At 38.9% G+C, this 104,637-nt stretch overlaps 2 protein-coding genes across 4 annotated transcripts; both read right to left on the bottom strand.

The window, feature by feature from the left end:
- Positions 1–204: 204 nt before the first annotated feature.
- GAK (cyclin G associated kinase) lies at positions 205–75,284 on the bottom strand. Of its 3 annotated transcripts, none has more exons than XM_054809292.1 (28): positions 74,953–75,284; positions 62,461–62,522; positions 61,034–61,093; positions 58,962–59,076; positions 58,393–58,535; positions 54,685–54,810; positions 53,423–53,512; positions 48,816–48,951; positions 48,096–48,208; positions 47,428–47,470; positions 45,195–45,318; positions 37,687–37,736; positions 37,446–37,594; positions 34,239–34,361; positions 30,337–30,470; positions 28,881–29,075; positions 27,697–27,814; positions 25,193–25,272; positions 24,645–24,838; positions 22,668–22,826; positions 21,415–21,891; positions 19,210–19,380; positions 14,228–14,362; positions 13,748–13,867; positions 10,249–10,461; positions 8,687–8,835; positions 7,392–7,568; positions 205–5,755 (listed from the first exon to the last, which is right to left on the bottom strand). In XM_054809292.1, the coding sequence occupies exons 1-28, from the start codon at positions 75,092–75,094 to the stop codon at positions 5,654–5,656; spliced, it is 3,900 nt and encodes a 1,299-aa protein (XP_054665267.1). In that variant the 5' UTR covers positions 75,095–75,284; the 3' UTR covers positions 205–5,653. The 3 variants fall into 3 exon arrangements, with proteins under 3 accessions (XP_054665267.1, XP_054665266.1, XP_054665268.1); XM_054809291.1 differs by having other exon boundaries at positions 47,428–47,539; XM_054809293.1 differs by lacking the exon at positions 62,461–62,522 and having other exon boundaries at positions 47,428–47,539; positions 74,953–75,093.
- Positions 75,285–81,036: 5,752 nt separating this feature from the next.
- On the bottom strand, positions 81,037–102,046 carry LOC129199396 (S-adenosylmethionine synthase-like). The gene is made up of 9 exons (XM_054809850.1): positions 101,843–102,046; positions 98,520–98,597; positions 94,139–94,261; positions 93,135–93,247; positions 92,305–92,448; positions 90,797–91,015; positions 88,632–88,814; positions 85,832–85,965; positions 81,037–82,530 (listed from the first exon to the last, which is right to left on the bottom strand). Exons 1-9 carry the CDS (start codon positions 101,913–101,915, stop codon positions 82,428–82,430), a joined length of 1,170 nt encoding a protein of 389 aa, XP_054665825.1. The 5' UTR covers positions 101,916–102,046; the 3' UTR covers positions 81,037–82,427.
- Positions 102,047–104,637: the final 2,591 nt, after the last annotated feature.

A 104,637-nucleotide genomic window follows, 5' to 3' on the forward strand; every position in this document is an offset into this window, starting at 1 on the left:
AAACCACAGAGCACACTGCAGGGACTCTTCTCCAACCAAAGAGACACTTCTGAAGAGATACTTGGTTTCTAAGAGGTTCAGTCAACCTCAACATACTAATGAGAACCATTTCTCTAACACTTGCATCTTGTTCTGAAAGAGGCAGTGGAAATACTTTGGGAATTCAGGTCATTTCCCCCTTGCTAAAGAAAGAAACACGCGAAGTTGTTTTGTTTGTTTTAATTGATCACTGGTTAAGTTGTAATACATTTCAAAGCAAAATATTCTGTTCAAGGACATTGTGCCAAACATTAAATCTACTTTTAAACAAGGCTTAATTTGACTATATTACCTTTATATACATACAGGTATAATTTTCATTTCACTAGTAGCAAAATTACTCAGTACATTGCATTTCCTGAAAGATGGCAAAAAATAGGACTTGAATATCTGTTCTGTCCTTCCACACATCCCAAACCAGAAAAGTCACAGGTATAGAAAGTCTAATCACAACTACAGGTAAATACAATAAGGACCTCAGAGCAAGTGAAGTCCTTACCAGAAATGAGAATCACTTCTAGAAGTCTACATTGCAAATATACAGTACATTCCACTAAAGACAGTTCTGGGAGTTCTCACAATGCCTCTTAATCCTCTTTTGGTAATAAAAGTTTCTATGATAATGTATCCTTCATAAAAATGATTGAATTTGTATTTTTGGAGCATATGTTGGAAACGTAATGCAGTCTAAACTGCAGTCTACAAGCAGCTCACCCAAACAGAGAGCAAGCAAGCATTGCAAGATTCATCAAGATGAGAACCACAGCTCAGCTGAGTCACCCTGTAGTCCTAGTTACTGGGCATCTGGTAGCTAGAGGTACCCTGCACCAGGGACAGACTCAAGGGGTGGGAAATTATACATTCCTTCTACAGCTTTCACGGGTCAATCACCTGCAAGTTCTTGACAGAAAGTGTCAACTGACTGAAAGCACAGGCAACTGTACAAGACTAATTTGAACTTATTTACAAAGCACTCGTTATATTGCAATTGTTAAGACAATTAAGGACACTGCTAAGGAACAAGGTTTCTACATGTATGCGACCCCTGAAACATTCCTGCATTCCAGCCAATGACTACACAAAGATACAGCCACTGCTGGGGAAACACTGGCCTTGGGAAGCGGAACGGTGCACGTAGCCCAGCATTCCCAACAGCAGCTCAGATTTCAGTTAGGCTCAAACTCTGCTTTGGTTTGTCCAAAACATGATTCCTGTGCATGCAGCTTTGAGATGTAGTCTGCATTCAGGAAGGAACTGTTATTCTGTGCTTGGCAAGACAACATTGGAGGAACTTTCTAGAATTAGCAAGAAAATGGAGGTAAACAAGGCCTTTTTCTTGAGCACTAGTTACCCTCACAGGTGCCAGGCCAAGGACTTTGCCACTGTTCCAAGGAAGTGTACTTCAGCAAGTACAGAATGGAAAACCTACAACAATGCTGATGAAGGAAGGTACGATTGATTAGCAATCTGAACTTGGTACCCAAGTGACAACACAGAGGAACTTTTCCTCCCAGGCTTGATGTCTGGGAATCACTACCCACTAACAATATTGAGCATAACTCTATAATTTAATATGTATGTAAGTGCTTAACTGCTTATTTCCTTTCTCTTCCCTGCTGTTAAGTTCAAGGAAATCTGACAGCACCAGATAACACCAAACAAGCATGCCCACGGTTAAAGACATCAACTAATTTCCCCCAGCATGGTCAAAACACATCACTCTCCTCCATTTGGCATGTTCTAGCCACATAGACTCTTAACACCAATTCTTCTTACAGAAAGTTAAGTTGCCTGACTCTCCAGATCTAACAGCACTGTAACATAAGCAACTTAATTCAGAAATAACTAGTGGAAACCTGCCCTATCATTTTATAAGCCCTGCTTTATAGCAACTTCTGCAAAAAGAAGTCACGCACTTGGTACTGCCGCTTGTCTATAGCCAGTCAGTAGCACTTCTAAAAGGGCTGGAAAAGCTGGCTACAAACTGTGTTCTTTCTACTAGTCTAGACCTGGTTTTATCAGAGGTAGGTAGGAATAAGTTAATGAAGAGATAATTGTAAAACATTTGAGATGTAGGTTAGATTCTGGATGTGCTTCTCTACTCTTCCCTTAATCTATGTTGCATTGTTTTTCTTTGCTCTTGCAATAACTATGTCAAGCTACTCACTTTTAAGAGCTGGATCCTGGTAGGCTGCAAAGGCAGCATGGTATTAGTCAGTTGCCATTAACAGACAAAGGAACAACAGAGATTCATGGCAAGAGTCAAGCAGATGCTTCACAACAGAACTTCAAGTGCCACATGTGAAGTCTGATAGACACATCAACCTACTGGCAACACACACCTCAACCTCAAGCTTTGCAGTCAGCAGAAGCAGATATAAAGTCTAACTTTCAGGACATGATTTCACTTCAACATTTCAAAATTTAACTGTGCAATAATAAGCATGAATGGAAAATATACATTTTAAGCCTAGAGAGAATTCACAGTATCCAATCAAGTCTAAGCTTAATCAATTTTTCTGTAGCCTATTCTAAAACCTTTTCAGCTTGTGGACATTGAGACTGTAACTACAGTAATAGCTTGAGTGTAGCCCTATCCCATACAGCAGACAACCAATTAATGAAATAGAGCATGAGAAAAGGTTGAAAAGCCCTCATTCCCAGTTTTTTTTACCATTTTTTATTACTGTTTTTTAGGATGAATCAAAACAGAACTTCTGGACTTTTCCTTCCAAATGACCCTTTCCTTTAAAGCAACATTAAGACTCAATATGTTTATATAAAATTTACTTTAACTTCCTTCTTCCCAGATTCCTGTAACTAAAAAAATGTAATATAGAAGCCTTACACTATGAAACACATGTAGTAGTCCTTGTGCTGCTTTATCTTCTAAAGAAAACAAAACTTTAGTTCACTATGTTCATCACGTGAATTTTTAAAGTTTGCTTATGTAGCCTTACTGAAATCCAACTTTTGCACATTCTTGTATGCTTTGTTGCATTTGTTGTTAAATGAACAAAACAAAACAGTTTCATTGTCAAGATTTGAGAGTTTACCAAATTGAGCCTTTCCTAGATTCCTAGCACCAAAATTCAACTACATAGAAAGGAGCACAATAGAGGAATCAGACAGTTCCCACACTTTGGACCAGAGTTGAGTAAGCCATAAAATAAGTTGAGGGGTCTTGGCAGCCTGACTGAAGTTTCAATAACTTTCAAATGGCTTTTGGAAGAATCCACAGCCAAACTTCATGATTTTCCATAATTTTAAAAAGGGGGAATCAATTTCAACAGATCTTCAGTTCCAGATAACATGAATGCAAGTGTTTTTCCCTGCTCACTTGAAATCACATAAAAAGTTCTTCTCCACTGTTAAAGAAAGTTTTGCAAACAAGAGCAGACAAATAGAAATGTAGACATAATCCAGAAAATGCTACCAAACACACAAAGTAGAGAGGAAGATATTTTCCTCCCAGTTTTCAGTTTTAATTTTTTTATACACATATTTCAAGAACAGAGCAATTAAAAGTGTGTGTCTCAAAATTAAGTTGCCTGTATGTGCTGAATGGAATATGGGTTTTTAAAGTAGTTCTTCCTTACTAAAAGCAGCTCCCTCAGAAATGCTTTCTCTCTCAGCTGTATATAGGAGTATAGTTGATGACAGTCATTAAGTATCTGTGTACGTCTTTCTAAACCTATTGCTAGATATCATTTGCCCTGGAACTGTAAAAAAAACATGCAGGTCTCCAACAAACCTATCCTACCAGCAGAAGCCTTTAATTCCATGGATGCAGACTATGAACACAAAGAATTAGCAGTGTCCCAAGGAAAAAAGATTAGCTCTTACTCTAAATCAGACAGCAGGTTACCTGTTTTTATGAAGAAATCTACTGATATTTAAAAATGCTTCAAAGCAGTAACTGAAATACAACTGCAGCTATGAATAACATATAGCCTTCCTGATCCGTAACTGATCCTGGCTTCCATCTTAAAAAAAATCACAGTAGCTAAATATATGTGAATATATACAAACAAAACCTTTTATCAGAGGTTAGTTAATAAGTAACTGTGTTAGATCTGAGCTTAGAGACTATACACTGCAACCTGTGGTCACAAGTCTCTAAACCCTTCAGCTCACAAACTAGTGTGGCAGTGGAAAACCTCACCCACCACACTGTTCCGGTGGCATCAGAATCTCAAGTTTTCTGTTCACATGTTGCTCAGCTGAACAGTTACCTCTGATAAAGGTACAGCATCCCCCTCAGTTAAGCATGCAAAAATGTATAAAATAGCAAGATGATCAAAATATCCCCTTGAATGCCGAACCATACTGTTTCAAGAGAGTGCTGCCAAAGCTTTAATACCACAACACTAGTTTTCAACATTTTCAAACTTAATAACAAAATGCAATTTTCATATTACACAGAGTATAACAGTCACGGGTCATTTGCATTCATTCACCTCAGTACCAGTGAAAAACTGCCTTCTGAATAGGGATGAGAAAACACGGCAAGTTTTGTTATCAAGGTGTGTCTCCACTCATCTTGCACTAGCCAGTGCACAGAGAGTAGGTGAGCAGAAATGCAAGTCTACCAATACACCCCATGTTTTCACATACACCGATGTCATGCATCTCAAAAATACAGAAGTTCAGACATGCAGCGAAATGTGTTAAAGCACTTTAAATGCTCTCCAGATGGTAACGAGTAATGCAGTCCTTACTCAGACAAATCAGAGCAAAATGTTTTGTGCTTACACTTCAAGTTTCATAATAACATTATTTCTATCAGAGTATCTGAAGTCCAATGGAAGGAATGTTTCACTGGAAATGGAAGTAAAATACACCATTTAAAGAACTAGGAAAATAAGCACTGGTCAGAGTACTGCCTTCCACAGGTTCATAATAAATAACAAAACAGCAGGAACATGCAGACCTTAAAGTCAGATTTGTTTCTAGATTTATGCTATGTAAAAAAGTTAAAAATCAAGAACAACCCTGGCTGACTTGCCCACATTTGGGGTCTTTTTGGCTAACAACTGTTAATTTATTGTAAGGAGCACAGGTATTGTCAGAAAATATTATTTACAGAATGATTATCAGATGGATTACATAAAATACAGATGAAAATATACACCTTCAGGTTTGAGATAAGTCAAGCAAATTGACTGCTGGTAACTAAAGCACTTTGAATAAGGCAACAGGCACTAAACATCAAAATTGAATTACGAAACTACTGAAAGTAACAGACAAATTAGGGAAGGTAGGAGTAAAGCAGAGACCAATGAAATTGGAATGATTAATAATTAATACTAGTATACCAGAAATCACAGAGCTTCATTAAAATTCTATTTCACTTCATTCTATTTTCATATATAAAACTGAAAGGACACCTTTACTTCCAGACTCTGATTTCTTCAAGTACTGAGCAGCTGTTTTCTTAATGCATCTATGTAATGCTTTGTACTCTACATATTACAAAATATATCACCACATTTAAGTGCACGATTAGAAACTGTGCTGAAATTATGGAAGAGCTTCATAAATCATAGGTGCAATAAAGTCACAACAACGCTCAGGTCCAGTTTTTAGAAGTAGTTCTGTAAGAAGTGAAGTTTTAGAAAAGAGACTTGGATCCCTGGTTTTCAAACTCTGACCATGCATCATTTAATTCCATGAAGATCATTTTGGCATACTGCTCGTAAGGTTGTCCTGTGGCCTGAAAACAACCAGAACATGTTAGAAGCATAAAAATATTAGGAATTATGTGACTTGGGGGAAGATCTCACCCATTTTATATTTACTATCTTACTCAACAACTTTAGATTGCTATGTGAATTTAATTTTGCAGACACACAGCCCTCTCCGATCTTATCCAAAGTTTGCCACAAGTATTCTAAACAAATCCTTGCTTTCCTTATATTACTTCAAACTTCTAGTGCAATTCGTCAATAACTGAAATGTAGCTAAAAACAGTTTTTCAAGCTGTTCTTTTCATAAATAGTTTTAGTTAGTATTAATGATCAAATCTGGTCATTTTTGGACCTGCTTCCGACAGACCTCAGAGTAGTGTACAAGAATAAAATGTAAGCACTGTTTAAGACAACTCCTTTTGGATGGCATTTCCTGGAGAAAAGTCTGTTGCTGATTGTGAACGATGTTAAGATTCAACATTAATGACATAGCACTTCCTGTGTGTTTTCCTCCAAACTCAAATGGAGATAGTTTGCTCCTGATTCCCTGCCTATTTCACAGCAGCCCTGCCTCTAGGCCAACCTAATGCCAGTGGTTAGTAAAGATCCAGTCCCACAAGATGAGTGATTTTAACAGGTTCTTTCTAACACGAAAGGAAAGCCCCAGAGCCTTCTCCAAGTATCCTTCTTCTCCTGCTACTTAGCTTATGCCAGCTGCATTACTTTATAGACCTTTTTAGGGACTGCTTTAACTCAAAGTGGCAGAAAAGAAACCAAGAAAGAAAAAAAATGCCTCAAAAAGACCCATGTTCTGATACTGATGCACTACGGGGCTTACAGAAAGCACCAAGACACTACCACAAAGGTGGAGGAAACCACATGAGAACAGCAAAGGACAGGGAGAAGAACAGGGAGAAGAAAAGAACAAACAGTGTCTTGTTTCTCTGTTATGGATACAAGACAACAGAACTTAGACTACTGCTCACTGAACCACCAGTGAAGGCAAGCCTGGAAATTCAAATTGGGTATATTTCAATGCTTGTCTTTATATTTAAAGACTCAGAACAAGAAATTACCTTCATACACTGGGAGACTAAAACAGCAATGGAATGTATTAAATATTTTCAAAGACAACTGGAATGTCATATTCATCAAGTAGTTTTCAACTGCTAATGTGTTTACTTAGTAAAGTTTACTTTTTCTAGTTCCTAGTAAAGTTGTTTGGTAAAGGGGGTTCAGCAGGTTTTCCCCACCAGTTTTGCTGTGGCAGCCTCTAAGTTTTCATATACTGGTGACTAGTCCTAAAAGACCTGACTTATCAGCTGGTAGAAATAAACCACGTTCTACTAATCAGCACTAAACCTGCCAGAAGTCAGTCAGAACCCAGCATAACTGAGACTCTGGTGCTCGGTACAACTTTCATGAGATCTTTCATTTGTTAACATTTGTCTGTTGGATTCTGTGCTGCATCAGGATGACAAGAAAAGTCCTGTGCTACCTGAATGCAGTAGGACATCACATTCAGAAGACAATGGAAGCAAAGTAAAGAACATCTAGTGTGCTGATCAAGAGGCGAGGCTGCAGCATCTGTCAGTGGCTAGTATGGTGTGGCAAAAGTAGTTTGTATTCCTTCTAAAGGAAGGATCAGAGGAACACACTCACCTTATCTGGATGAACTACAAGCACTGCTTTCCTGTAGTACTTCTTTACTTGTTCAGGAGTTACTAGATCTGCCATGCTGACTGGTTTCCACTTATTTTCCCCTTCCCAAAGCACTGTGTGAAGAGTGGATATTAATGCTCTGATATTTCTCTCCTTTCCTTCAATCCATTCAAGAATCTGGGAAAAACAGAAAATATAGAACTGAATGCAGCACAGTAAGCATTCTCCATCTAAAGACATAACCTTTACTCTGTACAGGACAAGACCAAGACCCAAATTCAGTTGTCCTGGTGCATTCACTCCCCCAGGTCCAACTGTCATACTACATTCTTCTTTCTGCTGCCCAAAAGTGGCATTTGCCACTAGGGAGTTGCTCATTTTTAGTAGTTTATTGCAGAAATTCAGTCATTGCAAGAGGAACTGTCAAGATAGTTACGTATATCCCCATGAAAGTGGATTAGAACAGCAATATTCAACCCACTGATATAGTGATACAGTGTCTTCATTAAACACTATGTAATATGAAAATCTGCCGTCTATCAGCAAGTATGCTAAATAAAAATGTGTATTTATTTCCATATATGGTGATTTGTCTTAAAAGCTACCCATGCAAGCTGTGCACACTCTCTTCAGGTAATACACTTTGTGAAAACAAGTTTGAGCATCCCACCAAAGTTTTTCTAAGTCTTCTAAAGCACCATAAAGACTACAAAACTGAAAGAACCTTAATATGTGATGTTATCAATGAGTAATACATCAAAAAAATCTTAAGAGCTAATCAGGTAACACCCCACAGACTAATTCTGTGGCCTATCTCCAGAACTGCATCTTTCAGTAATTTCTTATAACAGCAGTAGCATTTATTAACCAGTAAATGCAAGTAAGCAGTCACCCTGAAGACAGTTATTCTCACATGCCTGTTTTTTAAAGCGTAGTTTTGTATTAGTCAAATTCATTTTTTCTAAGGGGACCCTTGGGAACATGAGAGAGAAAACTGCTCTGGCTTTCAAGAAATGGACTCTGACAAGAAAACAGGTTCTTAAATTCTCCAAGTTTAGCTAAATGAAACAGGATCTTGCATTCCATCCTCACACTTTTTGTGCTATTGTCACTGCAGCTTCATTGCCAATTGATTCTTGTCCATGCTAATTAACTTCTACATCATATGATTTAAATACAGATAAAATTTCACTCTATCAGTTTACTCTGTTAGTCATTGTATCCTTCTGCTCTATTATCAGCAGTTCTAAGCATAAGCTTAGATTTACACAAATCAAAATCACTGTTAAACAAACCTTCAGTTTCAATGGGTCCATATCTTTAGACATTTCTTGTTTTCTCATCTCAGCAATGGTCTTTGGTCCCTTTTTATCAGATTTAGCTGAAAACCCTTGATTAGATAAAAGATCCTCAAAGTCATTTTCTGAAACTTTTGGCTTTTGACCTAAGAAAGGAGAAAAATATTAAATGAAAAGTTACATAGAATACATTAATGGGGGAAATCTATTGCACTTAGATACACCTGCATGACATTTCTCCCTACCATGATAAATATCCCTCAGAGGCTAACTCCATAAGACTAACAGAACGATAGGAATAAAAGGGATTGCTTTCAATCCAGTGGAATGGATAGTCTCATGTGCATATGTGACTAAATACTTGGATATCGTCTTTTTAAAAAATGGATTAGGTTCAAGGCAGCACACATCTATGTATTCATGATTTTGGAAATGGTTTCATTTTTCCACTACTAAGTAATTCTAACTGCTGTGCAGCAGTTTTTCAAGTGACCATATATTCAATACTCTCATCAAAAGTATGTAATCAATATTTTAGTATGTTGAAACTTATGCAGAATAAAGAAGGAATAAAATATCAACATGAGTAGTCATTATAGAACCAAAAAATTCTAGAGAATTACAGAATAACCGAATTCTGAAGAGGCCTCCGGATATCATATAGTCCAATCCCCACTCAAAACAGGGACTTCTAGATAAATTTCTCAGGTCCTTGCCCAGTTGAGGTCCACCTGTTTTCAAGGATGAGGATTCACAACATCCCTTGTCCTGTTTCAGCATTTCATCATGCTAATTGAAATTTTTTTCCCTGTTCTCAAAGCAGACTTTCCTGTGCTGCAGGTTATGCCCACTGCTTCTCCATCCTGTCACCTCTTTCCAGATACAGATCAACAGAATCTTTTCAACTTACAGAAGTACCTGCGGTTCACTTACATGCCAATTAAAGGGAGGCATAATCCTAATACCAACACACCTGGGAAAATAAAATTTTCCAAGAAGGTTAATGTAGAAGGGCCCCTGCCCAACCCTATACCTCTAGGTTTGCCTATTCAGTTGGAACATCTTAAGGTTCCAAGACTGATTGCAAGTCTGGTTCCAAGAACAATTCCACCTGCTCCTGTCCCCATCCCTGTTTGAAACAGAAGAATTTCATCTATGTTTCTTAAGGCTAGCTACTATTCTTCAGCTAGGAAAAATGTTGCGTCCTTTTACCTGTGTATCGCAAGTGGACTAGCATGAAGCAATGTTATCAACCATCTCTCTCTGCATAGATCAAATTTACCTAACCCAGTGATATAAGACCAGTACCCATGTGGGTCATGAACATAGCCTTGAGACTTTGTGCCCAAATTTGCAAGTCTTTGGGCTATGGTAAGCTCGTCTCTGTGATATTCTAGTGTAGCTTTGCAAAAACAGGACACCAGATTTGCCAAGCTCTTTTCAGATTTCTACAGCCTAAACATAAATAAAAAGATGAAGGCACAAGAGTTTCTGCAGCTAACAGAACATCTCACTAACTTCATACAGGCCATTATAAATAATGCCTTCAGAAAACTTACCAAAGCTTGGGGTTCTGACTCCTCTTTCTTCTCGTCCTCCAATAACACTGAAGTTTACTGTGTAATTAGGTTTAGCTGCTGTGCTGGATTTAGTCTGGGACTGCCATGAAGTACTTTGTGGTTTTGTGGATTTCTGCCACTGATTTCCTGACTTCTGAGATGGAGTCATCTTCTGACCAAAGCCACTACTCGGGAGTCCACCACTGGAGGAACCTAACAATAAATACTAAATTAGGTGACAGATATGAAGCTGAACAACTGTTTCATACAAGTAAGACAGTTTGGTCTTGACATCTAAACACATAGTTTACAGTGATACCACTATACAAGAGAAAGTGTAACAGAAAAGACTGTGTAAAATGAAGAGTCTCATTAACAAGTAATTTAGATGGCAGGATCTAGAGCCATCTACTGAAAGTCTTCCAGTTCTTAACTGTCAGTTTTAGCATAAACATTTGCTCTTGTCTGATCAGCCAGGTATGTGTAAGGCCAGAAAATAGTTCTGCCTCCCAATTCTTTACACTTCAACATCTGTCAATACGCAGAGGACACTTAAAAACTAATTATATGATCAAGAAAATGTAATATATTGAGAATATTTTCAAATGAGTGCTTTCAAAGTCTCTAGTGATTTCTTGCACTACTGTTTAAGAAAAGAAGCTTATTCTACAAAAGCATTAGCAGAAAACACTGCACATGAGTAAAAAAAGCACTGAAGTCTGCAGGAGATACTGTTGTAATCACCCTGGTGTGATCTATAGGCCCCTCTGTCTATCAACACAATATTGATTCAATTTTTAGTATCCCATTTCCCTTCGTTAGCTTCACCTGCTGCTCACTTCGGGAAGAACACACAGGGCCTTTTCTCCACTCTACAATACTCACTGTAAACAATTTGAGCAGAATAAAGCTCCAACCTTTTAAATTCATTATTCAGTTTGTCTCACTGATGAGAATAAATCTGAATTTTTTTATTCTAAACCAAGCCACCATTAAATTGTCCTTGACTGACATCCTTTGGAGAGATTCCTAGAAACTCAGTTCCCTTGACAAGTTGCATATACCCATCACTGGGGAAAAAAATAACATGACAACTCAATTTAGACACAGCTAGATTTTTTGGAAAGCATCTTATACCACACTTATGGCATCCTAAAACAGATTGAGACCTCTTTATGTTGGAAGAATTCCCTAAAGATGACAGAACACAAATTCAAAACTAGTGGTCAAATATAGTTACACACCTGATGCCAGCCAGGAAGTATAACTTGAATGAAATACTGACACTTCAAAACCAGAAATTTTTATCAGTCAATCTTGAACAACAAATTTATGATCCCATCTCATTATTTCTTGGAGGAAGGTGAATTAGTCTTTGTATTTCCACATGTTTTTAATTAGCTGGTGATGGTTAGAAACTTTCAGCTCAGACATATTCCAAGCCAGTTTAAACATACTTGTTCTTGTTTCTATTTTTTCCCCTTTTTATTCACACTAAAGCCTCAGGAAAAACACCTAAGTCTGTCTGGGTATACACGACAAAGTAAACTCTTGTTTTCTCTTTCAAAACTGATTCCCTACACCTCAGCTCTCCTGATACCTCTTTTGTAGCTGCTGCTCTAGTTATGACTGCTTACACAAGAGGATGTCTCCCCAAGGCCATGTAGAAGATACTGTACCTCTAAATACAACACCTGATAAAATGTAGGATTGCACTGTTTTTTCATGAAAGCACCCAATTGCATGGTCAACTCAGTCTTCAGTCACTTCTAACTTGTGAAATTTATAGAAAAAAAAAATCTTTTACTAATCAGAGTACATGACCTTGCACACTGAAAAATAATCTCATTCTACTACTCTTTCAAAGCATTCTACATTCATTATTTCAGTCACAAGGCCACCAATTCTTCCTGTAGGACAAGCCATTGCCTCACTATCAGCAGGAACTTTTCAACACCACACTCCTACTTTCTAGATCATTCCTAAAAACGAAGAGTGCGAGAACAACTAACACAGAACACTTGGTATCCTACCACTACCCTAATACACTACACTACTAACTACCTTTAGCTATTGTTTCTTTTCTGTTTATATAGCATTGCTAATTGAGTAGCTTTCACTCTCATAATTCTTCTTCCAGAATAATGACTTGTATGTGAAGGCCAAAGCACGCCTATGAAAAATACAACACCAAGTGTAAACTCCAGTTCTTGTAACTCCCTGAAAATTCAGTTCGAGCCTGAGAAGGTTAACTAACACAGTGACTTTTTTCCTACTGAAAGTTAGCTGAAAGACTAATGAATTGATCTAAATCCTACTAAAATCAGTACAATTTCTTCCACTGGTTCAGTGTGTGCTATGCCTGCATCTGCGAGTCAAAGATAAATTGATTTTTTTACTGTCACGCTATCTATAGATTTGACAAGTCCATATTAACCTGAACTATTAAGCTAGAAAAATTTTGTAAATTATTTACTGCAGAGTAGCCTTTTGGTACTGCTTCAACACAAGAACTTTGCACATAATTATGCACAGGCAACAGAAAGAAGCCAAACATTGTACATATACTGTGTTTATAAACAATAATTCCACCAAGAAGATACTCAATTCAATACACAATGCTAACTGCCAACACAACAGGATAAAACCTCTGTCAGCTCCAAGTGAAGGGAAAAGCACATTTCTGCAACTCAGCAACTACAGGTTGTTCTTTGGACAGTCCTATTCTACAGACTCTCGGCAGCTAGTCACAACAGCTATAAATCAGCCATTTGCTATGGCAGTGTGGTCCTGAAATGCAAGGACCTCATCTCTTTTTATTGCCCTTAGTTCTTCTGCTGTTTGAGAATGCTGCAGTGCTAATTCCTGAGTTTGGGGTGAATATAACATGCTGGGACAAGTGTAACTCTGCCCTGTGTCATCTTCCACAACTTCTTGTGCACACCATTGCAAACTGACAAACGTTTGTAATACTCATGGTACTGGTATACAAGTATGAGCCTGATTTGTGCTCCTCTTACAAACATGACAGATTTGAGTAGAGGAGTTATGAAGGCCTGTTGAATTCAGAGAAAAGTACTGAATTCAAAGGAAAACAACTGTCACTTTGGACCTAACAGGGAATTTAATCCAGCTTTTGTTTTATATCCTTCACAGCACAGTATCAATGCTAGATAAGAAACCTCATGCTCAGTTACTGAATCAGCAACCCCTGGTTTCTGTTACCTTCTCAACTAGATTCTGAAGCATTAAGTATTACACTGTTTCTAAATTACAGCTGTGGTTATCTTCTGAAATATTATACCAGATGTTTCACACAATCTCTATAAAGATTTGATCTTTCCTTGTTACTTGTCTGTTCTCAGCAACTGCCTCAAGCTGGTTGTTAACAATTAAAAGGTAACACTTTCCTTTTATAAACGTTATCAGTTGCATTTATTGGTATAAGAAGCAAATTAAACTGTAGAGGCACTAAGTATAGACTCTTAAAAGATCTTACCTGGAAGACTAGATCCAAGATTGGCAAGATCAGCAAAGGGATCGAAGTTCTGAGATTTAGCCTGGCTGAGGGACACACCTGAAGACACACTGGACTGGCTCCCTGTGGTAAAAGCTTGACCTGTGTAATAAGAAAATGTATCATGTACTTGGTGTATTTGGAAATTGAGAGAATGAATAAAAATTTATTTCAACAACACCTTGTGTAAACCTCCCCAGCATTCTGCTCCATAACATCTTTTACCATGACAAGAATCAATATTACTACAGACAGTTAACACTATTTGGTTCCTCTGCCTTGAACTTATTCTGAAAAACTACACAAGTGCCTTACTAAAGGGGCATTTAAGCACAACAGCATGGAGTCCTTTAAGGAACAAATCAAAAAGGCATAAACATATGTTCAGTTTCATGTGATTAAACTGACCAGGCTTGGAGTATTCCTTATTCCCTCTAATTAAAGAATTTCATTTCATAATACCTTCAAAAAGGGATTTCAACTGTGCTGACGCTACATTGCTGGTTGCTGAGGAATCTGCCCAAGAATCCCATCCACCTAAGAGATCCGGGTGGCTAGTAGAAGACGATATTTTAGGTGGCTCTGATGTCAAATTCCCTACAGAAGAAAAAAATCATTTGATTATTCTTTTAATAAAAGCATAATGACAACAGATATTTTGCCAATACCAACAGAACTGTGTATCACATTGTCAGTTACAATGACCAAACACATAGCTTAAATTTCTCCGTAAGAGTCATACAGTCTTCAACAGGACTCAGAAGGGTTTTACCACTGGAATTCCTTCATTTGTATTTGAAACATCCCATGCACTTCAGAGACCTTCTCCTGGACCTGCTTATTCTTATGCTATATTTTTTCTAGTTGTACCACTTGGGCATTACAATAGATTTTCAACATCAAAAAATAGCATTACCAATGTGATACTCTAACTTCTACACATTTTGAAGAGGTATGATGAGACCACATGCTCAATCCTTTATTTTTGTAACCTGGCACACTGTAGTTCATACAGACAGATTACATTAAAGGAGCAGAACATCTAAAGAAAGGGTAAAACATGAAGCATAGCTAAACATTCTGAAAGTTGAAGCAATTGAGATTGTGGGCAAGCAGATCCATATTTGCTTGTCCCTTAAGTTCTTCTTTAATGCACATATTTATAATCCTTAGCCATACAACAGTAAGCCACTGGAGGTCAGGCATAGTTCTTTACTAACACTGCTCAAATCAAGCTAAGATGTAAGAATAATTAGATCACACTTTCCAGCTTCCCACAATAAGAGACCTGAGTTTTACTATATCCTACACACAGCTTCACATTAGCTTTTCTTTATTTAACTTGTCATCTCTTCCGGAAATCCTTTAATCACAGAGGACAACAGGATTTTCTGTGAACCAAGAGGCTGGTTTAACATGATGCAAGAGTTTTTTTAACCTTGTCTAAAGCCTGAGAACACAGTCATCAGGGAAACTAAATTCTACTCAGGGGAAGACTACACTGGTCACTCAGGTTTCTTTCAATCACCTTCCACATCTCCTGTCATCTTTTGATCATTCTCACAGAGGGAAATACATTCCAGACTCGACTTGCATTAGATATGACCTGTCACTTGCATATCCAATTCGGTTCTCAGAAACACTCACTGAACAGATACCTACTAAAGAAAAATGGACACTCCTCCAGCTACTGACAATAGCTTGTTTTTGCAAGTGTGACCACTTAAAAGCAAGTTATCAATTCTGAAGTGAACAGTCATCCCACCTACTAGCTTCTCTGCCAAATTACTACAGCTTTAATTAAATTACCTTGTTAATATATTGCCATTTTAGCAGTAACTGTTCAACATTTTCACATTACAGGACAGAATACCTTAACAGACCAGATATTCTAAGAACTACTTTTCCTACAAATTGAAATTACATTTTAAAATACCTATGACTTTAAATTTCAAGCCACATTGAAAAATACAAGCCTAAAATTCTAGTTATTGAACCTGTGTACATTGAAACAGCTTTTCTCCTGTATCTACAGGGGTTTGGTAATCGTTTACTACCAAAGAAAGCTTATCCATCACTAAAAATGAATTTGAGACACTTATTACTGCTCCAGCAGTAGATTCAAGTAGATTCACCATATCTCATTGCTGCAGGTTATTTTGAATCAATGCTGACATTACTACTACTTTATTTTTAGTGAGTTTAAAATTGTTTCTTACATTAAGGACCTCATGTTTGCACTTTCTTCTGTTCTCTCAACACAACTCTTCCAAATATGTCATTTAAGAACAAGCTCTCACTTACCCTTTCTTCTCCAGTTACTAGTTATTATGTTTTTACTCACATTCACTCATTCATATTAAAAGCATTAGAACTACTAATATTCCTAACTTACTTGCTAAAATTGATACCACTGACTGGATGGAATGCTAAAGGCTCAAGTACATACTTCATCTAAACACATAGAAAAGCTGTCATTTGCAAGGTAAACTTAAATGAGCATGAAATGTTATCCCAATTCCTCTATTTCCATAGGGTTTTTAAAGCCTGCATAGCAACAGAGAAATATTGGGAAATCACTATGTAACAGTAGACTGAAGAGAAGATGGGTACTTTTCATGTATCTTTTCCCTACATTGACAGAAAGGTCCAGAAATTACATTAAAATAGCAGGTACATTAATGCATTTATTAAGGTGCAAGTGTTACCAACCAAAATCAGAAAGAGTAAACATAAAACAATAAGCATTGAAATCAGGTGTCAAAATATTTTTTTCTTCTGTGCTTGCTCAAATATTACTAACAGCTGAACATTGATAGTGGTCTCCTTGAGGTTGCAGGTAAACATTTAGAGGGCAGAAATTCACATTTATGTACTTTTTCAACTTAAACTTAGTACATAAAAGGGTTCTCTGTCACACAGGGATTGGACCACCTCTGGTATGAGGACAGGCTGAGGATGCTGGTATTGTTTAACCTGGAAAAGAGAAGGACGGGGGGTGGGCAGTTTTATCAATTTGTATAAATACTTAATGGGAAGAAATAAAGACAACTGAGCCAGACCCTTCTCAGTACTGCCCAGTGGAAGGGCAAGAGGAAGTGGGCACAAACTGAAACACAGGAAAACCTCACTTAAACAAAAGGTGTTTTTTTTCTGTAAAAGTAGTCAAACACTGGCACTGGTTGCCCATAAAAGTTGTGGAGTCTGCATCCACAGAAATAAAAAAAATCAGTAAGGACGTGGCCCTGAGCAGCCTGCTTTGAACAGGTCAGCCAGACAATCTCCAGAGGTCCCTGCCTCTGGAGTGAGACAGATTTTGGCTGAGATAATGCTCCACAGGGTCAGTATTGATCAAGTCGTCTACTGAACAGAAAAAATCATCATCTGTTGGTAACCTCATGCAATGACAACAATAGCATCATAACTAAAAGTGGCACAAGACTGGCAACTATGCAAATATAGGACTAAACTGCACAGCTGTTACTGTATCTATAGGACAGAACAAAAATGTTGCAAAGGAAGCAGCAAGTGGGATGATCTCAGCAGAATCAGCCACAGCTGGAATATAACTCCTAAACACATGGCAGAGGGCAATCAGCTGGCTAGCCTTTTATTTCAGGGAGGAAGCCTTCTCATCCCAGCCAGTCAAATACTGCATCTTTTTTACCCAGTTTCTCTGTAGCTAACACTCAGGCTGCATGACCCAGAGGCAGGGTCAACTACACTGACAGTCCAACAAGGAGAGGCAACTCCGAGCGGCATGCAATAAGATATGGGAAGAAAACACTCCCAGATTCAGGGTGAGGAATGTGACACCACCATTCCTGACTGCCTCCAATTTAAAAGTGGGGGTCTGCAGGAGTGTGGCCTCTGTGAGGAGAGGCCTGGGTTGCTCCATGCTGGACACGGCTAGCTCCAACAGACCCACCACAGGACACAGATGAGTGCCTCAGCCAAGATGGTGGCACCTCTGGGAAAACATATGTAAGAAAGGCTATAAAACACACTGCACAGCAGCTGTGAGGAGTGATAGAAGTGTGAGATAAACAGCCCTGCAGACACCAAGGTCAGTTGAGAAGGGGGAGGAGGTGCTCCAGGTGCCAGAGCAGAGATTCCCCTGCAGCCCGTGGAGAAGACCACAGTGGAGCAAATATCCACGCTGCAGCCTGTGGAGGACCCCATGCAGGTGGACATGCCCTGGAGGAAGCTGCAGACCATGGAGTGGAGCCCACATGGCAGCAGGCTCCTGGAAGGAAAAGGGAGGATACGTTCAGAGCGATGGCATTTGTCTTCCCAAGTAACTGTTACACATGATGGATCCCTGCTTTCCTCGAGATGGCTGAACGCCTGCCTGCCCATGGGAAGTGGTGAATGGATTCCTTGTTTTGCTTTGCTTGCATGCACAGCTTTTGCTTTACCTATTAAACTGTCTTTATCTCAAGCCACAAGTTTTCTCACTTTTACTCTTCTGATTTTCTCCCCCATCCTGACAGGGGGGAGTGAGCAAGCAGCTGCATGGTGCTCAGCTGCCAGCTGGGGTTAAACCACAACACCTACAGAAACCCAGTCCTGAAAGACTGTATCCCATGGGAAAGACCCAGCAGGAACAGGGGAACAGTGTGAGGATGAAGCAGCAGCAGAGAAGAGCTGTTACAGACTGACCACAACTTCCATCTGTATGGAGAGGGCCTATGCTTTTCTTTGAAAATCAGATTTAAAAAGCAACACTCCTGGCTCTACCATTTTTGCAAGGGTATGTTTCTCATTAAAGAATGAACATTCTTAGAAGCTCTACTTAGTAACACTTTGGAAATAATGTGCTTAGGATGGAGATACAGGAAGACGGAACATATCACAAAGCTTTGTTTTAAAACCTATTCATCTTTAAACAAAAATGCATGAGGAAAAGGCTTCACCAAGAATACATCAGAGAAATTAAATGAAACAAATAAGATTAGAGTATTACATAATGTCTCTGTAAGAATATTAGCAGAATGCATTCAGGTCAAGAAGGTCCAAGTTAGCCTCAGCTTGCACTTTAAGAATGGGCTGTACTATAACTTGACTTGCTCATTTCTTTTCCAAGGCTTCCAGAAAAATCTTTAACATCTGAATACAATCAGAATAGCATTCTGACATCTAGAAAATAAGTTTGCAGGTGTTTGTGTAGCCTCAGTTCTAAGAGCTCTCACAGGAAACTCCAGCTCCTAACAGAAGGTTAGCAATGCTAGAACTCCTTTCATCATAAATATTAGCAAGGGTTTCCTGTAAAATGTCATGCTATTTTGTGCATTTTGTATCTGCATTCCCAGAACAGAGAGCTAGTTAAAACAGCAGTCACAACAAGTGGATCTATTAAGACACTAATCCACCTTGACTAAGCTGAAAGACAAATGCACAGAGCAGCAGCAACTGTTGAGAAACAGAACCAGAAGCACACTTACCTAAATTTAAGAAATCTGAGCTGGAAGAAGGCGGAAGTGAACTGTGCATGGAAGGAAATGTACTAGCTGTAGATGTTGAGCTTGGAGTAAGAAAGTCCCCAAAGAGGTCTGGACCAGACAGGGCTTGATTCTCTGAGCTTGATGACATTGTGAATGGGTCAAAAGGATCAGCTAAAAAAGAAGCAGAAAACAAAGTTACTACGACAAGTTTTAGAATAAACAAAGTTGAAAAAGCCTTACTCTTCTGGAGGCACAAACAAAAAGTAGTGTTCATGTCGGTAACTGTGGCAGCCTTCTGGGAATTTTTCATGGCAAAGAGTCACTATCTGTCCCTTCCTCTAGATATGTCTACTTTCCAGTTGGTACAAAAAGTATTTCAGCCAAACACAATATGAATAGCTATGTCTTCAAACCCAAATCCTTAGCAAGACTACATACATTCAACAACATTGTTAATTTCATCCATGTAAGAAATTAAATTTGAATTATCATCTCAAACATAAGAATTACATTTGTTAAATACTCTATAATGCCAAAACTCCAAAGAATTTAAACAAAACAGCCTATTAAAGTACTAAAAAGAATATCAAGTAAAACATTTATACTACCACTTTGACTCGAAGGCATTGGTAACTCTGGAGCAGAAAGCACGTCAACTCAAGAATGAAAACCAACAAAAGCAAGGCTTTCAACAGGTCTCTAGTGATCACAATGAAGAAAAAACTAATTGGAAGAGTATTTATAGTCAGCATGGGGTAACGTGACAGCTAGAATCACAGCTCAAGATCTTTGCATTTCTACTGCCCTCTAGGGTCAAAATCCTCAAGAACCCAGGGACTCCTGCCAGATTCACTCAGAAGCTGAAGAGAAGGAATAATCTTGCTAGTGCCCTAGCACATCCTGAGGTAATCACCACATTGTACGGGACTAACACATCAAAAAACAAACCTTGGAACGTGATCAAGCTATCTTACATTGCACATACACAAAACCTCAACCACAAGATTGACATGCAAAGTGAAATACAACAATGACCAAATATTCTCACTTCTGCAGTGATCTTTCTTTTATCCAATTCAAAGGTAGAATGAGATACATACATGACTACTGCTCAGATGTTTTATGGAGCAGAGGTAAGAAATGTATAGCTAAAAAAATAAAGTAATAAAGCTTGTCTTTTCTAGACTTCTGCCTATGTACAAATGGTAAATTAAGTGATTCCTCATTGACCACAGTACAAATGGTAAATTAAGTGATTCCTCATTGACCACAGTAACAAAGTTCAATACTGAACTACTTCAAAAGAAATAAATACTGAAATCACCTCAATGCTCTACAAAAATACTTTGCAGCTGTATGTAGATTAAAGCTTTTAGTCCAAATGAATTATCTTGGTGCAAATAAGCAAAACCTTGTAACATTTTTCTGGATTATTTGACTAATTTTCCCCAAAATCGTGTTATAAGGCAGAGAACTGCTATTCCCAGAAGTGTGTCATATGACTGAAGAGCTAACTATGCAATGGTAAGAGGAATGGAACCTCTAAACTAAAACACCTTGTTTTAAACACCAAATAGGTACCAGCATGTAACATTCTCTTGCAGGACACAGACCTGCCAACAACATCAATAAAACCAGCAAGTACACAAACACACCTTTTAGCAGTACCATTATCCTACTGGTTTGAACAGTAATATACAGGATTTCCTGTTGCTTAGCAATCTTAGATGATAAAACCTCAAAAATCCCACACAGACATTTGACCTAAGCAGCACAGCTCTGTACCACATCTAATGCTATTGCTTTATGCAAAATGCAAGAAAGCAGTAAGTTATTACAATTCTATGCCTTAACAAAAGTAGTTAGTCACATGTGGATTTAGAAAAGGATCTAGCACATAACATTTGTATGGGAAAGCTCTGGATTGTTCAAGAGTACCGAATCTCCTTTAAATTCAAAGTTTGATACTTCTCTGTTTACATGGTTTAAAGCTAATAGGGTATTGGCAACATAACAAATACCTGGATAATATACAGCAATTTCTCTCCTTCATGCAGTAAACACACCTATTCTATGCAGATTTTTGCTATAGACCAGTGTCTTCAGTGCACAGATCAACAGATGGTACTCACTTTGTAAGCAGAATGCAACCAGCAGTTTTTATCTGCTGGTCAGCCAAAGACTACTGATGTTAAATTCACATACCTGAAGACATGGCTGCTGCTGAAGACGTACCCTGATTAGCAGCTGGACACTGAGACTGACTGCTGAAAAAGAAATCTGTCCCTTGTCCAAGAAGATCTCCGGTGGGCTCTTCTGAAATCTGTGATGAATTACCCACAAACAGATTGTTCAACAAGTCCGCATTACTTGATGAAGAGTTTGTTTCTGATATAGGTTGTTTCTGTTCTGGTGAAATATCGGAGTCTAGTCCCAGTAAGTCTACATTCTCTTCAGGAAGAGATTTTTCTAACAGTGCAGATGGAGTTTCAAAATTGGCTTCAAAAAGCAACTCTCCTTCTGGAGTGGAGTCTTTTTCATCAACATTTACTGCACTTTCTTCACCTGGAAATGTAGGGAACTCCTCATCTGAAGGATCGCTCTCGTCCCTGTCATCAGATAGTTGAACACGATCATTTTTAGATGAACTGTCCTCTATTCCACTTTCCGGACTTTTTCCTTCTTGAATAAAAAGAAATAACAGCTCGTCAGGATTCTTCTGCCAACTAGGATAAGATAGACTTATATGGTGAGATCATAGGAAATCAATCCTTAATTAATCAAAGGTCACAAAAGAATTGATGACAAGAGCTGTTGTCCACCACCTCTTTGTACAGGGCAAGCAAAGGGGCAGCTCACTACCATACTTGCCACTTTACAAGGGCAGGTATTATTATTTTTTCAAAATGGGACTGACTTGAACATTCACCTCAGGACATCGTACCACTTATGGCTTAGAAGATCACTCAGTAACTGCTGCTCCGCACAATGATAGCATTCAGTGTCAGTAACTGCTTATGCTGTCATTTTTACCAGCAAAGCAGAACCCAGAAAAAGGACTTACACATGCACTAAAGTTACATTTTCTCAGTCCATACATACTGATCTGGACCCACTGGCTAGTCTACTTTGTTTCTTCTGTTCCTCAGCCAGCCCAAATGGGGCTGTGGGGATGCAAAGGCTTCCTTGCAAGCCTTTAAGGTTATGATTTTTGCTGAAAAAGAAAAATTCAGCTCAGCACTTAAGTTACACACAATACCAAACCCCATTCCTTGATGTTTATCCAAATGAAGCCGAATGACCACCTGTTAACCTGCAGAGCTCACATTTTAAATAGCTTTTTCTCATGTTCTGGTGAACTAGTGACTTTTGCTGCATAAGAAGGCTTAAGCACTCATTGGAAGGCGTACAAGACAACAACTATACAACAAATAGTTACTTCGGAGGGAAACCTATACCTTTCCAGTCCAGAGAATGAAAGAAGTTATTTGCATCAGTACTACTGCTGTGTGGGGATTCAGTCTCAGTAGGTGCACTTTCTGAAGACTGCTCCAGCTGAGATGCTTCTGCTTCATACTGTGCAGTTGAACCTGGTTGTCTAGGCAGCTCTGGTTTCCCTGTAAGATAGATTTTAAACCAGAACCCTTAGACAGAAACTTCCAAAACTCAATCTTGGTCATAGCAGCTGGTATTTCACTTGCAGACTGACTGCTATAGCAAGACAACTGTCACAAAGTATCTCTTACTCTGCAAAGGCAAATTCCTGAAATTAGCATTATTAACTTTGTTTCAACTACAAAGGCTGTTAAGACCCTATATTCAACTATAACATTAAATTAAAATCAGACTCATGGCAAAACACTCAAGCATTCAATTTCATTTTCCTACAAATGTAAATAAACTCCTCACTTGTACCAACCATCCCCTAAAACAGGAAAGAGCCATGAGCAACATCTGCAATAAGGAACAGTACATCAGAAAAGAGCAAATGCAGCTATAGAAAAAAACACAGAGTATAAAGCCAGATAAGAACATGGAATTGTTAACAAACATCTCAAAGGAGTTATGTAATACACTGTGGGCTCTGATTAACTGCTCCTTACATTTCTTATTTTACTGAGATCAGGTATTAAGTGACTCTTGTGTAAGACTGAATTGGGCTGAATTACCTACTGCTAAATCATGTCTCAAAAAGGAGGCTTCCTCAATGCAAATAAGATGACTCCCTACATGAAGTGTTCATCTACTGTTTGAAAAGAATGGGATGAATGCTTGGGAGAAAGCTGTTTGTCTAAATCTAAATACTGGTAGACCACTTTTTCACACTCCTTCCACATACTCAGTTGCAGTTTAGAGATGCAGAAAAAATAATCTGCCTTAGAAAACACATATGAAAGATCATGATTAATGGCATAATGCAAATTCAATTTTAATAAGACAAGTTTTATAAAACCAGTTCACAGCACTTGCTCTTGTCCTATTTCCTTCCCACCAGTTTTAAGAAATATTTTCAATGGAATTTGAAACCCTTCCATTTATCAATCAGAAAATGAAAGTGACTTAAACTAAGAGTAATTTTTACAGATCCTCATTATCAATGAAACATCTTAATGAGCTGAGAGTTGTGTTCACAGTAGGATCTTTAAAATCTGTATAAACTAAATAGAAAATTACCTAAATGATAATACAAACCAAACATATCCTGCTAAAAAAAAGACAGCAGCAACTACCTTGTATCAGAAGAAATGTAATTACAATGTACCATATTAAGAATAGAGAGTAAGACCTCATGTATGGTGTCTAAAAATCACCACAATAATCTCCATCATGCTTTTTATCCTGGAAGCACAGAGAAGGCTTAAGAGCCTTAGTGAAAATGTCAAAGCTAATTACTGATACCAGGAGAAGAAAGATACTGAACAGCATTAACTGGAATTAATGCTGGCATATACAGATGAAGCACGGAATATAGTATTAAAAAAGTTAAACATCTGCTGGACCATATTAGGAAAAGTTGAGAAATTGAATTACAACATTGCTTGGCTACGCATAAGGACCTCGATAAAAACATTTTTAGTTAAGAACATTTGTGAGGAATGCATAGATGATTTTAAGTGAAATTACAGTGGTGCCAGTTTAGCCAAATACAGTTCTTTCAAGACATTTTGCCTACAAATCCTGGCTCTCAATTCCATTCGCTAAAATCCCTGCAAATAGCATATTCATAGCTTTAAAGCAAGCAAATGTAATAACAGCAGAGTTGAGAAGGGTAATTATAATCCCCCATAGAATGCAAAATTTTAAGTGATATTTACCAAAAAACACCTTTTAAATTTCTTTCACTTAAAGCAATGTCAGAAATTAAACACAAGTCTCAAACACTAAGTACATGAGAAACTTTATCATGTTCTCTAGTTTTTCAAGAGATTCATTACCAAATTTTGATAAAATCTCTTGTTGTTCCTCTCGCGTGGAGAAAAGGATCTTGGGATTCAGTCCCTTTATATTCATGTTATCCCATGGTGGCTGTTCACAGCTAGGTCTGTCTCTGGGCTCCACCTCTACTTCCAGATTGACTTGAAACAAATCAGGGTATTTTTCTTGTATGTCGCAGGCATCCAGATCATACCTGCAAAGATGCACACAAGTAGAATCTTGATACTGATGGCTAACTAGGTTAAATTCACTGCAGTCCAAGACATAACTTTAAAGCAATTAGTATAAGGCTTAAAACATGCTGTATTTGTTTACTTTTTCCATATATTTAAAACAGGTGGTATTTTGATACAGAATTTTTTTGCATCATGAACAAAACCTTCAGTTTCCTTGAGGTAAGAAAAATAAAAGAATCATCTTATTGCAATCTAAGTCATCCTCTTCCTACACCGACCATATTTCCTCCCCCCACCATATGTTGGTTCAGCAGGTTAAGCAGTTTCAAAGAAAACTTCTTCCAGTCTCCTACAAAAGGGTGTCAACGTACTTGGCAAATTTCACTGTGGTGGCATTTCGGGGCACAAAACCTGTGTGGAACTGAATCTGAAACATCTTCATTGAAGCCATCTGTTGAAAATCAGAAATACAGGGAAACTGCATGAATCCACATGAACAGTATGCACAGTGTTCTGCTTTTGATATAATGTAAAATATTTTAAGAATTAAAATATTTTGAAGTGTTTTTCTGCTACAGTTTCAGTTAATTCCATATATATTTTATCTTGAGAGATTTAAATGCAGTTTAAGACAGAACCCAGCTAAATCTATTACTATCAGAAACAAACCAAAAGACCTTGAACAAGATACCCCTCATCACTAACCTCAGACTATCAAAGTCTGTTAAATATTTCCAGACCCTGTTCTAAAGGCTGAAACTGTATGACACTTCGTACTTTTCTGAATAACATACACTCAGAAAAACTCATTGTGCAATACACTAATCAAGAAGTATGTGTCATCTATAAAGGAGTCCATCCAGAACAGTTTTAAATGTAGCACATTTAAAAGGACACTTCAAAAGACATGGAAAGAGTTCTTTTTCCTGTGCAACTTCAAGTCAACCATTCATCCCAGAGAGAATTACAGGGCTTTTCCAAACCGATTCCTTATAACTGTTCAACATTCCTAATTGAAAAACTACTTTCCCATGCCTGACCAGCATGTGAGAATCCAGAAAATGCTACTATAGAACATTCCTATAGCTCCTGGTCTTACACAGATCCAAATTACAGAAAACTCATACATCCACAATGTATTAGTTCCCCAGCTTTACTTACAACACATGTTGAATAATCTTGCCAATCCTTACAAAGGAAGTCATACAGTAATAGTCCAGTAAATATGATATAATAAAATTGAATGATGAAAGCTTTCCTTGTAAAGGAGCATTTATTGAACATCATAACCAGACGTCAAGTAACAGGCAGAGCATTGCCAGTAGGTTGAGGGAGGTGATCTTTCCCCTCTATCCAGCACTGGTGAGGCCACATATGAAGTCCTGTGCCCATTGCTGGGCTCCTCAGTACAAGAGACACATGGACACACTGGAGAGAGTTTCTCTGATTCATCCATACATCCCTGCCCGGAACTACATATAAAAACCTGATCACCCTATTAAATCAGGTTTCTTAATCCCTTGCTATGTGCGACACTTCCTAGAAGATAACTAAATCCTCTCAAGTTAATTGCGAGCAAGTGGGAGACATTCACAAAGCCTAGCTCTAGGCACTTCACAGCAATATTGAAGTGTGGCAGTAAGAGTTCTGCAGAGACCCTCAGGGGCCATTTTACAGTACATAAAGCTAAGGATACCTTGAATATTGTTCCATCAAAGCTGCAAACCAGGATCATCACAAACACTTTTGATGTATGTTACAGCAGACGGATGAGGAAATTGCAATCTTTTCCAGTTTGTGAATAAATGCCAGAGAAACCATACCAAAGAAACCCTACCATCAGTGAAACCGAGATTGCACAAGGAGTATAGCTAACCTCGGCTGATTTTTCCCCAGTTGTATGCCTTCTTCACTGATGACCTTGAACCAAATACTAGTTATTTTTGTGAGTTAGAGACTCATTTCACTGAGCTTTCAGTTTGAGGATGTTCTGGCAGATCTGGCCCCATATCAATCTGGGGACATTAAGAAAGTCTTGAACCTCTGCAACATGAGAAGATTTGATACTCACCTTCCTACACACAAAGTAGAAGAAAACATGGAGAAAACTATTTCAGTAATAATAGATATGTATGAATATGCTTGTTTGCCCCAAATGTATGGAACCTGAAAAACCTCTGAATCAATTTTCACAATGCTCCAAGCTATCCTAAACTTTGCACTACCCCTTCCTAACTTTTACATGGATCTCCAAGTTTAATTTGGGTTACTCATCTGGAGAAAAAAATCCCATGCTTTTTAGAAATTTGAAGACAGGATTCATTAGCAAGTTTTTTGTGATCTTGCATCCATAGTTGAATTAAAAACTAAACGTGCATTCTTCCTAGAAGAGCAAAAAACAGTGAGAAAATGGGCTATAAAAACTCAACCTGGCCTTAGAAATAGGGTACAAAACCACATGGATTTTTCTAGCCTGTTTTGTACAGGCAGTCCCTGGAATTTCACTCTTCTATTGAGTGATTTTCCTTTGGTTGCAGTTTATTTGTACGGAAGTTCTAGCTTGTTGTGCAACTTAACACACAACAATCACTGCCTCAAAAAACCGGCTAGAGGCTTTCCATGCAAATACAGTGACTATCCTTACTGGAGTACTTTCCAGAAATGCTTACCAAAGCAACAACATGCAGAGCAGTAAGAATGGACATACTTAGGCTTGAAAAGGCTAAATTCCCAAGTACATGAAAATCTTATGCATTTCTTTGAACAAAGAATAGCAAGTAAAGCTATGTACTCAATAAGATCACAAATACAAGTACGACAAAACTACAATAAGAAAAAGCAAATCTTCCATGTAGGCCATTAAATATATCATTACCTTGGCTTGTAGTCGGCCTCCTAGTGTTGACCTGGCATGATAGATCACAATGAGAACATCTCCCTGGACCGTTATACCTAGTGGAATTACTGCTTTCCCATCTTCAATTCTAAACTCCCTGAAGAAAAAACATAACCACAGTTATTTTTGTTTAAAAAAATTAGTGTATAACCTTATGTTTAGTGTGGTTTCTCCAAGGCCTTCAATATCAACCCATAAAAATCTGCTTCAAGTTCTAATGGAAAAGAAATTCACCCTAAATGATTAAAATTTAAAAGCTTCTCAAAACTACAAGTTTAACAGTTGACTACAGCAGAGCAAGAACAACAGACATATTTAGACCCATAGTTCTCAAATCAAATATGGGAGAAACATGTCTTCAAGGAGCTGCTGGGAAATGCAAGAGACAGGGTATTATGAAGAAAGCTGTTTGAAAGAAAGAAGAAACTGTGCAAAGTGCAGAGAGAAATTGTACTTGCACTGCTGTGATATGTTAGGACTCCCACTGAGTGACAGTGGTAGAGAAAGGGGGGAAAATGTTACTATAACACCTCACAGCTCTTTCTGTTCTGGGTCTCTTCAAACTGACTAAACTCCTTACAGGGCTTATAGGAAAGGTAGATCAAAGTATTTATAGGAAAGCTAGAAGGACTTTGGTATTCTCTCGTCTTTCGACTGACTACCTACACCTAGTACTGCTAGTACCATTTGCAATTCCTGCGCTGTACTACACCAGCAGGCACCAGAGCTGTACAGGGGCTAATAAGCACCCCCCTTACAGCCACTGTGCCTGGGGGATCCTTACTGTTACCATGACTGAGACATGATGTAGTTCAGTACATACACACCAGGGACTGATCTTCCTTGTTTATACCACATGGAGTGAGAGGAAAGAGGGTCTTGCTCATCAGTGCCTCCCAGTGCCCACTGTGTCAACCCCACCATCACCCCCACTTTCTGCAAGAACAGATCCAAGCTACTCTTATAACCACGTTGTCTCTTCCTCGTGATTTACCTTTCAAGATCAGCTAAAAGGGGACACAGGAGCTGTTCCATACATTGAAGAAGCTTTCTGCTCAACTGGCATATGCAAAATCATGCTTTCTCCTTACAGTAAAGACTTCATATGTAAATTAGTCTAGAAAAATATAATGTGCTGTTTCAGAGCACTTCAGAGCACTTACTTCATTTTGTCATATTCCTGGGAGGTAGTGGTTACTCTATCATCTCCCACATAAACTTCACAAAAAGGCCTGCAGCCATTACGCTGCTTACTGAAAAGAGGAACTGGAGTCATGACGATTGATCTGACAAGGATGGGCTTGCTGTGAGGAATAATGGGTTCTTCAGCCATCATGTCACACATGTATTCAATGTACCTGCCAAAACCAAAAGATACTCGTTTAACCAGAAAACCAAATTCTAGAAATGGGTGAACACCTAGGTAAGTTACTTCTGTTCATATCCAGCCACTGAGCAGTGACAGATGAAAACAAAACACTAGCAACATTTAACAGCACTTCCAGCAAACAGATTTTCAAATCTGATAGAATTTCACAAAAGGAAAACGAAATAGAAACATGGAGAAATTTGATCCCTAGCCAGCCTCTCAATTTAAGGACAGCAACACAATTTCTGTGCCAAAGCCTGACAGCTGCATTACAACAGAAAAATATATAGATCAGAAAATTGAATACAGCACTGCATATTAACTCATCTGCAGTCATGTCCCACCTTCTACACACGTCCAGACATTGACTTAGGTCTGTAGCTTTACACATATTCACTTGTGAAACAAACTAGCCACTCTTTCAAAGGCCTTAAAACACTGAACTAAAACTATTCATTTTGTATCTTACACATAATGGATCAAAATTGCACAACAAGTCTGAAGCTAGTAACTCAGAGCTTCCTAAAGGATTTAAACTTATCCTCATTAACATAAGTTATCTTGTAGAGGACCCATTAAATATACTCAAATCTCTACAACAGCATAATCTGTCATTTATACTTAACTAATCCTTACTTCTCACCTTTCTAAATCTAATCCTTTTTGTAGCAAACACCCTTACTACCAGTGTCACTTGCTACTGAGACTTTATTGTTATAAGGTCTATCAAATTAAATCAAATATTCAGTTTAAAACATTTGCCAAAGTATATGTAAGTTACCTCAGCATGCACTCCTTTAAAAAGCAGGAGGCATTCTAACCTAATCAGAAAAGATTGACAGAAATTATTGGTCTTTCCACAGAACTTGCAGTGTTCTGACACAGTAAAAGCTACTGTAATAAACTAGTAAACATGGAATAAGTCTTACATATGTGGAAGAGGATTTTATACTTAAAAGAGCATTCAAAAGCACTGCATACCCTTGTTTTCATTCCTAAACATTTCTTCACTACAGCTCACACTTGTCTCACTTTTGACAAGAACATCGTGAGTAACTTAAGGGCTCTCAAAATTCAGAACTACTTTCTCTACTCTGACACACCCATTTTTCTAATTATTTTGCTGTTCAAACACAGACACTACTGAAATAACTGATCTTCCTAAAAAGCATCCTGTAAAAATAGTAGTATATTCACAATTGCATTACTACTTGCTTCAACAGTATCCTACACACAGACCAATACCATACCTTTTATGAGAAGGCCAAATGCCAGGAGGACAGCGTTTCATACTGAACATATAAACTGCAGCTTCAGCAGTAGTGAAGAGACGACAGAAACACAGAAAAGAACAAACTACAACAGCAGATGCTGCTCTTCCATCCTACAAAGAAAAATTGTAACTTTGTTATTAAGCCTAGTGTAAAAAGTATGACAGAAGTTACTGAAGAAAATGCTTTCTCCTCATTTAATATAGTGAAGTCCAAGGTCTAGTGTGATCATTAGATTTGAAGTTTGTATCTGTGAAATGTTTCCATTGGTTTTCCACACCATACAAAAAATACTACATATTATCTGCTAGCTCAAATGTGAGTAACTTTTAGCTTAACACTGTTTGAAATTTTCAATTGATGTTTATTACCCTACTATCGCTAATACCCATTTTTGAGTGTTTCCTGGCTGCTACCCGAAACCCCAGTTCAGTGCTATTTTTTGGCTGATAATCATGGACTACTACTACAACAGAAGTCCCGAGATTCAGAAGAACTAAGCCACACTAAACTATTTAGTCTTCTGACTGAAACTGCCTGAGATTAATAGCTTGCCATTAAAACACTAAAATTCTTTCTGCATGGACCACAGCTACACATATCCCAGGTTCATCCCTGCATTATAAAAGTCTAAAGATTCTGAAGAGGTAATGGTTGACAGAACAGGATTTCTCTAGGTTTTTTGCTAGCAACATGGAACAGATTTTTTTGTAGTCATTTGGCATACAAGTGCAGAAGTGGGGAAGAAGGAAATGTTTTTCCCCAACTTGTTTTGACAGGCATTTCCTTCAAAGCCAGGCTTCTACTCTAACCATTACCTAGGTCAATGAAAAGAAGGTCTGCCAGCACCATAAAAGCCAGATCTTTAAAGAGCAGTTCAACAAATCAATATTATTACTGCTGGCATAACTAGCAAGCCCAATGATTTCCAGAAGTCACTAAATTTGTCTATGATTCTATGGGCTGGACCCTGCCTTTCAGTTAAATTTCACACAGGTGTAACAAAAACATGGTCCCTACCCTGAGACACCTACACTCAGGACAACACATTAATGAATGCAAAGGAAGAAAGAAACAACACTGATGAGCACGACAAGCACTGACCTATGTACACTTGCATTACAAAGCCTCTTCCAAATCAAAGCACCGCACCATGGAGAGAAAAATCGTTGCACAAAGTAGTGAGCAAGTCACCACAAACCCTTTGCAACTGTGCCATGAAGTCAGAGGATAACTTTACAAGACTTTAAAGTCCGCTTTACAACCAGAAATACAATATTCAAAATAAAGAATATCTTATTCATTAGTAAATAAATATGATGACAGAACGTTGCACTTCAGAAAAGCTTGAAAAGTTGCAGAATGGGAGCAACAGAAACACTCCCATACAGAGAAAGGACAGTATGAATTTAAATTTTCCCCTTTGCAAGGATGAATGATCTTGGCTACAAAAATAAACAATCCTCAGGCATAAACAATCATTAAGGGACCAATGAAAAACAATTATTGGAAAAAGCTAGATTGTGAGCATAAGTTTCGTCCAAAGCCTCACAAAACTAGATAGAGGAATTTTCTGTCTAAACTATTGTGAAAAGGAATAGCTTTCATAAAACAAATTAAACATATCTTTTCATAGTGTGTGTATAATTATCTTAACTTGGTTCATCTGAACACAGGTATCTGAAGGAACACTTATGCATGCTTAAAGAGCTGCCTCATATCCAGTTGGCAAGTCTCTTTGCCATTAAGTTCCACCAAGATGATCTTGTACTCATCGAATCACAGAATGGGTTGGGTTGGAAAGGACCTCAAAGATCATCTAGTTCCAAACCCCCTGCCATGGCCAGGGACACCCTCCACTAGACCACATTGCCCAAAGCCCCATCCAACCCGGCCTTGAACACTTCCAGGGATGGGGCATTCACAACCTCTCTGGGCAACCTGTGCCAGTGCCTCACCACCCTCACAGTGAAGAATTTCTTCCTAACATCTCATCTAAAGCGACCCTCTTTCAGCTTAAACCCATTACCCCTTGTCCTGTCACTACACTCCCTGATAAACAGTCCTTCTCCAGCTTTCCTGTAGGCCCCCTTCAGGTACTGGTGAGCCGCAATTAGGTCTCCCTGGAGCCTTCTTTTCTGCAGGCTGAACAACCCCAACTCTCTCAGCCTGTCCTCATAGGAGAGGTGCTCCAGCCCTCTGACCATCTTTGTGGCTGGCTCACACCTTAAACTATGCAAGTTTTCAAGGATGACCATCACTGCATGGCCCCAAACAATTACATAGAGCAAAATGTTACTGCAAATGTCCAGGAATTACTCCAGCCTCCAGTATATGTGCTACAGTCTTGCAGTATCAACAGAATAGGATGCTTGTTAAAAACGCATCCCAGCCATTGCCAGTCCAGAAAGACTTAACTGTAGCTGAAGCAGGGAGCTGCCATTTAAAGCTTGTTTTCAACCTTTTTCTCATCTCACATACAGTATAAAAATTTAACAATTCACTGCATTATTCCAAACCTCTACAGTAAAGATCACAAGACAGGAAGCCCTACCTGGTACTGAATCCCAGCCACCTAGAAGCAATTCCACCTTTACAATAAGCAGTTCTTATGTTTTGTTATCCAAGAAAGTGTATTAATTAAAACATTCTATCTCTATCAGATAAAGCATTCTTTTCAACTTAGATTTCCCAGCTTTTAAATCTACAATATCTAAAAAAAAATCCAGCTATATGTCCAAGACACATATTGCAGCTATCATGCATTTCTTGTCATTCTGGTCTCTTTACATCACAACTGCCATATATATATATAGAAGCTTTCCCTCACATCCGAGGAAAAAGAATGAGTTAAGTACCTTAAAGGAAACACTTCAAGGGAAAGATGTTACATAAATTGGTGCTAATTCATCACATCTGCTTCTTACCTACTTGACCAGCAATCATGTGATACTGAGGCAGTATAAGTATCACATTAATACAGAATTAGGTTCCTAACCTCACAGCAGCACTGAAAATCCAATCAGTTTTCAGGAGCTAACATTAACTGATCTTTTTCCTTGCAAAACTCTGTTTAAGTACATTTTTGCCAGATTAGCCCTCTTTTAGGGTCTAACAGTGGTATTTCATATAGACTACTATACCATATCAAAGGACTAGTTATGAATGCTTTCCAGCAGCATCATAAGTATCATAACAACTGTCACGTTTCTCTTACTACTGCACAGGGAAATAAGAATGTCAGAATTTCACATGAATTTCTCTTACACAAATATAACAGCAAACTCATGTTTTAGATCTTGAACATAGTAACTATTCTGTAAATCAATTCTCCCCCCGCCATATTTGACATGATGTGGCTCTATCGAGAGTTTTATTGCTTTTGGGGGATATATCAAAGTTAACAATACATTAGGAACAGTGGAAGTTACACAGCAATCTGCTGCCAGAAAAAGCAAGTTCCACTGAAAGTCTCATAGTCAGTTTCTGCAATTCTGCAGATACAGATTACATTCTAAATGGACAGTAGTGGGAAATGCAGATACATCCATGTGTCACTCAAAAAACATGAACAAAAATAGAGCAAACACTGAAATAGTAGAGCAGATTCTTTCTTCCAAAGGCTACTTTGCCTTAACCCCTCCTATATACTGCCTTCCATGCTACATGCAAGTAAGCAGGGGCTATATTATCCTCCTAATTTGCTTAAGGAAAAAATCTATGCAAATAACTTTCCTGAAGACCTAGCAGGATGGAATTGACTCCACATCTCACAGTAAAGAATACCAGTAATGTTCACAAACTGAATGGATACTAGCATCCTTATTCACAATTTAAAGCTAGATTGAGCAATGTGCTTCAGATTTAAACCAATTTCTTACAAGGCAGTGCACAATGCAAACATTCTTCTGGTCTTGTTTCAGCCATAAATGCATGTTCTTGCATATGCTATAAAGATTCTGAAGATTTGGTGCTCGTCTTGCTGGCCAGCCACATTCAGAAACCTGCAACAAGAGAGATAGCAGAGGTGAGAAACAAGATTAGAGTTGCATACATATACACAGCTTGTGCTATGCAAATAAGAGGCAATTTTACACTTTAACACCACCTTCAGGTAGAAATTATCAGGACACTCAAGAAAAGTAGTCTCACACAGAGTAAGCACCACTTTATAGTATGAAGTGCAATAAAATAACTCAGATTACTATCTGAAATTTTCTTAGAGCAAGTTAGAAAGTAAAACAGGTTTCAGCTTTATTTGTGTACAGATTCTTAAGCAAAAAACCCCAGAGATTGGTTTGCTTTTATCTGTCCTTTATTCAAAGGGCCTCAGCAGTTAAATAGTATTCCTTCTGCAGTAAGTGCTACAAAATACTACCAAATAGTCAGCCTCACTGCTGACAGTCTATAGTCTTAAAATCAGCTGTCCAGTAAGAATGCTGGTCCTTGAGCATTTGCAAAACTTAAATAGATGTTCTGCAAGAACAAGAAACAACTTACGAAGCAAGCTTTTTCTATTTCTTTTTAGCCAGGAACACAATTGTTGAATGTGGAAGACCAAGTTTAGCTATCAGCAACATGTTTTCTTACCCAGACAAAAAGGTTCAAGGGTTACTCTGAGATGAATTACCTGAACTGAGTATCACAAAAAAAATCTTAATGAGATTGGGTTTTTGCCAAGCTCAGGAAAAAGTGCTGAAAGTCTGACAGTCTTCTACAGCTTTTCGCTGTATTCTAGTATTTTAATTAAAAAGGAGGGCAGTTTCAGAAAGTTTTACTTTGCAAGAGATTTAAACTGAACATTCTTTTGTTAGTAAGGCTTACATGAAATCACCACTGAATGAGTAAAAGCTAAGGCAAGCACTCCTTTATATTCCTGTTCACCACAGGATTCAATGTGGGCTTTAGTACATATCAAATATTAAAGTGGCAGTGAAAGAGTCATATTGCAGCATTACAGCTACAACCCACAAAATGGTCTAGAAAAGCAGGTGTTTATAAAAAAGCAAAAAGAACTGACTTATCAGGTTTATCATTTACTTTCTGCTCAAACACTAGTTTTTGCATATCACACAATATTACCTTCTTCCACTTTGGCTATATTTTAAGCTCAAAGTGTTCTGACCATTAGCAGAATGGAGAGTGCACAACCTCTGTGAGCAATCTATTCCAAGTGGGACTCAAAACTAGCAGAGAAGACTTCAAAACTACCATTAACTAAGGTTAAAGAAATCTGTAAAAGTTCCACACAGATAATATACAGCAAGAAAGCAAGAACATATAATTTCATAAATACCTACTAAGCAAAGTGATAGAATTAAGAATTTCAGAAGCTCTTCTCTGATCAAGTTTAAGGCTTGCCATAATTATCTTTTGCAGGCACTAAAGAAAAACTAAGCTTCCCTAGCTTCCCATATGGCTGCTCTCACACAGCACTGAATAATGAAGTTAAGTCAGTCAGTATTACTCATTGTGCACCTGGATTTCAATGACAGACAGGGACAATTCCCCCAATACATTTAAAGAGTCTGTTTTCCAAGTAAAATAGCTGCCTTTTTTTGTTTTTAAACAGAACACAATGTTTTGTAGAAACTGCTGACATGCTCCCAGCCAAAGTGGGCAGGAACCTACAACGTTTTGACAAATTGTATCTACTATTACTTCCCAGCAAAACAAAGACCCTAAGACAAAACTGATGTCAAAAAGATCAATGCAGACCAGAGGAGTTCCAGATCACTGGTAGATTTAGCTGTGCTCATATTACCATTCATAGTACCAATACATGAGGAATATCAATGTACAGGCACCTCAGACTTGCATAACCAAAAAACCATCCCCAGAGTAAGCAATTTCCCAGTCACAGAATTTATCATTCCATAAACAGAAATTGATAGCTGGCAGGATGAGGAGTAAATCAGTTCACTTGCCAGTCTCAGCGGCCTTTCGAGCAATCTAGCACTAAAAAAGCATTGCTGAAGATTTTGCTTTGAGGTACCTGCTCCAAATAATCATGCAGGAGGTTTCCTGCATAATTAGGCTTTGCCCTTCCATGTTGAACAGCCTCTGCATGAACCTCATACAGAAACAAATGCCTGCACCCAAAGATGCAGTAATTATTTTTTCAGGTCTGAAAATACTTTGTCTTGTCTACAAGTTTACAAAGAAACAAAAGGAAGGAAGAAACAAGCACTAGACAGAATGCATTAAACATACTTCAGTCTGACAGTTTAAGTGAACTTGGGTAACTGAAGTAATGCTAAGGATGGCTCTGCAGGATAAAGCCCAAAATGGGTTTCCTGTAACAAATCATGCTTCTAGACTCTCCTTTGGGAAGTCAATATTGTGGGGAAGGGGCATAACCACTACAGACTGTTTAGGTGAGGTCTAATGTGGCCAGTGCTAGACAACTCACAACACACTAACAGTCTCCACTGTTGAGATACTTACAGGACAGTTGTGTGTATTTAGGAGTCCAGTATCTCAGCACCTAATAAGGTGTCCTCACTATCTTGTTACTGAATTAGGCAAATGTCTTCATTTTAGTATCAGAGACAGAGCCAGAAAGGCTAACAGAGGCTTAGCTAAGCTATACCAGTATTTCGGGCAGTAGCAACGAGCTGTCAGCTAGGGCTGGGACATATGGGAGTCAAATGCTATGTAGTGGGACAAGGAGAAAATCGAATGAACAGATTGTGCAAATCAGACACCAAAGGAGTATTACCTTTGATCAAGGAAAACCTCCAAATGTAGGAAAGACTGACGTTTTAGTAAGATTTTCAATTAAGTATTCTCCATTTAAATCTGAAACATGTAAGGTACCTGTACATGTTTTCAAAGATATCACTAGCCTAGGAAACACAGACTTTGATCAGCAAGATTAAAGATTAGTCTTTAATCGGTTAAGTTTGGATTGAAGGCAAAGACAAGCAGAATATATGTTATTCTTTGACCTTATGTTTATACTTATTCTTTTGTGATCTTTTTGATTATACAGCCTACTTTAACATATTTCAAAATAAAAAGTTGAAGTTCTAATCAAGACTGTATTGAAAGACCTCTTACAGAAATACACAAAAAACTACACACACCCTATTATGGAATCTTGAAGGTCTGTATGTTCTTGGAGAGAGATTGTAGACAGCATAGTGGCCAGGATGTTTAGAGTCCAAACATAACCGCACATCTTCTATGTTATTTTTGATGGCAGATTCTACGCCTTCAGCTGGAAAGGACATAACTGAAGACAGAACAAACACCAGGTGAAGTATTCACATTTTTCATATATTAAGAACAATCAGAAGTTATTCTTAAAAGACATAGCTATCATACCAGCAATTCTGGAAGTGATGTATGATATATCCAAGTCTCCTTTTGCATAACTGAAACAGAACACATTGGAGTTAATACTGGGAAATAGAACCATTCAAGCCATAAGTCTAAAATCCAAGTCTCAGACTACACCCATCACCATGGAGAGTGTTTCATTTCTTCCATTTGAGGCTTGTCACCTCACACTTCAAGGTTTTCAGAATAGGTGTTGTATTTGAACAATTACTCATTTACATCAGTTGCAACAATCATCTCTGGGGATTTTGTACAGGTGCCTTCAATGTTTAACTCGCTCTAGCCTCTGCTCTTGCTGATACACATTCATTGTAGGTATCAGTTTGAAAGCCTAGAGGATGCATGAACATCTTTAATGGAGGACATCATAATGCTTAAAACAAAGACCATTTGTTGAAACATTTTAAATGATGTAACTCTGACATGTTACTATCTGGCATAGATGGTCATGCTGCCCAATTTTGGGATTCCATATGAATAGAGGGCACCCAAGTCTGTCCTCATTTAAATCATTACTCCAAAAATTCTCTTCCAAAACTCCGATAGTGAGCAAGGCATTAATCATTACTCATTTCTTTCTCATAGTTGTGCACAGTTTTAAAGAGCAGCCTGTTTGAAAAATAATCTCCCAGTGAATTTTTGTTTAGGTCCATTCCCTTCATCTCTACCTAATCACCCACATTATGCCAATAATTTACTATTTTATGACCACAGTTTGGTTGGGGTTTTTTTTGTTTGTTTCTAGGGTATCTGCTATGTAGCAGGACAAAAGAGTTTGAGAAAAAGACTGAAGAGCCCCAGTGCAGGCCAACACCCTTGAGCATAACCACATAGGTCTGCACTCCTGATTGGCAAAATAAGAAACCTCACCTACAAAATTTGGTTTAGACATGCCTAACTTAAATAAGTCAGTAGCATATTACCTCCAGAATATCAAAATGTCATCACAACACTATGATGCATATTTAAGGAATGCAGAGGCACTATCAAAGCAATGTTCTTCTGTCACTACAAATTTCAAGACACTGCTTGAAAAAACAGACCTAGTACACTGGACTCAGTTTGAAACATCAAAAGAGAACATTATGCTTTGATTTCTTACTGCTTGCCAGTAAACAGGGAGGGATTGATCAAAAGATTATTGAATTTACAAGGATTGGGAAGAGGATTTTAGATAAGGCAAAAAAACCTGTTCTGAAAGCAAGGACATTAAACAGTATTTATGCAGAATGGCATAATCAGTGTCCTAACAATGATAATGACCCAATGTCTCAAGAGAAATTGAAATCACTACAAGGAAGTTTGAGAGTCTGACTGGACAAAGCACTAAAACAACCTCAGCCTTGAAAAATCTTGCAGAAGGTAGACAAAAATGGCCAAATAAACACCATTTCAAAATTCTTTCCACCTTTGGAAGGACTTATGTAGCTCAAGTGGTTACACTGTTGCAGGCAAAGTAAGGCAGAAATTTACATTCAGCACTAATCATGATTTTTTTCAGTAAAAAGTCCTTTATATATATCATTGAGAAGCATCAAGTGTTATTTGTTGCTTACACCCACCAGCTTCAAGTCAGAAAACATTCTGACCATTCTAATGTAACAACTTTTTTGATATCAAGATAAAGAACCACCTAATAGAATAGTCTGAGAACAAAGAACCACTCTCTTCAATGTTGTAACACTGAGGTTAAGCAGCAACTTGAAACAGAAGCACAGAACTATTAAGAGCAAAAAAAACTACAGTCCTCACACCCACTCCTTTGGGAACACTTTCAGATATTGACGACTTAGTAGCAACACCACTCAATTCAGCTTTACTTTTTACATTTGTCTAAATTAAAATGCAACATTATTAGGAGCATGGATCTTACCCCACACACATTGCCAAAAAAGTGTAGCATGGTAGGCCAAACAACAGAGCACAGCACACTCAAGCTTGCTGCTTTGCAGGAAAAAAATCTGTATGCCTTTAACAACTGAAAAAGCTTCAAAATGTTTGTGCTGTCTTAATAAAATGTAACTGCTAAACTGCAAAATCAACACAAGTCTCCTAAAACATGTGACTTTATCCTTGAATTCCTTGAACTTTATTCTGAAGTTTTCAAATCAGACTAACATAAGGTACTTTGTTTTTAGTGGAGCATTTCATATCATACTGGTAACTGAGATTGCTTTAAATGGCAGGAAGGTGAAAAAATGCATATTCTTCACACTGGTAAGCATTCATACATATTTGAAGATATAACCCTGTAACTACACATCAGGAATAAGGTCTTCCCTTTCATATTAACAGCAGAAATTTCATTTACATAACGATGTTGCTGGCAGGTGGTAAGAGTAGGAGCACATGCAAACAAGTCAAGAGACTGCATGGAGGGCTTCTGGCTTGGGATCCATATGGAAAACTCAGTGTGCTTTTTAAGGCTGTGATTAAGCTAAACAGGAAAATATGTTATGACACTAATATTTAGTCACTTTTCTGATGATACCAGGCTTCTTCAAGGCTTTTTAGTGAGAAGTCTAGTGGGAAATGTAGCCAACAAGATATGAATTCTCATTTTTGCAGAATAAGTACTTAAACAAAATCAGAAGTTTTAATTAACATTAAAGACTTCACTGTATAAGTGGTTGGCATTGTCAATCTTGCCAGAGAACAGCTGCACTTAAAGACTATAATTAATATTAAACAAAAGATCACTTCAAAGTTAAAATCCATTAACAATAAATTCACAAAATAAACTAGATAGCATACAGCACAATTCTACAATACTGCAGTTACCTTGTGTTACTAACAGCTGAAGATGGGAAAATAATAACAAACTAACCAGCACAGCTACAATATGAGCACAAAACCCATTTATCTTCAGTAAATAATTGTCTGACACTAAAGCAATCTTCCTCCAGACATCTGTATACTCACAAGTGTAGAAAAATATCCATTCATTAGCTAAGCAACACAATTTTTGCAGCTTATTTTTTTAAAAGCCAGAAAGAAATGTAGCACTGAAATTCACATCAATCTCTTCCCACTTGGTTTTGCTTCATAAAACTGAATTAATCATTCAACTACCTAGTGCAACACAAAGATCCATGAAATAAAACATTAATGCAGCATCAAACCAGAAACAAAATTACCTTAGAAGCAAAGAAAGCTAGCAATAAAAGGTAAATAATTATGATCTAGTCATCTAGGGAACAATCTCTTCAGTGAAATAGGCTGTTCTGACAAAGCAAAACAAGATTGATCCTAAGTTTTGCATGCCATTTTCAATACCAGTGAAGACTGGTTACTTAAAACTTTTATATATGGTTTTTGGCAGGGCATCTGTAACCTGTATGGATGTAGGTCCCAATAAGCATAAAAGCTGGTCAAGGGCACAGCAGCGTCACAAGCTGACCAGAGGTATGTTGAGGCTGCGTGGCTGCAGAGTGAGTTATCAGGCCCACACCGGTACATCTGCGGGAACAAAGTTCCCTTTGCTGCAGACACTGCTCTGCCATATCAGGCCCCTTCACAGAGCAGTGCCTATCTGGTCCAAGTGTGTATACGCCCTCATACTTTCTTTTAGGTCAGTTTGTATCAACAGAGCACTGAACCTCTGTTGCTCTGTGTTCTCTCTCATGTAGCTGTAAACTGCTTCTGCCTGACCTGAACGTGCAATGGAGATGGTGACACTTGCAAGTGAGGTGGCCTGAGGGACAATCAATATGGCCTTCATTCACTCACCTGTTCCTAGTAGCCTGTGACATGTGTTTTAATTCTCAGACTATCACTTATTAGGATAAACAAGAGACCAAAATTTGAATTAAGATAAAGGCAGCTATAGGAGAGAAGAAAAAATTAACTTTGTAGCAACTCCAAAACACTAACTCTTCCACTGTGTGGATCCAGTGAGAAAGAAGTCTGTCTGCAGATAAAGGACATAATTCCACAATTTGAAAAAGCAATGCTAAGTAGGAAGGACAGAGCCTACCTAATGAGATGACAGACTCCAATGCAAGTAGTGCTTAAGTGTGGTGAGGGAAATGTATGACAAGGAAGAGAGATTTTAGTTTGTCCAGAATGTCTGCTTCTTGTGTTGGCTGAAGAGTTTTGGAAAGGCAGTCAAGGATGCAACAGTAGAAGAGGTACTATCACATGCCTGATAGTATCAGCTGTAGCCACAACACAAGTTTGTAAGGGCAGGAAATGACCATGACAAATAGATACGTCCTATAGAAGATGCAAAAAAAAGAAAAGCATTAAAACTTCAGCTTGGTTGAAGCATACATAGTTTAAGAATGCACAAGCCCAGTGCACAGTGAATGTTAAATGCTAAAGAACCTGAGACTACCTTAAGGCCTGCAAAATATTAAGTATTGCTCACATTGATTCAGTTTTGCTATTTCAGCAAACTGTTAAACAGTTAAGGTTCAAAATACATGACAGACTTATCAAGGAATGTAAATTACAGCACTAAGGGCCACTAAAGAATATCAGCAAATTACAAGTGGAAAGAGTTTTTCTTCCAGTATTGATTAATATTACCGTGAAAAGAAGTATTGAAGTAACTGGTTTTCACTAGCATAATTATGTACTTGGTACATTCCCTTCTTTTCTTCCACTCCCCAGCCAATGACCAAATTCGCTTAGGTAACACAAGACAACAGGCAGTTCTATGAAGACAGAAGGTCCACCACAAAACCAAGATTTATGTTAGTGCAGAGTTTAAAAGTCTGACAGTCTCACATGCTCTGTCAGAGGTGATGTGCACAAGTGACCTAAATATAAACCTTTATTCAATTAGCCTAGCCAAAACATCTGGGAGGGACTGATCTCATGATGAAGCTGAGGACTTAACGTACACTGTCTGACAATCCTCTGTCAATCCATCACAGCCCATGCAAGTCCTGTATTCCTCATTAGCTGGAAAAGGCCTGTGGCTCATTGATCTAATTTGGATATTACAATAAAGTAAAAAGCTTTGACTAATATTTAGTAAGTTCCACAAGACATGCACTAAAATGTCTCCAACAGCATCACATTCCTGACAGAGGCTTAAATGCTACCACAAAGTAAATAGTCATGACAAAGTTTGAAGCAGTTTAGAGGACTCCAACAGTTCCTTATGTCCCACAAAGGATCCTGCCATGGGGCTCTGTGCAGGACTTGACCCTTACATTCCATCTCAATCATACCTCTTTTTTGTCAAGAAAGGGATTCTAACTAAAGCGACAAATGTGTAGTTCAGCCACAGAACACTAACTAGCAATTCAGAAGTAGCATAGTAAACTCTAAGAATAAGATAGATGCAAGACTTATTTTGGGCAGTCATCATAATCCTAACAAACAATTGTAGAGAAGAGCATATGAACTGAATAGTGTCTTTTCAGACAGCAAGTACTCACTGTCATATACTTCAGAAGCTGCCAAATGAGCTTTGCAGACACACTTGGATGTACAGTTCCTGTTTTATTCCCTGCACACTACACTTACTATGGAAGCAAAGGAAGTCTCACAAAGCAAACACACACACATCTGACAGGTAAGAGAAATAAAAATAGGGTGCAGGTACAGCATAAGCCATGACACATTAAAACATCAATTTTAGACAGTCCTAATCCACCACTAGAAGAGGGGAAAATGGCACAAGATATAATTCAAAAAAGTAATTAAAGTTCCAGTAGCCTTTAAGGAAGAAACCGCTTGCATGAGCAGGAAGAGGAAACTTCTTCAAACTGACAGAAGCACAACAATTTGGAAAGTCATGTGGAGACAAAAGCACAAGAAAGTGAAGTACTTCAGAAGCATTGAGTGTACAATCAAAATCTAGTGTCAGAGTAAGAGCTAGTACAGGAATACAGGCATGGGAACATAGGGCTTATAAACTTTCTCAAAGGTAGAGAAGAACAAAGGAAGAAAAGAAATTTCTCTGCTGTGAGACTTAAATTCTGCTAGTTTTGCTTAGATTTAAGACAAGAAATCAAGTACCTTTGAGTTTATAAATAGTAGAGCTGCCAAAGGCAAGGAATCTGCTGAATATTTCCACGTTTTACCACACAGTAAGTTTCATTTGACAAGATACCATGATAAATGAACAGAAGTAGGACTGAAGAGGAAGGAGGAAGAAGATCAGTTCCACAGAAGGTAGCAGGTACAAGGAGATAAAGAACAGAGGCCTGCAAGACAGCAGATGTTAAAGAAATAAAATGCAGAGCAGTTGCTTAAAAGTTGTAGCTTATGTTACTTCATACATTGAATTCCTACAGTTCTGCTAAGCTGCTAACAAGTCACCATTTTTCATCATGCAACAGTCCATTCCCCAGTACACCTCCCTGTCTTCTCTTGAGTCTATGTGGTCTCCCCAAGGTGAAAAGTCTGATGCTACTGTGGCAACTGCTTCTGTAGAAAGCTTAAGGACAAACCAAAGCTGCATAGCTTTTGCAACCTTTAAAAAATAAAGGACCTGGCCTTTTTCAGCCACACACAGGAAGTTTAAACAGATTAAGTGTAAGAGAAAATAGCTAAAAATGCACTTGAAGTAGCTACAGAGGTGCAAGATCTACAAATCTAACTTATGTGATCATTACAAACACTTTAAAGCAGCACTGTGCACAGATTACACTGGGTGACAAAAAAATATGTTGCAAGCAATAAACTTCACAAGCCATAGCGCAGTATCGCAATTAAAGGGCCACAAACCCTACAGTGAAGAACAAGGTTCAGTATTCCTCAGGAGGCTCTAGTTCAGTCATGGTATTCAGTAGTGACTTACCTGTTTCTTCCTAGAATTAAGAAAAAAAACTTTTACATTGCATAAAATTTTATTATGACTTAAAGATGTATGAATCAGATTGATTAATATTGATCATATAGAGACACTAGAAACATTTGGAATCTGATTAGAAAAAAGTAATCACACACTAGTATCTGAGAACACATACATCAAAAAAGGAGAGTATTCCTCCATGTAAGGGAGGACAAAGGAGACAAACAGTGCAGATCCTCTCACTTTGCTTTGAGGTTATAGGGTTCCACCTGAAAACTAAACTGAAGAGCTCATACACTGTTTCCCTGTAGTTTTTTTTTCCACCTGCATTTCCTTTATTTGTACCTTATACCACTTTTTTCTTCTTCCTCTCTTATTCATGGAGGCCCTATCTACCAATTCCATTCATTCATTCAGAACCATGATAGTCCTATTCCGTAACACTCCGCCCTGCTCCAGCCCCCACCTGCTCATCTCTCCCAAGCTTTCACTATCTAAAAAACAGCAGGGAAAGTAGTACTTATGAATAGGCTTTTGTCCCCAACATTCTCATTTCTAGTGTACGATTGCTAAAGTAACTTTTGTATTAATATCACTCAAAATCTCAGGGCTAGCTACCAGCTATTAGAACTCATACTTGGAAAAGTATACTGAATTTGATCATTTCTGGAGTAAGCTCCTGACCCTTCATTTAAAACTCTTACCAGCACAATTTTTTTTGTTTTGTTTTTTTTTTACTCACTTGGCCACAGACTGGATAACTTTAGAAGATGTATCCTTAATATTAGTGAAAAATCGCTCTGTTCCACCCCTCAGAATATCAAAGAACCCTCCATAAGTCTGGTCACATTCCGCAACGGTCAGGCCTAGAGTAGTTGAATAAAAATAATTGTACTTTAAGTCATATCCTGGAATGGGCTCCATACTAAAGCAAGTTGCCTACAAAGCTGGAAGTGAATTGCTGTAAGGCTCACAGTTCTAGCGTTCTACTTAACTATGACCTACGCAAAAAACAGCACTTCCTGCAGTCAGGAGGTACTAGCAAACTACTTAACACATTGTTTAATTGACTGTTTGCATTTAAGAGTAAACAAAGTAAAAAACTTCTGAAAGTGAAGCACTTATTTCATATTGCCAGTGCAGCGAAACACTGTCTTTTTTTAGTATCAGTCTCTAAGTGCAGCAAATCTACTTAAGCAACCCCAGTAGAGACATTTAATGCAGGGCTTCAAAAGCAGTTGGTATAATTAGGTTACTTTTTAAACACAACATCCTAGGAAAACATCCCTATTAATATGATTGTATACAGCAAACAGTACTCATTCTTGCACAATACAGATGTCCAGGCAGCCTTTTGATTATAAACCTATTAGGAAGCTGGATTCTTCCACAGAAATTGACATACAGATAACATTACTGCAATAAATATTACCTCATTTCAAGTTTTTTCTGGAACATTAACACCCTTTATCTCACTGGCAATTCAGTATAAGTAATATCAAGCAAGAAATATCAAGCTGGAAGGAAAATTGAATACAGTATGAAATATTCTCTTGATATCTTCTACATTAATTGAAATGTTCCATATTCACATATGATGAGTGCAGAAATTGCTTTTTAATAAGAAATTACATGCAAATAAGCTTCTCATTTTCTTTATTAAGTGCAAGTATTTTCAACTGAATGAACTCTTGAATATCTATTTTTACAGAATGGGTATGTCAGCTTTTAACTGTCATTTTGGACATGTGTTTCAGTTGACTCAATTTAGTACTGCTAGTCCAACTACTGTTTTTCCTCAGATGGTACCACAACTCCTTCTCCTCCCCACTAATGTCCTGTTGTACAACTATCTCCTGAAGTCCTCCCTGACCAGTCTCCCGTAACTAGCCAGGTTCAACAGCTATTTCCAATAGTACTGACTGGTTAGCCAATAAACTGAGCTTAGGCTGCTTTTTCCCTTTGAGGCTGTCAGATATGAGTCTTTTGGAAGTGACAAAACAACTTTAGACTACGATCACTGTCAGATGCACTTCAAATTATCATGGGGGGGTCAAAAGTCTTTTGGTAGGGGGGCAGGACAGGAGGAGGGAGAGGAGGACCCCAGATGTTTATGGAAGTATTTCTCATACAGACTTTTCACAGGCTAAATAAATACATGTGAGGTCAGTGACTCCTTAGCATTAATGAACTACTGTGGTCCATAGTCAAAACCCCTGCAATAGCTTCTGCGTTTCTTTATTGGACTACCTCAACTGTTAATACACCAACAAGCCCATCTCAGTATAAAGTTATACTAAAAGCCACAGAATGGCTGCTATCTTTTCAAGTTGTAACATATGTGATGTTCTTCTTGCAAAGCAACAACAACCATCACTTTCTTACACCAAAGATTCAGTATTGTGCACAAACTCAGGATACATACTGATCTCAGCAACTTCCGCCACAAAGTAACATGTTTGCAAGTTAAAATACAGCACTTCTGAGAAGATTTTTAACAGTTTAAATTTAAACTCCTCTTAAATGCTCCTTACACAAGACAAATATAATTGCCTCATTGAATGAGAAAGTTTTGGGTTTAAAATAAGCCATTTTTATGCATTTGTCATAACCTGAATACTTTCTCTACAGCTCTTGTTCTTAAGAACATTATTGCTTACTGTATCGAGTTTCATCAAGTTTTAGTTCACTTATTTCAACTCTCCCACCTCTACAGGTCAATAATGCATTTTAGTTTCAATTATTTTACATAGGAAACTGAATTTTATCTCAGCCAGCAATGAAGTCGAGAAATTCACATTCGCATGTATCAACATAGAACCAAATCCTGTGAAAAATAAAAGGGTAGAAACAGTGATATAAATGCAAGATAGCTAGTACTTGTGCAAGATGTCTAAAACCCCCAAGTGATTTTTTTTCACATAGAAGATATGCAATTGGCTTTACACTAAGATGATGTCTCTTTCTGCACTTACCTGCATTGTACATATTGTTGAGCTGTCCTGCAGGCTTGGAGCTCTGTGAAACAGAGGATACATATGTCCGAGGCTGAGCATTGTTTCCATAGCCTCCATTTTGTTCCAGGAGCTGTGGCAATTAAAACTCACTATGAATATTTTCTTGCCAATTTAGCCAACCTGTTATGCTTTGTAAATTACTTTTACTTGGTGAGAACAAGCAAGCTGAACCTCAGGAGAAAACCAGGAGGTTAAGATACACTAATTGATTCACTTGCAGTATTGTGCAATTAAGCATCAAACAGAAGATAACTAAACGGGTTTCAAGTTAGTGTAGGCAGACCCTTCATATACTAGATTTTTTCTGTGCAAGTTAATTACAATTAAATGCAGCATGTCAGAGTACTTGCATACTAAAGAATGACCCAAGACCATGAAAAGTTTTTCAACAAGCAGTAAGAACTACAATTAGTTTCCTTTAATGTCATGCAAGCTCTGTGCTTTGAAAGGTGTATTTCTGAAGATCCTACAATTGATACAGATCAATTCAATTGAATTTCCAAACAAGTTAGTGTGACTAAGGAACAGAGGACCTGCTCTGACATCTGTTACTAAACTCACACTCACTGGATAAAGAGTGGAGAGAGAGGAGACCTAATCAATAATACTCCTTGAGACGTCTTTACCTCTGTGATGGGGGATTTCGGATTCACATTCCTAGCTGCTGCAATCTCCTGCAGTTGATTCACAAGTTCAGTGATTGACAATCTCTCTTCTGGGTTCACCCTCAAGGTAGAGCCTAAAAAAAGGAAATTCAGACAATGTAACAGATACCCATCACAGCTTTTCTCCCAGTAGAGATGAATAATTTCTTCAGTGCATTCCAATGCAATAATCAAACACATGAACGGAGAGAAGCCACTGCTAAATCCACATCCAATTATCATTGTCATAACAGGCATCCACAAAAAACACCATTGAGGGTTAAGAATATTTCAAAGAATATACTTTAGGATCAGTTAATGAATAACCTCAGAAGTAACTTTATATCTAATACTGTTGGAGACACATTTCTGGTACTGTTAAAGTTTCCAGAAATCTATTTGAAGTTTAAAGAAAATAGAATGTCTAAAGCAAATTCAAAGAAACCAAATCAAAACACTAGTTGTTCCTATGGACTAATTCAGATCCTAAGCAAGACAGACAACAGCACTAAAACCCAAGTTTCATTTAAAATTTCCAAGTTTTTTTGATGATGGATTAAAATTTTTAATGAAACAAGAAGGTGTTGCAGTTAACCTTTTTCAACATCACATGTAAATAACATTTAACTATCGGTAACACAACAGTGTCAATAAGAAGATGTATCCATAAAGACACCAAATTAAGAAACATCGTAAACTTACGAATGAGATCATGAAACACAGAATAGCGGGTGTCATTTTGTGGGATGACATATTTTCCATTAACTATGCGAAGCTTAGCTCCATCTTCAAATGGATGTTGTCTAAAGCACAGCAAGTACAGGATACAGCCCAGAGCCTAAGTAGAGATAAAGGGAGAAACATTTCATAGAATCATTTAGGCTGGAAAAGACCCTTAAGATCACAGAGTCCAACCATTAACCGAATACTGCCAAGTCCACCACTAAACCATATCCCTAAGCACCACATCTACGTGCTTTTTAAATACCTCCAGGGATGGTGACTCAACCACTTCCCTGGGCAGCCTGTTTCAGTGCTTGACAACCCTTTTGGTGAAGAAACTTTGCCTAATATGCAGTCTAAACCTCTCCTGGTGCAACTTGAGACCACTTCCTCTCGTCCTATCACTTGTTACTTGGGAGAAGAGACCAACACCCACCTGGCTACAACCTCCTTTCAGGCAGCTGTAGAGAGTGATAAGGTCTCCCCAAAGCCACAGTCAAAGGGAGCTCTGCGTCCTTTTTCACTGGGTACCCTGGGCCTGAGATCCTGGCACTAGCCCTAGTGGTGTAGCAGTCATGCCAGTGGGCAGAATGCTGGTGGTGGCCAACATTGTCAGCCCAAGATGGGCATCTCCTGGCCATCAGGGAGGCATGGAATGGACAGCCTTGGTGTGAGGCTGGGAGAGCCTCAGGCAGGGAGGCAGGGGCTGCTCATGGCAATAGAGGGTGACTGCTTCACTTCGTGGTTCTCCTGTCTTGACAACTGCAGCCCCAGACAGGGACATGAGCAGATCATGGCACACTTCCTCCTAGGCCACTCAAAGGAGTGTTGCAATTTTATACAAGGATATTGACCCAAGGATACAGAAACACCTTATCCTATACACCTTCTCTCATACCCTGTGATAGATAGTATCATGGTCCTGCTGGAAGGTCCCCACAGCTGTGGACAAAAGGAGCTCTGCAGCACACACCTTCTTTGTGTGAAACTTACAGAATGAGAAAAGTTTATAAATACAAAGTTTCTGATTCATGAACCCATTTGGTGGTAGTTCTTTTTTGTGCTGTCTTTAATTGGGCAATATTTAAAGCAGAATTTTAGACTATGAAATTTATTAAGTTGCCTAATACTGCTTGCAAATCACAGGTATCAATCATCAGCTGCTGACTCATGCAACTCTATATATATTCCAAGTGCTTTAGAAATTAGCTTCACACTCTTTTAGAAATAGTCTTGAGGACAGAACACTTAGTGAAACATTCACTTGTTTAGCATATCAATTAGAGAGCTCCAAGCAGCAATACTGCTACTAAATAGGTTTCTGGGGTTTGTTTACCTTTCATAGAAGTTTTCAGGTTCAGGGATTCTCCTATTCCTGTCTTTTTAAAAATCATTACAATAAATCCATTTTATAAATTTTACAGTATAAAAAATGAGTAGTCTTGCAACACAGAACATGTTCAAGAAAAGGATTTTTCTTACAAAAAGGCTGAGAAGTTTTATTTCATATCTTCATTTCTGAATAGTCCAGGTGTTATGGATTAGCTAGAATAATTTCATCTGTTACTTAATTAAATGTAAGTTGATATACATATTTTCATATAAGTTAACATATAACTGGCAAAGTTATGCCAGTTCCATCTGGCCAATAAAAGTCTGGTAATACAGCAACTAAAACCTCCAAGAAAGTGTTTGCACAACAGACTGGAAGATTCCTCCTCAAAGTTTCTTCTGAACTCCAGCTTAGTTGCTTGAGCATATGGGCTTTTATAGCCCCCACAAATAAAACAAGCCAATGAAGACATCAGCTAAAAAATCTGCTCACTGCTTCTGGCCCTCTGTGTGCACTGTTTCCAACTGTCCTTGGTTGTTAATTTATCCCAGTTTCAAAGATTTGAATGTTGTTAAATGTTAGAGATTTAGTTACTCCAAAACACTGAGTCTCTCAGTTTAAGGCCAGAAATAAACTGCATATTAATTATGTATTATTGTACAGCAAGTACATTTTTGTTAGTCTGTTGACTAAAAGCTCTGTGATGTACGCACTGAAGCATCATATAGTCCACATTAATTAATCCAGCAGAGGTATACAGAAAATACCACCTACTCTGCCACAGAAATGCCTGTTCACAAAGAAGTAAGGCAGATCATGATTTAGTTGGAGGAACGAAACTACTCCCTGCATAGTCCGAGACACCAAGCACATCAGAAGACAGTATCCACCGCCAAAGGCAATCAGCTGAACGCACAGGAAGTGAAGAGACCACTCAGATTTGAACTCTGCTTTGCTAAAGAATGTTTTTCATTGCCTCTGCTTTATCTGTAACTTAGGATTGTAATAGTGATATATTCTGAATATTTTAAACACCGATTGTGATTCAATTTGGCTAAAAGGCTATTCCAGTTGCAGGAAGGCAATTCCTCAAAGCCAACACCATCCACATAGCCTCAGCATGGATACACGTAACAGAAGAGCCCATTTCCCTGAGATGTTGCCCCACAGCTGCAGACAGTCCCTCTACAGAAGCTGCCTGGGTCAGTTTGAGCGCTCACATGCCAGCAGGTGAAAGAGTAGCATGACAAAGTGACCAAAAATAACTATGAACAACTTTTTGACCAGTTGCCGTGCCTTTACCAGCAGCTAATTTAACTTTTCCTTAAGGCAACAGTGAGGGTTTGGGGAGTTGTGGTAGGGGAGTGTTTGGGGCAGGATTGTTTGAAATAAATCAAAATACTGTTATTTTTTCACTGACCAGCTTCAGGGAATAAGCAGCATATTTAAAACAATGTGAAGTTTTACAGTATAGCTGCAGGATGACACACAGGTATTACACCAAAGTACTTTCTGACTAGAATTAAACTACATGAAATCTAAAAAGATCATTCAGCTCCCACAGAATTAAAGATGTGCAAGACTCTCGCACTGACTAGAAACATTTTTTACCAGATACTGGTAAGGGGAAATCTAACTTTGAAATTTTGTTCCTTAAACATATTCCAAAGCTCACTCTTTCGCTTTTTCACACATTTATAAGAGGGGAAGTGTATGAAGGGCCTTCCAAGCCAAAAGATAATTTCAATTGAGAAAAATCTTTAAGACAAGGTAAAGCCTATTATTTCAGTGCAATTCACCTGAATTTCAGTTCAGGAAATCACATTAATTTGGAAAACAGGAACTAAAGGTATTTGAGTTTAGCGTTCATTTTCTGAAGATCTCTAGAACTAGGTAGGAAATGTACAGAAAGCATTCCTATTTTGGAATCTATGTGGTTGATAACTAATGTTTTATCTATGCTGCTGTTTTAAGTAAGACATTTCTAGCTCCTTTACACTTTTAAACTCATACAGTGGCAAGCACACAGACCACAAGCACCCTGCCCACCTTCTTAGGAAAACCGCTTTGTTTATCCTAACCACAAACTACAAGATCAGTTATGCTTCCTGAGACAGTGCCATATTCTACTGCCAAATACTTTGTTTGTTTCACTGAACCCAGAGTGTAAAGGAAAAAACACAGAACAACATGTTCCAATGAAGGCATAGTAAATGGAACAGATCTTCCAAAGACACAGCAGGAGACAACTACCATGTTAATACTAACAGATACAGAATTATTCTAAACAAAAAATAAATTGTAAATGCTCTTTTGACTGAGGCTTTTGTTAAATGCGTTTCTAGCTTTGTATTTAACTGGATGTAATCTTGGCTCAGGCTGCCAGTATTTAACTCCTGTGAAGTAACCAGATAGTCAAAAACTGTATTTTTCCTGGTATTTCTCACATGCCATAAGAAAATCGCCAACAGCTGCAGAAGCTGAATAAAAGCTTCCACAATATCTTGTACTTAATTTAGGAAACCGAATGTTCTGTGATTACAAATAAAAACTTTTAAAGCACCAGTATTACATTTTCTCCAATTTTCTTTTGACATAGTGCCAATACAGATAACAGCTGAACAGCTTGACACCTGCCACTGTAAAAAACATACAATAAACTAAGTCCCTAAGCACAATGTCACTGGACTGTATCCCAGTACTGCAAAAGGTAAAACTGAGGATTTAATATTTACCTTTAATTCTGGCTGCAGATTTTTTAGTGAATGTTAACAGTTTACCATCCTTTTTACAAGAAGCATGAATGGTGTCTAGATCATTCTCATCTTTGCTGTCAGCATTTTATCTAGATGCAATACCTAGATGTACCCATTCTGAATTCAGCAATAGGCTGTCCCAGGATTACATGCATGGCGAAGCATGAAAGGCAAGACTTTGCATCTAAGGACTGTAAGTGTTCTGGCTCTATGGTAGTAAACTCCAACTAGGCAACAGTTCTACTGAATGACAAAGTTCAGCGTTGCCTCTCAGTGGAAGCCAAACTACATCTGGGAGAAAACCTCAAATACTACATTTCATTCTTTTAACATTTAGATACACAGTTCATCCTATTTAAGTTTATTCTGACATAAGACTATCCTGTGATCATTTTTGGTGCTTTTATTTATTTAATCAACTAATTAACATGAAGACTGCAAAATCAATTTCACTATGACATAGGCAGCTCTGATACAGCAAGAGAAAAATTTCTTACCCAAATGTCCTGTTTTTCACCAATTGGAAAATTTGAATACAAGTCTACCATTTCTGGTGTCCTGTACATTGGTGTTGTATTCCTTGTGATCTGCAAAAGACAGAATTTCTTGAAACAGAACTTGAATAATAAGCTCTAACAGCTTTCAACCAAGGAAATGTCTCTCCACAAAGAACAGATAGCATTCTCACTTTGAAAATTAATTTCAGAAATACTTGTCAAGGTAGAAGCCATCAATTGAATCCTGCAATAGTCACAACAGCTTTGATATAAGGCCGGATAAAGACAGTAGTACTCAAATAACATTGTAATATTCAAGAGTCCTTCCAAACTGCAAAACACGTAAAGTAAAATGACTGTTTTACATAAGGCAAAGACAGATATGGGCATAAATACAGAAAATCAACAGTAAACCAAGAAATGAATTCATGCTCGAGTATGTATTTCTCACTTCCTCATGACACTTAATGACAGTGCAGACACATCCCAAGAGTTATGCTCACAAAGATCCCTGAAGAGACCTTTTCTACCGTCTTTTTGCATAGCCTATACAACACAGTGGTACAACATCATCTTTTCTTCTCCAAAAATCAATGGATTGCTCTCCAAGGATGCTGGACTCCAAAACAGGAGGCATTTACAGAGATTCATGATATCAGAAGTTGCACAAATGAACTTTAAGTGTCATTATTTCTCCATGCTTAAAAGTCCAAGTCCAGCTAATATACTACATTAGATTCACCAGCATTACCCTCAACTCTAAATTAAAAACAAATGCACTTTGCAAAAAACACACTGCATGCTTAAGACTGTCACTGAGGTCCCAGAGGCACTGCAATACTGCCTATTTAAATTCTGCTGAGCAGACTTGCTGTTTCTTATATATCATTGAACTGAGAAAAAACAGTTGAGAAGGTGGGAATCACTTTGGCATAACCAGTTTTTCACTTCCTGTTCAGAGTACAATTAGAAGAAGCTCTAGTAATCACTTCTATTTTCACATCAGATTGCAGAATGGAGACTGCTCAAGTTGAAGCAGTGTTTATACATACAGTTACAGAACACAAGCTATGATTATAACTGCAGACAGTGTCTGAACTCTGGCAACACAAATATAAAACACCAAAGCTTTACAAACATCTCTACAACTGAAACAATCTTCAGTTGTCTTAGAAGTCCCACAAATCAATGTTGGATTAGTAGTAACAGTTCAAATGAATCTACTGTTGATATTGAGATTAATCACATTAAAATACTCTCACCTCTTCTTCAACCAGTGCTCTCTTCTGTGCAGACCAGTTGTAGTCAGGATAGTAAGCTATAGTTGTAGCACTACCAAAGTCACAAAGTTTAATCGTCCCCTGGTTACTAATAAGCAAGTTTTCGACCTTCAAAAAAAAGAGGCAGAATAATAAACACATCTTTTTTTCTGTACACTAACACACATGCTTTTAAACATCAACCCACTTGTGCATATATATAAAAAATACTCACTATAGCCCAGAATGTTGTTTACAGGAGCACAAAGATTTCAGACAGTACTGTAGACGTATATGGTAGGAATACAGCAAATTTTTAAAAGGAAGAACCAAAACCACTATAAGCAAGAAACACTCAAGTGAGCAGGAAATAAACCCCAGGAAAGGAGCACTAAGGAAATTATTTTAAGAGGACAGTTTTTCAGAGGACCACTTGCAGAAGTAATATCTTGGAATCCAAATGTTTACATACATAAAACTGAACACTGAGCTTAATTGCAGTGAAGTGGAGGTTACAACTGCCACAGACACAAACCAGGAAGGTACTCGTAGAGAAACAGGCTGCTGGGCGACACGCAGAAAGAGGCAGCCATGACCCTGTGCAGACACAGAAACCAGCTATTTGAGGACCCTGTGCTCCCTGAATAGTTCATCATCATCCCTCCCTCTTCTACTTCACAAAATCCAACCTTCCTGAATTGCTAAATGAAATGGGAATGAAACTTAAGGGTATTGGGCAGACGTATTGTGGAGTCATAACCACAAGAGGGCTGAAAACGAAAATTTGTATCTCTGTATGAAGTCAGGAAAAGGTGTAAAAGTTGAGGCATATTAGTAACATGACAATGACACACTTCAGGTAACTAGGCTTGTCTTCCCTTTCCCTTCAAAACCACATCATCTCTGGACTTCCTTCCATAAAACCTCAGTTTTCAGAACATCCTACCAGCCTCCCTTACACATGCCCCTTCCAACTTCTTCTACCATAAAATTAATTTTGACTACCCTGCATGAAGACACACACTCTTATGCTGGTTTCAGCAGGGATAGAATTAATTTTATTCCTAGCAGCTGGCATAGTGCTGTGTTTTGGATTTAGGATGAGAATAATGTTGATAACACACTCGTGTTTTTAGTTGTTGCCAACCAGTCAAGGACTTCTCAACTTCTCACACTACCCTGCCAACAAAAAGGCAGAAGGTGCACAAGAAGCTAAGAGGGGACACAGCCAGGACAGCTCACCCAAACTGGCCAAAGGGATATTCCATACCATATGGCATTATGCTCCATGTAAAACTGGGGGTTGGGCATCGACTTCAGGTGGTGAGAAATTGTGCTGTTCATCACTTGTTTTATATATTCTTTTATTATCATTATCTTCCTTTTCTGCTCTATCAACAGTCTTTACCTCAAACCACAAGTTGTACTTTTTTCTTTCTTTTTCAGTTCCACAGGAGGGGAGGAAAGGTCAGGCAGCAAGCGAACAGCTGCATGGTTTTTTCACTGCCAGCCAGGTTAAACCACAACAGCTCTGTTAATGACGTGGTTAGAGCATCAATCTCAATGAGCAGACTGAATTCCTTTCTCTGTTGGATAACCTTTGCTTTTCTCCATGTACTACAGTGGTGGGCATTCAACATCAAATTAAATTTATACACTAAAAATTGTCACAGTAAGACCAGAGATCAAGCTTCTGTGAACATATTCATTTTTGTGCTTTGGTAAAGGTTGCTAATAAGGTAAAACATTACAGCTGATTACTCGTATTTTAACAGGCTCTATGACCTGTGTTATGCAAAGTAGCTGTGCACTGCATGGCAAATCCGGATCAAATTCAGATAATTAAAATATCCAAGAAGCACTGATATTTTAACAATTTGCCCTCTAGCTTAGTGTTTTTACAACTCTGTAATTAGCTGGGTTCCTACAGTGCTGTACACACATACTGTAAGTGCGAACTTCACTCAAAGAGGTTCAGGAATAAAGAATACACTACGCTGAAAAGAGAAGGAAGCCACAGGAGGACAGAAACAGCCACCACTACGAAGGTGAACTTGTTTTTAAGCTGCACTGTAGAAGTTAATGAATCCTTACATTTTTAGCCAAAATAATTGAGAAAAATGTTGGGACTCCACCCCACTACACCCCTCCCCAAAAGCTACACTAGCATTCGAGATTGGCTCAAAACTTTGACCTACAGTTCTTTATGCTGCTGACCTAAGTTCAGTCTTCTGGAAAGCTTAACACAGTTAAGTGTTCCCTGTTGGGCTCCTGACTGTAGTAAGGTCTCTGCCTATTGTAGCACAACTATCATCTAATCTTGCTTTGTAGCCCCTGTAACATGAAGCCAACAGGAAACCAAATTCCTGCCTTTTTCCATATTTTCTCTCGGGAACTTACATTACTTGATAAAAAAACAGACCTTGAATGACAGCATTAGCTCAACTTCTATGGAGCTGGGAACATAAGAAATTGTATATTTATTTGTAAATATGTTTTTTACCCCTTTTTCAGAGAAGAGATGCACCTTTTCTATAAGCTTTTCTAGGGGCTGGTGTATAGAAATTTCTGTGAAGAATAAGAGATTTTATTCTGAAAATAATACCAAGAAAGTTCTACCCACCTTGCTTAAAATTTATTTGACATGATCTAGAAGCCCGCCCAATGGTACTAAGAAAAAAAACCAGGAGTGCTCATCACAACTATTTTTATATTAAGGGGCTATACTAGTGGCTAACATCAAAGCTTTGAACAAGTGTTGAAAACACTTAGCACACTTTTAAAGTCTTCCTTTCCCCAAAGTAATCAAGTACATAGAGGAATAAATTTTCCTTTTTTTTATATTCAGCTGATACCACATCAAGCAGGAAACAGACATATGCATGAAATTCAGATACTGTTTCAGGAATAAGAATCTTGTCTTATCTTGTTTATGTTTATGAAGACCACCTCCTTCCACTAAGTTCAAATGTATTTGTAGTACAGCAGAATCTCACTGATTATTAAGGCTCCTTTGTCTAAGGTATAGCACAATGTAAAGCTGAACCTCTGCCTTCAAAACACAAAATTCAAACACAGGTGAAGTCCTTTCAAATCTTCAAACTTTCTAAGACACTTTCTACACCATAACCCTATAGCATCTTGGTAATGGTGAACAGAATGAAAAATTAAGAAGCAGAATCTATCATGAATTATGCCTAGCAAATTTTAAAATTCAACTTAAAAACAAGCCTTAAAATGCAATGCAAGTTGTTAGTTCTAAAACAGTTTACTACACATTGTCAAAGGCTACGTAACCTTTCACAGGGAATCCAACATTACCTTCTCTTCTCCTTCAAAGCTTTACCTCGTTTATGTAGAAAACCTGCTCACCCCAAAATGGCAATGCCAAGTCATAACCAGTTATTTTATCAAAAGCAAACTACTTAAAGACTAACTTCATCAGCAAACCATGATAAACTATTCTGTCAGCTTGTTCAGATAGAGAACAAGTAGTACTAACACCACAAGCACAAGGAAAAGACATTGTTTGAAGAGATGCAAGTATTTCAGCGATAACCTTCACTGACATCCAGCAGCCTTGGCAAGGCAATACACGTAAGCACTGTGCTTAAGAGTGTCCACTACATTTGATCAACACCCTTAACACTGATTCAGCCTGAAAGGCTCCTTTGCAGTTTAAAAATTCAGCCTTTAAACATTGTAACACACCTTTAAATCTCTATGGATAATAGGAGGCTTCTGCTTATGCATATGTTGCACTGCTCTGCAGGTCTGATAAAAAATCTTCAAAACTGTGTCACAGGAGACAGGTCCTTTGGATTCTATTTTCTTTAAGAATTCCACTAGCTGTCCTGCAGGAAATCAGAGAAATTCACATCAGCACACACAAACCACAACAAATTCTGAAAGCCTGGCATGAATGGACAAACATTTTTCTCATCAAGGAAGATTTACAGTCTTGAGTGGTAACATTAGATGGATATTCTGAAAATGGCAAATCTACACTGACCGCAGTGCCAAAGGAAATGGTGCTCTAAGGAACTATTCCTTCTCTTCCTTCCTCTGACTAGTCTCAAACATCAAGAATTTAATTATTATCCCATATTTAAGATGAGGTTGAACTACAGTCTCAAAGAACATGATCCTTATCCTATAAAAGATGAGGTCCACTGAACTATGCTATCTTTAAGAGGCTTTCAAAGCTTCTAAGCTGTGAAGCAACCTGTGCAAAACAGCTATCAGAAGCAAAATGCATTGCTGGGGGAAAAAATGTTTACCTTTACACAGCTCTGTAAGCAGAAGAAACTCTCCCTGTCCTGTGTCTGATTCTTCTTTTCCTATAGATGCAGCAGAACAGAACTGGACAATGTTGGGATGACCTGAAAGTTTTTTCTGGAGATAACATGTTCAAGGAAGACAACTGCTATGTTTACTGATACCATTGTATACAGCAGTTCACAGACATCTAATTTGAAATGTTAGCTTAAAACCACAGAAAGCACTACAGCTGCAATTAAAATACTAAAAATAACAGGGAAATCCAGGCCTTGCTTGAAAAAAGAGACTTTAAGGGGAGCCACTGAAGGTAGTAATAAAAAGCCAAAATAAAACATTAAGAAATCCTTCTCGTTAAGGCTCTGAGGAAACTGGACTTCATAACAGGCCTGCCTACTTCTTTTTGACTTTTGACAATGACTGCAAGGCATTAGCACAAGTACCAGACAGACCTTTTAATTACCAGCTGTTTCTCTAGTTAGCTGATCAAGAAAGGGCTGTTGTATCAACACCTGTCTTTCCAAAGGAAGTATTAAGTATGTTATGTTTTAATTTACTTTAAATAAAATTCAAAGCAAATAAAAGCTCTAAAAGACTGAGGAACTTATCCTCCCATCATTACTAATAATTCTTCATATTAAATGCTTTGTCAGGTTTCACTTCCAGTTCAAAAATTCAAGGTATAATTTTTGAACTATGTAAAGGGGAATAAAATGTAAGTAATCTCAACTCCTGCCAGTGGAAGTTACATTGCATTATGCCTGTTAGTGTTGTGCCTGATGTGCATCACCTTGGTCATATACTGAGACATGCCTAGTGTTGTGCCTGACGTACATCACCTTGGTCATATACTGAGACATGCCTACGAGACAAACACACACTATTTACAAGATGCATTCATCAAGTCTAAAAAGAAAAAAGCAAAGACATTGTAAGTACAAAGCTATTAAAAAGGGCAAGTTGGATCCATCACCTTAGAATGAATACAAAGTACTATTTTATATCTTATGTATCTCTTCACATACTTTTACTCAGACCTGCAGTAATTAATTTCATTTTACAGTTACATCTTGGAAAGTCAGCATGAGTTAACCCTTGTTCATGTTGTGCATGTGTTATAATGAGCCTGAGCTGTGAAAAAAATCCAAAGAACATTCAGTTCTTTACTTGTGGCAAGATGTAGTCAGATTAGCTAGAAAAATGTGTAGTGCTATGGTAGTCCCTTCTTTGCAAGGGTACTTCTAGTGAATTATGTTTAGTGTAAGATTTTGTCAAACATTTCAGTAATCATAAAAAGAAATATTTGAGCAGCTTAAATTAAGATCAACAGTTTTGCCTGGTAACTCAAAATGAAGCTGAATACTCAGAGCGGTAAACAAAACAGCATACCACAGCTACTCACTGACTCTTGAAACAAACTATGGTTCTTAGAGCAGATGCTGGGGAACAAATATTGAGTTTACTAAAGTCAAGGATTGAAAACACTGATATTACATCATATCACACTATCTAACATCACTGAAGATGAAAAGGACAGCAACAACACTGAAAAACATCTGCTTCTTGTTTCTGATGCATGTATTCTACTGAAATTCATTAATATTAAATATTACTTTTCAAAGCCAGACACATCTAAGGCAGAAATTAAGAAACATTGAGAGTAAAAGCAAAGTTTTGAGTAGTCAAAAAGGCAATGGTCTAGTGCAAGTGAGGGAACTCTAAAGATCTAAGTATCATCTGAATAGTCAAAAGGTCTCTTGACGATAGTCACAGGACTGCAAGAAAGCTCAAATAAGAATTTCAATTCTTGCTAGACAAAGCATATGACAAAGTCTATACTAGCTAAAAAGGTTATCTGCACACATTAAATTCCTGCAATTTTTGAAAAACTGAACATGCTGGATGTTGGTGCCAGATTTATGACAAATCAGGAACCCAGACCTTCCTCAGAATGTCAGTTCTCTTAAGCAGTGTATGGCATGGAAAGGACTGAATCTGTAGAGCAGTCCTCTCAGAAATGTTTGATATCAGGCAATTAAATCAAAACATTAAAATATGTTCCAGAAAAGGATACCATAAAACAAACTTCCTGAATGATGGCTTTGTTCTTTTCTTCTTCATTAGATAACAATCGCTGTCAGAAAATAGAGTAATTACAACAGTTATTAAAACTTAGAGAAAACCAGTGCACAGTTGTTCCCCCCCACACACCCCCCCACACCCCCCCCCCGCAGAACACAAAGGATAAGCAACAGTCAAAAACATAAGGAACTGTGATGGGATACAAAGCAGGCTTATTGTACATTTGGACATACTACCATAAATATAGCATCCAGTTTTACAGCTACCTGTACCATTCATGTTTAGTGATAACTGAACAGTTGTAAACTTTGACACTTGTAAAGTAACTGCTCTGACAGTCTTCTGTTGTATAACACACTAAAGTCTCCTGGCTACACCACTGTGTACTGACAAGTAAAGATTCATCTTCTGCCTCCAATCTTTAGGAACAACCTTCAACCCACTCCAACGAAAACTTCTCCAAATTATGTAGTTCAACTTTTTCAATGGTACCTGAGTAATCAACAGCAAAATCAAGCATTACTATTACTTGGATTTGGAGTCAAGATTTGACTACAATCAGAGCATTTGCTACAAAAGTAGAGTAACGGTTCACCTTTTATTTTTAAATGGGGCTACTTCTAGATGACATTTTGAACGTATACTATATGGATTTGGTCAGATGTTTTGTTACTGTAGGAAGTGGTATGAAAAGGGAAAAAACAGACCAAGTAATTACTGGTGATGTAACACCATCTTACCTCTCCCACCTCTCATGCTACTACCCTTTTCACTTTCTCTCCATGATAGATGTCTTCATACTGAGACAGCCACAGAACACACCTACTCCAAAAACGAAGCCATTTTGTGATGAACACAAGTGGCATGACTTCTTTTTTTGCAGCAAAATATGACAAAGTAAATCACTTTATTGTCCTTTCCATAATACTTCAGTTTTTCAGCTGTTACATGAGTATAATAAGCCTTCAGAAAACAAGAGGGTCTCTGAAAAGTGCTAGGCTGAATGTTCAATCAATGAGTCAAAGTGTGAAGTATTATTTTTAATGTTGATGAAACTTAACTCTGGAAGTACAAAGGTAGGCTAACCAGTAGCCTACATCTGCTTCTGAGGAGTGAAAAATACTCCTGTACCCCACTTTAGGTAACAAGGAAAGATTCCTTTTACCCATGCAGCAAAATGCTTGGGGAAAGATCATTAATTTCTAGACCAAATGAAGACAAACAGCAGTACTACCTAATACAGCAACTCCCATTTTTGACAGGAACAGGAATAATTGTTTTAAATACAGGTAGAGTATGCTACGAACACCACTATCCTTGTGGATTTTTCCAAAAGACTTGTTCAGTGGCACACATCAAGAATTAACTGTCACGCTAAAGCAGCAAGCAAAAAGACAGACCTTGTAAAGGTCTTTATACCTTTAAAGCATAATCTTTCCCACTTCCAAGATCTTGAGCTTCATAGACAAAAGCAAAACCACCTAAAAGAACAAGGAACACTAAGTCAGTTTTAACTTCAACATTCGGTTAAATCATTCTTTTTAGTCTAACAGAGCTAATGCATGAATTTAGATGCTTTTCTGAATGTAAGAAGTATTATATTTTCAGTGGCTTGCCGAGAGTACGAGTAACCTCCATACGAGAGCTAAAATATTCTCTTCCTTTCTTTTACACATGCCAGAACAACACTGACTGTTACTTTCCTCCATTTTGTCAGTCTGCATATACAAATTTCTTATGAAGCTTTTTTAATGCAGGTCCTTATGAAATCAAGATTCAGTACAGTCAGTATTGCCTAAAGATTTTCATTAAAAACTACTTCTTGGTTTTACACTGTTAGGCTTCCTATAAAAACAGCAATAATCAAGGGAAATAAAATGTTAAATACACACCTCCTCATACTTTTAGGATAATTGCCATGCTTCAGGCTTCATATTAAAAGCAGAAAGCATTTTCAAGCACTGAAGCACACACTTCCCATAAGGGTGATGCTGTTACTAAACTGTAATTTGTCATTCCAAACACTATTTTTCTTCCAACTCCTTTTGTCAGAATATCTATTTCAAACGCTACCAATTTGCTCAAGAACAGCATGCAAATTTCTGTAAAGTAAAAAAAGACTGAGAAAAAGTTATGAGTCTGCTAATTTTCCTCAATTGCTAATTATGTTAATTTAACTGTATCAAAATAACATATTTGTACAGTTCTACTCAATTTAAAGATCCTGGTATCACTTCTATTTCTTATGGGAATGTCATCCTCATAGTTATACCAACAGTGTGGTTGCATATATGCGCTCTGTCTGTTGCAGAATGTCTATAGTAGATTAACGGCCAAAGTGACAAACTTCAATGATTTACCTTTCTATTCCTTTAATTTAAATTCTATTTCCATTGAACTACACAGCAATGTTCTCTAGCAATAATTTGGAGAATAAGCACAGAAGATGTCAGTGAACTACAAAATTTTACTAATCAAAAAGGCTGAGACAATAGATGAACTTAAGAATGAACCAGCTACAGACAAGAAACAAGTCACTAACAAAGATGCAGGATCCAAATCAGTCCCATTAGAACCCAATACCTTCTCTGTGGATAAGGAATATTAACATGAGGCTCAAGCGAACACAGTATTTGCTTTCTGCAATTCAATCCAATACAAGGCTTTTCAAGAAGTGCTCTCAAAAGTTTTACATGGCAATTGACCATCACAGTGTTCAAAGCTCCTGAATGGTACTGCCCACACATCTTGTTACTTTGGCAGTAGCATCCACAACATGAAACAAATGAATGACAGGCTCCTGGATATTGTCTTTGCTTTTGCTATCAAAATGGTAATTATACACAACACCAGCAAAACCAAGATCCCAGCTGCAGGGAGAACAAGCAAAAGAGTAACTAGCACACCACAGAAGAGGTGAAGTATTGATGAGAACACTGACAATGACAGACAGCGAGGGCTGCACTTCAGTCCCACCATACATTACTTATGCATGCATTGTGCTTAGCCATTTACCTTGATTAATTCTGTAAAATGAGGTATGGTAATTCCCACAAAAGGAAGTTCCCATAGCTCTTCTAAAACCCCCAGTGCAACTATTCTGATCAGCAATTACAATCAGCATTTTGGGCACTGATGGGACAGAGGCTAGAGACAGAAGGAAGTCCACACTTAACACCACCCTATAGTATTACCTAAAGACACTTTGCTCCTTTGCAAATGAGCACATAAGCAGGGAAAACATGGGTCTGGGCAGTGCTGATCAGTTATGACTACTGTTTATAGATTCCATAGAGCTAGTGAAACAAGCAAAATTATATGTGAGTCATCCTTCCACTGAAGCTAGGTTCTGGGAAACGATGGGTTTTGACTGCTTTTCCCAACCAGTTCCCTATTCATATCCAGAGGTGTGCCCCAGGTTTCAGAGCCCACTGTCCCAGCGAGTTGCAAGCCCCTACACTGTCATCAGCCACTGCCTCTGTCTTTGTCCTACACAGATCCCACAGACCTTCTACACAGTGCAAGTACCACTGGCCCTACAGAAGAAAGTCTTTACATTCATGTTGATAAACATTTTTTATTTTAATCTAACAACCCTGCAAGCTGCATCTAGAAAATACATGCTTTGGTGTACAAAATTAGGGGCTTCAGGTCAGCACAAATTTCCAGTACACAAAATTACTGCACAGTTAGTTTTCCGGAAGGCACTCGAGATCAAAGTGGTGACAGAGGCACCCCAGATTACAGAACAGTTACTCTGCAAGCTCAGCTACGTACACTGCCAAAGATTCTACCAGGGCTGGAATGTGGCACACCCCGCATTTCAAGCACGCACCTTGCTAGTACCTCTACAAACATCCACAGACCTACATACATGCACTCCAAAATATAAGTATGCTTCATTCAAATGCAAATGCCTTTCCAGATGTTATACAGGTGAAAACACCTATGCATCAGAATTACATGATCAATTCAATCCACCAGCACATGGCTGATTAACAACCAAGCTGATGCAAACTCTGAAGAAGGTCCCTAGAAGCATTGCTACCTTTCCAACTATTTCAACTGGTCTGACAAGCTTTCCTACAAGCTCTTCTTCCATTATAAAAATGCTTACAATATAAACCACATTGCACATTATCACTAAGCTTAATTCTGTTGACACTGAGGACCACACAGGAGTAAAAGGACTTAGTTTACCTGACTAAAAAAAAGACTATAGTAAGCCCTAAAAAGATACATTTTAAATTTTCACAGAAGTGCTGATCATCATGCAGCCCTCCCAAAACTCTATAGATACATTCACAGCTGCCCTGAAATTTTCTCAGTTTGCAAATTACCCTGAAATTCATGCCTAAAACTCAACCACATTTATGAAAACTACACAAGTTCATTTCTTGATGGAAAAGCCTGGGTTTTTAACACTCAGAATCACAAGGTTACAACCACCTTAGAAAGACTTCTGAAGTTTAAGTTAGTTTTATTGCACTTAAATGTATCTCATTTTCAACAAAAAAAAATAATTTCAGTCCTCTTAATTGCTAGCTAGGAATCTGAAGAAGTTTTATATTCAGCTTCATAACTACTTCAAAACATATACTGGTTGTAAGTTTCAATACTCACTAAAAATCATAAATGTTCATTTTGGACTAGCAGTGCCAGTGAACATTTTGAGCAATGCCAGCCATTTAAAAATTATAAATTCTTGTTACCAACAGAAGTCAATATAAGCTATGTTTAGTTTAAAAACACAGCTATTTAAGTGATGCATAATTGACCTTATCTGGAAATCTGGTGAAATCTGCATACAAAGTGTCCAAACTAAGATTTTGCTGAGGTCAAATTTAAAGCTGGCCAGACTCAACTTGTGTATTAGCAAAATACTTGGTTTAATTACTACATTTTTCATAGCATGGGTTAGCAAAAGGAAAAGTAATGGAGTTGTCTTTAAGGCCACTTCAATGGTGGCATGGCTCACCAGAGTTCCTAGCAGCAGTTACGCAGTAGGACCTCACAATTCGTACAAAGGTATTAGAATACCAAGCTGAAGGGAGAAACATCATTAAAACAGCGAGAGCTTGAGACCACACAAGTAGCTTACAAGATGCACTTTTACTTCACCAATTGCACCTTAAAATCAAGTACCGAAATGCTAAACACAGAGTTAAGTTCATTAAACTTTTCAGAACTTCAAACAAAAGCCAGTAGTATTTAAATTGCTATTTCACTGCACCCATTTTAATAGACAATTTCACTGCTATGGCCTCTAACTTCATCCTTTATAGGTATACCCCTGTCACAACATCAGTTTTATCTAAGTTTCTCATTCTGTCATTTCATTGTTTCACCTCAACACAATTCAGTTCCATACCACTTTGCTCATTCCAGGTAATGATCAGTTCAGTACTACTGCAGCACTACAGCTCATACCAATTTTAAATCTATGGATTTTCTGGGATACCAAAGGAGGTACAGTAAGTTGTGAAGGTACTTTTAATTTACATTTCTTAAAACCATCTGTTGGTGAAAACAATTCTTTCACAAAAGCCAAATTAGTCCTACTGATTCATTATTAAAAGCAGTTTCATTTAGGGTTTGATGCTGGCTTCCTTGTAGAGCTAGTCTATTAAAACCATTTTAACATACCCTGAATAGGGACAACTTTACTGGCAAAACTTCTCCTTTGCCATAACAGTTTTCTCCAGCCCCTCTGACCAATGTAGTTTGGAATATAATTTGCAAAAATGAAAAAACCCAACCCAGTTTCACCTGTTTAACTATAACCACACCAAAGATTTCACAGTCAACACAGCCAGTGTTGACCAACATGTCAGTCAAGGATCACACCCTTATATCAACATACCTGTATGAGCAAACACCTCTATAGTAGACCCAACTGCGGCAAACAAGGAAACAAAGCTAAGACTAGAAGGACTGCTTTGGTTTCTTTCCTAAGGGGGTAGAAAGAATGTAGTTTTACTTGGAGTGTTTTCACTTGTTATTTTCACTCATGTAAATATCTGTAGGTGGTTTTAAGTCAGTTTTCTGAAGGTTTTTATACCAGCAAAATCATCTTAGTATTTCCCCACACAGGTTACCAGTGTGTGTATATATATATATACACACACACACACCCATCCAAGCTCTTGCCCTGAGAGAAGTTTTTCATTGCTGAAGCATTTCATAATCTTCTTTTCAGAACACGGCCCAAGCTCTCAAAAATGGTCGCAGATTATTATTTTCTGCCACAAAAATTACAGCAGAAGAAAACTGGTTTTCTTTCTCTTCTGTAGACACAAACTTACACATAAGAGGTTCACTACAGAGCACCACACCAACTTATGGAGTACTACAGTCCTGGAATCACACTTGCCACACAGCAGACTTAGAGAAAGATGCTAGAGCACAAAGCTTACCAGCCTCACCTTCCCGGCCCACACTGAGGCCATGTGACGACTTCCTTTGCATTAGGAACTAACCCCACCTCATTTGCTTTAACAGTGCGCACTCACCACTCACCCTTACACCACCACAGCCCACAAGCATTGCTCCATCATTCTCTTACAAAGATTAGAAGACCCTTTCTTTTCCAACCAAAAGATTTGCCTTCTCCCTCAAGTTAACCCTAGGCATCACATAATATCAAGTAAGTTCACTGCACTAAAACCAAATTGGACTTAAAACCAGGGGTTTTTAATCCTGTTCCAGTTTTTCCCCATCTTCACTGATTCTTTTCAGACAAACTACTTCAGTGAAATGACAGTTTTCCTACTTGTCAGCTAGTGAAGCATCAAAATAGGGACATCAACCACAACATAAAACTGCTTGCTACTGTAACACATTGTTTCATTACACACTTAACTAGTCATGAGAAAGGGATGGTGTGAATAACTTCCTGTTTATAACTACTTGATATGACTTGTCCACTCCCCTCCCAAATACTGACCAAATTTGCTTCCATACCAATTTTGAGTTGCTCATGTTTCAATTATAACTTGAACACCATAATTCTAGCCAGGACTACAAGATGCAGTGCATCTTACCTGAAAGCAGACAGACACTTTTCCACCAGAGTACAAGCAACATCCTTACTCAAAACAAAGTATGCTCTGTCACTGTTCCCAAGCATTGATAAGCATATTTTTTCAACTCCAGTCATGCCTTTGTGTCAGTTGCAAAGTTCTAGTGACAAGAGGAAATTGCCTCAAAAATTACACATGCCTCAAACTCAAAGATCTGGACTTTCCCACAACTCTGAGAAGTGGAGAGGTAGAACACCTTGAAACTTTCAGAGCTCCCCTGCAAGCAGGAACTACTATACCCATGAAACACTAGCTTTAAAAAAACAGCACTGTTCTGCTTCACATTAAAAAACTTCTCTATATCCACAGTAAAGGGAATGCAGACTGGCAAGCTGCCAGGTCAGGGTGCTTCAGTTCTTTAGAGATTGTCATCTTTTTTTCCCACTTCTGAGAAGCCTCCCTCACACATGGTTTGCAGAGTAACTGTCAGTTCATCCTTTACATCACAGGCTGTTGCAACTTCTTTGACTTGATGCGAGCTCTCCTCCCTTCGTAGTAACTCCAAACATCTGTCAGCAAATCAAACTAACAACGTTCACAGAAACTTGATTGTTAAGTGTTCATTGTGCCTCTGCTGCCCAGAGTTTTATGAAATACATCCATCCAAAAATCAGCATTTAATTACAATACCACAACCCTGTGAATCCAAGAGTTGCAGAGACCATAAAATTGCACCTCTAAGCTTGGTAAACTGTATTACTGCCTGTTCACATTCAAAATATTGAAGAAGCCTTGAAGTCTAAAGCAGAATTTTTTTGATACATTAAACAGACACAAGTTTCATTTTGTCAGAATGTGGCTCATAACAAGTCACCTACATGGCTTCGATTCATGACAGCTTTTTAAAAATAAAAAAATTAAGGTCTGTAGCCCATTGCTACTTTTCTAAGGAATGATTCTTACACAATGGTGAGAGTTTTAGACTCAGATCAAACAGTTTGAATAACATTTTTGTCATCATGTTTCTCTTCTGTGGTCTTTTGCCCATGCTTGCTGCTCAAAGGAAGCATAAGAAATCAATACACATGAAAAATGGTTGTTAAATGTGTGCTACAGAACTTGCTTGTTTCCTGCTTTTTACAACACCATACACCTGGTTTATTCTCAGTTGTTCAGCCTCATATGTGAAAAAAAAAGTTGGAAAGTTGGAAAGTGTACATGGATAGTTAAGCAGAGAGGAACCAGGAGTAATACTTCTTTCAGGGGAGTTTTAGGGAATTTCCTTCCATATATCTCAATCCTGATTTTCAATGGCTTTTTTCAGCATACAGAAAGTTTACCTTAACCACTGGAACTTCATTATAATGGCAGTACAATTGGACAAAGTGGCACATCACAAGGATGACTCATTTTGTCTTATTTGCAAAATACTATTGTATTGAGAGGAAATTTCTCTATTAAAAAAGAATAAAGTACTAGTATTAACATTAGCCCATAGCAAAAGCCCTGAAGACTTGATGGTGCAGGAAACTGAAAGTCACAGTCCTCACCTCCACGGGAGGAAGAAAAATCCATGTCTATTCTCAGAGTGGTTCTTTCTAAACCAAGGGACAAGAACCTGTAAAGCAATGCAGTGGTAAGGAAAACCCATTATCTGGAAGACAAAACAAGGCTAAATGGACTCTGAATGTACTATAAACTTGTAATTTATTCAAAGTCTCAAGGAAAGTGATACTGAAATGGCACAGAAGTTCCACTATTTTGTCTACAACCCTGCAGTGTCTGAAAAGCAGCTTTCTGGAACTTCTCTCAGCTATCCCATACATAAATCAGCATTAAAAAGTCAATGCATTTCATGAGATCGAACTGATATTCGAAGAGCTAGCAAGCACCCCACAATTATCTGCTCATTACAGTATTAACATGAACAGTGAAATCTCTATCTTTGACTGTTCACTTGAGGATATCAATTCCCTGATTCTTCTGCAGGAGAACCTCACACACACTGAAACACTAATTTCATCACTTATCCTCAGCTTTTGCTGCATATTTGTCAGGCCAAAGAGTACCTGGCTAAAGCAGTAACACAAGTGTCAAATACATTACAATTAGCATACATGAGCAGGCAGCACATTTCTCAATATACTCTGAAGGATGAATGATCCTCGTTCCATGCCATCACTGCCTTCCACTGACAAGACCCTGAGTTGCTTTCTATAAATCCTTTAAGTTGAACGAAGATACTACTGCCTCATTTCACATAAAATCAAAGTCCTAGCCCATACTTCACAGAACAGGAATTACATACTCAAGAATTGAAGAGAAAGCCATAGCATACTCCAAAGTTAATCAGTCCACAGTTGAATTAGTGGTTGAGAAAGATGAAAACAGTAATTTTAAACAGTAATGATGGCATAAAGAGACTTTCCTGATGCAATTATCTTTAGTTAGTATGATCTCTGTTCCAGAAAATTTAATAAAGCTAAAATAGGATACTCACTGATAATTTCATATTTACTACTCAACCTACAAACCTCAACAGCAGCACTCAAGAAGCAAATTAAAGTCTCACTGGCAGTGGAGTATTTGTAGGGATATTGCATTATGCATTGAGTGGCAGCAGGAACTACTAGTGAAGTTGTCAACTGATATTTAACAAACTAAAACCCCTTTAAAACATTACCTAATCTAACCAAACACATAACATAAAACTTGCAGAAGATCCCTTTATCATTTCAACCTTATAAGAGTATCAGGTTTTGTTCCACAGATGACCATAAAGATGAAGTTCTATTATAGAGATACTTCTATGAAAATAGAGAAGTTCTCTATTCTATTTTTACTTTGTCAACATGAGATATGAAATAATTTATGAACTGCTGTAACTCTTTCTGCTACCCCATCAATGCAACAGCTAACTAGCTTTTACAACAAAGGCTCAATGGAAACATTCAAGAAAGAATATGATTATATTTAAAGACTGAATTTTTAAGCACATAAGCAGTTTTGTCAATATCCTACTTAGCTATCAAATCATCATCCTGCCTTTCATTTGTGCTCTGAAAGGTGGCAATATTTTATTAAACATTCATTCAGCACACAGCAAACAGGCCTCTCCAATTAGCTAGATCCCAAAGCTGTTGCAACTGTACAATGTACAATTTATGGTTCTCAAAAAATTCAACTTTGTCGTTTTGGACTCTGACAGCACATGTCAGAAGACATGCTATTCTCATATCAGTTTACCCTCTCATTGGAGTAGCATTGCTAGACAGAATTGAGGAATAACTTTCTGTAATTCATTGACCATCTTTGGCATCAGCAGTCTCTCTCAATGACTACTGTGACAGCACAGTGACCAGGTTCTATTCCTCCTACAGTATAGGTGGAGATAAAAAAAATTCCCATCTTTACTTGTCTATCATCTTTAAGTGTCACCATTAGCAGGTAAAAACACATAAAATCGGAATAGACATTTTGTCCAACACAGGCAAAAATGAAAGCCAGCAGCATCTAGCATTTGAAAAACAACTTTGTGAGGTTGTCTGTGCAGCTTTCAGGAGCCAGAAACAAGAAAATTCTGAAAACTACTGTTCAGCCTGCTGTGATCACACGCTCTCCCCACTCTCTCCCAAGGTCAAACATGCAGGCTACATTGATCACTGAATGAGTAACGAACACCTCAGTCCCTCGACTATCTGGTACAGACTGAGACAGGAATCCTGACACTCCTGAACAAAAGGGAAGGACACTCCAGGATGTCAACTGAAGAAGCAAAAGTCATAAAAACACACACACTGTTCACATGAACAACAAGAGACCTGACAGACTACAGTTTAAGCCACCCTCACCTAACCCTATAAAAAATAAACGTTAGTAAGCATTTGCAGAACTCTTATCACAGGCAGCTGGACTACACATATGCAGACACCCATGTTGTGATGGAGACAAGTACAGAATACTCAGACTGGCAAGTGACTTAACGGCCATACAAAAGAATGCCCTCTGTCAAGAGTGAGAGATATAGTTACATTTACTAATATTTACTAATTAGGTATGCAATCAATTACTATTTTACTTAATTAGAAGCATGATGCAGTCTGTGCCCTTAACCAGAGGACCCAAAAGAACCATGACAGTTGATGAGGACAGCATCATAGGATGGGCAAGTAGGGATTAAACATAAAGGACCCGACCCACTTCCTCTAAAGTTTAACTGCAGTGAGCTACTGATATGCCCAAGCAGAAAATACAGGAGACCATGCTCCAGGAGCACTCAGTCCATCCTGTGACACACTTAGGCTGTTAGTGCATTTGGAGGTAGTATCAGTGCTAGAGATCACTGCCACCCTATTCCCCGCCCCCCCTCGGTTGCTCTCAGCTTCCTGCAGCAGCAAACCACGTTTTCAGTTAGCCTGGTCCCACCCCTAGCATGGCACCTCTTCAAAGTGAACAGGAAAACACATCCAAATGAACCGTGCAGCTAATGATTCTGCTTACAGCACGGCCAAACATGAGTTTGCACCAACACAGACGGGCAGCACACCGCAGAGCTGGGAAGAGTTGAAGGGTGTGAGAACTGAACTTATGCTGCCATATGATACTGGTAATGCTAATCCACAGAGTCTGTTCACACCAACTAAAAACAAAGCAGACCACATGATCTTACAGAAAGGGCTACCTCTCTGCATTGGCAGATCACACACAGTACAACATGGATTTGAAATCTAAATTCAGAAAGTAGCACTTTATTTTTAATAGGGAATTTGGCATGAAAGGATTTGTTCAGAAAAAAACAGATTCTGCATTTGTAAGCATGGAAGGGAATGCTTATAAACCAGTTATGCAAGCATGTATCAGAAGGTCCCAAATGCAGGTTCAGAGCTCAAAGACAAATTCAATTTCAGCAACAAAATACATGATATGCGAAAGACAGAAACATTCCAAATTCCAGTCCGAAGACAGCAGGAGAGGCTACGACTTCTATATTTTATACAGATATATTTTATCATTAAACTGAGTATTCCCTAAGGGTTCTTTTAGCCAACTTTCAGCTAGAAAGTCTTATTTTTTAGCAAAAGCAAGCAATTAGGCTCTATTTCAATTAGTGAAATACAGAGAAAACAACACGAAATAAAACCATAATACTGAGACAAACATGGAACATGAAGCAGTGGTTACAGATAAATTCTCAAGAAACCTAGACTTAAAGCGTGTCCTCATTTGCTTTAAATCATCGAACCTGGCCTGTTTCCCCTGACATTTTAGAAAGCCTGTGTCAGATCCTGGGAAACAGCAGGCTGCTGCCAAAGTACAGTATGCAATACTCGTTTCAGAACCAAGAGCTAAACAGCAGATACATCTCAAACATAGTTTCCTGTCCTTCCTTTCCTTTGTTGTTCTCTGGAAACTGCTGTGGTCATTCCCGGCAGGAACGTCACACTATCGGCAGCAACAGCCAGTTCATTTCACATTCACCTTGCAGTCACACCATACTGAGCACTTGCATTTCACTCAAGTCTTGATCTCTTGTAAAGAAGCCATAAGTAGAGGTTGAAGGCAGAACAGGTCTTGACATCTAGTATGGTTTTAAATGCAACTTACTAACTAAAAAACTGCCAGGTTTTGCTCGAGATCATATGCCAAAAGTGCTTACACATTAAAGTAACAACTTACTTGCCCTTAAGAAGATAAAACAGTGAAGACCAACGTCCCATTGTTTTACACAAGGAATTTTGTGTTTTACACAGGGAATTGTAAGTAAGTAGCTAGTCTTGAAGAATCAAATTCTTCTTCCATGCTGGTCACTAAGATTTCAACAAAAAACTACTCAGAAAAAAAAATCAATATATCTATTTATAAAACTACTGAAGACAATTACAAGAAGCAACTACAGAAAATATCTTTAATAATGAAAAGGACCTCTGAATAGAGCTTTGGGGTATTTAACCTAAGCAACATCAACCACCTGTACAAAGTTAAACAACCACATAAATGCATTAATACAGACAAACTCACATTTTAGTCTTTTGAGACAAGCTTTCAATATCTCTTCTGCTTGAAGAAATAAAGTAATTCCTCCAACCACAACAAAATCCAAATTTCTGCTAATTTCTACATAATTTGCATACACCAAACATAGCACCTATTTTAAAACAGACTAGCAAGTTGTGCGCCAAAATGCCTACCCAAAAATTCACTGAAACTGAAAACTGCCCAGGCATACTCCCAGTACACATTTAATTCCTGTAGTCCCACAAAGCCTTTATGTTGAATGAGATCAGCGTCCTGATTTGTGTTTAAAGTTAACATATTTTGCTGCATTTCACAGTTTTCCAAACAACCCAAAACAGCACAGGCAAACTTGCAGCTTTGGTGTAATATTATACATTGTCCCTTTTTAAAAAAATATAATGCAATGCAGTATTTCCATGAGGTCCTAGGTAGATTATAAACTCCTTTGAGATCTGTGTTACACAGTGACAGTATTCCAAATCATAAAGCAAGCGAAGAAGTAGCCACACAGCATACACTAGCTCTCTACGCAGATGTATTCCTGAAGTGGGCTAACAACAGTAACTCCGAGCACCCGTGACCCCTCATTAAAGCAGCAAGGAAGCAGCAACAAGCCCTTCGGAGAGGCCGGCTGCCCGCCCAGCAGGAAGCCACCGGCACTGGACGGGCACCGCCGCCCGTTCGCCCCACAAGGCCTCCTCTCGCAGGGCGCGGGGGGAACTGCCAAAAAGGAAGCCCCTCCCGGCCAAGAAAGGGGAGACGGGGTAAGGGGTAGCGGGAGCCCCGGTACCCGAGAAGCCCAGCCCCGCAGCAGCGGGGTCCGCCCCGCACGGCTCGACCTCGACCCCGGCCTGCCGCCGCCGCCCGCGCTTACCCTCCGCGATGACCCGCTTGATACGCAGTTTCATGTCGCCCATTTCCACCGTCTGCCCCACAAAATCGTTCTGGTCGCGGCTGGCGGCCCCCAGAGAACCGGGGCCCGCCAGGAAGTCCAGGGCAGACTGAAAGAGCGACATGGCCCCGGCCGGCGCTGCCCGGCAGCCGGGCGACGAGGAGGGGGACGGCGGTGGCGGCCGAGGCGGCGGGGGGCAGGGGAGAGGAGGGCGGCGGGCGGAAGAGGGACGAGGAGGCTCCACCAAGCTACCGACCGCAGCGGCGACACTCCGTCTCGTCAGACGCTGCTCCCTCCGCTCCGAGCTACTTCCGGGAGCGCTGCGTCATTTATGACCTCACGGTGCCACCTCCTCCTTGCCCACCCCTCTGCCTGTCGCCGCAGCCAGCCGGGGCGCCGGACAGACGGCTCCGCCCCGCCCCCCGGGGAAAGCCCCCCCCCTGGCGCCCGCGGGGCGGGGCGGAGCGGGGCGGAGCTCGCCTTTGCGCCCGGCAGGCGGCGCTGGCGGTGGGCAGCAGCGGCGGCCGGCACGGCGGGGTTGGGGGGGGGTGGGAGCAGGGGCGGGGAGCAGGGACATCATCCACTAGGCAGCAGCTGACGCACCCCCACGGCCCCAGTTAACACTCAGCAGCTCGGCAGTCACCGGGAGGTGACGTTCCGGGGATCGATAAGTCAGGCCTGCAGAGGTGGCACTTGGGCAGCACGTGCGCTTTTCCCCCAGGGAATTGCTGTAATCCTCTCACTTCATCAGCCCCCGGGATCTTCCACCTCCCTCGATTTTCCCTGCAACCCTGACACATCAACTCCTGCCCTTCCTGTGTCCCCGCCGCCTGAACCTGCATACACCAGGGAACGTGGCGGTGTTGCCTTTTCAATGTGTTGCAGCACGGCAGGTACAAGAATATTGGTAATAATATGAATAGTATGGCTATAATCCCCGTAGAGCATTAGCCTGCATGCTTAGGTGTGAGGTTGACTTCGTGTGCTTGCACCAGCGTGTCACTTAACTGGTAAGGCCTATCTGCTGCATGCGGCTCTATGACCTGGGAGAAGAGATCACTACAAGCAAGGCTGTCTCAAAACCTTTTGTTGCAGAAGGAATACCGCTAGCCAGGACTTTGCTCCAAAAAGTCACATCTCTTCACTATTGCAGTCTGCTTGCTGACAGCAGCCATCACTTGGAGATGATCCCAGACATCCCCAAATTCCATGAGATTTCAGGTGGCCATGCTTACTTTCTCCTGCACAGATGAGTAGTTAAATATTTTAAAGTTGCACTTCTCAAGCAACTTCCATAAACTAAGAACTTGCTGTTCTTTACGCTACTGTGGAAATTACGAGGGCATGGCATCCTGTGCTTCCTTCACTGTTCTGTAGTGCCTTACCAGTCAAGCAGTGTGGTCTTAAAGGCTGGTAGATTTGTACAGAGATCCCATTTTTTTATATCTCTTATTAAAAAAAAAAGTTTAAATTATCAAAGTTAGATTATATGGAGAACTTCCTTCTATCTGTTAACAGAGGTCAACTGCTATTTTTCTCTTTCAGTTCTCCCTATAAGAGAACCTCTTTTGCTATCATAAATTACACCATTCAAGAACAGCAGACTCTCTATTCACAGCAGGAGCATCCTCCCTGCAATCCCATTTTGGTTTCTGACTTTGCCAATATTTTTTTTCAGGCAAAGGCTGGAATTATTTAGGACAAACACTGCTGGTTAGGCTTGCCACACCATACTGTAATGCTCATTGTCCCTTGTCCTATCATTCACCTGCATATTCCTCTTCAAAGACTCAATCATACAAGGCCACTGGAAAAGGAACAGGATCTTTTATAAGGAACCACACAAGTAATCCTTCTGTGTTTGAAGGTCTGGGTTTTATGTTAGCAACTTCTCATTCCCAAAAGGAGGACTGTCGCAGACGGAATATGAGTCAACTAAAACTCACACTTCAGCTTAAATAAAGACTGAGGTTTCTGCCATATCTTCAGTAATAGATTGAATGACCTGGGCTAAAATGACCCCTTTTTTGGGTTTGGGATTTTTGTTGGGTTTTGTTTGCTAACCAGATTTAACACGGCCAGTTCCCAGACTGTTTCACTGCTAAGCCCCACATTTACCTCAGCGCAGAAGAAACTTCCCAAGGGCTAGAAGAAACAGCTGAGGATGACAAGGCAGTGCACATTTTTAATGTATAAAAATTAGCAAATAAAATTCCATCATTGAAAACATTATATTTAAAACTTCGCAGTTTTACTACTTATGCAAGAGAGATTTGACTGTTGAGAAAGAATCTTGGCACAAATAATAGAAAATTTCAGTGCAAAAATCATATGCAGATAGGCACCAAGTGTCAGGTCTGGTACTAAAAGCTCAGCCTACAGATTTGTACAATTCCTCTGGTTGCTTGAAATTGCTCAAATAGGACAATCATAGCTTGCAGTGGGAGTTTGTCCTAAGAAAGACTGCAGGAGCAGTAACTATCTGTTACACATGAAGGAAGTATAAGAAAAAATGTAGGATAAGAAGCAGGAATGTTACATTTGAAAAAATCGGGATGGATTTGGCATTCCAACTACTGCAGGTATGCTAGAAGAGCCTTGATATAAATGCAGCTTTTCTGGCCAAGAGGCTTAAAAGAATGCCTGGGTAATATTTTACTGATCTGCCTTTTTAAATATCCAGAACTACACTGGAGAGGTCAAGCAGATCACTAAGTACAATGCGGTTTGAAATGTGTGCAGCTGTCTAGAAGGCTCTCCATTACTGGGGTGGACCTTTTTATTTAATGCCGAGACAAAAGTATGGTAAAATGCTCCAATTTTTAACAGTACTTGGCCAAAAAGAGCAATGTATTCTTTTTATTTGTGCAGCTTGAGTGGCCTATGGATTTATTTTTTTAAAGTTGTTAAAAGCTGTAAAGCTTATCCATTTATATGCTGGCATCATCCCTGTTGAAAAGCAGAGGAAAACAAAGTTGTGCCATCTGTTACTAATTTGCATCCCAGTTCTGACAGCCACATTGCACTGCTGCAGGATGGTTGAGCTCCTGATGAAAAAGCTCTGCTCCAGCCTTCCCTCCAGTCCTCTGCCTTCTACAGCGTCACTCAGAATGAGCCAAGAATCATTCTGGCCAAAAATCTTGGGTGGGGAAGGTGGTAAAGAAGGGATTTCCTTTTGTATTATAAGGTCAAGGCAAGGCAGAGCTATAACCTGGGGAATTATTAAATGAAAAGTTCATTCTGTCTATTAGCATGTAGTAAAGGTACGCACTTTAATTTCCATTCCAGTAATTGCTTTCAGCTCCTTAGGAATTAAATGAATTAAATAGTAATGAATTAGCATTCTACTTTGCATTTCTCTCTGTAGCATTTATTTGAAATACAGCTAGGAAAATGGCATATATAATAATGTCTGCATGGCTCTAGATAGGGTTTATTAGGTTCAGCACAGCTGAAAATCTGTTTCAGAAGTACATCTTGGAAGATCAAATACATCTCCAAGGTTTGTATTTTTTAGTGCAGCTGCTCTTATCATGTACTCTGAAAGCATGAGTCACAAAGCTAATACTGACAAAAAGCAAACAGAACAGGTTTGACCTCTCTTAATTTAATGTTTTGTGTGCAGAGACCCTTCACGTCTTCTGAGACCAGAAAGATACAAAAGGCGCTTTCAGAGCCAAGCTGGCACTTCTGTTTCATTAATTTTCTTCCCTAATTGGCTAGACGGGGTTTGAGTGAAACTGTGCCCTTTTGAAAGATTCAGGTTTAATCCTGCCTCACACAATCCAGCAAGAATCATCAGCTTTTGGAATTGCCCATCCAAATTCACTATTTGAAAAAATTGTTTTCTAGAACAATCACTAATACTTCTACATGTTACAGTGTACAGTACACCCAAGTAGTTTTCTGCAATACAGATTTTTCATTCGTGTAGCTTTTTGTATTAGCTGAATAGTGGTATAGCCTGCTATTTTGGATGAAATCACAAAACACAATGCATAAACTATTGTGTTGTTCTTCTGCTGTGCAATTATAATTTTTTTCTTGCACACATTATAAGCCAATGTATTTTGGGAGATTTTTATAACATATTGTAACCCCATATTTCAAAGAAGAGCCAGTGTGATATTAAAATAATGAGTTTAATAAAGCAATAGTTGCAACATTTGGAAATAAAAATATTTTGATTGATCCCTCTATGTAGGCTACATTATAATTTAGCTCAACTTTCAGCAATAACTGCCATCTTAATGCTTATGTCTGATTTGGGCACCCTTTTTATTTTTGAGGTTCCAGTTTAAGTGATTCATTTCTAGAATGATAATGGGAAAACATGCCAGTCATTTGAGAAAAATTACTTCACTGATTTTGTGGAGCAATAGTTTGGTCTGTCCAGATTAGACACTACAAATTTAGCAGAAGTAGCTTTTCTCTGTTTGCTTGTTTCAAACAAGGCATATGTCTTTTGCTGTTCTTGAGGAAAATTTTACATAGGGCAAATTAGCTACCCTATGTAAATAAAATTAATTCACTAGTTATTAGAAAACTCACTAAAATTTGTAGACAGGCCTTCTGGGGGTTGGACGTGTACTGTACCTGTTCCAATCTGTGGTTACGGATTTCTTCTGCAGCTGGTCCTCCTGGCTGCTTTGAAACACAAATCAACAACAAGGGGAAATAAAGGTTTGCGCTCTGGAGACAGAGGCTATCCAACTCCTTGAAGAAAAAGTCTGTATCTTTGATCTCAAGCTGTGTGGTACGGTCAACACGCTGGAGGGAAGGGATGCCATCCAGAGGGACCTGGACAGGCTTGAGAAGTGGGCCTATGTGAGAAGTTCAACAAGGTCAAGTGCAAAGCCCTGCACGTGAGTCGGTGCAATCCCAAGCACAACTACAGGCTGGGCGAGGAATGGATTGAGAGCAGCCCTGAGGAGAAGGACTTGGGGGTATTGATTGATGAGAAGCTCAACGTGAGCTGGCAGTGTGCGCTTGCAGCCCAGAAAGCCAACCGTGTCCTGGGCTGCATCAAAAGACGTGTGACCAGCAGGTCGAGGGAGGTGATCCTGCCCCTCTACTCTGCTCTTGTGAGACCCCACCTGGAGTACAGCATCCAGCTCTGGGGGCCCCAGTACAGGAGAGAGATGGAGCTGTTGGAGAGAGTCCAGAGGAGGGCCACAAAGCTGATCAGAGGGCTGGAGCACCTCTCCTATGAGGACAGGCTGAGAGAGCTGGGGTTGTTCAGCCTGGAGAAAAGAAGGCTCCGGGAAGACCTAACTGCGGCCTTCCAGTACCTAAAGGGGGCCTACAGGAAAGCTGGAGAGGGACTGTTTATCAGGGAGTGTAGTGAAAGGACAAGGGGTAATGGGTTTAAGCTGAAGGAGGGTAGATTTAGATTAGATGTTAGGAAGACATTCTTTACTGTGAGGGTGATGAGGCACTGGAACAGGTTGCCCAGAGAAGTTGTGGAGGCCCCATCCCTGGAAGAGTTCAAGGCCAGGTTGGATGGGGCTTTGGGCAACCTGGTCTAGTGGAGGGTGTCCCTGCCCGTAGCAGGGGGGTTGGAACTAGATGATCTTTGAGGTCCTTTCCAACCCAAACCATTCCATGATTCTCCTTCCAGGAAGCCAGAGACCAAGGTGAAATGAAGTGTTGCAGAAATGTGTTCTCACTGTCTGAAATACACTGTGGTCCAATTTGCCTCATGTAGGCTCCAGCTGTCTAACAGGCCTAAGCTCTGCTTTTTTCTCTTTCTTTTTTATTTACAATGAACAGTGATTAAGAGACACTTCCATTGAACAAATCATTTCCTCGTTAAATTAAACAAGAGACTTTATCAAAATGGTCTTCTGTGACAAACAGCTTCTTACCAAAGCACTATTCAACTTTGGAAACATGAAATATTATGACATTAAAATTGATACTAGCTGTAATTGAAACAGCTGTACAATTGAGACTATATGCCCATTTACTGAAATCTCTTTCAAAAGGTCATTATAGTCAATTTACTGTATAGTGATCTCTGCAATCCCTTGCCATTTAAACATTGTACATGGCCACATGCATACCAAACTGGATTAGTTTCAGGCAAAGTCAGAGTCCAGGGTCCTGTGATAAAAAGGAAAACTTCTCATTAAATAAAAAACTGAAAAAAAAGTCCACAAAAGAATTGCAGCTTTTATTCCAGGAACAAATTTGAGGTTTTTATGGAAGAAAAAAACAAAAAGCCTTTTTTTGTAGGTCACAAGACAGCCTGCAGCACTACTGTGCTAGATCAGGTTAACTGTACCAGGCTGGGTAAGGTGTACAATGACCTCACTTCAGCTCTGGGCTATCAAAGGAGCAGTGGATTGATCAGCCTTTACATGAAAGGAAGCAGCTTTTTAAAATGTGCTTGAGACTAATATTATATTCAACTATTTGCACTTGATTAGACTTGCCACTGAAGCCTATATTTTTCCCTTATTGGGGATGGGGTAGTCATATTGCTTAGTTGTCTATTAAAATTCCTTGATATTAAGAGTAAGCAGTTAGAGCATTCCAACATTCTGTCTTAGTTTACAATTTGATGATAAATTTGCTTGCCAGAATTGCTACTTTCTGTATACAAGCCTTTTCATTCTCTCTAGTCTTTGAAGAAACGCTAAATGATTTTGAATTTTCTCTCTCCATTTTGTGCTTTCAGCCAGAGAAGTCAAAGAAACGTAATGTCCTCTGAATGTTTTTTGCAAAATTTTTTTACATTTCAGAAGTGGCAAAATGAAACTTAATTGAAACTTTGTACAGCCAATTCCAATTCATGCAGACATGGAAAAATTCAGTTTGAGAAGGAGGAAGTGAGTAAAAGAATTAGAACATAGGAGTTCATCGGTTTTTACAGATACGCCTACAAAACTATAATGTTAAAAGCAAACAGATAACACTACCTCATAGCTAAGTATATTTAGGGTTACAATGAACAATGTTCCGAAATGGGTGTTTTTACTAATTTGCTTGGACTAGAAGGACCATAACCAAAGCTGTAGTTGTGGAAGTCCTGGCCCAAAGAATTATGGCAATTTGTGCTCTTACTGCTTTCCTCTCTCAGGGAGCTGTTGTAAGTTACCTCACCACCTTCATCCACTTCACCACAAAGTAAGCAGTAGTAGGCTCCCTGGCAGAACAGGAATGACTTCAACTTCCACAACCATCTGTGCACTTAATATTTGATTGCAGCCAAAGGGCCTAAATTGTTCACAGGTTACCAAAGACAAAGCTGAAGAGTATGTTAGATAGAGCAGCATGCATTAAAAGTGTAAGGCCACAATGAAAGTTAGAGATTAAGTACAAATAATTATTAGTAAATCTATTAACTACAGAATGTCATTTAAAACAGAGTAGATACAGTCTTTTCTTGAACAGCTTGAAATTTTACCTGATCATTAAATCACCTGTCAATTACATGAAACATTCTGAAAAGCTTAATACACAAGCTTTTTGGGTATTTCCCATGTAAATTCTTCTCTCCCGAAGTGCCCATAACATGCTGTTTTTTGATAGATCGGCTTCTTCAAATCCAGCTCCCTTAATTAAAAAAAAAAAAAAAAAGAAAAAGAGAAAAGCAAGTGTTACACTTAACTCTACTCCAGTGTATTTATATCAGTGGGATAACCAGTGTTATCCCTGGAAGAAAGACAGTAAAACCTAGGTGTTGTTCCCTTGCCCAATCACGCGGATTTACAGCAGGAAAGATAGTGAGATGATGGTTTCAATTTTAAAATGACTAGAAACTGCCAGCTTTCTTCAAATGTATCAGAGATGTGGTAAGTATGCAGTTAGGCTTTATAAAGCATTACAATGCAGAAGCATTACAATTGGAATAAAGTTCAGCTATACCTGTGCAAGCATCAATGTGTTTTCTGTTATTGCAAGTGTAATATAGAATATTTTCTAATGCTACTGTGCCAGAAAGACAATGGTGATCTCAAAAGAAGCAGCCAAAGATGATGATCTAGTAGACTGAGTAACTGTGGACGTTTAACTGCTTATATAGATGCACAAATTCACTCTTTAGAATAGTGCTTAACACTGATTATGACTAGATAAATAATGAAGGTGCAAGTCATGATTATTGCTTTTTAGCCTCATAATATAGCAGATTGCAGCTCTGCTAAATGGTTAGCCACAGGGATCTACATAGAAGTTTCTTTTCATTTCATGAAAGGCCTGAAACATTTTCTTCTGCTTGGGCTTTCTTCTATTTGGTATTATGTTGTTTAATTACCTTTGAAAGCACATTTAAAATAGATGATTCGTATTGTAAGCTGCTGGAGAGAAAATTGGTGGAGGAATGGCAAAGTAAGGAAAGAAACTCAAACACTAACAGGATAATGAATGTTTCAGATGGTGAAGGGATTACACATTCTTGCACTTACGGGGTCATTTATGATGTACAGCAGCTAAGTCCTGTTTCAGGTAATATTTTGTGCAACATGATCACATGCTCTAATGGCTACTACAGTCATTCAGGCATCACACTAATACAAAAGCCATCGAAATGTGAGTTCTGACTAAATGAAAAGTAAGACATCATGAAGTACTTTGGTGCACAGTTGATTAGAATGGATAGCCAGCGCCATTTACAGGATTTTTAAAATTGTGAGGTAATGTTTAACAATTATATATTCACTAAACAATACTCATGTTTTTGCCTGCTTTCCTCCCTTCTTACTGCCTTCACCACTTCCAAGGGTATGATAATGTATTGTAAAAACGTAGCATTTTTGAGCACGCTAAATCAAGGGAAGTGTCTGGGAACCACCACACAAATTACTGATGGCAATGAACTGCCATAATGACAAAGGCAAAGAAGAGTTTTGATTATACTTGTGAACTGATAACACTTTGAAAATATTACCTAGCAACAGAACTTGCCAGAACGCCTTGCATTATCTCAGACTATTAAAAATATGTCAGCTCTACTCTCAGCATATATGTTCAGGGAACATTCTGAAAAACTGCAAAAGGCTAGGTACATCAGCAAAATGTTGATATAGCTTGTCAGAATGTCTTTCCTTTTTTTAAGGAAAAAAAGAGACTTCGTATTCCCTAACACATTGACATTTCTCCCCTCAGAGTCAAATACACTCAAGATTCCTCTGGAATATAGAGACTAGAGTGATATTAACAGCTCTGGATTTCAAAGATAAGTGAATAATTAAAAACATTTTCCTCAAACAGTGAGGTCGCTAATACATATGTTTTAGCATTTTTGAACAGAGGTTTTAAAACCCACATTGCTCTAAGTGACAAACTGGTTTCTCTGTGCATGGAGTCCATTTCTTGCTGCTATCTCAGGCTTGAGCTCTCTTGTCAATTTCACAGAGCTTAATAAAGGGTGAACTCACTGTGGCTGCTCCCTTAAAAAAAGGAAAGAGATAGTGTTTCTCTCCATTAGTTGCATATTTCATGAAATTTTTAAGAAGTCCAGCCTGTCAAGTTCTGCAGGACTGAGAAGATGAGCCTGTACCTTTAGGTCTTAGGAAGCTGCACTACAAATGGGCAACAAGCTCTACCTCCTAAAATTTCACATAAAGACTGATATGAGTTAGTCACAAAAGGAAGAAAAAGGACAAATGCTAGGGTCAAATTATAGCTCCCTGGAATGTAGGTGAGTAATTGCAGATAAGGACAGGTCTGATCTGCTTCTTTCCTCCAGCCCTTTCTTCTCTCAAAGGGTAATTCCCATGCTTCTTTAAGTGTAAGGATAGTGTTTGTCAAAAAGACTTGTTTTTCAGGTCCAGAAATATTCCAGAAAGAAATAGAGTTGTGTTGGCTGCAAGAGGCAATGCAAGTAGGTTTGGGTTTTCTTATCCTCTCTGGCTTTTCTTATCCTCTGACTGCACGGTAGCCTCAATGATGCTTCTAATCACAACTGAATTTTCACTTTGAGACAGCTCATCTCACGGCAGGATTTTTTTCCTTGTTCTGTTTTTACAATGCATGCAGTATTTCAATGGCTTACCAAATCTTAAGACAGCATTTAAGAAACTTGAATTTCTTTTTAACTAAGTTTAGTTGACTTCAAACAGGCTGCATGAGACTGCATGACAACTAGAGCCAGACTGTCAGTGTTCAGTTTTTCTGATGCAGTAGGTAAGTTACACTTAACATCTCATGAAGGAGGTAGTCACTGAAGGGTGTTTTTTTCTCTTCTGAGCTAATGGCCAATATCCTCAGAACAGCAACAGCAAATACCTTACTGCCACTATTGTGGCAGGGTGACAGCTTCTGTGCACCAGCAAGGGCAAATTACAGCACATAATGTCCCACTCACTTCAATAGGATTGCTTGTGAAGTGAGAACACCAGAGCCTTTCCATCTTGAACCTTTCCATCTTGTGGCAGATGTCTCACAAGTTGTTGCCACCTAAAGATCAAAGGCAGGGAAGCCATACTTCCGCTGGTACTTCTTTCAGAAAGAGCCAGTATTTCTGGTGCCCTAAGGCAGGGACTGGGAGCTAACACACCCTGTAAACAGACTGGAAAGCCTAACTACATCTAATGTTAAATTTTAGTTCTACTTTACCAACCACACTACCACCTGGCTAAGGAACTGCAACGCAGCACACTACCAGGGTTGCTGAGAGATATAACATGGTATCGTTTAGACCAGTTTTACTTATTCAGTACATTTTGTGACCAGATTTATGAATTGGCCCTTGTACGTTGTACTGGGTGCATGGGTGAGGGAAGAGCAGAAATGACAGCAATTATAGATTTATGATGAAGGTGACTTTCATGAGGTTAGGAGCCAGAAACTTTAAACTGTTAGAGAGAGCATTAAAAATATGATTCCCTTCAGTACATACTAATAGCACACAAACCTTATGATAGCTCCAAGGCGTAGATCAAAGTTTTTCTGCACAATCTCAAGCAGTTCTTCTTCAGATCTGTCTGACGTTCCATAATGAAACACTGAGATCGCAAGAGGATGACTCAGACCGATAGCATATGATAGCTGTAAAACACATGCATACAACCCAAACACAGTTAAAACAGTCCTTCCTACTTTTTGCTTAAGAGAAAGAAAAGGCTTATCTTATGTGTCAGGGAAAGATTTTACGCAGACCTTTTCTGCATAAAGAAAGCTGGGAGACATGTTTTTGCTATTTCTCTTTTATGTTAGAAAATTATCTGTTTTCCTCAGAGAATGATCAGCCTGGTGAAATGTCAGATCTAAGTGACATCCCTTAAAAGCAAAAGAGGTACATTCTAATCATCCTCAGATTCTGCCATTCTGTATCTTTCAGCCTCAGCTAGATACAAGGATTTCGTGCCCTCCAGAATGGAAACTGAGATCTACAAACATGTCTGGGGTTTTTTGCTGAGGCAGAGAAAGGTTTATCTAGGACAAGATGAGAAAAAGCTCCATGTTCCTAAAGCACTCACAGACTTTTTTCCCCCAGAGTGAGTTATTTCCATGCGCTCCCTCAAACTTCATCCAGTATTTCCACAAACTTTTTAAAACATAGCTATCACAAGTAAACAACGTAACCCAGGAAGCATTCCCTGTGATTTCACTTCATTCAAAGGAGGACAGAGGAGCTCTACAGCTCCTTTCTGACATCCTAGAATCACATTAGCTTCTTTTTACCACAGCACTGCACGGCAGAGCACTGACAGGTTCTCCTGAAATGTATTTGCTTTTATCATTCATTCCCTTTCCAAAATACAGTCCTGCTACAGTATAGGCTAACGTACACTTTATTTTCTTCCATCATGGTGTATTTGGACGAAAATAAGTTTTGCTTGAATGTCACTAGGCGACACAAACCCTTCTGTGGCTTTCACCAGTCTTCCTCATTGTGTCTGCTTTCTACAGATTTCAAGAACAGTCCAATGGCTCAGTTCTATCTATATACTTCTTAGTAACCAAGAATTTATTTTTGTTAGAAACTGCCCTAATCATGACTGTCTTCCCCTTAGCTAATTTGAGATCATGCTAAGTCTGTTTTTCATCAACCAATAAGCGGACAGTTCTATGTCATGCTAAATAAATAAATAAATAAATAAATGGTACTTGTGATAGCATACAGCTAATTAGTCCATGGTTCCCTCCGTTATCCATTTTGCTCTTTCATGGAAAGGGTAGTTAGCATGGAAACAATATCCATAGCACAGCCAGCTCAATTGTCAGCCTCAGTGGAAGCTGGCAAGGTCTCAGTGTAGCACACAGGCACTAATGGGCTGAAAACACTTCGGCATTTCCCCTTGACACATTTTTCCTTTTGTTAATCTTTAATCCAGGCTTCTGTGACTTCACAGGACATTTGCTTTTCTGTTCTCCTGTCCTCCTCTCTCCTCCCATATTACCTTCATTGCTAATATATGACATTGCCATAGTTTGCTGTTAACAAAATCAATCTTGCCTTGTCTAGAGTCAGGCCCAGGCATTTAAGGAGGGTCTCTGGGAATTACTGGAATAACAACATTCCACCTAACTCGAGAATTAAGACAGTGATGTATATGTTCAAAAATGCCACTCAAAATGCACATACCAAGAAATCAGAAGTTTGTTTTCTGTCCCCTCAGAAAAAAAAATCAACAATTTGCTAACCATCACTATTTGTGCTTGGCTTATTCATTATCTCCCTTTTCCTTGACTAATTCCAAACTTTAAGTTTAATCAGGTATCAAACACATGCACAATATCTACAGGAAGGGGCCTTGTTCCTAATTGGGAAGTCTGGATACTATGTCATTGAGCATAACCACATCCAGTGGGCCTCTCTTCTGGTCTCTGGAGAAAATAAAAGGTTCTAAACACACCTGTGCAGCAAAGGATCAGGCAGATGCTTTTTTACTGTAGTATTTTGTTGCACTGGGTTACATAGCAGCTACTCAGAATAAGTATGTGTATAGACTAGTATTGCAAACTGCCTAGACAAACCTCAATTGTTTAGCATTCACGCTGCGTTCATGTTGGTGAAACTGTCCAGGGATCAATAAAACACCTCTTTTGACTTCTTAGACTTAGTAGTTCCAAAAACTCATGCACAAGAAAGGAAGCGCATATAAGACTAACATATAAGACTAACAAAAGTTGTTCTTGTTTTAAACTCTCAAAAACAATTGAATTTTGCTTTTAGTCACACCTCAAACCATAGCAGTATACTAGGAACACACAGTAGAGACTCATGGTAACTTAAAGGCAGTTTCAAATACAACTTAAAATGGTTTAAGTTACAACTTACATGACCCTATAGTACAGCAAGTTGCACAACTACGTCTAGACACTGCTAACATAACTGTCTGTAATGTGCTGTGCAGCCCAGGTTGGAGTGCTGGGCATGCGTGTGTGTGCAGAGGATCACTAGAGTTGCTGGAAGTAAAGGCAAGGATGATGCAAACAAGTACCTAGACCAGGGATGGCAAGAGTTGGAGAAAGAATACTTCTGAGAACACACTCCTTTTTTCAGGACCATCCTGGCCTGTCTTTTTAGCTTCCCTCATAGGGCTCCTTAAAAACGCACCCCCAAGAGGAACTTCGTAGAGCCCCATTCTAGTATCAGAAATGCTTTTCTGAAACTGGACCCAGGCTGTGATGGTACTATGCATTCTGAGGGGGTGACCACACGAGACAGAATTTCCGTTATGGTGTATTACTTTCACAGTTGCTCTTACCTGGATTAATACTCTTTTACAGAGACCGGCTTTCACCAGAGATTTTGCAATCCAGCGAGCTGCATATGCTGCAGAACGATCAACTTTGGAGGGATCTTTTCCAGAGAATGCACCTCCACCATGGGCTCCCCAGCCTCCATAGCTATCAACAATGATTTTCCTGCCAGTCAGTCCAGCATCACTCTACAGGACAAAAAATTGAATATATTCATAAGACACAACAGTTTATCCAATCCCATACTAGGTTATTTGGTACAGCTTTGTTTTGTATTTGCCACAGATATGATTCATTGTTCACAGTGTTCACCTTCACATGCAATTGTTGGATGAATGAGGTCTACATGACTGAAGCATTTTTCAGAGATGTACTAAGCTGACTGTGCTCCAGTCACTTTTGAAGACTGATAAGAATGTGGCACAACTGTAAACATCATAAAAAGTGTGCTCCCTTCAAATCAGCAATCATGAAATACTGTCTCTGGATTACTGGCCAATGACTTCACTCAGTAACACTTGATGGAGGCCAAGAATTTTGAGGGACAAAAGCCTTCCTGAAAAATAGATCACATATGACCTAAAAGGTTAACAAGCTTCACTTAGATACACATAATAAAGGGGAAGCAGGGACTTCACAGAGTTGCAGCTCAGTGCTCAGACTACTGAGAAATTCTAGCTGATTTCACCTTAATGGTCCACTAGTGGCACGAGGACCACTTGGTACTACTCTTCTTTCTTCTGCCTGCCTGCCTGTGTCCCCAATAATGGAGTCCCACCCTCGTGCACGGACGTTTGTCTGCTTCCTACAACTTGATGAGCTGATCCAACTTGTTCAACCAGCAGAGAATTACTGCCTTTCTGTCAGATTAGCAAAGCTGGTGACTGCAAGCTGATAAATGAACTCCAGAGTATTGAGAAACTCCATCCTGAAAGAGGATAAACTGCATTAATCCACTAATTTTAAATCCCCAAATAAGTAATATGGGAGTAAAACTGACATTTATTCTTCAATGAAGGTGGTCTCCCACCCAAAGCACACTTGGTAGTTTTAATCCTTCACTGAAATCTTTATACAAATTTTTTTTACAAAACTAGACAGTTGTGTGTAACAAATTTTTTTCAATTTCATAGCAATGACCTGCTTACCTAGTACCAGCACCTGGAAAGCAGAATACATGTCAAACTCTAATGAGTATTGAGACTGTTGTGGTTTAACCCAGCAGGCCGCTAAAACTCACAGCCGTTTGCTCACTCTGCCCCTCCCAGTGGGATGAAGCAGAGAATTGAAAATGGGGGGGGAATCATTGGTTGATATAAAGACAGTTTAATAGGACAAACAAGAAGATTAATAATAATAACAATAATAACAATAGAATATACAAAACAAGTGATAAACAGCACAATTTCTTACCACCTGAAGTAAATGCCCCGCAAGACCCTGAGCTGCCCTGCCTTCCAGCTGACCCCCCCAAGTTATATACAAAGCATGATGTCATATGGTACGGAGTATCCCTTTGGCCAGTTTGGGTGAGCTGTCCTGGCTGTGTCCTCTCCCAGCTTCTTGGGTGCCCCCTGCCTTCTCATTGGCAGGGCAGTATGAGAAGCTGAAAAGTCCTTGACTGCTTGGCAACAACTAAAAACATCAGTGTGTTATCAACATTATTCTCATCCTAAATCCAAAACACAGCACTATACCAGCTACTAGAAAGAAAATTAACTGTATCCCTGCTGAAACCAGGACAGAGACTTAATACATTAAGGTCTTCCTTGAAATTTGTTCAGCTTTCTGAATAATTTCAATGTAGAAGATCAGATCTGTAGTTATTTCTGGGTTTGATTTTTACTGTGAAAATGAAGAGATACTTCCAGTTAGGCATTTTAGTGTATAACTTAAAGGCTGGCTTTTGATCATTTAAAATACTTTCTGGAAGAAAGACAAAGATCCAACAATCTGCATTTGGCTGTCCAAGCAGGTACATCTTCAGTTTAGATGCCAGCTGTCCCGTAGGAAAACTCCAGTAGAAATGACTGAGGCTTCCTTAAAAATGTATAGACTTTCTTGGTTAAAGGTATACCAGTTCATTGCAAATGTTCAATAGAACATTTAGAAGCATGTGGCAAAGTAGAATCCAGGTCTCTTTAGGCTGTCCTCTTTCAAAGTACCATACCTTAGGACCACCTTCTACAAACTTTTCACTTGGAAGTAGATGATAAATTGTGCCCTCATCAAGATACTTCTCTGGAATGACTTCTTTAACAACTTTCTCCATTAGCTCCTTCTGTATTTGTTGTAGAGGCATGTCTGGGGCGTGTTGTACTGAAATCACAAGTGTGTGCACTCGGATGGGCTCCACTGCACCATTAGTCTCCTTGTATTCCATTGTGACCTAGAGAGAAGAGAAAAAAAAAAAAAAGCAGAGTGAACACAAGGCCAAGAGCACCAGTCTGAAAAATTAAAATTAACCTCACACTTATTTTCTGCAGCAAAAATTAAACAGATGAAGGGAAATGGGATGAAAAATGATGGATTGTTGCCTAGGCTTAAAATCACTGTAAGAAACAAAATAAAAATACAGATAGTACTGAAGGACCATTACCAAAATAGTTGGCTAGAGGATATTACATGTATCAGCACAGAGAAGCAAAATAACAACAAGAAAGCTACAGAAGCCTAAGATTTTACTGGCAGATGCTAAAATTGTTCACGGTTTGGCATTTAACATAACTTCGAACAGTGAAACACCAAAGTAAAGGCAAAATAACTTTTGGAGGACGCTGCTAAAATGAGGAACTGCAGATCATGACGTGACAGGCTGTATCCTTTGCCACCTATTGCACGGCTTTTATGTACATGCAAATATATACTGGTGTTGCTCCATCCATACATTGCATCCATGTATTGGCTTTCTTACAGACTAAGAAGACCTCTCTACTTTCCCACCCTTCAAAAATGCTTGGATAGGTACATCATAAAAACCAGTGTATTCACCTGTTCTATGCACTGCTGACAAAAGGTAGGGACACAGTCCCTGTTGCACTGCAACAACTGCAGCAGTGTAACTAAATGCAGCTCATCCTCACTAAGCAACAGAAATTCAGACAAAAACACCTTGCTGTCTTGGAAATCACACATGTATAGCTTTCCTTTCCTCTCCTGCACATTTCACAGCCTGGAAGACAGAGAACTTACTGCCTTTGAGACTGCCAAAGTGCATTGCTCTTACAGTAGGCTCAGTGACTCATCCACTCAGCTCTGCAACACAGCTGTCAGGGGCTCTGACCACTGATCAAACATAGTATATATGAGGTTTGAAACAAAACATCCCTGTTTTAACCGAGAAACCATAGCACTATCCCAGTTCATGCTTCTAGAATGTTGATATTTATTCAGAAAAAAACCAGCTGATTGTCAGTAACTTGTTAATCTTCTTAATCTCCAGGGGAAAAGAAAAGAAATACAAGTGTGATTTTGAAGAAGCCTGCTAAGACACTGATAGAATAGTTTAAACAAACCATGTGTGCTATATACAAATGTACCATATGAAACTCACACCACCTTGAAATGTGAAAATGACAACAGCATTTTTACTAAACATGAATTCTGATTTAGCAGCAGACAGGGTAAATGATTTCTATTGTTCCTCACCATTACAGTTTATGCATCTATGTTACAAACCTGTGTTTTGCCATCTGGTCTAACCCAGGGCCATGTTCCATTCCGTTCCAGAGCCTTTATTCTTGCAGTCAGTTTGTGTGCCAGGAGGACTGTTAAGGGCATACATTCTTCAGTTTCATCAGTGGCATAGCCAAACATCAAACCCTGCATTGAGAAAGATAGAACTGCACTGAAAAACAGGTAAGCCACTCATTTCCATGTTCTCTTTCCATTTCTGCACCTGTCTTTCCCACATAGTACTTTAAAACCACCCAAGGCTAGAAAGAGACAGCAAGAACATGCAAGGTGAATACACTTTGTCATATAACCAGCCTCAAATAACATTTATGTATCTGCATGGACAAGAATCAGAGCTACAGCAGGGTCTGGTTCCCAAGAATGACTCTGCCTTAAGCGTCCATAAGAATCCACTGCAAAGGCTTAATAGACAAAAAAGCTCATAAAGACTGCTCAGTCTTCTCCCCACACATGACAACTAAAATAACAGAGCATGTGATGCCTAAGAAGTAAAACCAGGCTACCCAAATGACTTGAAAGACCAGAAACTGACAGCTACTGATAAATACACACACACATATATGTATATATATACACTTTAATTTTAGTTCTATCCAGTAAGGCCACTGGGTATAGAAAAAGCCACTGGGAAAAAATATTGAAGGCTGTATTACTTTTTTGCACTACTGGTGATTAAGAGAGTGGACAGTGTTTAGCTGCTAATTCTTATACTTTGCACAATAGCTTTTAAGGAAATGCTCTGGTCCAACACAATTCTAACTGTTTGTGCATCAACTAAATCTGAGTAAGTGCCTGGAATTAAGTCCCATTACCTGATCCCCTGCTCCAATGTCATCGTCACTCTTGCCATGGGAGACAGCATGCTTGATCTCTTTACACTGTTGTTCTAAGGCTACTAAAACTGTGCAAGTCTTATAGTCCAGTCCTAGTGAAGGGAGTTTTGTAAAGTTAGGTCATACATTCTTGAGAGTTCACAAATTGCTAGAGAAGTTTTTAGGGATTATCTAGTTACCTTGACTAAAACTTTTAAAACTCTAATCATGTAAGCTTTCTAAGGTTTTGTATTGCTAATAGAAGCAGACAACCAGGACATTTATGTAACAGTCTCAGGATGAGGGCAGGTTAGTGGTACTAGTTGAAACTTGAGCTCTTGAAACTGAGAGGATAAGTATAATCCTACAAGCTACTCCACCAAAGCTTATTACATTGCTTATCATGATTAGGGTTCAAACCACTTAGGTATTAAAGCTGGGAGAGGAGAGTGGAAAAAGTTACCAGAAACTAGTAGTCAGTTTTTCTTGTAGTAGGTTCCAGGGTTCGATAGAATTAGAGAAAAGCTGTATAGGTCATGCATGAAAAGAGAAGACTGAAGGGGAATAGTCACATAAGGGGTTCAACTGCTGAAAGGAAGCTACTTTGGGAAATATGGTAAGAATACATAAAGAATTCCTTTGGGTGTGAACTTCAAGTTTCATAGGTGTAGGCACCCCAAGGACAAGGAACATCAGTGTTAAAGATTTCACCGTAGACACCTGCAGATGTAACCACCCTCTGACATTTGTGCAAACATTACTGCTTCTGCATCAGAGAAGCAAGAGGTACCTGGCACTTTAAAGAATAAGCCTTTTTCAAGTATGCCAACTTAAAATAGCTTCTTCAATAGCAGGCACTGAAAAGTCCATTTCAACATCTGTGCAGTTTTCTACTAGGCCTAGATACACATTTAATTTTATTTTCCGGAAGATCACAAAAACATGCATACTTTGGTCAGATGCAGAACAGACCCAAGAATGAACATATGAAGAATCTCACTCACCTTTGGAAGACTCATCATACCCTATCCTCTCAAGGGTCTTTCTTACAATTTGTTGGTAATCTACTACAGCTCGGGATGTGATCTCTCCACAAAGCAAAATCATTCCAGTTTTTGCTACACACTCTGCAGGAAAAAGATAAACCATCAGAATTTTACTGCTGCTATTTTACAGTTAAACAGGGAGATTCTGAAGATGGTTCTATGAACAAAGAATTACTCATAGGGGAAACTACTAAAAAAGCTTTAGCATACATACAGGTCTGTGTGCAATCACTCTTCTTTTCAGCTGTTACGAACATTAAAATGCCTGCATGGGGAGGGGTGATCTTACCCAATTGTCCTATCTCCACGGTGGCCAGCAGCAAATGTCTACAAGAACAGATCAAGTATACATTGCTATTTCTGCAAATACTTTCCTGGTCTCCAAGAATTTCAGCTCAGGATCTTCCTGAAGCTAAAGGGACATCATATATTAACATGACATTACCAGTCTTTGATAGATCTTTGTTACAGGAATTCACCCAGTTGCCCTTGGAAACCATGAAAACTTAGCATCTAAAGTATCCTGGACCTAGAAGCAATGCAACTTCATTACAAATTTTGTGCAGAATAATTTCATATTTTATTTCATTGTTTGTTTCAAGCATCCACCTGGCCTCCAAACTCTTCTGGTTTGTGTTAATACATGTACCAAACAATCATGAAAAATTCACCACATCAGCAGAACCTATCAACTGTATAGCTCTATTTCATATCTAATTAAATCCTCTCTTTTCCAGACTGAGGAGGCTTAGGCTATTCACTGAAAGATGTTGTGCAGCTATGATCATATTTGTTACTCTTGCCATACAATCTTACTATAGCCTTTTTTGGGATGGGGAAAGAGAAACAAATTGCCTACAGTATTCAAGACAGGTAACCATGGATTTATATGACCTAATGATGTTCTCAGCTCACTCCATTCCTCTCCCAGCAAGCGTTAACAGTCAGCTTGGGTTTTTACTGCTAGAGAGCACCAACTCTTTTCACAGAAACATATGTCTATTACAATCCCAAGATCTTTCTTCTGAATGCTTGCAGTGAACTGCAAACCTTACTTTCTCTACATGGAGATACAATTGCCTTGCCCCTTGCATTAGCCTACACTGAATTTCATCCATCACTTTTATCATCCAGTCACCATCTCATTTGAATAACTTTGTTTGATTTCAGGATTAAGTATTGCAGGCAGAAATACGCTATAAAATTGCACGACTATGGACTGCAGCATCACATAAAGATAATCAAGCTAGCTTTAATTGGCAGCTTAGCTTAGATAATCCAGACAAGCAGTTGAGAACCTAGCACAGGGCAAGCTTTCTCTGGTTGTCTGCAAGAGGAATTAGTCTATATTGAACTATTAAGCTACATCCTAGCTGGCATGGTATCTCTGAATTACACTGTGGACACAGTGAGAGTCCATAATAATACAGTAGCCCTAAATGTATACAGCACATCAACCCCAGGTAGTGATACCACTACAGTGCAGGGTATCCTTGTACCATTATTTTCACACTCAGTCTTGTGCCCCTGCTCTACTGACCAGCAGTGCTCTTCCTGTCTACTGCACCCTAGCAGACCACCTACACGTGCAAAGGAAGCATGTATGGTGCTTTGAATCCTGCAGTGGGGGAAGAGACCCTATATTACAGGTGTGAGGCAGAGAAGAATGGCTCTCAGCTTTTCCAGTGTGGTTGCTACAAAAAGGGGACGCCTCTGTGGAAGAACACAAAATTAGGGAAACTGGGGCTTAGAGAGATGGAAGAATAAGGCTGCAGTCACCACCAACAGTCCCTAGAAACTCTCCCAGGCCCATTACAGCCAAGCAAAGCTTGATGGTGATGCAAGACTTCATGGCACGATGATGCTTTCCCAGGATGCGACAGGATGCGGCTTTCCCACAATGTGGCTATCAGGAAAAGAAAGATTCATCTTGCTGCCTTTGACTGCTTTCCATCCTGACTGAAATTTAATTCAACCAAAAGAAAACATAGCTCAGGAGCTTCACTATAGCTGCAACTTTTAAGTAAGCCCAAGCAACACCCCCATCTGCTCTACCCAAGAGAAAGTTACCATATAAGGTTTTGGGCTCTTCACTGGGAGGTGATTTCTTACATGTTGAAGTATCCTCAAAAGAATATTTTGAACAACATTAGCAGGTAGACACTTCCACCTTTGTTTTTGTACTCTCTTCGTTTACGGTTAGGTAATTTTCTCTCTTGACTCTCACTTGTTGGGCACACTGGGAAGGACTTTTTTTCAAGAAAATATTTGGCTTCACTTAATTGGAGAGGAAGTAGAATACTTATTCTGCCTTCTGCTTTATTCTACTTACATCCAGTACTCTCTTGCTTGACTTTACTGCTACCCTGTTTGTTGGTAGCACAAGGACAGCCCAGCTCTGTCCTGCTGAAATGAGCTAACGCCAGTGTAATAATTCAGAACTTCATATGCAAAACTTGCTGATCCTAAAAGTCCAAGCAGCAAATAAAACTCAGAGAACCACAGATACATTTTTCTACTGGTAGGTAGACTCTAATTTCAACATCTCCATAAACTACTGTCGTGGTTTAGGCCCAGCCCCCAGCTAAGCACCACGTGGCCACTTGCTCACTCCTCTCTGTGCCCACCCTCCGAGGGATGGGGAAGTGGATCAGAAGAAAAAGGCAAAACTTGTCAGTGGGGATAAGCACAGCTTACTAGGGCATCAATGGAAGAGGGAAATAACAACAACAGTAGTAATAAAAGAATATACAAAGTGGGTGCCACACAATGCAATTTGCTCACTGCCCAGAACCCGATGCCCAGGCTATCCCCGAGCCGTCATCCCTCCTCCCTGGCCAGCTCCCCCCTTTAATACTGAGCATGGTTGTATGGAATATCCCTTTGGCTGTTTCAGGTCAGCTGTCCTGGCTGTGTCCCCTCTCAGCTTCTTGTGAAAATTAACTCTATCCCAGCCAAAAAACAGGACAACTACATTTCATAGTTTTGTAAAATACAGTGTTACAGTGACTTAGTACTTACATAACACTTTGATTTTTTTTTTCCTGAAACTTTGAGGCACGGCCTGTACAACTAAGCAGAAATTCAAATTTTCATCCAGTAAACCCTGAATTGAATGCCATAACTGCTTTCTGTTCTCCAGCCCCCTACATTTTTAGCAAACTCTGTCTGGTCAACCAATTTATCTTTTCCAGACTTACGCTTTAGTGTTACACTCAAGTTTTCTGACTCCAGTCAGCAGTTTTGATACTTTTTTTCCCAACAGATTACAGAAATCAGAGATTTATCTATGTAATCATGTCACATGACAGTCTTCTTTTTCTAGTGAGAGAAACTGATCATGTTTCTCACATCTCTTATGACACATTTTTCAGTCCTTGTAATTTTTGCAGCATTTCTCTGTTAGCATCTCCAGCTTTTCAGCAGTTTTGGAAGCATAACTGCCTGCAACACTGAAATACATGTTCCATCGAGTCTAATACATATGCTAAACCCTCCCCCTACGTCTTCTCACTACTCACATCTACACATCAAGGATCTGATGAGATTTTTCAGACAAAGCATCATATTAGATCACTGTATTTGTGGGATGCAGCTAGTCCTCTGTGCTGTAACTATGGCCTCGATAGCTTGTTCTAACAAAATGACTGCATTCAGAGAGCTCTTTGGAAGCATCCCTTTTCTGTGTCCATTCCTGACTGGCAACCCAGCTCATTCCAATTTGATGATATGTTCTTAGCCTCTGGAAGACATGATGTTGCTAGTGACAATGTCTGTGTAGAATACAGGGTGGTCCTAACAGAAAGTCCCAAGAAAAAGGCAAGCCACTTTGATCAGAATCACATTCAAATGAACTGTGCACTTACCAAGAGCATCACCTTGCTTCTGTAAAGGCACAGTAAATATATATTTAGCACTTCTGGATTTTGAGTTTTAGTAACATGTCTTACTCACCCCATGAAGAAATGCATCTTGACATATACCTTTCCCCAGTTCTCTTTTTCCCTAATATTCTTAAATTCCTCATTGTCATTAGCCCTGTCAATCATAGTTTTCCCTGATACCACTAGCTTCTCCTGATCTATTTCTTACATTTCATAATTTTTAATTTGTACTGCAGTACTATGTATTTCCTTTTTTCTGTTCATTTTTTGCAGATTTTTTCCTGCCTTCCCTTCTCCTCTGAGTCAATATGCCAGAGTTGCCTTCTTGACTGACTGCCAGACAATTGTTGACTGCCAGACAGCTATTGCAAGAATTTTGGATCATGGAATGTTATATCAACAAGGATTACTTGTCGTACTTCATTAATCTGTCTTTCTATCTGTATTGTACTTACCACAGGCAACCTTGGCATCTGGATCAATACTGAGATGAGCATCTAGAACAGCATCACTTATCTGATCACACATCTTATCTAGAAGATAAAAATAAGACAGATATAACATTTCTTTTTGTCATAAAGACAAAAAAGTGATTTCTTAATAAAATTTCATTTCCACTGGGCAAGAGACTTCTCTTTATAGAGCATCTGCCAAGAGGCAATTTTAGCAACTTATACTCTGAGAGGTATGTCTTACCCTGTTTTCACTCCTTTCCTGAAGTCAATCCTAACTGACATTTTACTATCATCTGCACAAGCCAGCAGCCTCCCAGGTGAGAGGACAATGAAAAAGACCTGCAAAGGCATCCTGAAATATTAGTTTCAGGAGAACAGAAGACACAAGAAGTAACTTTGGAAGAAATATTTAAGCTAAGGCCTTTCTGTAGGGCTTTTGCATTCTTCCCCTCTTTATTTTAAACTTTGTATTGCATTTTCTGTGTAAATTACCTATTTTGATCTACATCTTATAACTATAAGAGGTCTGCACTTAAGGCAGTGCTTATCCCTTCACTACCTCCAGTGGGGACCTCTGAGATCTCATGGGTCAACTTTTTTGGATGACAAGAGCCATTGCCCTCCCTGCAAACAGGTACATTAGATTGAAGTTCACTCCCACAATTATCCACAACTATCCAGCTCATTTGAGTTTAGAAAAGCATCTGCAAACATTCTCTCAGGAACAAGCACTGGCCACTCACAAGTTTCCACAGTTATATTTCTGAGTCTTGGTCTTTTTCTTAAGGACAAAAGCACTGGAGAAAAAAGTTTTTACCTGTTCTGTCTTTAGTACCTATGACTTATTGTCCAAGTAAGACCTGAGTATGCCAAACGCATTTGGTTTGTTAAAAGTTAATGAACAATTTAGGGGACAAATTGAGATTTTTTTGTCTTATCGGGGTAACTGAACCAGGTAAAAGCAATCCATATTATTTCTTCAAAAGTACAGCTTTGAAAGGTTGCAGAAACAACAAAGGTTCTGCAGAAACAACATGAGCAACACACATTAATCTTCACCTACCATCATTACTAAAAAAGGTATCCAAAATATGTTCAGCCACACAACTACACAGCTGGATCTACAACACTATCAGTATGAATGAGCCAGATGCCTGTATCATTTGCAACAACCTATGTAATTATTTATGTAATTGCCAGTCTAAAATAACTTCTCTCGCAGGAGTGACTACCATTACATATGTGCATAGGCTTGAGGGCCCAAAAAGGAAGATAATAAAGAAGCGTATCTGAACGTCCACCTTAAGCTACCTATTTACTTTTAAAGATAATCTGCTCTGGAAGCAAGCAAACATCAGAATGAAATTATAAGGTAAGAGTAGAGTTATTCTGTGCCCCAAAAGATCTGTAATTCAATGCAAAGTTTAAATGCAAATTGAATTTAATATGAGAACTTTAGAGTAATATCTTCCAGTATAATCTAAAAGCAAGGAAAAGTGAAACATGCTAGCCTGTAGCTTTGAATGGGTGAGCCATTGCGCCATCAATACTCAAACACAAACTAAAACCAGGCTAAAAGCAAAGCACAAGAGCTGAAAATTTTATTGCCCCTTTTACTCACTCAGGCTACAGTGATCTCAGTGTTGCGTGAGATTTGCTTCTGGAGGTGCATAGGTCTTTTCTTCACTGGCATGATTTTCAGAATCTGAATCAGCAATTTCAGTACCTTTATGTTTCGTTTCTATAGTGTTCTCCCCAATCAAGCTGAAGCTAATTTAACTGTACATTACGTAAGCATTTGCAAACTAAGTCCAATAATTTAGAGTCTCAGAAAAAAAAGCAAAACAGCAAAAAAAAAGCCAACTTAATAGCTGTAAAGCCTGTCTTCAGCTATTTGTACTGCATTGATCCCCAGCTCAAGCATTATCTTACTGAAATTTCTTACTAGTGTATTTACTCAGAGAATCAGAATCCTGCTCAGTTACTTAACTTATATTGCACCTTCACTGATAAAAATTGACCACAGTTTGAAGACACAAGGACATAGGATGAAAGACAGAAGCATCATGTGGTCATAATTTCACACCCAGAAACAATTTGTGCAATCAAGTAGAATATCAGTAATGCCAAGTTCCAAAGTTTGTCATCCGGCTAGTTTGTCAACAACCCTGAGGCAAACGGAGTCCTGAAGATTGCGAAATGGATTCACACCAGAGGATCCGATGCTCAAGCAGGAATGGCATAACCTGGAACAACTGATAAGTTTTATTGCCTTCAGCTATTTGCAACATTGCAACATAAGATGCAGTTTTTTAAAGCAAAGAAGTGGCTGTGGTGCTTCAAGATACGATGCTACATGCTGCAGGGATCTTGCAGCTATTGGACGGTTCACTAGGGGCTGGGTAGACAGATTAATATAACTGGTCTCATACAGTGCCCTTCCCACCTAAAGAGTAAGAATCCTGAGAATACAGATACACAAGAAAAACTCAGCTGCAAACCTTCAGTGTTTGACATCACCCTCATTTTCTCACTATTAGGCTTTTTGTCTTTCCTTCTACTATGGAAAAAATAAGACATAATGTTATTTTTAGTCTTAACGTTAACATTAACATGCTTCTCCATAAAAGGAATGGTTGCTACCTTTACTGTAAATTTGAGTCACTAGCATGTCTGCTGGAGATCCAAACTTCCTCCAGCCATCAGTTAACATAGCTTCTAGATATATATTTGTGTAAGTAAAGCTGTGTGAAAAATAGCTCAATTTAATGAACAGCGATTAGAGCTGAAGCATTGCCTTGCAGTCCCAGACCTGGAAAATACAATGACTTTGTACAACCTACAGCATATGTAAACTTGTGTTAGGGAGAGCAATGTGGCAAAAGAGGCATATGTAGTATTACAGCAGTATCTGGAATGCAGCTCTGATGAAAATCAATGCTTACTATTCCAAACATTTCAGAAATTCAGAGTTTAATGATCACCTATAATAAACATTTGCATAAAGTAGTATTTTTTCATTACAGAACTAAAAATGAAATTGTAATTCCAGTATATGTGGCAGCTCCAAGTCTACCTGTAGAAGACTCCCTCCACACTTTTTTCTCTCAAGCAAAAGTTTAAAGTTTTCTATACCAGGTTATATTGCATACTAAACAAATAAGACAAATTCTTGTCAAGAAAAGACGCTACTCTGAAGTCTATTCAAAATAATTGGTTCTTCCTTTTCTCCACTGGGGGAGATATGACTGAACTTTCATCAGATAGCATTCCTCAGTGCAAGTACTAATAAAAGCAAAGATTCAATCAGCATTTTTACTTACCAGAATGTCCTTCAGCAACAGATTCTGAGGTAAAAAGAAATCGTTTTTCTTTTTTTGAAGTATGAATTGACATGTCTTGGTATCTTTAGTGAGTCTGCAAATGAGAGACCCAAACTGGACTACAGAACAAGCACAGGCAGAAGGTGAAGTGGAAAGGTTAATGTATCTATGCAAACAGCTGATGTAATTGCTTCTGCGTATTTGTTCCTCAGAAGTCCAATAGATTAAGACTGATCTGTGTGGATTTTACAATGCACTGCTACAGAAACTTTCATAAGACTTTTTTGTTTGGTTAACCTTGGTCCTGCTAAACTCTGCAGAAGTGTAATCGTTATGTGAAATGTGAACACAGCCAAGCCGGAGTTCAGTGCTTTTGCACACATCTCCAAGCCTCCTTTCTTACTCTTTCTTCTACGTGCTAACTAAAAAGCAGTCCAAGATAGTAACACAGCACAGAGATTTTATCTGCATTTGTAAGGGCAAATGATGCTTTCACCTAGGCATAATATCCATACATTGTACTCAGCCGCAGCAGTGAACTGTGCAGAAATGTGTCTCTATGTGAGAACAGATGCTTATAACAGCTCCAGGTGGTAAGCTGTGCTCTTCCTCCCGAATACTATTTGTGTCAGTGGCTAAGTGAAGAGCTGTAGAGCAACCAACAGCATGGTCTGTGGAAACAGCAATAGTGGGTTGATTGTAAGTTACTTTGAATTCTGAGACTAAAGGCTATGCTTTAGCTCAGTAAATCTTAAACTTGTCAATGGTCAGGCTCTCACAATTATTTTTACTGAGCCCTTTTCTCCTACCGTTTGCCTTGATGAAGAGATAGTCACAGGAAACAGCTGGACTCAGGTATCTAAACTCTGCAAAGAAGCGCTGTCCCTTTGGAAGCACTGTTTGCCTTTGGCTTATTTCAGAACACAGTGCAACAGCACACCAGAGCACCTGAGTACAGCACACTGTGGCAAAGCAACAAGAGGTGCACCTGGCCTTAAAACCCCTTGGCCTGCTGAGCAGGTCTACACTGTGCAATACGCTATGTTGAGCTCAGGTTCTCTAAATCAGCAGTCATTTCTGAAAATCTTGCTCCATAACCTAAGCATGTTAAACAGTAACAAGAGTGGTACTGAGACACAGGTACAACTTCAGCTACAGCTTAAGGCTTTACCACAGGCCATCACGAGCAAACCATATCCCCTACCAGGCCACCACCAAACATCTCACAAGAGATCTGTGTGTCCATTCTGCAAAGAAGTCTTCACTGCTGGGAAGCAGCATACCTTCACTTCAGGACACTTCCCAGTAGTGAGTATATGAGGTAACAAAAGCAGTAACGAAGGCAAAGCACTTAGCAAATGAGTCAAAGCCAGCACTCAAAAAAATAAAGAAAAATTTTATTTCCACTCCAAGAATAACTGGAGAAGGCACTGCCTACCTGTGGTGACTCAAGTGGTAGCTAGTGTACTGGAACAGGCCAGTCCCCCTCAGTGAAAACCACCACCCAACAGAGCGATACACGAAGAGGTGACTTGGTTGGAGGAAAGAGACCATCTGCACCTCTTTGCGTTTTCCCTTTTTTTTATATCTATCCCCGGAACAAAAGTTCTTAGCACATAACACCAAAAAACACCAGTTCTCAGAGGACAATGATTGCTTAAGTGTGTGTGAAGGAAAGCGATAAAGAGGAAGACTTTAAACCACAGTTAATGATTATCAGAACTGCCCTATGAAATCCATTAACTGGACTATTTCATTGCCTTTCTTTAGCTTCAGAAGGTATTATGATACAATACAAAATTCAACTAGGCATACAGAGATTTGTGTACCTGGTGGTATTTAAATTCTGTGAGCTGAAGTTACATGTTCCATAAAACACTTCATACAAAGCATAGAACAACATTCATATGAAGAATTTCAGTCTCCTCCATCATGAATTCATATTACGCTACATTCTAAAATTCTTGTGCTTTGTTTACATTGTGTCTTATACTCTAGTCTCATTCAACATATGCTGCTCAGCATGTTTCATAATGTAGGGTATACAAATACTCCAACCCCAGCCTTGAATGTAAAATCAAAAAATAATTTAAAAAAAAAAATACAAAGAACAGTCAAGCTTTGTAAGTGAGAAACAAAAAAAAAAAAATGGGGGCAAGAGACACCAGTGCAGAGGCGAGAGGTGCCAAGGCAGGAGAGACATGAAGGCAGGAAGACACTGGAGAGAAAGAAGGCACAAAAGTAGTTGCCTGAGCAGGACTAGAGCAGAGAGACACCCACACAGGGGCAGAAGACACAGGGCAGGTATGCCTCCAAGGGGTCTGCAGACGACAGAGTAGCCCTTGCCAGAGGAGTGGAGACAGAAACCTGGAGGAGCAAGGGAAAAGCAATCACAACACACTGAGCCCAATCTCATGCTCCCTGTGGCTTCACCCAAAGGACTGAGGCCAGGCATTGGGGAGGAGAGATGTTCAGAGGGAAGTTTGGGTGTTTTCCCTAAGTGATCTTTTGTCTTCTTTATTCTTCAGTACTAGAATCAGTAATTAAACATTTGTTAATTGGCAATAAATTAAGTCAAATTCCCTGCAACAAAACCGTTGTGTTGCCTGTGGGGCTGCGTTTTACAAGGCAGCTGTCCCAGCCAAGATTCATCTATCATTGGTGAATTTGTTCAAGGAGTATCAATTGCTTCTGTAAAGGTCATGTTTTTCCTTTGCTTCTTTTGCCGATGTTTCTTGACCAAGCGTGAAAAACACCATCAGCATCAACAGATTCAGAAAGCTGCTATGGAAAAT

Source organism: Grus americana, chromosome Z, assembly GCF_028858705.1.
Source record: "Grus americana isolate bGruAme1 chromosome Z, bGruAme1.mat, whole genome shotgun sequence".
NCBI lineage: Eukaryota > Metazoa > Chordata > Aves > Gruiformes > Gruidae > Grus > Grus americana.

Bases quoted from the DNA above. Each gene is read 5' to 3' on its own strand.
- LOC129199396 (XM_054809850.1), bottom strand. From the start codon at position 101,915: ATGTCAATTCATACTTCAAAAAAAGAAAAACGATTTCTTTTTACCTCA. The intron at 91,016-92,304 runs GTTTGTAACATA...TCTTCTCTCTAG, and splicing joins GACCAGATGGCAAAACACAG to GTCACAATGGAATACAAGGA. The intron at 85,966-88,631 runs GTAAGAGCAACT...TGTGTTTTACAG, and splicing joins GTAAAAGAGTATTAATCCAG to CTATCATATGCTATCGGTCT.
- GAK (XM_054809291.1), bottom strand. From the start codon at position 75,094: ATGTCGCTCTTTCAGTCTGCCCTGGACTTCCTGGCGGGCCCCGGTTCT. The intron at 61,094-62,460 runs GTATAAAGACCT...ATTTTCTGACAG, and splicing joins GGAAAGATTATGCTTTAAAG to CGATTGTTATCTAATGAAGA. The intron at 5,756-7,391 runs GTGAGTGTGTTC...GGTTGTTTTCAG, and splicing joins TTGTAGTTCATCCAGATAAG to GCCACAGGACAACCTTACGA.